Source organism: Pseudonaja textilis, chromosome Z (genome assembly GCF_049901715.1).
Source record: "Pseudonaja textilis isolate UNSWEBS1 chromosome Z, rPseTex1.2, whole genome shotgun sequence".
NCBI classification, from domain to species: Eukaryota; Metazoa; Chordata; class Lepidosauria; order Squamata; family Elapidae; genus Pseudonaja; species Pseudonaja textilis.
Genome location: NC_142008.1, coordinates 127,044,559 through 127,146,794, shown reverse-complemented (window position 1 = coordinate 127,146,794; position 102,236 = coordinate 127,044,559). Strand labels below are relative to the sequence as shown.

Sequence of the window (102,236 nt, the reverse complement as noted above, 5' to 3'; positions counted from 1 at the left end):
CCCTGTCCCAGTCTCTTCGTCTGTTCCTTCCTTTCCTCCTTCCCTCCCTATGTCCCTCCCACCTTGTTTCCTTCTTCCATCCCTGTTTCTTTCCTTCCTTCCCTATCTCTCTACTTTCATCTTCCTTTCTTCCCTCATTTTCTCCCTCCTTCTGCCCCCTTTCCTTCTTTCTTCCCTCTGTTTCCTTCCCTTCTTCTTTACCTCCTACCCCTCTTTCCATCCCTCCATATTTTTCCTTCCTTTTCACCTTCGCTACTTCCCTCTCTCCCTTTCCTTCCTTCCTTTTGTTTCTTTCCTTCCCTCATTCCCTGTTACCTTCCTTCCCTCCCTCAGTTACCTTTCTTCCTTCTGTCCATCCTTCTCTCCCTCTTCCTTCACCCCTTCCTCTGTTTCCTTATTTCCTCCCTGTTTCTTTCTTTCTTTCTTCCTCTTTCCCTGTTTCCTTCTCTCCCTCCTCCCTGTTTCCTCCTTTCCTTACTGTCTTTTATTCCTTCATCTCCCCGTTTCTTACCTTTTTTTCCTCCATCACCCCCTCTACCCGCTTTCCTTCCTTCTCCTTTTTTCTTATAATTTTGTACAGAAGATGCAAAATCGTGAAAACATACAGTAAAAGAACAAATTAGCAAGGGATTTAAAATGTCATGTAAATTACGTTTTCCCAGAGTATCATTAGTCAACGATGAATAGTTGGACATACTATTTTAGAGCTTGGAAATTGCTTATTAAGCTCTTAAGCATGAATACCCAGATCTTGATCAGCCCAGAATAAATCACTTAAATGAGATTTATCAACAGAGAAAAATTAATCTTTATTACTGAGACTATTCTGGCTTAAACAACCTGTGAAATTAAAAAAAAAAAAACAGACTCTGTTCATAGAGCAAACCATTCATTGCTGTTCTACAACCCACTTCTTAGTTTGGTTAATTCAGATCGTCCTCCACTTACGACCACAATTGAGCCCGAAAGTTACGGTCCTTAAGTGAGACAGTTAAGGGAACTTTGCCTCATTTTACGACCTTGCCACAGTTATTTAGTGGATCGCCGCAGATGCTAAGTCAGTCACACAGCCGTTGAGCAAATCTGGCTTACCTCTTTGACTTTGCTCCTCAGAAGGTCACAAAAGAGGAATCACGTGACACTGCGACCATCATAAATACAAATCGGTTGCCAAGTGTCTGAATTTCAATCACGTGACTGACGGGGAGACTGCGGCAGTTGTAAGTGTGAAAAAAAATAAGTGGAGGATAGCCTGTAATGCATTTTTAGATTCGACCGGGATTTCCTTGGCCCACCCAATCTGCTAAATCAAAATTTAAAAATCACAGTAGCGGAGGAGTTGGATAATCTTTATTAGCCCCTTTTCGTGGGCAAAGCTATAAAGATACACCATGTTTTAAAACAGCCTGGAAAAGTCAACTTTGCAAGAGAGCCAACAAATTTTAGGGTTTAGCTACGTGAACCGACCGACGTAAAGGCCCAAGGTATCCTGGAGAAGGCCTCTATCCATCATTTTGCCATTTGCAAAACGTCCCTAAGAAACCAGATGCTAAAAAGCAAGGGTCTTCGAAATTGGCAAGTTTAAGATTTGTGGACTTCAATTCCCAGAATTCCAGAACTCACTTGACTGGAGGAGGAATTCTGGGAATTGAAGTCCACAAGTCCTAAAGCTGTCAAGTTTGAAGACCCCAGCTAAAAAGTTTAGTTTTAACTCTCTCTTTATCTTCCTGGCCTTGGATCTTTGGACAGTGGTGGAAATCCATAAAACTGATTGGCAAATAGAAATGTAAATTTTTTCTTTTTTTTTTTTTTTTTAGAAAAAGATTTCAGCTTCGCGTTGCGTTTTCCTGGTCCTGGGTTGTAAGTTGGCCAGTGTGTTTCAAACTTGAAAACTTTAAAAGCAGGCAGGCTGGGGACTTCATCCAATCAGAATAGCGCTGGAAGGGACCTCGGTGGTCTTCTAGTCCACCCCCCTGCTCAAGCAGGGGAACCCCACGCCAAGAAGCAACGGATGGAAACTAATCAAGGAGAGAAGCAACCTAGAACTCCATCATTGGAGGTTTTTAAGAAGAGATTGGATGACCATTTGTCTGAAATGGTATGGGTTTTCCTGTCTGAACGGGGTCAGGCTAGATGACCTCTAAAGTCCCTTCCAATTCTGTTATTCAAAGATTCAACAGGTAAGTGTTAAATATGGGTTAAATTCAGCTCTCTTAGGTAATTCCACTCCTGACCACTAGAAGCCCTACTGAGTCTTCAGCCCAGTGTTTTTCAAGCTTCGCAGCTGTAACAGGCATAGACTTCAACTCATAATTCTTCAGCAACTATGCTGGCTGGGGAATTCTGGGAACTGAAGTCTACACATCTTAAAGTAGCCATGTTTGTAAAACACTGCTTTAGTGGATAACTTCACCAGCCAATATGGAGTACAGTTCTATAGACCAGCCATTCCAGACTTTATCTCTTGGACTACAGCTCCCTTGGCTGTGGATTATGGGAATTTTAGCCCAAGGATAAACATCTGGAGTGTCTTTCTCACTCAGCTGAGTGAGGCTTTCTTAGTAACTGGCTTTCTTTGAAAGAGGATCTGATTAATGAGATGCATCAAGCCAACACAGGATTTATTAGCATTTGGCCTATGTTGGGTGAATCATGGTTTAATGCAAATCCAACCAATTGTGGTTTATTTGATACAGAATGGTTAAAAAAAACACAACTGCTGACTCAAGTTATTATCTAGTTCTGTAGTTGTTTGATGAACAGGATCCTTTGATTAACAGGGCTGGGTTTGTGAAATATTGGACTGCTTTCCTATGGGCCTGGAGGTCAGAAAAGTCAAGATGGCCACCACAAATGAAATCCAAGCCTGGTCCTTTTTTGACATCCTCTGTGCAAACTCTACTTCGGCAGGGAAAGTCTTAAATCAGGGGTTTCCCAACATGGCAATTTTAAGACTTGTGGACTTCAATTCCCAGAATTCCTCGCTGGCTAGGGAATTCTGGGAGTTGAAGTCTACAAGTCTTAAAATTGCCAAGTTGGGAGAATTCTGTCTTAAAGACATAAGGGAAATAGATGTCTGCAATGAAACAAAATATTGTCTGCATGTATTTGTATTTTTTCACACACCAATACCCATCTTGCTGTTTCCTTCAGAATAAGCCTCTATATCCAGAGTCCGGATAGAGGCCTGTGCCCAGCTGCTATTACATCACCTGAGTCATAAGATAATCATTTATGTAGTAGATTGTGTAATTCCTACCATTAAGAGTCATCTGCCTGGTAGCATCACGAGTTACCCGATGCTGCTTCTCCCTATAAACACAGGAAAGAAGTAAGAAATATTAACCTGAAGAAATTAAAGGCGTGAAGAATTAAAGGCGTAAAGAAAAGGAACGGAGCAAAACCATATTTATGTCAACACCTTTCCTTAAACCTGTCCCACGTTTTTTTTTTTCCCTGCCCCTTGGAAGTGATCTTCTCTTCCTTCCCTTCCAAACACCATTTCAAATATTACCTTCATTTGTTTGCAAGTAACCTGGTCAGTTTTAACCCTGGTTTGTTTTTCCAGAGGCACTTAACACGTTGCACAAATTTGAAAACGGGTTCGGTTAATCAAGAGTTGTGCATACAGATACAGATTATACAGTTGGAAAGGGACCTTGAAGGTTATCTAGTCCAACCCCTCACCCACCCAAGCAGGAGACCCTACCTAACTACACCATTTCTGACAGATGGCAGTCCAGTCTCTTGAAAATTTCCGGTTATGAAGCTCCCATAACTTCTGAAGAAAACCTATGCTCCATCAGTTGATTGTTCTCGCTGTCAGAAAATGTTTCCTTATTTCCAGGCTGAATCTCTCCTTGTTCAGTTTCCATCCATTATTCCTTGTCTGGCCTTTGGGTGCTCTGGAAAATAGCTTGACCCCTTCCTCTCTGTGACAGCCCTCAAAGATTAGAAGACTGCTATCATGTATCCCCTGGTCCTTCTCTTTACTAGACTAGCCAAGCCCAGTTCCTGCAACCGTTCATCATATGTTTTAGCCTCCAATCCCCTAATCACCCTGGTTGCTTGTCTCTGTACTTTTTCTAGAGCCTCAACATCTCTTTATAAGTGTGGTGACCAAAACTGGATGCAGTACTCTTAGTATGGCCTTACTAAGGCTTTATAGAGTGGTATTAGAACCTCCTTGGATCTTGACTCTATTTCCCTGTTTCTGGATAGCCATGCAGTTTATCCAGAAACAGATTAATTCCATAAGCAAATTTTATACAGCTACGATACAACCATTTCCTTAATGAATGCTACAACGGCCCTGAAAAAAGGGACGGACAATTTTTCACACATACGGCCATGGCAGTGTCCCCGTGGTCACGTGATCAAAATTCAGACACATGGCAACTGATCTGCATTTGTGACGGTTGCAACGCCCCGGGGGGAATCACACTATCCCTTTTTACGACCTTCTGAGCCACAAAATTGGATGGGGGGGAGCCCGATTCATTTAACAACAGTGTTCCTAACTTAACGGCTACAGTAATTTGCTCAACAGCCGTGGCAAGCAAGGTCGTAAAATGGGGCAAAACTGACTACGCCAGGGAAATTTGGGGCTCAGTTTGTGGTCGTAAGTCGGGGACTATCTGCATTGAGTGAATTTGTCCAGTGTGTATTTTCTAATTCTTGGTTCTGTCTGGGCTTGTTTGTTTCTTTGCAGACGTTTCATTAACCTACCTAGATAGCATCATCAGTGCTAGTAAGGAGTGAGCCCCTCATTTCAACCCTGAGCTATAAATATTATCCTTTATGTTTTAATTCAGAATTACTGTTATTTGGGCAGCACAGCAGTGGTTGAATGAGTGTTAAAATTGCTGTAAATGTTTGCTTTACCTTAAGTAAAACAAGTAGAACTTTACTTTTAGAATAATAGAGTTGGAAGGGACCTTGGAGGTCTTCTAGTCCAACCCCCTGCTTCAGCAGAAAACTACCATTTTAGACAAATGGTTGTTCAATCTCTTCTTAAAAATCTCCAGTGTTGGAGCACCCACAACTTCTGGAGGCAAGGAGTTCCATGGGTTAATTGCTCTAACAGTCAGGAAATTCCCTCTTATTTCTAGGTTGCTTCTCTCCTTGACTAGTTTCCACCCATTGCTTCTTGTCCTTCCTTCAGGTTCTTTGGAGAATAGCTTGACTCCCTCTTCTTTGTGGCAGCCCCTCAGATACTGGGACACTGCTATCATGTCACCCCTAGTCCTTCTTTTCATTAAACTAGACATTCCCAGTTCCATCAAATGTTGTTTATATGTTTTAACCTCCAGTCTCCTAATCATCTTTGTTGCTCTTCTCTGCACTCTTTCCAGAGTCTCTTAACCTAAGCCTCTAATTCTCATAAACCTTCTAAGTTTGTTTGTTTTTTCCCCTCAACCCTGTTTGAAAAAAAGCATCCACGTTTTCTCCTCAGCTTAATGCTGCCTTCCACGGAACATCTTTGAAAACCTTGTGACGGGAGAGAGAAATTTAACAGTTTTGCTTCCAGTAATGGAGAATATTTTTTAGCTCAGCATTGAAAGGAAGGTTCCTCAGTGCTCTCTGAATTTGGTCTTTTTTTTTTTTCAGACATTTCATTACCCAAACTAGATAACATCCTTAGGGCTGCCAATAATGGCTAGTACTGAACATTTCCTCTTCTAAAAACTGTGTATATTGAAACAGTGCATTCAGTTTTGGTTACCACACTTATAAAAAAGACATTGAGACTCTAGAAAAAGTGCACAGAAGAGCAACCAGGATGATGAGGGGACTGGAGACTAAAACATATGAAAAATGGTTGCAGGAACTGGGCCTGGCTGGTCTAGTGAAGAGAAGGATCTGGTGAGACTGGATAGCAGTCTTCCAATATTTGAGGGGCTGCCACAGAGAGAAGGAAGGGGTCAAGCTATTTTCCAAGGCACCTGAAGGGCAGATAAGGAATAATGGATGGAAACTGAACAAGGAGAGATTCAACCTGGAAATAAGGAGACATTTTCTGACAGTGAGAACAATTAGAAGTTGCCTTTGAAGTTGTGGGAGCTTCATCCCTGGAGGCTTTCAAGAAGATACTGGACTGCCATCTGTTCATAACAGTGTTGGGTCTCCTTCTTGGTTGGGGCGGTTGGACTAGATGTCCTACAGGGTCCCTTCCAACTCTGTTAATCTGTTAAGCAGCTACTGCAGGAGTTCTCATGCTTTGTACTACTGATGTCCCCTAAAATGAGAAATGAATTTGAGCAAACATTTCACAGGATCACTTTAACGATCTCTTTAGATTAGGGTTGGGCCAGAAATCAATCGCCTACTTTTCATGTTTACAGTTTAACCCATGTATTTGCAGAGGCCCTCAAACTTTGCATGCTTGTACAGGTAAAACTCGGAATGAACGTTAATGGTGCCCAGGCTTTCCCTGATCAGATTTCAAACATTTTAGCATTTCTCCCTCTTAATTTTTTCACCAAAATTAAAAATTATCACTATGTCTTGGGAACATGAAGATTTATCAATATGTCCCAGGCATAGCCCAAGGAATATATTTTCAAGCCACACCTGTCCTTCTGGAAAAAAAAACAAAACCAAAACTGTCCTCATGACTGGAGGAGGAATTCTGGGAGTTAAAAGTCCACAAGTCTTAAAGCTGTCAAGTTTGAAGACCCCTGCCCTAAGGGATGTCCACCCAACCATCAAAGAGAAGGTCAAGTAGCAGAAGTCCTAACTTGAAAGTTTGTTAGTCACTTTCTCCATGACCCTCCACCACACACACGAGTTGTGCAAGGCAGCGGTTGATGTGACAACCTCTGGAGAACTACTTAGGGATGGAGGTGTTGTGGTGAAGCGAGAAGAAGGCCAACCTTTCCCGTGCTCCCAAGATCTTGTGACCACATCAGACACAACCAAGAGGCCTCGAAGAGAATATTCCACTCCAAACCAGAGTCCTCAGCTTTGGGTCTCGGCCTTCCCTGGACAATCAAGGCCCAGTTGTCTGGAAGTTCTCCCTTCTTCTTCAAAACAGAGGTAGAAACCAACTAACTTCAAGGTAAGCCACTACCCCCTATTGCATCATCTTGTGAAACTGACTGTTACACCATCAGGAAGGAGAAAGAAGTGTACCACAAACCACAAGCGCTCTTCTCTTCTCTCCTTGCCCTCTGCAAACTCTTCCGACCCGTCCCGGAACCCACCTTTGAAACCAGGCGTCCCAATAGAAGGACAGACAAAAAGCCCAGCCCAGACCCTGAAAAAAGGATTGGCCGGTCCTTCTTCAGCTCTCTGGCTGGATGCTGGAGCAGAGGGCCCCATCAGCGGTCCAAATTCATTCACCACACCACTTTTTTCTTTTTCTTTTCATCATCGTTGCGGTACTTCTCTGTTTCTCGACCGCGAAGGTACACCTTTTCCCGTTCCTCACACAACCTTCTCAGGCGTCCTGCAACAGGCGCCTTTGCGCAACCTTTCTGCTGATCTGGAAAGCTTCCAGGAGCTAACATCACCAACGCCAGAAGAAGACCCAACAGAGATAAGAGGAGGCCTCTTGGCGATCAAGGTCAGGTCCCAGGGGCTCTTGGAGAGCAGCATCCCGTAAGGAACTAAAAACATATATATCTTCCAACCTTCCCAGCATGCTCGGAGGAGAAGCAATGTTTCCTCAGAAGAGAACTCAAAGACTCGGAAGTCTCTTGACCAAAATTCTCTCTCGGAGCAATTTTGCAGAAGCCAACGGACTCACCCCAAAAGACAGGCAAAATGACACCATTGGTGTAAAGTAGAGGTGGTTTTCAGCAGGTTATGACCAGTTCTGGAGAACCGGTACCGGAAATTTGTAGTAGTTTGGAGAACCGGCAAATACCGCCTCTGGCTGGAGATTTTACAGGATCCTTCCCCTGCCGCGCCCATCAAGCCACGCTCACAGAACCGGTAGTAAAAAATATTTGAATCCCACCACTGGTGTAAAGGGCTTTCCCAGTTATGGCTGTGGAAGTTGGACTGTAAAGAAAGCTGAGCGCCAAAGAATGGAGGCCTTTGGACCATGGTGCTGGAGAAGACTCCAGTGAGCCCCTTGGGCTGCAAGGCAATCCAAACTCGTCAGCCCAGGGGTGGGATTCAAAGATCCCAGCAACCGGTTTGCTGCCCAGTTGCTCAGTGGATGTGGCCATGGTGCGTGTGGCCTACCAGAACTTCCGGGAGGGCTGTTTCTTGCCTTCCCCACAATCTGGAGGCTTCCCTTGGACCACTGGGAGGGCGAAAATAGCCTCTCCCAGGCTCCCGAGGCCCTCTGGAAGCCAGAAACAGGCCCGTTTCCGGACTTCCAGAAGGCCTGTTTTCCCCCCTCCCAGAGCCTCCATGCAGACCCTGCACTTACCTCCACTGAAAGTGACTAAGAATCTTTCAAGTTAGGACTTCTGCTTCTTGACCTTCTCTTTGATGGTTGGGTGGACATCCCTTAGGGCAGGGGTCTTCAAACTTGACAGCTTTAAGACTTGTGGACTTTTAACTCCCAGAATTCCTCCTCCAGTCATGTTAGTTCAGGAATTCTGGGAGTTGAAGTCCACAAGTCTTAAACTTGCCAAGTTTGAAGACCCTTAGCTTATGGATTGCCTACCCAAACGTCTTTTGAATGATGAACCAGTCAACACAGACCCAAAAGATTGAGCTGGATCTTGGTGGAGGAACATCTGGAAGAACCCCATCCTGACGTCGGATGGCACCTATTCTATGCACAGTTACAGAATAGGTGGCACCTGGCTCAACAGCAGGAACTGAGTGAGGGATCTTGGAGTCCTGGTGGACAATCGCTTAAATATGAGCCAGCTGTGTGCAGTAGCAGCCAAAAAAGCCAATGCAATCCTAGACTGCATTAACAGGGACAGTTTCAAGATCACGTGAGGTGTTAAGGCCATTTTATAAGGCCTTGGTAAGGCCACATGTGGAATATTGCATGCAGTTTTGGTCACCACGATATAAAAATGATGTTGAGAAAGAATGCAGAGAAGAGCCACGAAGATGGTTAAGGGACTGGAGGCTATGGGAAACAGGTATATCTAGTTTAACAAAAAGAAGGACTAGGGGTGACATGGGAGCAGTTTTTTTAATATCTTAAGGGTTGCCCCAAAGAAGGAGGCAGGTCAAACTATTCTCCAAAGTACCTGAAGGCAGGACAAGAAACAATGGTTTGGAAACCAACCAAAGAGAGAAGCAACCTAGAACTAAGAAATTTTTTGTCTGTGAGGGCAATTAACTAGTGGAATGCCTTTCCTTCAGAAGTTGTACGTGTTCCATCACTGGAGTTTTTTAAGAAGGGCAGAGGTTAGACTAGAAAAAAACCTTCCTACTTTTCTGTTATTCTAAGACCTATGCAGATCGGGACATTTGGGAAACAAAACAGCCACTTCACAACCACATGGCACAACATAGGAGAACAAACCCTACAGGACAAGATTCGGTGGTCCATCTGCGTTGGAAAGACGAAGGTCATATTCTGGAGAGAGAAGATGTCCGGTTTGAAAGAGAGGTCAAAGAGGCCATCTATCTGAGCATTCAACAGCCCTCCCTCAACGGGGGTGTAAGACGCCACGTTTATCTCCAGTTTACAAGGCAACCCTTTCAGCAGTTCCAAGAAAGTTTCACACCCATTTGCACAATTCATCTGACCCTGAGGGCACAGATTAAACCCGCAAGTGGCCTCAACAGGCTCAAAGAGAGAATGCTAACAACCAGGCGGAACATAGAACAATAGAGTGGGAAGGGACCTCGGAGGTCTTCTAGTCCAACCCCCTGCTCACGCAGGAGACCCTATACCATTTTGAACAAATGATTGGTCAGTCTCTTTTTTGGAAGCCTTTAGTGGAGGAACACCCACAGCTTCTGAAGGCAAGCTATTCCATGGGTTGATTGCTCTCACGGTTAGGAAATTTCTCCTTAGTTCTACATTGCTTCTCTCCTTAGTTAGTTTCCATCCATTGCTTCTTGTCCTTCCTTCAGATGCTTTGGAAAATTGGTGGACCCTCTCTTCTTTGTGGCAGCCCCTCAAATATTGGAAAATAGTTATTATGTCACCCCTATTCCGTCTCTTCATTAGATTAAAGATACCTACTTCTTGCAACCTTTCTTCATATGTTTTAGCCTCCAGTCCCCTAATCATCTTTGTTGCTCTTCTCTGCACTCTTTCTAGAGTCTCAGCATTATTTTTATATTGTAGTGACTAAAACTGGATGTGATATATGTGTAAAAAAAGGCTTAGAGGTGAATAAAGATAAAAGAATAACAGAATAGGAATGAATAAAAGTAATGGAATAACAGAATTGGAAGGGACCTTGGAGGTCATTTAGTCCAACCCCCTATTCAAACTGAACACCTTATCCTTATACCATTTCAGACTAATGGTTCTCCAATCTCTTCTTAAAAACCTCCAGTGATGGAGCACCCATAACTTCCGAATTAAACACGGATTAATTGTTCTTTCATGAAATTTCTCCTTAGTTCTAGACTGAATCTCTCCTTGATCAGTTTCCAGCCATTGTTCCTTGTCTTGTTTTCTGGTGCTTTGGAAAATAGCTCGACCCCCCCGCTTCCTCTCTGGGGCAGCCCCTCACATATTGAAAGGCTGCTATCCTGTCTCCCCTGGTCCTTCTCTTCACTAGACTATCCAGGCCCAGTTCCTGCAACTGTTCATCGTATGTTTTAGCTTCCAGTCTCCTCATCATCCTGGTTGCTCTTCTCTGCACTTTTTCTAGAGTCTCAACATCTCTTTTTATAAGTGTGGTGACCAAAACTGGATGTAATATTCTAGGTGGGTCTTACTAAGGCTTTATAGAGTGGTATTAGTACCTCCCTTGATCTGGATTGTATCCCTCTGTTAATGCAATTTAGGATTGCGTTGGCTTTTTTTGACTGCAAGGAATATAAATCCTTCCATCCATTTCTCCCACCCTGCAGCTAGAACTGATGAAGCTTCTTGAGTGAGAAATGAAACATCTTCAAGGAAAAACAAAGAAAGTCCAGTTGTGTTTTGGGGACGGGGGAAAAAAGTACTTTGGAGATCTGTTATGTGAAGCTGTTTTCTGCTCCTGAATTGGACGCTGGCCATTTGTTTTGGATCAACCCGTGTTTTGGTTCTCCAAGGACAGTAAAAATACTTTTCCCCTGCTTATCTTTCTTTTTTTCTTTCTCTTTATTTTGATAAACAAGAGTAACTCGAAAAGCTTCAACTTGCTTTCAAGACTGCAGCCCAACCACTGACTCAATTTTCTTAGAATATAGGTAGTGTATAACTCAGCCCCACATCTTTGTCGCTGAGCGAGACATTTGTTCAGGTGGATTTTGCCCCATTTTACGACCTCCATGGCTTCCGTTGTTAAGGGAATCACTGCAGTCGATAAGTTAGGGACACAGTCGCTAAGTGAATCTGGCTTTCCCCGTTGACTTTGCTTGCCGGAAGGTCGCAAAAGGGGATCACGTGACCTTGGGGACGCTGCCACCGTCATAAATATGAGTCCGTTGCCAACCATCTGAATTTTGACCACGGGGATGCCGCAACGGTCATTAAGTGTGAAAAACGGCCATAAGATGCTTTTCTCGGTGCCGTTGCAGCTTCAAATGGAATGGTTGTAAGTTGAGGACTGCCTGCACTTAAAATCCATTATTCAACAGATTCCCTCGAGAGGAGATTGATTGACAAGTAGGTGATCTCAGTTCAAGCAGCTTTTAATGAATGAAAAGGATGGGACCATGTTCCACTAGACGCCACCAGTAGGGACACGTGGATGAGATGAAAAAAAATATATATTTATATTTGGCTTTCAGAAGTTAGATCCCGTTCCCTCATGAGCAGAGGTGGTATTCAGCCGGTTCAGACCGGTTCTGGCATACCGGTAGCTGAGATTTTGGCCAGTTTGGAGAACTGGAAAATACAACCTCGGGCTGACTCCGCCCCCCCCCTTCTCTCCCACCATTTCCTGTCTCATAGTCCCTTCTTTTTTACCTCAGCTGATTTGCGCAGCAGAGCAGATCGCCGCACCTCAGCTGAGCTAAAAAAAAAAAGCTCAGCTGTTTTTTACAGCTCAACAGGGCGGTTTTTTATTGTTGCGCGAGTGTGCGATGCGCTCTCTCATGATAGAACCGGTAGGACAAAATGTGGAATCCCAACACTGCTCATGAGAGTTGGGCTCACTGAAAATGGATTTTTTTTACCTCCGCCAAATTGGCTTCAGATGTGGGAAGATGTGTCAGGAGAGTCATGTCTTGTCCTGGGAAGATCTAAACCAGAATTTTTCAATTTGGAAGTGTGAAGAATTATGGACTTCAACTCCCAGAATTCCCCAGTTGGCCATGGTGGCTGGGGAATTCTGGGAGTTGAAGTCCACAATTCTTCAAGCTACCAAGATTGAGAAACGCAGACCTAAACCATCATTAGCTTGTTACAGCAATACCGTTTCCAGATCTGGTGATCAACTGAGTCGAAAACCTTTAGGCTTTGTCTTGGAAAATGGGGAACATTCCCACCTTCTGGAAGTGTTTTTGTGTGTCTGTTTTCTGTCTACTTGGTCCCTCGCAGATAGAAATCTACAGTGGAAACAAGAAAAGTTTGAATCTCTTTGGGATGGTGTTTCGCCAACTCAGTGACATTCAGATGTCTGGACTTCAACTCCCAGAATTCCCCAGTCTGTCCAGACATCTGAACATAGCCAAAGTTGAGAAACGTAGAATCTGGAAATCAGGAGGAACTTCCTAAGGGTGTGAGTCATTAGCTAAGGCAGGGGACTCCAACCTTGGCAACTTTAAGACTTGTGGACTTCAATTCCCAGAATTCCCCAGCCAGTCATGCTGGCTGTGGAATTCTTGGAGTCCACAAGTTGTCAACTTTGGAGATCTCTGGTTAGGAACAAGAGAGAAAAACGGCGCCCACCAAGGTAGGTCTGGGCCACAGACCTCACCAGAGCACTGTTGCCTCCTGCCCACACTCACACGCTCACAAACACACTTGCACACAATTTCCACACGGCCCCTGTTAGCTTCCACATCCTTTGCAACTTTCCACCTTACACCAATCCAGAGTGGAGCAAGGTGACCAAGGCTTAAAAAGAGGTCAGAGTTTGCCACCCAACTCACCCACAAGGGGACCCCCACATCCACCCAGATTTCAAATCCTTGCTTGCAAAATTCTGCAACTTGGCTTGCAAGATCTTCCTGGGCGCATTAAAATTCACTGCCATAAAATGTTTTACAGGTGGCACTTACCCCCGGCAAGATTAGCAAAGATGTTTAAAAATTTGTCTGCCAAATACTGGAAATGTAATCAGACACCAAGTGCGTAGTGTCATATGTAATGGACTTGTGTGAAAGCAAAGAATTACTGGATAAAAATGCATATATGGTTAGAAAAAAATGGTAAAGCTACATATAGATTATAAGCCAGAAATATTCCTGTTAGAGATAGTACCAGAAAAATACAGTATAATAAAGGGAATTTGTATTTAATATGGCATGTCTTGACAGCAGCAAGAATTGTATTTGCACAATATCGGAAAAATGAGGAAACTCAGAGAGAAGAAGATGTAATTAAAAAAATATTAGATTGCACAGAAATAAATAGACTGACATTAAAGATAAAAGAAAAGGAAGATATGGAATATTTTCAAATATGGGATTTGTTTTATGACTGGTTGGATAATAGAAGTAGAAATTCGGAGCTGGGAAAATATTATTATGTTTTTATTATTATTTACTTTATTCATTAAACAGCGCCTGTAGGCCAGACAAGGAATAATGGATGGAAACTGAACCAGGAGAGATTCAACCTGGAAATAAAGAGAAATTTTCTGACAGTGAGAACAATCAACCAATGGAACAGAAGTTGCCCTCGGAAATCGTGGGAGCGCCATCACTTGAGACTTTCAAGAAGAGATTGGACTGCCATTTGTCAGAAATGATGTAGGGTCTCCCGCTTGGATGGAGGGTTGGACTAGATGACCTATAAGGTCCCTTCCAACTCTGATTATCTATTAACTGTTACATGAAACTCAGTCAACTGAGCATTTAAAATGTATCACAAATATTATTAACAGGCACTGATGGTTGATATGGGTTGCTGCCAACATCCTAGGTGCTGACCAGTGGTGGGATTCAAATTTTTTTACTACCGATTCTGTGGGTGTGGCTTAGTGGGCGTGACCTGGTGTGCGTGGCAGGGGAAGGATACTGCAAAATCTCTATTCCTTCCTCCACCCCACTAACCTGCTTTCCAGCTCCATTCTCCTGTGTAGGGCAACAAAAGAAGATCCAGCTGGTACTCAGGAGGCGGGGAATAGATGGGGGCAGGGCTAGTCAGAGATGGTATTTGCGAGTTCTCCAAACTACTCAGAATTTCTGCTACCGGTTCTCCAGGACTGGTCAGAACCTGCTGAATACCACCTCTGGTATCAAGCAAGTATTTTCTTAAAATATGCAATGTTCTGAGTAGCACAGGTTTTTTTGCAGTTCTGCTGATGGTATTGCAGGAAGCTGCAATTTCTTGATGTACTGTGTAAAATTCTTGGACATGGTGCCAAGTGTCCTGATGACAGTGGGTATCACTGTCACATGTTTCCTCCATAATCGGGTAGTTTCAATGGCCAGGTTGCATTCTTTCATTATATTTTTCCCTAGTTCTTTTTCTTCAACTCTGGCGTTACCTGGTACAGCGATATCAATAAATTGTACGCTTTGGTTCTTAGTGACTGTGATATATGGTGTGTTGTGTTTTAAATGATGATCCGTCTGTATTCTATTATTATTATTATTATTATTATTATTATTATTATTATTATTATTATTATTTGCACATTATTTGTTCAGACTAGGTTTGGCATTTTTGTTCTCCCTATCAAATCCTTACCAAGGACCTGGGATAGGCAAATCTGGATGTTTGATGGTGTTACAGATATTGCTGCAGGATGGAAGCTTTTCCAAGCTAAGCTCCCTTCTGCAATTGACTGATGGCAAATTTGTCAATGCCTATTGTGTCCAAATGGTGTTCCACTTGTTTTGCGACTGCACCCAAGGTGCCTATTACTATTGGTACCACCCTTGCTTGCCTTTGCCATCGTGGTTCTATTTTTATTTGTAGGTCTTCGCATTTTGTTATCTTCTCCAGTTCTTTCTCTTCTGTTCTGCTGCCTCCAGGCACATCCACATCCACTATCCAGACTTTTTTTTGGTCTTTCTTATCAACAACCGATAAGTTCGGGATGTTATGTGGCGGGTGCCTGTCTGGCTGGATTCTGAAGTCCCAGAGCAATTTAACTTTTTCATTTTCTGTGACTTTTTCTATTTTATGGTCCCACCAGTTCTTGCTTACAGGCAAATGATATTTCTTGCAGATCTTCCGATGCACCATTGTTGCTACTTTGTCATGCCGCTGCTTGTAGTCAGCTTGTGCAATCCTCTTGCAGCAGCTTACCAGGTGGTCCACTGTTTCGTCAGATTATTATTATTATTATTGTCATTGTTGTCATCATTGTTATTATATGTTATATTATTATGTAAGGACACTACACTGTTCGCAAAGCACATATGTGCGTTCATTGAAAATGTATAAATAACCTAGTTTTAAAAAAAATTCACCACCAGAGATGGTTAAAGCCAAGCCAAAAAAAAATCTTTTATTTACAAATTGCAAAAGCTTTGTTCTTCTAGATTTCAGTCACCCCACCCCTCCTTGGCACCTTGGATGCCAACTCCAGCCAGCTTCAGCTGCACCCCCCAAGGCCCTTGATCAAGCCAGCAGCTTCGGGCACCTGGCGGAAAATATCTCGAAGCGTCTCGGTTTCCTGCATCAGTTGTTCCACCCGGGTGCGCAGCCGCTCATTCTCCCCCAGCAGTTCCACCATGCGCTGCTGCGTCTCCATCACTCTGCGCTTGGCCTTGTCGCGGCTCTTGCGCACCGCGATGTTGTTGCGTTCACGGCGCAGGCGGTACTCCAGGCTGTCCTTGTTCACCGATTTCTTTCCCTTGGGGTTGCCGCAAGTAGGGGACAGGCTGCAGGCTGGGCCCTGCGGGTGGGGAGAATAAGAGATTAGAGAAGTGTGGGTTGGACCCCACTTGAAGGCAGGGAGGACAAGAAGCAAGGGATGGAAACTCATCAAGGAGAGGAACAACCAGAAATGAATAGATCAACCCTCACAATTAAAGAGAAGGAGCAAACTGAATGTTATAAGACATGGGAACTATTTTATCAATGGCTAGAGAAGAAATATGAAAGTTAGAAATAGCTAATGGGTTAGTGAAATTTAGAAAATATGTTAATATATTTAAACAAGCCAAGAAGAGGAGTTTTGTAGTAATAGATATATTATATACATATCAATAAGATAAGAATAGAGAATTAATACTAAATGAACATGGATGTAAACTTTAGCAGTTATTGCACAAGATATTTGTACCGAGATGACACGCCGTTAAATGGAAGATGAATTGTATGTACATTAAATAAAATAAATAAATAAATATATATATATTTGAAAAAAAGGAGATGAGCAACCGAGAATGAATTTCCCAAGAGTTTGAACAATTAATTAACAGCTCGCCACCAGCAATAAGTGGGTGCTCCATCCCTGGAGATTTTTAAGATTTTTAAGAAGAGATTGGACAACCGTTGGTCTGGAATGGTACAGGGGTTCCTGCCTGACCAGGGGGTTGGACTAGAAGACCTCCAAGGTCCCTTCCAACTTCGTTACTCAGGGAGGGGAAGTGAGGCTCGCTGTGAAGGAATGTACAGTTGATCCAACCACAAAAGATAGGAAAGGGACAAGAAAGCTGTTAAGGAGAGACGTGCAGAAAAGATTCCTTGTCCCGGGGAAGAAGAAGAGGTGAGAAGGAAACTCAAGAAAACCCTACCTTGATTTTATTTAGCATACAAAAATTGGAGAGGCTTTCAGATTCTTGCTTCTCTGCCTTCTTAGACTAAAATCTTCCTGTAATCCTCCCCATGCCTGTTGTTGAGTTAGTTTAACTCAAAGGGCAGTTAGTTTAACTCAAATACAGCTGAAGAGAAAAAAAAAACCGCAGCTGTCCAAGTTCCTGACCTGGCCTTTGCATTAAACATTAATTAATTAATTAAAAGTAAAATAAAAAAGTAAAAAAAAAGGATGAAAGAAAAAAAAACCCTAATAATTTAAATAAATAGATTAATTAATAAATAACAAAAACGAGCAATAACTTAAAGGACAGACTCAAAGGACCACTGGGGTTTTTTTTCTTTCTGCTATCAGGTTTCTATTTTTTCTTGTTTCACCTACCTGTTACAGCCCCCGTTCCCCATCCCATTTAATTGTGGTTCCCAGCCCCCCCCAGCAGATTTTCTCCCCATCCTCCTGGGTGGGGGGTTTAAATTAAAGAAAACAAAGCGTATGATAAGGAAACCTTCGCTTCTTCCAGAAATTTAGAGAGGAGAATTTGGCACTCCACCAAATAGTTTTTGTTCGAACAAACGTTTCAGGAATACAAAACCATTTCTTTTTTCTTTTTAAAAAAAAACTCAGTTGGAAAAAGTTAAAGTTTTTTTTTTTTTTAAAGGGTGGATTTCAGATTTGATCCAGGGCCCAAAGCTGACCGACGTGTTCTGTGTGAAAGATGTTTGAATGGTTTGATTTCAAACAATGGTTATGTAGTCAGTAAAACCATGAGGAAATTAATTGCAGTATTAACCCTCCCCTCTCCAAAATAAATAAACAAACAAATTAAAAAAAAACCCAGATTTCTCCAAATTTAGGAGAAGAGCTCAAAGAGTGGAAAGGATGAGAACACAGAACCAAGAATTCTAAGGACCACAGAGGTGGTCTAGTCCACCCCGCTGCTCAAGGCAGGAGATCTTATGCCAACCTGCTCAAATGGTTGTTTGGTCCATTTCTCAAAACTTCCAGAGTTGAAATGAGAAAGAGTACAGATGTAAAAAAAAAAATTAAGAATCTGTTGAAAGTACATCTCCTAAATGGCAACTCAACCTAAATGGGAAAAAATATCTTGGTTTCAGGACTTAGGGATGCCTAGTTTAAGGAAAAGGAAGACCAGGGGTGACCTGATAGCAGTCTTCATATATTTGAGGGGCTGCCCCAAAGAAGAGGGAGTCAAGCTATTCTCCAAAGCACCTGAAGGCAGGACAAGAAGCAACGGATGGAAACTAACCAAGGAGAGAAGCAACGTGGAATTAAGGAGGAATTTCTTTAACAGCAAGAACAATTCATCAGGGGAACTGCTTGCCACCAGAAGTTGTGGGCGCCCCAACACTGAGGTTTTGAAGAAGAGATTGGACTACCATTTGCTGCGCCTATCATCCCTGTCATTGTATTTTTATTCTTTTATTCTTGTTCTCATTTTTTGTTTGATAAATTCTAATAAATAAATATTCGTTATATATTATTATCAATCTGAGGGGCATTTTCTTCCTCTGACAGTTGCTGAAATTATATTTATCTCAGGCCAGCATAAAAGTCCCCCTGGTCCGAAGGCCACAATTTCACGTATGTGGGACTGAACTTCTTCATTCCTATGAGAATGGTCGCGTTTCCTTCTATTGTCCTGGATTTTAGCGAGGGCCAATCGCTCTGCTCAGCCTTTTGGCTGAGAAGCAGCCCTGCAAAACTTCCTATAAATATTTTCATAAGGTCTTTAGATCTTCTGCAAAAGGGTTTTGAATATTTTTCCTGAACGCGAGCTCTCTCTCTCGCCTTGAAGCTTCACCGAGTTTGCAGCCCACCGTTTCCCCACTTCCATCTGTATAAAATCACATCCGAAACTGCATCCTTCTGTGTGTTTGATCTACACAATCATTGCCTTTAGACTACGGCACAACATATTTGACGGGTTTATTTATCTTCCGTCCTTGTGAGCGCCTCCCGTCGCTCATTCCCAGGTTCCCAAAATGGAAAATCGTAACCACGGCTGAAGTAATAATTAATCCAGAAAAAAAGGGGGGAGGAATTGTGTTAGAAAATCCCATAATTGACCAACTTTTCCCTGCTGAAGGACCGATTCCGCCTTTACAAACTTCAAAGCGCTTGCAGAAACAGCTCAGTTTGGGGACTATACAAGAAGGGTTCTTCAAATTGGTGTGCACTAGGGACCCTAACTCTAATTCCCCTTGGTCCCCCTATTTCCACAATTATATATACCCCATGTCTCATCTCATCTATAAGGTGGCCCTCAAAATAAATGAGAGAATCCCTCTTTTCATGGTTTTATCATATGAGATTGGGTAAAGCTGCGTTCTTGAAGTTCTTGAGAAATTATAGAGAAGTTCCTGAGAATTTCATCTGAGACCTGAAGTTGGAGATATCCTTTTGATATCAGCCATCCTGGGTCTCTTCACCTGCCACGATGAGCCTTGATTGAGGTAATTATGGGTTGTTAGACGCCACTGTCATGTCAAGCTTTGATCTACGGTGATCAAGGCAAACTGTTGAGGTTCCACCATGATGTCAAAGTCCACCATCACGCCAAGCCACAAACAAGCCATCTTTGTGTGAGTGTTGTCAAGGTTTGTTTCTAGGAGTAGAAGCTTATTGTAAACTTAATGACTTGCACACACCACACCTCCAGTTTTCTTAATAGGTCTTCGGGTTACGTTTTTCTGCTTAATTTTGGCGTGGCTGACCTATCTTTAGAAACCATAAGAGAGCCGTGACGGTTTTATCTCAGTCATGGTTTCTGGGGCTCCTTTGATGAAGGGGAGAAAAACTGGGGAGAGAGAGAGTGGGCAAATATTACAAATAAGAATTTTGCAGGATTGGAAGTCAAAGCCCAGGTTAAATGAGACTGGATTTCTAAAATGGGGACATTACAAAATCTGGATTGTTAGGGAAAGAAATTAAAAGCAGGGATTCTGAAAAAATAACCCAGACAGGTCAGGGTCTCCTCGAAATGCCCTTTTTCTGTTAAATATTTGCTTTTGCTACCCATTCTAGAAAAAGCTATCTCCTCTAAATTAACTCTTTGATCCGGTGTTTCTCAACCTTGAAAACTTTAAGACGGGTGGACTTCAATTCCCAGAATTCTGGGCGTTGAATTCCACCTGTCTTAAAGTTTCCAGCATTGGTAAACACGAGTTTAATCTTTCTTGCCTCCATTCTTCCTTCTTCTCATGTCCGGTTATGGATCGTCAACAGCTTAGGATGTAAGGTCTTCTTTCAGTCCTTCTCCGTGAAACCAGTGGTGTTGGGATATCAGTGGGTCAAACGAGAAGGTCAACAGATCTCTTATCAAGTACTTTGCAAGTACAGAGAAGAACAACCAAGATGATTAGGAGGCCGGAGGCTGAAGCACATGACGAACGGTTGTTGGAATTGGGAATGTCTAGTTTAATGAAAATCAAAGACTAGAGGTGACACCATAGCAGTCTCCCCATATTTGAGGGGCTGCCACAAAGAAGAGGGAATCAAACTATTCTCCAAAGCTCCTGAAGACAGGACAAAAAGCAACGGGTAGAAACTCATCAAGGAGGAAAGCAGCTTAGAACTAAGAAGAAATTTCCTAACAGAGAGAGCAATTAACCAGTGGAATGGCTTGTCTTCAGAAATTATGGGTGCTCCAACCCTGGAGGTTTTGAAGAAGAGACTGGACAAAAGATTAGGGTCTCCTGCTTGAGTAAGGGGTTGGACTAGAAGACCTCCCCTTCCAAATCTGTGTTTCTGTTCTGTTCTCCAGGGTGAAGAGGACCATGGCTGTATAACTGAGCTTTAAAGACACTTTCTACTTGCAGTGATAATATTCTAGGTAGGAGGTCAACAGTAGGAACAAACATCAATCAGGATAGAGCTGGAAGGGACCTTGGAGGTCTTCTAGTCCAACCCCCTGCTCAAGCAGGAGACCCTATCCCGTTTTGGACAAGTGACTGTCCAGTCTCTCTTTAAAAACCTCCAGTGATGAAGGGCCCACGACTTCTGGTGACAAGCTGTTCCACAGGTTAATTGTCCTCCCTGTTAGGGAGTTTCTCCTTAGTTCTAGGTTGCTTCTCTCCTTGATGAGCTTCCATCCGTTGCTTCTCGTCCTCCTTTCAGGTGCTTTGGAGAATAGCTTGACTGCCTCTTCTTTGGGGGCAGCGCCTCAAATATTGGGACACTGGCAATCATGTCTCCCCTGCTCCATCTGCTGTTTCTTGTCGGTGGGTAGAATTCGGAGGTTTCCAGGCTAGAGGAGGGTAACAGGAAGGGTCTTCTTCATCCTTACCTTGAGCACTCTCAGAGCTTGTCCGGTCCGTGGTCCCGGTTGGGTGAGGGTCACCTGAGCACAGTGGGCAGCTGGCAAGTGCACTGCGCCGTAGGGGTGACGTGCGGCCCCTCGCCCAGCCTCTCCACCTCGTGGTTCTTCCTTGACAGCCACCGATCGTGGGTCAAAGGGGGGCAGGCCCTTGCGCTCCCCTCCGAAAGAGAGGAAGGGGTACGGGTCGGTGGGGAAGTAGCTTGGGAAGGAGGTCCCCTTGGCCAGCCTCTGCTGGTTGCCTTGAAGCAACTCCGTGAGCAGCTGCTCGTCCCCGATGTAGGAGGCCAACTCCGCTTCGCACAAAGGGGCCAAGTCACTGCCGGTGGGCCTGGCGGGAGCCATCTCTAGAGCTTGGTAGTGCCTCTCGCCCTCGAAGTATCCTCCTTGGGACATCGTGGAATACCTAACACCAGTTCCTCTTTCTCCCCGACCTTATGAAGGCTGCAACCCACGTCTTTACGGGCGCCTTATCTCGAATGGCCTTCTCCTCTTTCGAAGTCTCCTTGATTATCTGCCTCCTTCGTGGAGGTCGTTATTTCTCTCTCTTCCTCCCGGATGAGTCTTCTTCTGGACCACGGAGGGCGGGATTCTCTCGTCTTAGTTCTCGTCTCAGTGGTCGCCAAGTCTCCAGGTGTCCAAGTGGGTGTTTTGGGGGATCTTCTTCTCCCAGTCTCTGCTGAATTCCTCTCTTCCTTTGCTTTTTACCTATCTCGCCTTGGTTCCCTCTTTTTTTTCTCTCTCTCTCTCTACCCTGTTCCTCTCCTTGCCTGCCCCTTCCTTCCTCTTTCTACGTTGCTCGTAAAAAATAAAAAAAATAAAAAGACCAATTCACCCAACAATGTCTCCTTTCTCAACCTGGCCCATTGGAGGTTCTTCTCTTCCCAACCCGTCACACAGAGAACGTCCTGAGACCTACCTTCGCCATCACTGCTGCTCTTCCAGGACGAGGAGGCCTGTCCGGCTTCTTTCACCCACCCACCGACCCATTTCAGAACCGGCAGGTTCCCGTTTGTGAGGAGACCTCCAGATATTTCTCAACCTCCTTTCCCCCACCCCCCAATCCTACCTCGGTTGAGTTGTGATCTCCGCAGCCGGCCCCAAAGGCACAATTTGCAAGACGTAAAGAAGGATTTCTTGAAGAAGCGGCCTACCCCAAAATAATGGCCTCTTTTTTTGCTTTCATCCCAATGGCTGACAAATTCTCATTTTTGTCACGGAAAAGAGAGAGGTCCTTATTATTATTTTTTAAAGGCCTGCTTGTGGTTATCTTGGTTTTCTCTTAAATTAGGAGCCCCGCAAAAGTTGCCTAGAGGTGGAGGTCTCGCCTCACAATCAGGAGGCTGTGAGTTTGATCCTAGGTAGAGGCTCCTGCTCGAGCAAGGGGGTTGGACTAGATGTTCTCCAGGGGTCCCCTCCAACTCTGTTATTCTATGATTCTATGTTGAGACTCTAGAAAGAGTGCAGAGAAGAGCAACAAAGATGATTAGGGAACTGGAGGCTAAAACATATGAAGAACGGTTGCAGGAACTGGGCCTGGCTAGTCTAGGGAAGAGAAGGACCAGGGGAGACAGGATAGCCGTCTTCCAATATTTGAGGGGCTGCCACAAAGAAGAGGGAGTCAAGCTATTCTCCGAAGCACCTGAGGGCAGGACAAGAAGCAACGGGTGGAAACTAATCAAAGAGAGAAGCAACTTAGAACTAAGGCGAAATTTCCTGATAGTTAGAACAATTAATCTGTGGAACAACTTGCCTCCAGAAGTTGTGAATGCTCCAACACTGGAAGTTTTAAAGAAGAGATTGGATAACCCACCATCTGAAGTGGTGTAGTTTCCTGTCTAAGCAGCGGGTTGGACTAGAAGACCTCCAAGGTCCCTTCCAACTCCACTATTGTATTTCTATTTCTAAATGATAATTAACCTTTTTCCTGGAAAAGGTGGATATTTAGACCCCCAAAGTCAGTAAGAAACAAGCTAAAAAGACCAGAAAATGTGCAGAATTAGAATATACTAATGTTTTTCAACTTGGCAAAGTTAAAATGGGTGGACTTCAACTCCCAGGATTCCCCAGCCTGCATAGGGAATTCTGGGAGTTGAAGTCCACCCATCTTAAAGTTGTTGATAAATGCTGTCATATGCATTTGCAGAATGCAAAATTGGGAAAGGCACCCAAGTGTACACTTAGAAGAAAAGGAACAATGTAACAGTTTTTGTTTTATTGATTGATTATATTTTTATTTTTTTAACCATTTAATAATTCTAGGTTATTGTTGCACAGAAGTATAACGCAGTTTCGTTTTGACAACACCTATTGTGGCTGGTAAATGATGACTAGTGTGGTCTGGCTTATTCAAGAGATCCTGATTAAATGGTGGTTTAAGAGGGGAATGCAGTACCTTCGAGTCCCTGCAGAGGGCGCCACTAAGCCAAAAATACAGCTGTACGGAATCTTTTCCTGCCCCATAATAAAAAAAAAAGGAACATACCAGTATTGGAGAAGTGAGTCCTCAGCTTATGAACCACAACTGAGTCCCAATTGCTGAGACCGTTGTTAAGTGAGTTTTGCCCCATTTTACAGCCTTTCTTGCCACAGTTTCTAGTTGAATCACTTCAGTCATTAAATTAGTCAAGTGGTCGTGTGAAAACTATTTTGAGTTATTTTTTTCTGTGCCATTGTAACTCTGATCAGTCACTAAACAAATGGTTATAATTCAAGGGCTGCCTGTATTTCAGACAAAGGCAAGCTCAGACTTTTTTTAAGTTCTCAACAGGGAGTTGGAGGTCTTGTTTGGTCCTTTAAGAGCTGGCAACAACCTCTATACAAAAGTACACTGGGTTGTGTGAAGAAGATAAGTAGGTAGTATCTTAGCACTGGGTCTTATGGGGACGAGGGAGTCTGAAGGAAGTGGAACTGATTAGAACCAAGTGACTTTAAAATGGAATGAGATGGGACGGGACGGGACGGGACGGGACGGGACGGGACGGAACAGAACAGAACAGAACAGAACAGAACAGAACAGAACAGAATATAGAGTGGAGTAGAATAAAGAATAGACTAGAATAAAGAATAGAATAGAATAGAAAATAGAGTAAAGTAGAATAGAATAAACTAAAAAATAGAATAGACTAAAGAATAGAATAGAATAGGAGAATAGAATAGACAATTGAATAAAATAAAATAGAATAGAATAGACAATAGAGAACAGAATAGAATGGAATAGAATAGACAATAGACCAGACTAGAGAGTAGAGTTGAAAATAGAAAATAGAATAGAAAAATAGACAGCAGTAAATAGAATAGAATAGAGAATGGAATAGAATAGAAAGAATAGAATAGAATAGAATAGAATAGAATAGAATAGAATAGAATAGAATAGAATAGAATAGAATAGAATAGAATAGAATCTTTACTGTCACTTTAAATGCACACTAATCACATACATTAAAATGAAATTTTGCTGCATTGAGCTCTTAAAGATAGCTATTATGCATATTATACCCACATACACATACATGTATGACACAGAGAAACATCACAGTCTAGCTCGAATGTATACACATACATGTTGTGGGGGGGTAGGGGAGGGAATCCTGTGAATTTAGAAGATGGATGGGCTAAGGAACGAAGCTGCTAAAAAGTCTGGTAATCCTGCTATAGATACTTCGAAACCCCCTCCCAGAGTGGAGCTACAGAAACAGACCCTGAAGTGGGTGTCTGGGGTCTCTAACAAGGCTTTGAGCTCTAAGCAGATAAGCAGCGTCATGAGTAATGGGAAGCCACCTTCCTATAATCTTTTCAGCTGTCACATTCAGACTTACAAACATCTGTAAGCCGTTTTCTGAGTAAAGTTTGACATTCTTTAAAATTAAAAATTTCCCAGTCACTCCAAGTGGTCCGTGACATACGACTACCACCGAGCCCCCAAAATTCTGTTGAGACATCCGATAAGTGCGTTTTGCCAAGTTTTACGACCTTTTTCACCACAGTTGTTCAGCAGAGCCCTGCCGTTGTGAAGTGAGTCACACGGTTGTTCGGTGAATCTGGCTCTCTCCCCACCCACCCACCCCCAGACGTCAGAAGGTTGCAAAAGAGGATCGCGTGACCCCAGGGACCCTGTGATCGTCATAAATGCGAGTCAGCTGCCGGGCATCCAAATTTTGATTGTGTGGCCGTTTGGACATAAATGTGGAAAAAAAAGTGGTTATAAGCCCCTTTTTTCAGTGCCATTGTAACTTTGGTCACTAAACAAATGGTTGTAAGTCAGGGATGTTTCCCACCCACCCAGCCTGCAATTCTGGGTTTGTTTTTTTTAAAGGTCTCCCATCCAGGTGTCAGCCAGGCCTAACCCTGCTTAGCTGTCCTCAGGGCCAGTTCAGTGCTGCCCCCTGCTGTCGAGAAAGACAGGGCTTAATTCATGATATATCCAGGCTGGAGGTGAAAATAGTTTGCCCACACCTGAAATGTAACCCTGCACAGAAGCTGCCCTTTCCCAAAAACCTCCCCCAAAAGCCCCTTTGATGCTCACCCCCAGTGTGCTGAACCAGAGTGCCCTGTTCCATCCTACAAAATTGGTGATCTCTTGGTGATCTCCTTTTCAAATTCCAGCCAGGTTCCATTTGGCTTCCAATTCAGCCAGTTGAACGAACCTGAATCGAACTTGATGTCTGAGGTGTTCCAGAGAGGGAGCCCAATCACTCAAAGATGGTCAATTGCTTGAGAACTGAAGGATTTAATTAATCCTTTCTGGCTACCAGCTGGGGAACTAACCCATTCGATTTACCATTCTCTGTGTCTCAGTCTCTGTGTGTCTCTGTGTCTGTCTCTTTCTGTCTCTCTGTCTGTCTCTTTGTGTGTGTGTGTGTGTATCTGTCTTTCTCTCTGTGTTTTTCTCTCTCTGTGTTTCTCACTTTGTTTCTCTATGTCTGTTTCTCACTGTTTCTCTCTCCCTCTCTGTATCTCTCTCTCACTGTCTCGATCTCTCCGTCTGTCTGTGTCTCTGTGTGTCTCTCCATCTCTCTCTCTCTCTCTGTCTTTGTTTCTTCTCTCTCTTTCTCTCTCTTTCTGATATTCTAACTCAAGGTTTCTCAACCATGACAACTTTTGAGATGGGTGGACTTCAACTCTCAGAATTAAACTTCAATTAACTTACGTTTCCTTCCGCGTGCCATCACCTGCTTAACATATAATTCTCACAACTGACAAAATACAATAACTATATAATAAGTTATTGTTGACTAATGAGGATTCATATTAACCACCAAGGTGTGGCTGCAGTATTATTATTTATCCCTTTTATTACTTGATAGTTCCCCATTCTATTAGCTGAACACTTTAGTATTATTATTATATTATGTTGTTTTACCGGAGATCAGTTCCTTGGGTGTCTAACCACACTGGCCAAATAAATAAAATGTAATTCCTCAGCCAGCCTTGCGTTTCTCCACAATGATAGCTTTCTGATAGGCAGACTTCAATCCCCAGAATTTTTCATCTAGCCTCGTGTTTCTCAAATATGACAGCTTTCTTGATAGGGGGACTTCGACTCCCAGAATTCCCCAGCCGGGCCTTGTGTTTCTCAAATATGACAGCTTTCTGATAGGGGGACTTCGACTCCCAGAATTCCCAAGCCAGCATAGCATGTCTCAATTACAGCAGCTTTTTGATACAATTCTCCATCCAGCCTCGTATTTCTCAACCATGGCTGTTTTCTGATAGGTGGACTTCAACTCCCAGAAATTCCCCAGCCGGGCCTTGTGTTTCTCAATTCTGGGAATTGAAGTCCACCCATTTTTAAAGCCGCTAACGTTGGGAAAAACACTGTTCTAACCTAACCCCAGTCCCGTCTCAACGCAACACAAGATCCTGTTATTTTCATCTCCGCTTCCAGGGCACCCTGAGAGCTTGCGCGTTGCATCGTTGCCAAGGTGGCACGGAGCCCAAACTAAACTGCAGTTTCTCAACCCTGGCTGACTCATCCCGGAGGGAACTTGGGCTACCCCCAGGGGCAGGCGCTTAGCTAGATGAGATGATGTTTCATCACCATAATAATAATAATAACTTAAAAAAAAAAAACACACAGCCAGGAAACCATCCGGATGGCGAGTGGCGTTCGATTTATTACATCAAAAAAAAGAAACAACACCCCGGGGGTGGGACGCTCCCCCCAAAAAAACATAGGAGAGAAAAATGAAGAAAATACGAGGGCACCGACGGCACGAGAGAATTCTCCCAGGATAGCTGAGGTTCCACCACCACCACTTAAAATATTTTCCCCCCTCCAAAAAAATACTAATATATATATAAGGCAGCAACGAAGGATACTTTCCCAAAGTGTGGGACGAGAGGCAGGAATGGGGGCTCCCCCTCTTAAGGGTTGCCCCATCCTCCTCCACCCTACCAGGAGGCACTGCAGGCAGGGATTGGAGGGGGGTATGTGTGTGGACCCCAGACCCTGCAAGAAGCTGAGGAAAGGAGTGTGTATATTGAGGGGGGTTGACCCCCAATGGGTCCAGCTCCGTCCAACAGGAGCAGGCGATCCATTTCTAGTGGCTAAAACCCAAAGGAGTCAATGTTTTGGCTATATATTCCTTCTGTTTGCTCAATTCTGGGACGTGGCGAGCTTCTCTGTACCACACATGGGCTCCAGCTGTTCTTTGGTCTCTTTGCTGAGGTCGTTCTCTGCTTCCCCGGCGTCCATCTTGGGGTACACGACCACGCAGAGCTTCTGCCCCACCCGAGTGATCCCATCTGGAAGGGAGAAGAAAAACACGCGACGGGTAAAGAAAACAGCAGGAGTGCTTGGGGGGGGTGGGGTCTCTGAGCTGGGTAGTTTTTCTGGCAGACGTTTCATGACCCAACTAGGGAACATCATCAGCGCTAGAAGGGAGGGAGGTTTGTGGAGTGAAAGGGAGGGAGGGAGGAGGATGGGGTCCTGGGAGCTCTCTGAACTTGGTAGTTTTTCTGGCAGACGTTTCATGACCCAGCTAGGGAACTTCATCAGTGCTAGAAAGAGAGGTTGTGGAGAGGAGGAGGAGGAGGAGGAGGAGGAGGAGGAGGACGACTGTGGGTTGTTTGGTGCTCTCTTGAGCTTGGTTGTTTTCCTTGCAGACGTCTCATGACCCAGCTAGGGAACTTCATCAGTGCTAGAAAGAGAGGTTGTGGAGGAGAGGAGGAGGAGGAGGAGGAGGAGGAGGAGGAGGAGGAGGAGGAGGAGGAGGAGGAGGAGGAGGAGGAGGAGGAGGACGACTGTGGGTTCTTTGGTGCTCTCTTGAGCTTGGTTGTTTTCCTTGCAGACGCCCTCATGACCCAACTATCTAATGTCATCAGTGCTAGAAGGAAGTGAGGTTTGGGGAGAGGAGGAAAAGGAGGAGGGGAACTACGGGGTCCTTGGTGCTCTCTGAGCCTTGGTGGTTTTTCTTGCAGACGTTTCATGACCCAACTATCTAACAACATCAGTGCTAAAAGGAAGTGAGGTTTGGGGAGAGGAGGAAAAGGAGGAGGGGAACTACAGGGTCCTTGGTGCTCTCTGAGCCTTGGTGGTTTTTCTTGCAGACGTTTCATGACCCAATTAGAGAACATCATCAGTCTAGAAGGGAGGAAATTTTGAGGAGTGGAGGGAGAAGGAGGAAGACTGTAAGGTCTTTGGTGCTATTTCTGAACTTGGTTAATTTCTTACAGACGTCTCATGACCCAACTAGGTAACCTCATCAGTGCTAGAAAGGAACGGGACTTGCTTTTTGTTTATATACTAGTCCCTTGCGTCCTGTCAATGTTGGTGGTCAAGCCACTAGAATAAACTGTTACCTAGTTGGGTCATGAGACATCTGCAAGAAAGCTAGCAAGCTCAGAGGGCACCCAGGACCCCCCGCCCCAACCCGCTCCCCCCATTCAACCCCGAGCAACAAATATTCTCGGCTAAAGGGAAAAACCCCGTCTTTGGCCTATCCCAGCCCCCCAAGACTCACCGACCAGGGTATTGAAGGACGGGGGCTTGTTCTCCCAATGGACACCCAGGAAGTAGACGGGTACCCCTGTCAACATGATGGCCAGGCCAATGCCGCAAACCAGTGGTTCCGACCACAAGCTAAAGACCAACAGGAAGGCCCAGAAGAGCAGGTAGACGATAGGGAAGAACAGGCTCACCTGTGGAGGAAGAGAAATGGGCTGAACCTAGACCGTAACATCATCATCATCATCTTCCTTTTTAAAAAACCCCATAATCCCTTGCGGGATAGAATCTGGGCAACTGAATGGAGCTAGCGGAGTGTTTTACTGGCCGGATGCCCTTCCTGTCGCCAATGCGGAGTTTTTTTGTGTGTTCAGCGGATATATTCTCATTATGCCCAGGCAGAGAAACATCTGCCTCTACCTGGAATCGACCGCAGCCTCCTGAACCTCCTAGACCGTAACGCTAGAGGGGGAATAAAATACCTACTTCCTTAGCAAGGAGAGCCCGAGCTCTCGACTAGCACTGCTGAAAGGAACAGATGCCCTATCCCAAATCTCACTTTCTCTGTACAGGTAGTCCTCGACTTATGACCACAACAGAGCCCAAAACTTCTGTGGCTAAGCGAGGCAGGGGTTAGAGTGACCTTCCTTGCTCCCGTTCTGAAGTGATTCCGCTGCCATTGTTAAGCTAGTCGCACGGTTGGGTGTGTGTGTGGTGGGGGGGGTGAGTCTTGGCTTCCCCTTTGATTTGCCTTGTCAGAAAAAGGCGATCAGGGACACTGCAACCGTCCTGAGTACATGCCAGTTTCCAAGCATCTGAATTTGGATCACGCGACCATGTGAAAAATGGTCATAAGTCATTTTTTTTTTTTGTTGCCGTGATAACTTCAATCAGTCACTAAATTAAAGATTGTAAATTGAGGACTGTATTCCACGGGTTTCCGGCATGCTCACCAGTATTCTGTGCAAGCCAAGACTTCTAATCTAGAGATGACCTTGAAAGCTCATGTAGCAGGAGTGAGAAACTGTCACCCTTCAAGATTTTCTCCCTTTGTTTTGCATCTTTCGGCTGTCACAAGTAACGGGGGGAGGAGGGGGAAAGTTATGGGAAGTGAGCTGGAGGTGTTACAAACCAGAACTGTATAAACTGGGGGCGGGTGGGGGGGATACATTCTTGCTTAGGTTTCTATTGCTTGCTTTCTCTTCTATGCTAGGCACAGATGCAAACCTTTATCAAAGTATGCCAAGGTCAATGGACAGAAGCCTCAACACCACCTGGAGACGTCCACATGATGATATTCACAACTTTTACTTGGAAGAACCCTTTGAACTATTGGGGGTGGGAACGTTGCCATCACTTTGTAGATGTGATTTATGCGCCCATTTTCTCAGATTCAGAATTCTTTTGTTGCTACCGTGTGACTTCCAGTAAAAAGATATCTTTTCTCTGATTAAAAGAGTCTAAGTATTTCTTTCTTGGATTTTGAATGGAACACCAACTGACAGAAACTTGGATAGGTAACAATCAGTGTGTTAAAATTAAAAATCCGACGTTTAAATTCTTTTACAATGCCGCTGTGTGTCTATTTAGAAATATATTTCACGGCCTGCAATAAACCTTGTTTCACGGTTACTGTTCTGGAGAGCTAAATCCTTTTTTAGTCCTTAGGCTTCAAAGGTTTTCTGAATTACAAAAATAATAATAAATTAAATTTTAAACCCCACCCTCCAAGATAAACCTCACAAGTTTGGTCTGAAGTCCACTTTTTTATACAAAACAAAAAGCTGTCAAAACAAATTGGGAACATTTGAGGTCAACCCTTATCAATATAGCTCTGAAAAATCCTAAAATGTTTTCTGTTGCAGGGTATAAATGATTAATTTTTAGGTTTCCGCCTGACACTATAATAAGCAGGAGTTTTGGTTTCCATGTTTTGAGGAAATACAGCTTGATCTTACTGGCTTCCTTGTTTCTTAGGAATTATGGGTGGGGATTGTTTGTGGTTGTGATCTGGTTTAACATTTTTTGCATGCGAATTAAAGGAAAAATCCAAATTTAGTTTTATAATTTCGAGTGGAAGCAGATAGAAATTCTCTCAGGTGGTAGGAAGGGCGGTTGGTAGTGGTGGTGGAAATGAAGGAGTGGGATGTCTCAAAGGTTTTGTTGAGCTGGAAACAGTTAAGTTTCATTTCCCATCAACAATTCTTGGTCTGCATGTGGATTCAGGCAATAAGGTGGGGAAACTGATCACACACATAAAGCAGTGAAACTGACCGGATTCGACACGGTGAAATTGACGGCATTGCAAGCAGAGAAATTGACTGCACTTAAGACAGAGGAATTGACAGCACCCAAAGCGGAGAAAATAGCCACACAAATGAAGGCAAATGCACCTTTTAAGTTTCTGGGTGTTATCCTAAAAGAGGACCTGACCTGGGGTGCTCACACTGAAGCACTGGTCAAAAGGGCCCAGCAAAGATTTTATTTATATTTATATTTATATTATTTATATTTATTATTTTGTCAAGCATACATTTGATAATATATATAATTATTATATATTATTAATACATGAAATAGATACGAATAAAAGGGAACATTGAGACAGGGATGGTAGGCACGCCAGTGCGCTTATGCATGCCCCTTACAGACCTCTTAGGAATGGGGTGAGGTCAACAGTAGACAGTCTGAGGTTAAAGTGTTTGGGGTTAGTGGAAGAAACCACAGAGGCAGGTAGAGTATTCCAAACATTGGCCATTCTGTTGCTGAAGTCGTATTTCCTGGAAATGGGTTTTGTGCAGTTTATCCTGAGTTTGTATCTATTGTAGGCCCATGTATTGTTGGGGTTGAAGCTGAAGTAGGACATTGTACCTATCTGAAACTTCTTAGGAAACCACAACTGAACGAAAAACTGCTGGTGACCTTCTACCACTGCACCATAGAGAGCATTTTAACATACCGCACCTCTGTATGGTTTGCCAATTGCACAGGGGCAGATAGGAAAGCACTCCAGAGGGTTAAGGTCATTGCCTAGAAGATCATGGGTTGCCCTCTCCCCTCTTTGGAAGAGCTTTACATAAGTGCCTTTCTAATGATTGATTGGTGCATTGATGGCCAGCGATTGGCTGTTGTTTCCTTGTGCTGCCGGACTCCTCAGCTCCTAAGGACTTGATAAATGGCAGGGGATTGCCCCTGTGACTATGTAGGATGGGCGGGGAAGCCAACTAGATTGTAAGAACACAAAACTCATTGGCAGCCTCACATTGCAGGAAACAAGGACGTACATTCAATTTCATAGCTACTCAGATTGTTGGCTGAGTAGGTCCAAAAACAGCCAGGGAAATAATTGAAGCCTGGGAAACAGTCAACAGGAGGGCTGATTTGCTACCAGTTTATCAAGTACTTAGGAGTTGACAACACAAGGAAAACAACAGCCAATCGCCGGCCATCCACACACCAATCAACCAATAGGAAGGCACTACCTAAATACGAAGCATAGAGTAGCTCAAAGCACATATTCCAGTAGAGATGGGCTTCATCATGAGTCCGAAAGCTAAAGACTAAAGGAAGACTAAATCTCCGATTCTGGTGACTGACCCAGATCTTGCAACATAGCCAGACGTGAAATGGAGAAATTGACTGCACTTAAAGTGGAGAAGTTGACTCTGCTCAAAGTGGAGAAGTTGATCATGCTCATAGTGAAGAAATTGACCGTGCTCATAGTGGAGAAATGACCACTTTCGAAGCAAAGAACTTGACTGCGTTGGAAGCAGAGAAACTGACGGTGCTCAAAGCGGAGAAACTGACTACACTAGAAGCACTGAAGCATGCTAGAAAGCACCATACTCAGCCTGCGTGGCAGGTGCCCATGCCAAAGAAATTAAGTGCAAAAATGATGACTGATCGAGAGATCAAAAACAGAGTCACGTCTCGGCTGGGTTCTTACCTTGATCGGATATGAGCGATGGGGTTCGCGCCAGCGGAGCACGATCTGTCCGGCCACTGTCACTCCATAGAAGAGGTAGTTGATGAAACCAACATAATTGATCAGTGTATATATGTCACTTGTGACCAGCATAAGCAAGGTGGACAGGCACTGCCAGAGACAGCATAAAAGAAAATGAGCCGACGGGTTTAAACTATTGACAACGTTGGACAATTCTCCCACAACAGTCAACCACATCTGTGTGTTTGTCAACCTCGGCAGCTTGAAGAGAGATGGGCTTCAACGCCCAGAATCTCCCAGGCAGCTTGATAAGAGGCAGGGGGTTGCCCCTGTGACTATGTAGGACGGGTGGGGAGGAAGCCGCCCGCCAGATTGCAAGAACACAAGTTGTGTGATCAGGTGAAGAGACCCAAAATTCATTGGTAGCTTCACATTGCAATGAACAAAGGACATACATTCAATTTCGCAGCTATTCAGATTGTTGGCTGAGCAGGTACAAAAACAGTGTGGGAAATTATTGAAACCTGGGAAACAGAATCTTTGTCAGTCAACGGCAGTGCTGATTTACCACCAGCTTAGCAAGTACTTCGGAACTTTATCAGGGGTGGGATTCAAAAATCCCAGCAACTGGTTCGCTGCCCGGTTGCTAGTTGGGCATGGCCATGGTGGGTGTGGCCTACCAGAACTTCCAGTTCAGCCATTTTTCACTTTCCCCAGGGTCTGGAGGCTTCCCTCGGGCCTCTGGGAGGATGAAAACGGCCTTCCCCAGGCTCTGGAGGCCCTCCGGAAGCCAGAAACGGGTCTGTTTCCTGACTTCCGGAACTTCCGGTTTGGCCGTTTTCCCCCCTCCCAGAGCCTCTGCGTGGATCCTGCACTTACCTGCATTCAAAATGGGTTGCGTGGGGAATCCTGGGAGGGGCGGGGCGGGGCGGGCAGGGCCAGATGTAAATTTAACATCCAGTTCTCCCAAACCGGTCCGAGCCGGTAGAATCCCACCCCTGAATTTTACTGTCTGATGAGTTCTGGGAGTTGAAGTCCACTCATCTTCAAGCCATCGAGGTAGACAAACATGGCCTGTTCTCCTTGGATCCTACCCGCGCGGGATTTCCCCAGATCTCCCTGCCTTTATTTCTCCCCCGGTGACTCACAGTGAAAAGTAGAGCAGGTATCGGAGTGCACCTTCGGACGTGAATCATGGCCAAGACGCTGGGAAGATGCCCTTCGCGGGCGCCAGCGAAAAACAGCCTAGGGGAAGAAGGGAAAATAATATTGCAAAAGAAAACAATAGCAAGTGGAGACAGATATTATTGGTGTGTTCTATAATCTGCACCGGAGATGCTCTGTTTTGAACACAGCTTACTGTCTTCCCTAGGCAGATTGAGGAGATAAAAATTACCCGAACAGCCAGCATCAACAATTAAAGCATCGCCTCGGGGTGCTAAAATCAGAGATCCGATTCTCTTTCGTAACGCTGCTCTGAGCAATAAATCTCATTAGGGGGAAAAAGAATGAATACAGATAGTCCTTGACTTATGACCACAAGAGGAAAATTTGGTCGAAAAGCAGTGCAGTCATTAAGCAGATCAGCAGGGGACCAGATCTAATTTTACAATCATTTTTTTTTATTGTGGTTAATAAGCGAATGGTTATATGAGTGACACTCGGGCTGGTTTTTAGGGAGTATCCTTGGATCCCAGGGCATCTCCAAAGGTTGTTCTAGATTAGTTTAACAGAGTTGGAAGGGACCTTGTAGGTCATCTAGTCCAACCACCACCACCCCAAGCAGAGACCCTACACCATTTATGGCAAATGGCAGTCCAATCTCTTCTTGAAAGCCTCCAGGGATGAAGCTCCCACAACTTCTGAAGGTAACTTCTGTTCCATGCGTTGATTGTTCTCACTGTCAGAAAATTTCTCCTGATTTCCAGGTTGAATCAGTTTCCATCCATTATTCCTTGTCTGGCATTCAGGTGCCTTGGAAAACAGCTTGACCCCTTCCTCCTCTCTGGGGCAGCCCCTCAAATATTGGAAGACGGCTATCCTGTCTCCCCTGGTCCTTCTTTTCCCTAGATTAGCCAGGCCCAGCTCCTGTAGCTGTTCATTGTATGTTTTAGCCTCCAGTCCCCTCATCATCCTGGTTGCTCTTCTCTGCACTTTTTCTAGAGTCTCAACATCTTTTTATAGTGTGGTGACGAAAACTGGATGCAGTATTCTAGGTGTGGCCTTACTAAGGCTTTATAGAGTAGTATTAGTACCTCCCTTGATCTGGATTGTATCCCTCTGTTAATGCAATTTAGGATTGCACTTTTTTGGCTGCCGCCACAGCCTGCTAGCTCCTATTTAGCTGGTTGTCCACTAAGACTCCGAGATTCTTCTCCTGGCTAATGCTATTAAGTCTGGTTTCACCCAGTCTATATGTGTCCTTTGAGTTTTTCTTGCCTAAGTGTATACTTGACTTTTCCCTATGTTGAATTTCAATTTGTTAGAGAGGGCCCAGGGTTCAAGTCTGTGAGCCTATCTTCTAGGGCAGAGGTCTCCAAATTTGGCTGGTGGGAGAATTCTGGGAATTGAAGTCCATAAGTCCTAAAATTGCCCAGCTTGGGGACCCCTGTTCTAGGTGTTAGTTATTCCTGCCAGCATAGCATCGCCTGCAAATTGAACTGTGATCAAGGTTGGGAAATCCACCCTGTTGGTTGGGAGGCTAGGTCTACTCACCTGGAGGAAGTAAAGAGGGAGCCATTGACGCCTCCAAAGGTAGAGAGGGCAACAGAAATGGGCATGATCCAAGCCATCACTCCTAAGAGTTTCTCTCCAAACGTCTGTGGAGACAAAAATAACAAGGAGGCGTTGGGGGATCAATTCACCAGGAACCAAAGAGGGATTTGAACGTTGTTTATGGAGACTCACCACCGCAACAGCGTTGGAGGCCAGAAGCTCCTGGGGAGACATGGCGGTGATGTAAGCCACGTTGGCGAAGACATAGACAAAGGTGACCAGCGGAATGGAGATAAAAATGGCTCGAGGCAGGTTCCTGTGGAGGACAGAAAAAGTTGAGGTGGCGGAAGGTGGAACGAAGACCGAGGTGGGCCTTCTCCATCTCTCACACCACCAGGAGAGGCTCTCACTCACTTGTAAGGGTCCACCAATTCTTCGGTGACGTAGTTGAGGAAGTTCCAGCCCCCGTAAGCGAATGACCCTTGTAAGAAGGCCAGAGCGATCCGCCCCACTTCTGGAGCTTGAAAGAACTCGAAGGCATTTTTGGGTTCCAGCCAAAAGTACTCTCCTACATCAAAGGACAAAAAACATCCTCAGCCATTATTGGGGTCTCTTCTATTTAATCTCCCTTCCCAAACCAGCTATATCTCCCACTCTCCTTCTTCCCTGTGGGCAGGAAATCAGCCCACCTTATAAATCAAGCCACCCCAAAATGGCGTCCATGTTCCCCCGTTTACACCTTTGCGACCTCTTCACCCCAAATATGGCAGGAGAAATGCAGAATACAAGAGCTGGAAGGGACCTCGGAGGTCTTCTAGTCCAGCCCGCTGCTCAAGGAAGAGACTATACCAGAGGTCTCCAACCTTGGCCCCTTTATGACTTGTGGACTTCAATTCCCAGGATTCCTCAGCCAGTATTCTGGGAGTTGAAGTCCACAAGTCATAAAATGGCCAAGTTTGGAAACCGCCATTTTATAACCTGTGGACTTCAATGCCCAGGATTCCTCAGCCAGTATTCTGGGAGTTGAAGTCTACAAGTTATAAAATGGCCAAATTTGGAAACCGCCATTTTATAACCTGTGGACTTCAACACCCAGGATTTCTCAGCCAGTATTCTGGGAGTTGGAGTCCACAAGTTGTAAAGGGGTCAAGGTTGGGGACCCCTGCCCTGTACCATTCCAGATCAACTTCTGTTCAATCTCTTTAAAAAACCTCCACAAAAGCACGCACAAACTTTGGAAATAATACGCCCAGTTGGATCCGACTCGCCTCACCTTTGCAAATTTGCACAATTCCCATGATAATGATCAAGGCCAGAGCCAGCAGCTTCCCAGCGGTGAAGATATCCTGGACACGGGTTGCCCAGCGCACGCTGGCACAATTCACCCAGGTCAGCAGCACTGTGGAAAAGCAAGGAAGACCATGAAGAAGGAACCATCACTGACCTTATCTTCTCCCAACCCAACCTTTTTCAACCCAAACTATTTCCTACCCGTGAGTAAAACCAGGTCAGGAACAATGGGGAAATGTTCCTGATAATACTCTATTGAGATAAGATGCTGGCCTCTCTTGTAGACATTACAGATTAACAGAGTCGGAAGGGACCTTGCAGGTCATCTAGCCCAACCCCCGCCCAAGCAGGGGACCCTACGCCATTTCTGACAGATGGCCGTCCTGTCTCTTCTTGAAAGCATCCAGGGATGAAGCTCCCACAACTTCCAAAGGCAACGTCTGTTCCTATTTACTTTTGCTCTATTGACTTTTGTCCTATTGACTTTTGTATTTAATTTTGTTCTATTTCCTTTTGTACTTTGTCTGGAACTTCTGTTTCATGGGTTGATCGTTCTCACTGTCGGAAAATTTCTCCTTATTTCCAGGTTAAATCTCTCCTTGTTCAGTTTCCATCCATTATTCCTTGTCCGGCCTTTGGGTGTTTTAGAAAAACAGCTTGATCCCTTCCTCTCTGTGGCAGCCCCTCAAATATTGGAAGACTGCTATCCTGTCTCCCCTGGTCCTTCCCGTCACTTGGCTAGCCAGGCCCAGTTCCTGCAACCGACCGTTCATTGACCGTGGCAGCCTCATGATTGACATTTGGATGCTTGACAACTGACTCGCATTTATGATGCTTTGCAGTGTCCCGGGGTCCCCTTTTGCGACTTTCCCATAAACAAACCATGTTGTTAATTTAACCACTGTAATGATTCACTTCACAAATTGTGGCAAGAAAGGCCTGAGGCTCATGGCTGAATTAGGCAATCGTTGGAAGCCTGCCACGAGTTTTGTTCCATTTTACGATCTTTCTTTGCCGCTGTTGGTTAAGCGAATTGCCATGGTCGGTAAGTTAGTCACACGGTTGTTAAGTGAATCTGTCTCTCTCATGGACATCGCTCGTTAGAAGGTCGCAAAAGGGGATGACGTGACCCCGGGACACTGCAGCCGTCATAAATAGGAACCAGCGGCCAAACATCTGAATTTTGATCCTGTGATCATCAGGAAAGGTCGTAACTGTGAAAAATGGCCCTATGTTTAACTTTGAACGCACACTAAACCAACTATCGTAAGTCAAGGACTACCTGTATAGTATACCATCCTGGCCAAATAGCTGTCCAATTGTCTTCTTAAAACCCCACAACTTCTTTTTATCTATTTATCTATTTATCTATCTATTTATCTATCTATTTATCTATCTATCTATCTATCTATCTATCTATCTATCTATCTATCTATCTATCTATCTATTTATTTTTAATTATTTTCATCAACATAGGTGCTTAATGAACATTGTGTCATCTGAGTCATTTTACTTATATAGTCTAATATTAATCATAATAACGCTAATGCTAATAATTGTAATGATACTATATTGTTTGCTTATATAATAATAATAATCTTTCATTATTTCCTTATACATAATAATAATATTTTGCCTTCTAATTTCTACTTGTTATCTAACCGCTGGTAAAACACAACCCATGTTAAAAAGTATTCTGTTCCTTCCTTGCCATTTATTAGTGTCAATCTATCCATCTTTGCCCAGTCTAATACCTTTTGGATTATCTTCTTGTCTGTAGGAGTATCCTCATTCTTCCAACGTTGTGCAAATATAATTCGTGCCACTGTATTTTCCCGCCAAATAAAACCTACCCTGAAAGTCAGTCCTAGCTTGATTTTTACACCTGTGCTCGATATAAGCCCTACCTCCCAAAATAAGCCCTAATTAAGACTCCACCCACTCCAGAGTGGACAGGTAAAAATTAAGCTAGGTTGGGGATGGGGGTGGTGGAATTGCCCTACTACTTACCTTTGGGCAGTTGTAGCCAGGCCTCGCACACCCCAACACCTGCCTTGCCGGCCCATTTCTTCTGCAGTCGGCAAGGCTTTCCTGAAGGCTTCTGGATCGATCCGGAGTTATCGGCTGTTACCGGCTGCGAGGCCTTCAGTCAAGCCTTGCTGGCCACAGAAGAAGCTCCTGAAGGCCTCTGACAGCGAAAAGGAGGCCAGGAGCGACGCATGCAAGTGAGGTTAGTCAGTGGATGACATCCCCTGAAAATAAGACCGCGTGCCTTTTTGGGTGCCAAAAAATATACATAAGACAGGGTCTTATTTTCGGGAAAACATGGGTAATATGAAATATGTATTCCCTTTGTTATAGTTTTCTGGTATTATACCTAACCCACAACTTCTGGTAGCAGCCAGTTCCACGGGCCAATTTCGGGGAACAATTTCCCCTGAGGTCTAGCCGGCTTCACTCCTTGATGAGTTTCCACGTGTTTGCTTGGAGTTTAGTGACCCCGCCATTAAGGCTGTAACCTGAGATTAAATCTCACTGTCAGCGGGACAAGGGAAGGAAAAATACAAGGCCCTTCAAAGGTGGCTGGATGTCCCCGTCTTCTTCTGAGGGAACGAAAACTGAGAAAGCAGTGACCTATTTGGCCCAAGGCCACCAGCATGGAAAACACCCCGTCCGTAGACAGGCTGACCTCTGGGTCCTGTTGTGCGTAAACAGGGACAGATCAACAGAAACTCAAACCTCTTGCGCCACCCCAGGGAACAAGGAAGACCAAGCAACAAACCACAGCTTGTTCTTTCTTGTCGCCTACCGACTACGCACAGAAGGGAGAGATTAGCCAGAGGTGGAGTGCAGCAGGAGTTTCCCCATCTTTGGCAACCGTCGTTTTGGGGGTGTGAAGCTCAGCGTATAATTTTGGGGCTCCCAAACTGCCTCATGGGAATCTGACGTTCAGCCTGTCCTCAACTTAAAGAGATTTGTTTAGTGACCGTCAGCACGGGACAGTGGCACTGGGAAGAAGGGACCGATGCCCGTTTTTCACACGGATCCCCATGGTCACATGATCAAAATTTGGAGGACGCTTGGGAGCTAACTCATATTTATGATGGGTGGTCATGGGATTGCCCCTTTTGCGACCTTCTGACAAGCACAGTCCATAGGGAAGCCAGATTCACTGAACAATTAGTTGTTACTGCAGAGATTCACTTAACAACTGTGGGAAGAAAGGTGGTAAAACTCGCTTAACGACTGTCTCACTTAGCAACATAAATTTGGGGCTCACTTGGGGTTGGAAGTCGAGAATTACTTGTATGCTCCCATATTTGGAAAACTATCTTCCTGATGCAGCAGTATTGTTCACATTTAGATACCTGAAGAGGGTATCAACTCCCAGAATCCCCCAACCAACCAGGCTGGCTGAAGGATTCTGGGACTTGAAGTCCACTCCTCTTCAAGGGCTAAGATTGAGAAACAATGAGAGATTTTGGACTTCCTCCAAGCACTGGGATAGGACAAAGGTGGACTTCAACTTCCAGAATCCCCTAGCCAACAAGTTTGGCTGAAGGATTCTGGGAGTTGAAGTCCACCCCTCTTCTGCCTTCATCCTATCCCAGCAATTAGAGGAAGTCCAAAATCTCTCATTGTTTTTCAATCAAGTGGAGTGGACTTCAAGTCCCAGAATCCTTCAGCCAGCCTGGTTGGTTGGGGGATTCTGGGAGTTGAAGTCCATCCCTCTTCAAGGGTTAAGATTGAGAAACACTGAGGGATAGGACGAAGGCAGAAGAGGTGTGGACTTCAACTCCCAGAATCCTCAGCAAGCCTGGCTTGCTGGGGATTCTGGGAGTTGAAGTCCACCCTTCCTCAAGGGCTAAGAGATTGAAAAACACTGAGATATTCTGGATTTACTCTAATCGCTGGGATTGGATGAAGACGGAAGAGGGATGGACTTCAACTCCCAGAATCCTTCAGCCAGCCTGGTTGGTTAGGGGATTCTGGGAGTTGAAGTCCACCCCTCCTCAAGGGCTAAGATTGATAAACACTGAGGTATTCTGGACTTTCTCCTAGCGCTGGGTCAGGATGAAGACGAAGCTCAATCGGTTGCATTGCCAAGTTTTTGTTTCTGCTTCTCTCGTTTTGCGACGTTGGGCTTTATAAAACTTATGATGAGCTGCCCAGAATTGTGTTTATAAGAAGGGCAGTTACCCGAGTCTCATAAATCAATCAACTTCTCCCTTCCTTGATTTTGTAACCGCCCCAGTTCACGACGGGCAAAGGAAAATGGGGGTTGAAATCCACACATTCGAACCCCTTCTGCGAAGAGAGAAGCTATGATGTCATTGAGCAAATGATATCATTGGACTTGGTGACATCACTTCCTCTCCCTTTCTAAGCGGTAGAACTATAGCAATTTTAATAGTGGTGATTTTTCAGGCTTTTAAATCAATATAATCATAATCAATTATAGGAATGGAACAGCTTGCCTTCATCCTCTTTCAAGAAGAGACTGGACTGAAATGGTGTAGGGTCTCCTGCTTGGGTGGGGGTGGGGTTGGACTAGATGACCTACAAGACCCCTTCCATCTCTGTTACTCTAAATGAATATTCTAATATACCAAAATACTCGGAAACTAGCCTCTAAGACCCCTCGTTGATGCACGAGTATAAGTAATCCTCAACTTAGGGCTACAATTTCCACTGCGAAGCAAGAGAGTTGCTAATTGAGCTTTGTCCTGTTTTACGACCTCCCTTGCTGACGTTGTTAAGTAAATCCCTGAGTTGTTCAGCCGGTAACAAGGCTGTTAAGTAAATCTGTCTCTCCCATGGACTTCGCTGGTCAGAAGGGCGCAAAAGGGGATCCCAGCTCTCTGGGATGCTGAAACCGTCGTAAGTCCAAGTCAGTTGCTAAGCATCCAAACTCTGATGACGTGACCATGGGGAGGCAACAACGGTCCTAAGTATGAAAAATGATCTGTTTTTTTTTTTAAAGGCCATTATAACTGTATCCTTTTTTTAATCCCCTTCTTTTGTGCCTTTTTGCTTTTTGTGTTTATTTATTTTCTCTGAAGGCCCTAATAAAAAAAATAATATTTACTTTTAAAGCAGGAGCTCATAAATACGGTATCCTCTGAGCACAATATTGCAAAATGAAACAATTGCCAGAGGAGGAAACAAAACTACGTCTGAGCCAGCAGCCTTGGATCATATTGTTTCGCCAGAAAAAAAATGTTATTTTTTTTCTGGCTTCTAAGACCAAACAATTAATTCCTGCCACAAGCTGATGTCCGTATTAAAACAGGAAGCTTTGCTAAAGGGATAGAAGCAATCCTCGGCTTACAACCACAATGGAGCCCCAACGTTTCCGTTGTTAGGGGAGACCGTTATTAAGTGAGGTTTGTCCCAGGTTAAGACCTTTCTCGCCATGATTGTTAAGTGAATCTGTGCAGCTGTGAAGTTATTGACACACTTGTGAAGTGAATTTCGCCATAAATTTTATCTGGTCAGAGAAGGTCGCAAAAGGCGAACACACAATCCTGGGATGCTGCAACCGTCGTGCATATAAGTCAGTTGCCAAGCATCTGAATTTTGATCCCGTGACCAGGTAAATAAATCACTTTTTTTTCAATGGTTGTTGCAACTTCAAACCGTCACTAAATGAATGGTTGTAAGTCGAGGATGGCCTGCTTCTCTCTTCAGAGCTAAGCTGTGGACAGAATGTGTCACACAACTGTTAAGCCGGGTTTGCTTAGTTTTCATTCAAGGTCTCAGGGGAAATCCTGGCGGCTGACAAACCACCATTTATGGTTGGTGTGTTGACAAGCCTAACACAGCAGCACACCCCGCAGAAAGTGGCACCAGAAGCACCAGAAAACGGCCATAAAATCAGCCAAAAAACATGCTGTTTTCAGGCTTTTTTCAGGCCATTTTTGCGCCGTTTTCAAGGCCATTTGGGGCCATTTTTCAGGCTGATTTTTGGGTGTTTTCAAGCCATCTTTAAAATAGGCCATTTTTCGGGTGTTTTCAGGCCATTTTCCAGGTTGTTTTTGGCCAAAAATAGCCTGAAAAGCAGATTGAAAATGGCCCAAAACACCCTCCCAACGGCCAAAAAACAGGCCGTGTTTGGGCCTTTTTCAGACCATTTTTGCACCATTTCAGGCTGTTTTTCCGGGCCATTTGGGGGCATTTTGGGGATGTTTTCAGGCCATTTTTGCACCATTTCAGGCTGTTTTCCAGGCCCTTTTGGGGGCATTTTTTGGGCCATTTTTGGGGTGTTTTCAGACCATTTTTCCGACCGTTTTTGGCTTGAAAAATGGCCTGAAAGCGGACCACAACAGAACAAAACAGTCTGTTTTGGGGGCCATTTTCAGGCCATTTTCAAGCCAAAAACGGCCTGAAAAATGGTCTGAAAACAGCCCCCAAACCGGCCAAAAAACAGGCTTGCATGCACCGGCCAGTTGGTCTTTGGTTTTCCAGTGCTCCAGCACATACACATGGACACACATGCTTGCGCATTCCAGTTTGAGCAGTCGGTTGCTAGAAAGGTTCACCATCACTGCTCTAAGGGGACCAATCTGCAAGTAAATCTTTACAGATTTACAGATAATCTGAGTTGGAAGGGACCTTGTAGGTCATCTAGTCCAACCCATTTCCTAAGCAGGAGACCCTACACCATTTCTGACAAATGGCAGTCCAGCCTCTTCTTGAAAGTCTCAAGTGAATGCGCTCAAGTGAATCTTTGTAAGATTCATTAGTCTGTGAGAAATGTACCCGCTGGAGACTCTTTAAAGGCTTCCCAGCTTTGCATTTCAAGTTTAATTTTAATTTTAAATTTAATCTCTCCCTCTTGCATTTTCCTCCTTGCATGGGGGGATGGAAGGGCTGGAAGGGGTGAACCAACACCAAGCTTTGCAGATAGAGGAAATGGGAACTCTCCCTGCTGAGTTGGCGTCCCGTTTCTGGCATTATCTGGCCCAAATCAGTGAGGTTCAAAACAGGAAACGCAGAGCTTAACAGAAAAGCTGTGGGGAGAGGCAGATTGGGAAGTGAAAAAGCACCAGAGCAAAATCCTTCTGATTACAACATAGAATAATAGAGTTGGAAGGGACCATCTCCATCTTGGCAACTTTTAAGATGGGTGGACTTCAACTCCCAGAATTCCCCTTGAGAAACGCAAGGCTGACTAGGCAGAGAATTCTGGGAGTTGAAGTCCACCCGTTGGAAAGTCATCATGATAGAGCTATGCAAGGTTGACCGGGGAATTCTGGGAGTTGAAGTCCACCCATCTTAAAGTTGGCAAGGTTAAGAAACGCAAGGCTTGTTGGGGAATTCTGGGAGTTGGAGTCCATACATCTTAAAGTTGCCAAAATGGAGAAACTCTTGCTATAGGCCAGTGGTGGCTAACCTTTTCGGTACCGAGTGCCCAAAGCGTGCGTGTGCGCAAAACCCCAAAATGTAATGTGCGTGCATCCCCCACATGCGCCCCACCCCCCACGCATGCACAGCAGAGGCCCGAAGAGCAGCTGCCTGGTGGGAGGCACACACGCATGTGCAACAATCCTGAGCTGGAGCGATGGCTCGCATGCACCTCTGGCACAAGCGCCATAGGTTCACCATCACGGCTATCGGGTTTCATTGATCTCCTTTTCCAGGGGCAAAACCACAGGGTGGGGAAGAGAACAGTGGAAGTTCAAGCAGGATTTGCGTTAAGCCACCTCTGGCACAGGTGGAGACCTGGGTGATAGATTAAAATCTCCTTTCGGAGATCAGAAAAACCAGAAGGGGAGAATGTTGACTTGAATAGATCCTGCCGGTGGGTTTAAGCACCTCTAGGATCAAGGCTGATCTGGGAAATCCAAAAATAGATGGGCAAAACGAAACCCTAGGAAGATCTGGAAATAGTTTTCCAGAAATCAGCCAGAAAGCTTCTCCAGATCCCAGCAAGAGCCCAGTGGATTAGTTCTCCCCCCCACCCCCAAAACAAAACAAAACAAAACAAAAAACCCAGGCTGATCTCCTAGAAGGAGATTGTCTTTCTCAGTATCCTTGGCAGTCATAAGGTTGGAGCCAGGCCCGGCCAGTCTCTGAATTTTGGATCTGACCCTGGAAGAGAAGGTAGGGTTGCAAAAAAAATCTTGCAAAATTTTCTAGCACAGCCTGTCCCGGAGAGAGATCCAGGCTGGGCGTCCCCTCCCAACCTCAAAATAGACCCGGCCTTCGGTTCAGCGCGGTCACCGCCCCAAATGCCAACCTTGCTTGGGCACGCCTCGTTTGAGGTGCCCACACCGTTTGTCCAGGCCAGCTTTGTGGTGGCTACCAAGCAAGGGTTGGTACCGGAAAAAAACAACCTTGGAAGTGACCCGGGGTAGAGATACGGAGCAGAAACTGACCAGGAGGCAGGCCAGATAAAGAAAGATTTAAAAAACCACCTTCAGAAAATTTCCAGGAACACCGACCTGTTTCGGCCTGCTGGGCTGGAATCACCCAATCTGGTCAACGTGTCCTACTTGCCTCCTGCTCTGCTTCCATCCTCCCCAGCAGTCAAGGATTATGGGCCTTGAAGCCCATCAGACCCAGAAAGACACCAAGCTGAGAAAAGCAGCCCCACCACATGGTATATAATGCTGTTGGAAAGGACCTCGGAGATCCAACACCTTCCTCAGGCAGGAAACCCTAGGCCCGTGATGGTGAACTGTGGCAGAGCCCTCTCTGGAGGCACACACACCGTCGCCAGCTGATCTTCTGGTTTCTGGCACACCAGCCAGCTGATCTTCGCGGGGACCAGGGCGCTGAAAACAGGCCCAAAAACCAGGGTGTTTGCAGGGCCGTTTTCAGACTGTTTGGGCCCCAAAATGGCCTGGAAATAGCCCCCAAAACAGCCTGGAATGATCCAAAAAACAGCCTGAAACACACCCAAACCAGCCTGAAAACAGCCCAAATGGCCTGGAATAGCCCCAAAACAGCCTGAGACGGTCCAGAAAACAGCCTGAAACACCCCCAAAACAGCCTGAAAACAGCCCCAAAACAACCTGAGATGGTCCAAAAAACAGCCTGAAACACCCCCAAAACAGCCTGAAAACAGCCCCAAAACAACCTGAGATGGTCCAAAAAACAGCCTGAAATACCCGCAAAACAGCCTAAAAACAGCTGCAAAATGGCCTGAAAATAGCCCCCAAAACAGCCTGAAACACCCCCCCAAAAAACAGCCTGAAAATGGCCCGAAAAAAGGCCTGAAATGGCCCAAAAATCAGCCTGAAAACGCTCCCCAAAATAGCCTGAAAACAGTCCGGAAACAGCCCCCCAAGTGCCCCCAAAACAGACATGCGTGCACTGGCCAGCTTGGTCTTCGGGTTTTCAGTGCTCTGGCACACGTACATGCCTGCACATATAGCTCGCGCGTTCTGGTTTGGGCACTTGGTGCCAAAACGGTTCGCCATCATTGCCCGAGACCATTCCGGACAAATGTCGTCTTGAAAACTTCCAGTATTGGATCATTCACAATTTCTAGCCTGGTGATTCTCACCCTGGATGAGTTCAAAAATGGGTGGACCTCAAATACCCAGAATTCCCCAGGCTGGGGGAATTCTGGGAGTTGAAGTCCACCACCCATCTTAAACTTGCCCCAGGCTGAGAATGACTTGCATCTTATCTTTTTTTTCCCCTCAAACTCTGCCCGCCTGTCCTAAATTCCTGCTCCCGTTGATATTTTTCTTCCCCCTGTTTCATCTCTCTTCCTAATCTCCCCTTCTGGGTCACCTCGGATCTGTCCTATTTAAGCTGCTTATTGTGGTTTATTTTATTATTATTCTTTTTCTCATTCCAACTCTGCAATCGGAGGGTTTGGGCACCGAGCCCAGCCCGTTGGTAGGTTGTGAGAGGTTCCTTCTTGCGGTGAGATTTGAGGGGTGGGGGGTATATAGATTTCTGCCCTCCCCTCCTCTTCCTCCTCCTCCTTTTGTTTTCCTAAGCTCGTCTCTTGTCTCTGTCGTTCCCCCCCGCCCCGCTCCGCTGACTCAGCATGGAGTAACTGGCTTTGACCTGATTAATAAAGTTTCGCTGATTTGCAGCGGAGGCCTTGCCCAAGCATCCCCAGCCCAATCCAATCTCAGCCTCCCTTTCTTATCCGGCCTCCCCGCCTCTCCTGCCCTGCTGGGAAGCTGGATATTGGAGGAAGAAAAGAAAAAAGGAGCAAAACCAGTTTGTGCCTGATCTTCCCAGCCTTACAATGTCCTAAAGTGGCCTCAGGCAGGATATTTTATCCAACTCCCCTTGGAAATACTTTTTCGGTTCAGGGCCTGAGAAGGGATCCCCTCGCCACGAGCTCACCCACCGCAAAAGAAGGGTTTTGTAGGATAGGATGGGATAATAAAGCGTAGAGCAGAATCGGAATAGAATAGAATAAAAAATGTGCGATGGGATGGGATAGAGTAGAGTAGAGTAGAGTAGAGTAGAGTAGAGTAGAGTATATAGAAAGAGAATAAAAATAGCATAGAATAGAAAATAGAATAGAATAAGGAAAGAATAGAATAGAGAACAGAATAGAATTGAATAGAATAGAGAATAGAATAGAACAGAATAGAATAAAATAGAATGAGGAAAGAATAGAATAGAACAGAACAGAATAAAATAGAATGAGGAAAGAATAGAATAGAACAGAACAGAAAAAAAAAGAAAAGAAAATATGGAATGGAATGCAATAGAATTGAATTGAAAATATGGAATGGACTACACTAGACTATGGAACAGAAGGGAACAGAACAGAATAGAAAATATGGAGTGGAATAGAATGGAATGGAATGGCACGTGCTTATGACGGTTACGATGTCCTGAGATCACGTGATCCCCTTTTGCGTCCTTCCCAACTGGCTTCTGACCAACAAAGTCAATAGAGAAAGATGGATTTACTTAATGACCACATGATTCATTTAAAAATTGAAGGGAATCACTTAAGGATGGAAATTCCGGTCTCAATTGTGGTCATAAGTCGAGAACTAGTCGTGTGGGGTTAACTTCAAATGCCAGAGATCTCCAGTATCAAATTGCAAAATAGGGTATTGCGGGTATTTATTTGGCCTTATGGGTAGTCCTCGACTTTTGACAACCATTGGGAAGGGAACTTCAATTGCTAAGCAATACTAAGTGATTTTGCAACCTTCCAGATGAAGTCATGGAATGAACTAAGGGAGTCATTAAGTGAACCATATGGTTGTTAAGTGAATTGGGCTTCCCATATTGATTTTGCTTGCTGGAAGCCAGCTGGGACGGTCGCAAAGGGCGGTCACATGACACCCCCTCCACAACACTGCGACAGTCATATAAACACAGATAGTCCTCGACTTACAACAACGGTTCATTTAGTGACCATTTGAAGCTAGTAAAAAAAGTGAACGTTTTTCACACTTACGACCGCTGCAGCATCCCGTGATCAAAACTGAGACACCTGGCCACTGACTCTTATTTATGACGGTTGCGGCATCTCCTGGGGTCACGGTGATTCCCCTTTTGTGACCTTCTGACGAGCAAAGTCAACAGAGAAGTCTGACTTGCTGAGCAACCGTGTGTCTCACTTAACGACTGCAACAATGGACTTGATCGCTATGGCAAGAAAGGTTGTTAAGGCCGGGCAAAACTCAAATTAACCATGGTCTCGCTTAGCAACAGGAATGTTGGGCTCAGTTCTGATCGTAACTCGAGGAATACGTGTAATTTGCAGATAGCTAAGCATCTAACTCTTGATCGGAGGACCCTTTAAGGACACTGGAATGATTATTATTGCGACAATCGGTCATAAATGCAAGAATTGGTCATAAGTCTTTTTTTTTCAGTGCCGTCGTAACTTGAAACAAGTGGTCATATGTCGAGGATTACCTGTTTATCCTCTTGGCATTAGCGACCAGCACAGCTAAAAACCATCCATATATCTTTTTTCTCTCTTTCAAACGAAATTATTCCATTTTCCATCTCTTTTTTGGGTTGGATGTCGGTTAGCCCTTTAAATCGCACAACACCCCTGCGAGGTAGACCGGAGGGTAAGAAAAAGGAGCTGAACTTAAAGTCACTCAGCAGCTTGGAAAAGCCAAAAAAAAAAAAAAAAAGGCAAATCAGCAATTTGGACAAAGCCTCTGTATGGAGATAAAGCGACTTTCCCACAAGGTTTTTATAAGCAAATTCCCTCTAAAAGACAAAATAGCTGAGCAATGTTGTGATAAGAATTAATTGTGCTGGTGAATTAACCCTGTTTGAAATGCCCTGTTTTGATGGGAGTTTGTTAGAACTGAATTATTTTAAAGGTACAGAGGAGCTTAATTCAAATGCAAAACTTTGGTTTTATTTTTGGGGAAAGACAAAAAGGAAAATCAATCAATCTGTCTGTCTCTTGGTCTGTCTCTCTATCTCTGTCTGTCTGTCTATCTACCTCCCTCCCTATCTATCTACTTACCTACCTACATATCTAATCTATTTATCTATCATCTACCTACCTACCTACTTATCTACTTACCTTCCTACCTAATCTATCACGTATCTACTTACCTACCTACTTACCTATCTACTTACCTACCTACCTAATCTATCTTCTACCTATCTACTTATCTATTTATCTGCCTACCTACCTACCTACCTACCTACCTACTTATCTATCTTACCTACCTAATCTATCTTCTACCTACTTATCTAGTTACCTACTTTTCTATCTACCTACCTAATCTACCTACCACTTATCTGCCTAGTACCTACCTACCTACCTACCTACCTATCTACTTACCTACCTACCTAATCTATCTTCTACCTACCTATCTATTTACCTACCTACCTACTTATATATCTATCTACTTACCTATCTACCTACCTACCTACCACTTATCTGCCTAGTACCTACCTACCTACTTATCTATCTACTTGCCTACCTACCTAATCTATCTTCTACCTACCTACTTATCTATTTACCTACGTACCTATCTGCTTACCTACCTACTTACCTATCTACTTACCTACCTAATCTGTCTATCTTCTACCTGCTTATCTGGTTACCTACTTATCTACCTACCTACCTACCTATCTATCACTTATCTGCCTAGTACCTACTACCTACCTACCTACTTACCTACCTACCCAATCTATCCATCTTCTACCTACCTACTTATCTGTTTACCTACCTACCAACCTACCCACCTACCTACCAATATAGATCTATCTATCTATTTATCTATCTATCTATCTATCTATCTATCTATCTATCTATCTATCTATCTACCTACCTAATCTATCTATCACTTATCTGCCTAGTACCTACCTACCTACCTACTTACCTACCTACCCAATCTATCCATCTTCTACCTACCTACTTATCAATTTACCTACCTACCTACCAGCCTACCCACCTACCTACCTACCTACCAATATAGATCTATCTATCTATCTACCTACCTACCTACCTATCTGTGGTACATGTAGTCCACAACATATGACTACAATGGAGTCCAACATTTCCGCCACTAAGCAAGACTTTTGTTAAGTGAATTTGCCTCATTTTACAGCCTTTCTTGCCACAGTTCTTAAGTGAACCAGAGGGCAGGACAAAAAAAAAACATGAATGGAAACTCACCAAAGAGAGAAGCAACCTGGAATTGTGGAAAAACTTTCTAACAGTGAGAACTATTAACCAGTGGAACAGCTTGTCGTCAGAGACTGGACAGTCACTTGTCTAAAACGGTATGGGATCCCCGGGGGGTTGGACTAGAAGACCTCCTAGGTCCCTTCCAGCTCTATACTAATGATGAATCATGGCAGTTAAACTAGGAGCAGGGTTATGAAGTGAATCTGGTTTGCCCCCCTTGAGATGGCTTGTCACAAAAGGGGATCATGTGACTCCAGGACACTGCGACCATCGTAAATATGAATCCGTTGCCAAGCGCCCGAATTTTACTCATGCGGCCACGGGGATGCTGCAATGGTGGTAAGTGTGAAAACGGTCATAAGTCACATTTTTCAGTGCCTTTGTAACTTTGGTTGCTAAAAGAACTTGTTGTAAGTCGAGGACTAACTGTATTCATAAGCAATTCCTTTAAGTGTCTAAAAGGGTATTGACGCTTCTGACAATATCAGCTTTATAGCACTCTTTAAACTACGGTTCTAATAATCTTAATTAGAATTCTTGATGCATATGGCAAATTAACTAGTATAGGTTTATGCACCCTAGAGCTAAATTCACTGCCTCTGATCCAGCCAAACCCTGGAGGAGGAAGGGAGAGTGATTATTCACCAGACTGAGTGTGAGATGAGGGGATTAAATCCTCTTTACAGTTCGTTTCCCATGGAATTTTAAGACAGGGAATTAAAAAGAAAAAAGTCCAATTAGCTGTAAATGGCATCGCAATCGCAATGGTGACTGAATCGCCCTAGGAAGAATCACACAATACATTAACTTAAGAATATAGAGGCTGCAAAACTCCTGACAGCCAGTAGGGGCCAATAGAAAATCCTAACTCTTGGCTGCCACCTGGTAGTCATTCAAAGTTTTGCAACCCAGATCTGGTTGGTGGTTCACCCCTTTAGCCTGACCCACGTGGATTTGGTTAGGTTAGAATAACCAGATCTGGCCCACAAAGTTTCAACTGGTTCATATTTGTGCCTTGTGGAACCCAGGTTTGTTCAACGAATTAACCTCGGCTGGGCAAATCACCCAACATATAAATAAAGAAGCATCCTTCATGAACGTTGCTTTTTGCTTTGTTCCAAGGCGTGGTTGTCTGTTTTTCAAAACACATGCATCTCTTGAAGCATCCTTACCACATTTAAAAGACACACAACTTGGGGTAACACTATCGCCGTCAGGTTCACTCGCCTACTTACAAAGACAGACCCCTGCGAGGAGACGCAACCCGATTTCTGGAGGCAGGCAGGTGGGGAAGATGGGTTGGAGGACGTAGTTGGCAAAAGTCAGCGCGATCACTGCCTGATTCGTGGGGTAGATCACCAGCACCGCAATCCACAGTCTGAGAAACCTGGAGAGAAACAGACGGGTTAGGAGGCACAAGGTTTCTTGGTCCTTACTCGCTTTTCATTACGAAGACCTATAGAGAAGAACAGCAAGAATTCTGACCACTGAATGAGATCCTTTCCAAACCAATATATCCCCCAGTATATTGAAGTGGCTGTTTCTTGGTCTTCTTTCTAACTGTCACCTGGTAAATGGGGAAATAACAGAAGAGAACCACAGAATTGCAAAGGACCTTAGAGGTCCTCTAGTCCATCAAGTGGTTGTCCAATCTTTTCTTAAAAACCTCCACTGTTGGAGCAACCACAACTTCTTGAGGCAAGTTGTTTCACTGTTATTTGTTCTCACTGTCACAAATTATTTCCTTGGTGCTAGGTTGCTTCTTTCCTTAATTAGTTTTCTTCATCCGTTGCGTCTTGTCCTGCTTTCGGGAGCTTTGGAGAATAGCTTGACTCCCTCTTCTTTGTGGCCGCCCCTTAAATATGGGAAGACTGCTGTCATATCACCCTGAGTCCTTTCCCCCCTTAAACTAGACTTATCCAATTCCCGCAACCATTATTGTCCTTGTTTGTTATTTAATGACCCCTTGCGTGGTGGAGTCAGAGCAACTGAATGGAGCGGAGTGTTTACTGCCCGAATGCCTTTCCTATCGCCAATGCCGTTTTGTTCAGCAGATATATTCCAATTGCTTCCAGAGAGAGAAATATTGGAAGGCTGCTATCATGTCACCCTGAGTCCTTTTTTTCCTTAAACTGGATACATCTGCAACCGCTCTTCGTATCTTTTATCCTCCGGTTGTCCCCTAGTTATCTTTGTTGTTCTTCTCTGCATTCTTTCCAGAGTTTCAACAACTGTTTTATATTGTGGCGACCAAAACTGGAAGATACAGTCCAAGGGCGGCTTTACCAAGGCCTTATAAAGCAGTATTAACACTTCACGTTATCTTAAATCCCTTGGTTAATGCTGCCTAGGATTGGGTGGGCTCTTTCGCTTCAGCTGCTACTTACACAATGAACTCCTGAAACCTTAAATCAGGGGTGGGATTCTACCGGTTCGGATTGGTTTGAGCGAACCAGATGTTAAATTTGCACCTAGTTCACCGAACTGGTATTGGAGCCTACTGGCTGACCCCACCCACCCCTCCCAGGAGTCCTAGCAGGCTCTGCTAAGTCTATCCGTTTCTTCTCTTCACCCAACCCAGTTCTGTAACCCTCAAGCTCTGGCGGACAAACCAAATTCTTTATTCCCTTCCAGAACTTTCCCTCTTACCCAGCCAGTCCTCCGAAGATGTCCTTGACGTAGGAGTAGTCTCCTCCAGATTTGGGGATGGTGACCCCCAGTTCTGCATAGCACAAGGCACCCACGGCGGTGATGAGGCCTGTGACGATCCACACGATTAAGGCCAGCCCCACGGAGCCCGCATTTTCCAACACACCCTTTGGCGATACAAAAATTCCAGATCCAATGATGTTACCTAGAGAGGGACAAGAGGAGATCACAATGGAAGGCGACAACAACAAGCAACAAACTTTGGTGTAGCTCAAAGGTGGTATTCCCCGGGTTCTGACCAGTTCTGGAGAACCGGTAGCAGAAATTATGAGTAGTTCGGAGAACCGGCAAATCCCACCTCTGAGTAGAGATTTTACAGGATCCTTCCCCTGGCACAACCACCAAGCCACGCCCACAAGAACCGGTAGTAATAAAATTTGAATTCCACCACTGGTGTAGCTCCTCCAAATTTGCAAAGATTTGTTGCTTCGTGTGCCTTGCCTCCTGAAGTTCTGGGTGCTCCAACAACTGGAGGTTTTTAGGAGGAGATTAGACGACTATTTGTCTGAAATGGAAGACAGTTTCCTGCCTGAGCAGAGGGTTGGACTAGCAGACCTCCACGGTCTCTTCCAACTCTATTATTCTGTTATTTCTGCTCTGGAGCGGGTTTGGTCTCGATTACGTTTCTCAGGCTGTTACTTTAAGATATTTGGACTTCGACTCCCAGAATTCCTCAGCCAGAAAGTCACCAAGATTGAGATATGCAAGGCTGACTGGGGAATTCTGGGAGTCGAAGTCCACACAACTTGAAGTGGCCAAGTTTAAGGAATAGTGCTTTAGATTATCTATATGGGATACCTTCAATCCTTTTGTTCTGAAGTCAGTGACCTCCAAAGAGAGTTACTAGTTCCTGTTAGTACAGAAAAACTTCCTCAGAGACGACATTTAAGGTCATATAAGCTTTTATCCCGGTCAAATTGTGGGCCTGCCTTCTGTTAAAATCCAAAAATATTCATGCTTGCATTACGACACTTCTTAAAAAGATACTGCCAACTTGGTTATGTAATCTTAAAACACACTAGGTAAATTATTTATGCCTTGCCTGAATGTGTCCCAAGTATGTCCACAAACCTACGCACAATTATACAGATGATAGGTTATATACTGTAAAGAGTAGAAATAAGATGTTCCTTCCAGAACAATTTTGCATGGATATGTTGATGTAAAGATACTGTTTAACCTTCGCAATGCTTATTAAAAAGTTTACTAAGGAATCACCTTGAAAACAACAGGATTTACTGGCTAAGTAAACTTGCTGAAGTTTTTCTCACGTGTAAAAAATAATAAAGCTTTTTTCTATCAGCTGGGGGATTATTATTTTTTTAAAAACAGGCTCACCAAAGTGACCGACTTAAAATCCTACTCTCTTCTTCTTAAGCAAAGCAGATTTTTTTTTCCCCGAGGCTGTTCCAAGATCTCAGTCTGAAATCTGGTGAGTGCCAGACTTCCCACTTGGTTGGAAATTGAACCAGGTCAATTTTAACCCCAAAGAAGGAAGAACTCAGCAAACAAGAATAGGGAAATCATCGCCGGTTTTCCCAACGCAATTCCCAATGCAAATATGTGCCAAGCCTTTGGCATCTTATCAATCCTTGCATCTCGAAAGATTAAGGCTGCAAGTTCAGCAAAGGGTGTGATTTGGTTTTCAAGTGAGGTACACTTGCTTTGATATACAGAAACAGCCCTACATTTTATATTTATATTTATATATATAAATGTGAAGGAAAAGAATATTTTAAAGCCAAGGTTTTCTGCAAAACTCTAGGGTTCCAGGAGATTTGAAGACTAAGCAAAAAGTGTTTACAGAAAGCCGCCAGTTATCTGTCACTGTGTTCCTTGATCAAGGGCTTCTGGGAAAAATTAAAATGCTCTTGACACATGCCACACTTTAAGCAGTAAAACATTTTCACTGGCAAAAGGGCGGTTTTGAGCCGTTTCCCCCTCCTCCCCCTCCTTCCATCTTCTGAACTTTTTTCTGCTGGCTTGTCATCCAAGAATAGAAACATAGAATGATGGGGTTGGAAGGGACCTTGGAGGTCATCTAGGCCAACCCCTTCCTTGTCCGGGGCAGGAGATCCTCACCCATTCCAATATGGGTGACGTGATAGCAGCGTTCCAATATCTGAGGGGCTGCCATAAAGAAGATGGGGCCCACCTATTTTCCAAAGCACCAGAAGGCAGGACAAGAAGGAAAGGATGAAAAGGAATCCTTTCACAGTAGAACCAAGGAGAAATTTCCTAACAGTGGGAACAATCAACTATTTAGAGTTTCCTGCTCGAGCAGGGGGCTGGACTAGAAGACCTCCAAGATCCCTTCCAACTCTGTCATTCTGTCACTGTTATTAATCAGTGGAATAACTTTTCTCCAAAAGTCGTGGGTGCTCCAACAACCGGAGTCTTTTAAGAAGAGATCAGAGAGCCATTGATCTGAAATGGTATATGGCAGAGGTCTCCAAACCTGGCAACTTTTAAGATTTGTGAGAGTTGAAGTCCACAAGTCTTAAAGTTTCCAAGTTTGGGGACCCCTGGATATAGAGAGTTTCCTGCCTGAGCAGGGGTTGGACTAGAAGGCCTCCAGGGTTCCTTCCAACTCTCTGATTCTGTTCAATGGCCGTCCCGTCAAGGAGGAGATTTAGAACAAGGGAACCCGAGGTCCTACTTTTGAGAAGCAAGAAAGGACCTCCGGCTCCTATCAGCCAGGAGGACACCTGGGCGGGAGCCATCGATATCTTTGGGACACTGGCAGAAATCCGGGGGAGGGGGAGGGCAGGCGAAGGGTTGGCGAAACTGGAGTGGCTGTGGGGAGGGGGGAACAAGGGTGCTTCAGTGATCACTCCCCGTACTTCCGAACGCCACTTCTGCCTCTGTCTGTGGTGTTTGTTTAGTGGTCTCCTGGCACCTGCTGAAACGAAGCCATGTGGAAAGAGACGGAGCTGGAACAAACACGCTTGAACAGCTGGCTTCACCGTGGCGGAAAGCAAACTCCCGGACGGACGGGTGGGCGGGCGGGCAGGGGAATCTGTTCCTCAAGGCCTCGGCTGGCCAGAGCTTCCCCCTTTCAGGTCCCTGAGCTTTGCAGGATAATTTTTTCCTTCCCCCGCCCCCACCCCCAGTTGTGCTAAATTTGCACCTCCTCTCTGGGAGGCCAGAGGAGAGGAATTGCACCATGTTGTGGTCTGTTTTCCAGCAGGGAAAGGGAGCTAGCCAAGTTTGGCAACGGAGCAGCAGCGTTTTTCGGAGAAATTTCGTCAAGCTGGGATATGCGATCTCCTCCTACGGCTGGCCTGGCTCGGCTCGCAGCTGTTTGGCTTGTTTGTTGCTTGAGGGGGATCTTTCCCAGGGGTTGGGGCTGTGGTCCTGGCCAAGCAGCCCTCGGGGCCCACGATAAACACCGATCCCGTCTAGGGAAAGTCTCCTGCTAAGCCCCAGTTCGGTGGATCTCAAACTAAGGTGCCTGGGGAATGATGGTTAAGCACTAGGGCAGAATCCAGGTCTCTCTCTCCCGCACTCCCTGTCCCCCTCTCTCTCTTTCTCTCTCCCTCCTTCCCCCTCTCTCTCCCTCTTTCTCTATCTCCCTTCCTCCTCTCTTTCCCTCCCTCTATCATTCTCTCATCCCTCTCTCTTTCCCTCCCTCTCCCTCTTTCTCCCCCTCTCTCTCCCCCTCCCTTCCTCTTTCCTCCTCTCCTTCCCTCTCCCTCCACCTTCCTCCCCTCTCTCCCTTCCCCTCCCTCCTCTCTCCCCCTCTCCTTCCCTCTCTCCCCTTCCTCTCCCTCTCCCTCCCTCTCCCTCTCCTTCTCTCTCCCTCCCCTCCCTTCCTCTCCCCCCTCTCCTTCCCCTCTCCCCCTCTCCTTCCCTATTCTTCCTCTCCCCCTCCTCCTCCCTCCCCTCTCCCTTCCTCCCCCTCCCCTCCCCTATTCTTCCTCTCCCTCCTCCTCTCTCCCTCCCCCTCCTCCTCTCTCCCTCCCTCCTCCCTTCCTCCCCTCCCCTCCCTCTTCCTCCCTCTCCCTCCTCCTCTCTTCCTCTCTCCCCCTCCCTCTCTCCTTTCCTCTTCCTCCCTCTCCCTCCCTCTCTCTCTTCCTCTCCCTCTCCAAAGCAGAAGAAAGCCAGTAGATTGCCAGGCAAGGGGAGGTGAGTTTGGAAGGAAAAAGCTGGCTTTGGATGGATCAATGCTGGAAATGAGAAGATATTAATAAAAGGAAGAGGGAGAGAATCGCAGAGGCCAAAACTGAGAAGAAAGCCAAAAAAAATTACAAAAAAAATAAATAAAGCAGAATTGGAGATTTCACCCAAATCAAAAAAAAACTAAGAACATAAGGAAGAAAAATTGGTGTTTGATCCTAGATTATCCCCTCGACACCCTGCAAGGGCTAAGATCAGGAAATAAAGCAGTCCAATTCAGAGCCAGCAATCGGGGGGGCTGGGCAGAAGACCCCCCCTTCCTCCCAAGACACCCCCTCCGCACTCACCCACAATAATGCCACAGGCGCTCAGCAAGCCAATTTCCTTCTTGAGCGCCACTCCGCTGCCTCCTTCCGTTTTTTCGGGCGCCTTCTCAGGGCCACCTCGGCGACGGGCACCATCCTCCATCCTGCCTTGAGCCAGGTGACCTAGTTGGAGATCTGCAAGAATTCTTGGATTCCACAGGAGGGCTTTCCTAGGATCGGGGCGGGAGCGATAATCGCGGATAGATCCCGAGTTCAAAGCTCAGAGGTCAGTCTAGGCAAGCTCTGAGGGGCTCAAACCCAGACAATTCCTCCTTTACTCCAGTTGGAACGCCTTGTCTAAAAGAGGGGTTGTTGTTTTTTGTGGGGCAGGCTGCTATCAATTTCAGCATCCAAAACTTGGTTAGTGGCTTTTTGTTATTTCTTCCAGAATCCAGCCAAGGGTCTCGGCCGGCCGGGCTCAGGTCAATTCCCAAGCCAAAGTTACTTTAAAATATTAATAATAATAATTCTCTGTTCCGGGACTGTCCGGAGAGCCCGTTTGCTTCGATAGCAAGCTAGCAGCCCAAGCTTCTCCGACTCCCAGCAGTTCCCACCTGCGAGACGCCCCAGGCGCACCCCTTTAATTGGCTCAAGTTTTCCCGCGGATCCTCCCAGTTTATTCCGCGATCTCCGGAGCTGGTTTTTTTTTTTTTTTTTGCAAGTAAGAGCTCCGCCGAGGCTGGCCCTGGGTGCAAATCCAGATAGGGCTCGGTTAAGGGGCTGCGAGGCTTCTGGCAAGGATTTTGGGGGCGGTGGTGGTGGGGTCTCTCCTGCTGAGGCGGCCCGGCTAAGCTCGGGCTCCCTCCTGGCTCGGCGGCGCCGGACTCACTCTGCCCTTCGCGCCTGGTTGCGATGTTTTTCCTCCCGGGCGGCGCTCCGCTGCCAGAACCGGCTGCCGCCGGCCAGGGCGGTGGCCAAGCCTCGCTCCTCCCTCTCGCCTTACCTCCGGCACCGGCTTTCAGTTCGGATTAGCCTCCCTTCGCCCTCCCCCCAACGCGGGAGGGCTGGCAGGAGGGGACCCGGGTGGGGGATAGGGGGTGGGGATGAAAACACGCGTGAGTGGGGGCGGGTCCCCTGAAAACACGCGGGGCGGGAGGGTCCGCCTCCTACCACGATCCGCATCGCTGCATTGGGCTAATCGGAGTCAAATGCAACCCTCTCTGCTGCAAATCGCGCACGCGCTGACTCTCGTGGCGGGCAGTTCCTCGGGTTAACCTTCTAACCGGGATTAGAATCCGTCGTGTTCTCGCGTGGGTTGGTCCCAGCATAACACACACACACACACACACACACACACACACACACACACACACACACACACACCAGTCACCCCCACTCTCCACAATTCTGTGCCACGATCCGAATCGCGGCATAGGGCTGATGGAGCCAAAGGCTCTCTGCTCCGATCCTGCCGCGATGGTTCTTGTGGCGGGGAGTTCCTCGAGTTAACCTCGAGTCTTTGTTTTTTTGTTTCCTTTGCCCAGGACAAAAACAGAGACTATGCTCCCTGTTCGCATCCTGATGGTAGTAAGAGAATGGAATAACCTTATGATCGTGTATAATAATCCACACTTTGTGTTAGAGGAAAGGAGCAAAACAAAAAGGGATTTTTTTTGAAATTTTCCCTCTTAGGACGAGTCCAACCTTCGTTTCACCCACCCCCGCCGTGCCCCAGTTTTTCTCTCTCTCTCTCCTCCCGCGAGAACCCAAAAATAGCCCGAGAGATATTGTTGACATTTTGCACGGCTCGCGTCCAAACCAGATTTCTTTACTTCCTTCTCTCTCTCCCTTCCTTCTTTTTCCTTCCTTCTTTCTTCCTCTTTTCCTTCAAAACCTCTCCTCTGAACGGCTGGGTTGTTCCTCCAGAGATCGGGGAGTGTTCCCCCACTTTCCCGACCCCTTCCCAGCTCCTTCCTCCCAATCCTCTCACCCATCCACCCCCAATTCTGTCCTGCGGGTCTCTGGCACAAGTAGGATGGGAGGACCCTGAAAACACGCGTGGGTGGACCCACAGAAAGCACGCGTGTGGGGGACAACCCCTGACAACACGCGTGTAGATAGGGGTCCGCCTCCTGCCATGATCCGCATCTCTGCATTGGGCTGATCAGAGCCAAAATCGCGCTCCTCTCTGCTCCGATCCTGACGCGCTGGCTCTCGTGGCTGGGAGTTCCTTGGGTTAACCTGCCCGGGATAAGAATCCGGCGTATTCTCGCCCGGTTTGGTCCCAGCATAAGACCACCCCCACCAGTCACCCCCACTCCCCATAATTCTGTCCCGCGGGTCTCTGGCAAACCGGGGGGCGGGTATGGGCGGGTTGGGGGGCATGAACCCAGCCTCCAGCTGCTGATTTGATTTGATTATGTTAACGTTTTCAGCCCTGGCTTAGGGCAGGGATCCTTTCTTTCTTTCTTTCTTTCTTTCTTTCTTTCTTTCTTTCTTTCTTTCTTTCTTTCTTTCTTTCTTTCTTTCTTTCTTTCTTTCTTTCTTTTCCCTTCTCTCTCTCTCTCCCCTCCCTCCCCTCTCTCTTCCTTCCTTCTTTCTTTCCTTCCTTTCTTTCTCTATCTCTCTCCTCTCCCTCTCTTCCTTCCTTCTTTCTTTTTCTTTCTTCCCTCTTTCTTTCTCTCTCTCCCCCTCTCTCCCACTCCCTCCCCTCCCTCTTCCTTCCTTCCTTCTTCCTTCCTTCCGTTCTTCCTCTATCTCTCTCTCCCCTCCCTCTCTCTTCCTTCCTTCTTTCTCTCTTTTCCTTCCTTCCTTCTTTCCTTCCTTCCCCGCACCCGATTGCATCCCCTTCTCCCTCCCTCTCCACCTTGTCCCCAGATCGCCTGGTTTGGCACGTCCCCTTTGCTGATCTGCTGGGGGTGAAGTCCAGGGCTCTCCCCTTATCTTCCGATCAGCCGAAGTAGGCAGGAACAAAGGTCAGGGGTGTGTGCCTCGGGGTTTAAGAGATAAAGCTGTCGCGAACCAGACCCTAGAAGGAGCCGGCGCTTGCTCCTGCAGCGGGAGGCTCTATCTTTTAAGGAACAGGGGGAAGGGGAGGGCTGGGGAAGGGCCCCAAGGAGAACTGGGGAGAAAAAAAAAACAAACAAACCAGGATTAACAGGGATACCGCTTTCTTCTCCCGCCCGTAAAATTTTGCACTCCCCCCCTGCAAAAATTATAAATCATAATTTCGTCTCTTCCCCTGCAAACATTTTAAATAATCATTTTTGTCCCTTGGAGACCAATCCTGCTTTAGCCCGGGATGAGGCTTGCCCTGCCCCCTGCTGGTAGTAAGGTAAAATTGTCAGCTGGACCTATATACAGGTAGCCCTCGATTTATGACCACAGCTGAAACCAAAAGCTATGTCCATAAAGTGAAACATTTGTTAATGGAACTTTGCCTGGTTTTTTACCACCTTTCTTGCCACAGTCGTTAAGTGAATCACTGCTGATGTTAAGTCGGAAATCCTTAGTGAAGCATGCAAAGTAGGGTCTACATTTCCTGCGTCGGATGCGGAGAGCACATCTTTCTCCTTCTCTCCTGGCCGCTTTTTACAGAGGCCACGATTGATTGTTTGGTTTGGTGGCCACGGGGCCTCAGATAGAAAGCCCCTACAGTGAGTGGTGTGGACAGTGGAGATTATAAGAAGCTCACTTCTCATTATTCAGAATGCTCTTATACATGCTATGTGCTTAGAGCTCAAAGTATCGTTAGAAACCCCGCACACCCACTTCATGGTCTGTTTCTGTAGCTCCACTCTGGGACGGGATTTCAAAGTATCTATAGCGGGATTACCAGACTTTTTAGCAGCTTTGTTCCTTAGCCCATCCATCTTCTAAATTCACAGGATTCTCTCCCCTACTCCCCACACCCCACATGTATGTGTATATATTCGAGCTAGACTGTGATGTTTCTCTGCATCATATAGAATAGAATAGAATAGAATTCTTTATTGGCCAACTGTGATTGGACAAACAAGGAATTTGTCTTGATGCAAATGCTCTCAGTGCACATAAAAGAAAAGATACATTCATTAAGACTCAAGAATCATAAGGTACAACACTTAATGATAGTCACAGGCTACAATAAGCAATGAAATCATACTAGGAAACAGTCAATATAAATCTTAAGGATACAAGAAACAAAGTTACAGCCAGAAGTGGGAGGGGACGGGTGATAAGGAGTGATGAGAAGATTAACTTAATAGTAGTGCAGACTTTGTAAATAGTTGGACAGCGTTGAGGGAATTATTTGTTTAGCAGAGTGATGGCTTTCAGGAAAAAACTGTCCTTATGTCTAGTTGTTCTGGTGTGCAGTGCTCTATAGTGTTGTTTTGAGGGAAGGAGTTGAAACAGTTTATGTCTGGAATGTGAGGGTTCTGTAAATATTTTCACAGCCTCTTTTTGACTCGTGCGGTATACATGTCCTTGATTGAAGGCAGGTGGGTAGTAATTGTTTTTTCTGCAGTCCTAATTACTCTCTGAAGTCTGTGTCTGTCCTGTTGGGTTGCAGAACCAAACCAGACAGTTACAAAGGTGCAAGAAACAGACTCAATAATTCCTCTGTTGAGTTGTATCAGCAGCTGCTCGGGCAGTTTGAGCTTTCCGAGTTGGCGCAGAAGGAACATTCTTTGTTGTGCTTTTTTGATGACATTTTGGATATGAGGTGTCCATTTTAGGTCATGTGATATAGTAGAACCTAGAAATTTGAAGGTCTCTACTGTTGATACTGTGTTGTCTGGTATTGTAAGAGGTAGTAGTATAGGAGGGTTTCTTTAAAGTCTACCACCATATATGTGCGTGTGTATATGTGGGTATATACATAATGGTTATCTTTTGAGAGCTCAATGCAACAAAATTTCATTTTAATGTGTGCTGATTAGTCTACTTTTAAAGTGGCAATAATGTTTTTATTCTATTGTTCTGCTCTGTTCAATTCCAATCTATTCCATTCTATTCTTTCCTGATTTTCTTCTCTTCTCTTCCCTACCCAACCCTATTATTCTACTCTTATTCTATTCTATTCCATTCCATTCCATATTTTCTATTCTATTCTATTCTATTCTATTCTATTCTATTCTATTCTATTCTATTCCATTCCATTCCATTCCATTCCATTTTTATTCAATTCTTATTTTAGCCTATTCTTATTCTAATCTACTCTTATTCTATTCTCATTCTATTCTATTATTTTATTCTATTATTCTATTCTATTATTCTATCCTATCCTATCCTATCCTATATCCAACAGCTAAATTGGTTTTACGTTCTGTAAGATGTCTTGAGTCACCAATGGCGAATAGCTGGCAATATAAATTCAATAAATAAAAAAATGGCCATCTGTAAGTTAAGCAAACTTGGTGTATGAAGTGACAGTGGGACACGTTTTCTATTTAGGTAGACTTTGACTTACAACTATTCATTTAGTAACCGTTCGAAGTAACAATTGCAGAGAAAAAGTGGCTTATGACAGATTTTCACACTTATAACCATGGCAACATCCCTACAGTCACATGATCAAAATTCAGACGCTTGGCAACTGGCCTGTATTTATGACAGTTGCAATCCCCTTTTGTAACCTGCCCAGACAGCTTCTGACAAACAAAGTCAATGTGGGAAGCCAGATTCACTTAAGGACCCCCTGATTCACTTAAGAACAGCCATGATTTGCTTAACCAAGCAAGTGGCAACCAAGGTTGTAAAATGGGGCAAAACTCACTTAACAATTGCCTTGCATAGCAATAGAAATTTTCAGGCTCCATTGTGGTCGTAAGTCGAGGACTAACTACAGAAAAAGTGCAACCTCTAGATTCAGGTCTGGTGCTCAAGGCAATGCTTGGTTTTGAAGCTCTGGCTGGCTGGGGCCAATGGGCATCGGAATACAACATGTCTGGAGAATCCAAATGAGTGGCAGTTGCCCAGAGGCAAATTTTTCTTGCGCCAGGCTGCAGTAGGCAGGTTTAGATAGATAGGTAGATTTTTTTTTTCATGGAAATCTGTAAATCTTTGCAAGCTTAAATTCTGCCCATCCGGTTTTCATCTTTGCCGGTTGTCATGTGAATTCCTATGCTCCATCCAAGATTCCCACGCATGTACTTTACTGTCTTTAAGCCATCTTCAGTGCTTTTCCACCCACGCACCCATCATAATAATTCCCTTGCCATCTTAACACACACACACACACACACACACACACACACACACACCCCTTATATCAGGTCTGAACTGCAAAATGTCCAGGATCCCCCAGATGGCAGCAAAGGGCCATGGTTTTCTGTATCTCTACGCTGCCATCTAGTGGCAATCTGGATTTCTGCACCCTGGATTGGATCGTACTGCAATTTGCTTCCACCCAAATCGCTCCTCCGTTCGATTGCCAACCAGTGAATCTGGTAGGATCACAGTTCCCAGCCATCTCCTTAGGATTTTTTTTTTCTTGGAATTCTGGGAGTTTTTGCTCTAACATTGTGGAAGGCGCCCAGTTGGAGATGGAGCAACATGGGCTTTCAAAGGAAAGCCGTTGGAAGCCTTGGAGATCTGGATACAACAATCTGGCATCCCGCAGACCTGTGAGACTACAATTTCCAGCACCCTTTTGGGAATTCTGGGAATTGTGGCTCCAATGTCTGGAGGGCACCTAGTTGGAGATGGAGTCGAACAGGAATTCAGGGGAAGCCTAGATCCATGCTACAACAACCTGGCTCCCTCTATATGTACAAGACTATAACTCCCAGCACCCCCTTAGCATTCTTCTCAGAACTGCAGGAGTTTGTTGCTTCCCAGTCAGGAGGGTGCCCAGTTGAAGATGGACTGGGGCAGGAATTGTGAGAAAACTTTTGGAAGCCTTGCAAAAACCTGTCATCACACAAAACTACAACTCCCAGACCCCCTTGGGATTCCCTTGGAATTCTGGGAGCTGCCGCTCTACACTTTCGGAAGACGCCCAAGGGTAGCCTTTGCTTACTCCCGCCCAGTTTTCTAAGCCCCGCCCCCCACGCTCTCGCGACCAATCCTTTAATTTCCCGCCACTTTCTCAAGCGGGGGGGGGAGGGGAGGTTGGAAAGTGTCGCGCATGCGCGCTCCGGCCAGTCCTCTGAGGGTGGTGTTTCTCCGCAGTTCAGTTATGTTACAAACCCGCACTATAAACGCACACGGACACAAAAATACGGATCGATGCGGCGTTGTAGCAACGCAAAGTGGCGGCCTGCTTGGTCTCTCACCCTTGTGTTCCCAGCCCCACACCTCAGAATGAGTTGGAGTTAATTCCCATCATCCTGAGGGCCACACTGAGGAGGAAGATGTCTGTAGTCCAGCAATGAACGGAAAAAAAGGGTTTATTGATTTGGGAGGGGGAGGTTTCCCCTCAAAATTAACCGCCCGCCTTCCCTGTCACTTGACTTCGATGGCGGCTGAGGTGAACGAGCCTCATTTATAGGCTGGCCTAGGCAGGGAATTCTCAAAGGGGTTAAAAAAAAGCCATTAAACTGGGTTATATAACCTTGTTAGAATCATGGTTTCCATCTGGGTGGAGTGACTCACTGAACTGAGGGGGATTTGAGGCTGAATAACTAGGAGCCTTTTTATTTTCTAAGACTTCCCCAGTGTTTCATTAATTCCCTTTCCCTTTTTCCCTCTTTTTTTCTCTAATCTTTTCCCTTCCTCTCTTCTATTTTCCTTTCCTTTTATGCCCATTTTCCTTCCTTTTTTCTCTTCCCTCCCTCCCTCTTATTTATATAGTATGTAAATATATACTGTCAAATCAATACAGATACATCAAATAAGCAATTAAATATCCATAACGGTTAAGCCATCCCTTAAAAAATGTAAATAATTCTAAAGCAATGCAGCTGCTTTTCAAGGGACAGCCATGGAAGGAGAAGTTATGAAAGTGAATTTAAAAAAAGAATCGCACCAAAACCAAACAATATAATAATTAAATTGACATTGTTCAAAGAAAAATAATTTAAAGATGGTAGTAATTATTCAGAAACTTGTTTGGACAAGTTTCATCTTCATTAGTGCTTTGGATCTATAAGAAATTCTTTCCATGTCCAACGTGATCTTAAATAGATGTTCATCCTCTTGTTCAGAGATTCCCCCCATTCAAAGCACAAATCCAGTGTAGTCTTAAGAGAAACCCCTATAAATCCTCATTTTCATGCTGCTTCTGCCCTCAAATCAGATTTGAAATGTGAAAGTCATCCTGGAGTCACAAGATGTTAAAAAAACCCACATAAATCCTTGACCTACTGCTTGAATCCATGATTAAATCACATATAAATTGATTAGATTATAATTTATCATACTTTTAACAATAGTGGGAATGTCATGATAATGAAGAAAGATTTGAGCTGCAGTTTTCATGATTTTTACGTTAAAGTACCGCCTGTCTTAATCTTGCATTAGTGTCTTTATATCGAGCAGCCCAAACTCCGATTCACCATGCCCTGGGTGAAAATACCTGGCTCTCCAGTTGAGGCCCCATAAACCCCCTAATTAATTCCTAAAAGTCTTTAAAAGTATTGCTTCACTACAGTTGGCAACCAAATTTAAAGACTACAGTTTTCTTTCTCAGCCTGATTTCCAGATAAACTGGATTTCAGTTTTCCTAATCCCTAACCACCATAGCCAAAGGATTAGATTCAGAGATTATATACTACCAAGCCACCACCCCCGCCAAAAAAAAGTATCTGGTTTGGCAAAAAATAGAATATCTTTGTTTTATACAGTAATGTCAAAAGAGTGAAGATCACTGATGGTCATCAATCTCTAGTCAGACCTGGCAGTAAAAGGAAGACAATAAATTAAAATGGGAGAAAACCCAGAGTGACTAGAAGAAGCAGGGTTGGGGCATAAAACAGGATTTCATGATAAAAGTGATGCATTCTGCTGCCTGGGACATGTTGGTGTTATGAAACCATTATTATGCCATAGCTTTGATATATGGCAATTCCTCTTAATATCTATACCTCTATTCTTTTCCTTCCCTGCTATAGGTCCAAGCCAAGAAATGGAGCAAGACCCACCTCCCTTCATACTTAATTTTTTTTTTCTCATTTTCTTTCTCCTTTTCACGTTTCTGAAGTCCACAATATTTTGATGGAATAATATTTTATTTGTTATTTGTTGAACTCAGTGAATATTCATTAATAGTGAGTATGCAGTGGGAAAGTATCAGTCAATCAGAATAGAGCTGGAAGGCACCTTTGAGGTCATTTAGTCCAAGCAGGAGAACCTGTTCTATACCATTTCAGACGTGACTGTCCAATCTCTTCTTTAAAACCTCCAGTGATGAAGCACCCACACCTTCTGACAACAAACTGTTCTACTCGTTAATTGTTCTCACTGTTAGGAAATTTATCCTTAATTCCAGGTGGCTTCTCTCCTTGATTAGTTTCCATCCATCCACTGCATCTATTGGCCTAATATAGTTGCAATCATCCTTCTTCAGTCCATATAAGACCAGTCCGTACAGTAATACTCAGATAAAGATGGTGATGATATGTTACTTTCTGCCTCCCTTAAAGAAAGGATTATTTTTTAAAGAAAGGGTTATGTGGGTAAAGAAAGGGTAAAGAAACTAACATAGTCAACATTTAACCAATTTAGTAACACTAACACAATCTTTGATATAAACGTATCATTCAGTTGCTTATATTTTCTCTGCCAGTCCCTTGGTATTACACCTTTGTTTCCAATCCAATATATCCATCCAACCTTGTCTAAATGCCTGGTTCCCACCACCCCTTTCTCTTCCTCTCTATTTTTATAATTCATTTGCTTATTTTAATTTAACTTTCTACTTTTCCATCAATCCAATTCTTTTTATAACATCTTTTAAAATTTTTAAATACAGAATATAAACTGACAACCAATATTTAGAAGAAGAAAAAGAAGAGCAAAGACCAAAAGGCAGAAATAAAAAAGTCAGTTTCAATTTTCTTTTACTGCAGTTAAAAGTATAAAATAACCTCTTATTCTGTTACAGCGTTATTGATATTTTTAATAATATTGTATTTTTATTCTAATCCTCAAAAACATATATTTTTCTGTTTCCTGCAAAAATTCAAATTCAATTACAATTCTTTCTAGAAAACCATCTGACACATCCTTATTCACAATAAAAGCTGAGAAAAATCTACCTTACCTTTCTGCCTTGCAGCATGGATTGGTTTCATTGCAATCAGTGCTTCAGCCAAGAGAAATCTGACTTTTTGGTTACTAGTTGTAGACACATATTTTGCAAAGAATGTGCTGGTACAGGTAAGTATGAAGTGGATTTTTCTACTTTACAGGCTTTTTTGTGTGTGTGCCACACAGCACAAAAGGGGAGTAAAAATCAAAGAAATAAAAATGACGTCTCCTTCAAATGTGCCTGACTTCTGATGACCTATTGGACACTTGTGTGTCATTTCCTTGATATCAGTACAGATGTTTTTGCCACATTCTAGATTGATCTACAATTCTGAGATTTCTGATGGCTTCCTATCAAAGTGCCATCCAGCCCCAAACCTCCTTCACATCTAGAGATCAGCCAAAATCTTTTTACAGAGAATATAAACAAAAATTGGCTTGCTAATTTTAGAAAAATCATTCATTTTGCTATTTCAGACATTATTATATATGAAACGTTTCAATGTTATATTAACATTTTATGTTTTAATCTTGTTAGATAAATGCCCTTCTTGTGGAACAAGCTGCAAATATTTGTCTCTTAAGGATAATGTAAGTTCTGGTTTCTGTAAGAAATATTATTTCTTTTCGGTGTCTCTGAACTCAGACTTTGTATTCCAACTTATTGGATGAATGTGTCAAATATTTAATTTTAACCAAATACCAGTAGTGAGCAGGATTTCTTTAAAAAAATGAGTGTTAAACAATGAGTTTAATAGAGCTCTGACATTAGTAGAAAGTGGATAAATATTAATTTATAAGAAGCCAAACAAAAGATATTTCCTGAAAACTTGAGAATGATTTATTATGTACTTTTAATTTGTAAAAATAATTTCAGCTACCTGGCAATCGGGATCTCATTATGTATCCCAATTATGGAGAAAAGTACAGTATTCAAATACTGCCCATCAATGCTGTGTACTGAATGACATGGAATCAGTCACTATAATGTATTTTAGAAGGCTTCTATAAAGTTAGGTGAGAGAAGAAAAATGTTTTTTTTAAATTACTTATTTCAGAATATTTTTCCTGCTGTTTTTCAATACTCCAAAAGTGGTATTCTTCATACTACATTACTTTCAGTTCCTTAGAACAGTTTTTATATACATTTTTATTTTTATATAAATAAAAAATGAAAAAAATAATCAAAATCATATGCACAAGAATTCAGAATGACCGAGTATCAACTAGACATATTTCAATTGGTGAAATGATATTGGAAAGGTAACTCTGAAAAATTCAACATGTTTCTCCTTTTAGATTATAAACGATTTAACTCTTATCTACCCTTTGTTTGCTTTTCTGTCTTCAGATGAAACAAGAAGAAAAGAAGTTTGTCAAAAACCCTGTTGAAACAGCACTCAACTATATTGCTCATATCTCTCAGGTAAGAAACCATTTGGGGTTATATTCCCATAAATTTTAGTTGTGAAAAAGGGGAACAGTGATTGAAACAGGTATGTAATACTTAAGTTATTCTGACCCACTTAAAGTGTTTGGAGGCACGCCCACCCTGTAGAAAACATGAATGAACCACTTCCCTAGTCAAACATGTTCCCCAAAATTAAGGTACATTTTATTCCATTTTTAATAGCTGTTACATGATAGATGAATGATCCAAGGTCCGCTAGGATTGGTTAATAACCAATCTGGGGAAAGGTTAATTCTGTAGTAATGGTGATCCCAAGTTTGCCAAGTAAGCTAATTAATTTCAACAATAAATCTAGATAAAGGAGCCAGATAAATATTGTGACGAGCTAGTTAATCAGCAGAAGAAATTTCAGCAGAATCAGCGATACCTGAGCATTAAAATCCACCATGATAATCCTCATCCTAATCCCATCTCTTAAACTAGATAGCCTAGCGCTCAGATGAAGAGGGGAGGAACCTTTAAAGATGAAATGGATCTGTATTTTATTCTACCTCCATTAAAAATGTTTTTATTTATTTTCTTACAATTATATCACTTAATTGAACTTAACAAAGTTTGCAGCTATTCTTCATTAGATCCAGAAAATGGGCAAAACTGTTACCTTGTATTCAATATTCTGCATAGGAGCCTCTGGCAGAAGTATCCTGCAGTTCTAAAATCCTTGGATAACAGACAGATCATCCTTACTCAGCCAGTGACAAAAGGCTTTCTTTTCTATGTTTGTTTGTGCTAGACTGAGAAATACTATATAATCTTGATTTTCATAACGAAAGTTTGGCCTCCTGGGGGTTAAAAAGAAAGGATGATTGAGAACAGCAATCCATGTAATTTCCATATAATCATATAAGTCTCCTTGTCATCTCAATAACTTGATCTGCGAGAAGAGAAACAAACTTGAAAAAAACATCAGAAGTTCAGTCCTGAGAATGATGCAAACACACATATGTGCAGATACTAGTTTAGATAACATTGCCTTATTTTCATTCATTCATATGAATGCTTATACATCACATTTTAAAATAGAAATGTCCTAGTACAGTTTACAAAAGAAGTAAGTATTATATATAATTAATTACAATAGTGATAAAACATCCTCTGCATCCCTTATGTTTTAAACTAGTGGTTCCCAAACTTTTTCAGTCCACCGCCCCCTTGGTGCTAGAAACTCATCCTTGGTGCCTCCCACCCAGGGGTGAGATTCAAATTTATGTGGGCGTGGCCTAATTTGTGGGTGTGGTTTACTGGTCACGTGACTGGCTGGGCGTGGCTTGGTGGTCACATGACTGGCTGGCATGGCTTGCTGGCTGGGCGTGGCTTGGTCACATGATTGGGTAGGTGTGGTTTAGCGGTCATGTGACTGGGTGGGCATGACCAGGTGACTGGCAAACCAAATACAAACAGTCCTCACTTAATGGCCAGTTCCTTAGCAAGTGTTCTAATTTATGACTGGCCTCCCCACAGCTACTTGACCTATTTTTGGAGGGTTTTTTTTAAAAAAGTTTTATTTGGGTTTTCACACACAAAATACAAGTAAATCATCTTTTTTGAAAATAGCATGGTCCCGGGTTGAACTTCTTTATACAGACACAAAACTCAATTTCATGCTCCTTTTTGTATTCTATTCTATATCTTATACTGTTTTATATTTCCTATATAGTTTTTCCCCTCATTTAATTTTCTCAATTTTATTTTGATTATCTCATCTCAATTCAAATCATTATATTTATACTTTTGTCTGTTCTATAAATTTCATATTATCTTTTCTCATTAAACAAATTTTCTCCTGTAGTTACTATTTGGAGTATGACACCTTTATATCTTTTAATTACATCCATTCAACTCTTATTTAAACTTCAACATATATCTTAAGTTTATGACCTTCAATATAATACATAATACATAACTTCCAATCGAATTCTGCTTGGCACATTCTTATAATACACACTATATTCTTTAAAAAAAAGAAAGATTGTAAATATATGTAATTATAGACCCTCATTCCATTCCAGTTCAGTTCTATCATTAATAATCATTAAAATCTTAACATCTTTAACACTTCTTTTCGATTAAATATCATACTTCCCTAAAAACACATATAATCTCCATAATTAATTTTTCCCTTATTTCTCTTTACATATGTTTTATAAATCATTAAATATACCTTTTGTTACATTTATTTATTGACAAGCATTCCACTGAATTACGATAGCTGTTTTATCAGACATTTTAAACATACATTGTTTCATATTTTAAATAGTTTTAAACAACCACCCAATTGATTTTAGTCATTCAACTACAATAACCAAGAATCCAGAAATCATCAAGTAATCCAGATAGTCCTGAGTTATATCTTCTTATTTCTTTTTCGACTTTCTCTTCCTGGGGTTTTGGTTGCAATATTTCAGTTAGAATGTATCTTTTGGAAGTCTTATTGAGATTTTGCTGTAAGTTCTTTTTTAATGCCAGGCAGTCTCCTCCCTTCCAGATCCTACCCTTTTATTCTTTTTCTCTCCTTTCCTGTTTCCAAAAGCTTTTAATGATCCAGAAATCTTTATTATCCCTTTGACTTTTTATTTTCAGCATTAAATGCCTATTGATGTCAAAGTGGATTTTTTTCCAATTTCTTGCTTAAGTCTCTTAGCTGTCAGTATAGGAAAAGGAGAAAACCAAATCTTTTCCTTTTTCTCTCTCCTTCGCAGCTTAAAAATCTTCATAGGGAACAATGTTATTGTTTTTTAACACTTTCAATTCCAGGGTACCTTATCTGTTGCTTTTGCTGTTTGACCCAGTAAACCAAAACTTTCTCTTCTTATCTTCCTCCTGCACATTCTTTTCCAGTCGAGTTCTTCTTTGTGGTGGCCATTTCTGACCACCGCTGCAACTGCCTTTCGGGAAAGGGAGTAATGGCCAGCTGGGGAGGAGAGATACGTCTCTCCTCAACCCTGCTGGCAGTCTCCCCCCTCTTTACCACATCTACGGGGGTGTCTTAGCCCCGAAACCAGCCAGCTCGGGGCGCTCCAGTGGCGAGCATGGATCGAAGCCTCGCAGATACGAGGTTTCGGTCTGTCGCTGAAGCAGCTCAAACCGGAAGTCCAACCTTTTTTTGGAGTTTTGACAGCCATGCATGCACTCACACACACACACACACACACACACACACACACACACACTCCCTTCTAACCCTGCTGGAGCAGGTCATTAGACTAGAATTGGCAAAACATCTATGATTCGATTCTAGAAGTGAATAGAATCTAATCAGAGATGCTTTGCAGATTCTTGTTGATTTGTTTTATTTGTATTTATTTATTTTATGTTGCTGAATTGCATTGACATGTGTGTCCCTTCTTGTGCACAGCCCAGAGGCTTTTGTGATTCTTTGCAGCAAAAATTACCAACCTCTGGCTTTGCTCTACTTTTCAAATATGCTGCCACTGCTGCGTTCTAGGTGCCGCCCCCACAGGTGCACCCCATTGAGCCTGCTGCACTGGAGGGACCTGCCCAAGCAAGTACGAGTGGAACGGTGTACCAAGTCAATTGGGTGAGCCTGAGAATAGGAAAGAGAGAGAAAGAAAGAGAAGGAAAAGGAAAAGGGAAAGAAAGAAAAAGGGACAAAGAAAGAGGAGGGATGGAAGGAAGGGACAGGAAGAAAAAGGAATAAAGAAGGGAGGGAGGAGAAAGATGATATCTATTCTAGTCCAATCACCTGCTCCAGCAGGGTTAGAAGGGAGTGTGCATGCATGTGTTCTCCTTGTAATTTATCAGTACATTTTGGTTTTGCCTTCTTCAAAATTGGCACTGTTATACATTGGGGAAAAGTAATTTTTAGGGTGGAGGTCTGGTCAAATGGATCCTGTTTAAAGCCTCAACAAAATGTGAGAGCTTCCTGATAGTCTTGACCATGTTTCATCCACAAAACCTTTAACAGAAGCCAAAGATGTTTCAATGTGTTGGCAAAGATGTTTCAATGTGGAAAAGAGCCTCAGTCTAAATTAGGCCTCATTTCAATCTGAGGCATCAGGTCTCTCTCTCTCTCTCCCCCTCCCTCCCTCCCAGACAGGCTTTGCTCTACTTTCCCAATGTGCCTACCCTTTTGGATGGGTGTATGGATGGATAGATAGATAGAGAAACGGACAGACAGACAGACGGGCAGACAATATGACAGCGGCGGCACAGTAAAGCAAAGCCGCTGGCCACTGCATTCAAGGTGCTGGCTTCGGAGCGGTGCAACAGTCAATGGGGTGAGCCTGCAGTGCCAGTGCCTCAAATGCCCCCCTACTGCCTTTTAGCGCCCCTCTGCTGGTCCCCTTGGGGGAGCTATGAAGCGGCAGGGGGTGTTCGAGGTGCTGGCATCGCAGGCTCACCCCATTGATTGTTGCACCAGAGCAGTGCAAGGGCTCAATGGGGTAAGCCTGCGGAGCTGGTGCGTTGAACTCAGCAGGGGCACATTGTGAAAGTAGAGCCCTAGGCTTCCTCAACCCTGCCCTGCTCCAGGAAGGAGGGAACAGCACTGGCCTCTACGATGTGAGTGCCCCAGGAGGGGGAGCAGCTTAGGAGGCTGATCCCTGGCAGCCTGTGAACTTGCTGTCAGGCATGGCAACTACAAAAAGGGGCGGGCTTGGCTAAGCGGGATACTGGATATTGGGCATGGGGTCAAAGCCCCCCTTCCTCTGTCTCCCCTTAGGTGATCCATGGATGCCATTGACTGTTGCACCGGAGTGGTCCATCAGAGCTGCCGCATTCGAGGCGCCAGCTCCAGAGTGGTGAAATAGTCAATGGGGTGACCCTGTGAGGCCAGCGCCTCGAACGCTCCCCTGCCAACTCTTAGCACCCCTCTGCCGGCCCCTTTGCCTCTTAGTGCCCCCCAAGGCATCCCACCGCCCCCCAGGGGGTGGTACCACCCACTTTGGGAAGCACTATTTCAAACTATTAAAGGCCTGGGGAAAAGAAAGGGCTCCCCCTGCTGTTAAAAATACCCTTGCAATGTAACACACAAGTGAGCGCCAACCCTGTGGAAGGAGATTCCAAAAGTTGGGGGAAAAGTGAGAGAAAGTTGTTATATTTGTATCACAGACACCCATGTTTAAGGGGTTTGAGGGTTATGACACATTTACCTAATGCACTAACTAGGCTGTAACCAGTTTTACAGTATTTCTGATAAGATACTTTTTTCTGTTAAAAAAAGTATGCAGTTGCCTAACATAAACTATCAGACAAAAACGGCGCACATGCCAGATATTCAAATAGAAAGTTCTGTACAATATTGATTTTTTTCCTTGATGTCCTCTTTAATTTTAAAAATTAATTATTAAATACTCATGGTTTAGAAACAGTTTTGGGGGTAACTAAGAAGGAAAGCCGATAAATGTAATCTGAGACAATTTATACTATAATAAATTAGTTAGACTTTAAGCTATCGTAAGATTCCTTGCTATCATTCAACTCACCTTGTGGATAATATTCATATCACCTTGTTCATTTACAGCTTTAGGTACACAAAGTCTGAACTGTTTGCTCTATATAATATATGCCTTGCAAACAAAAACCACAGATCACGCCCCTGACTGGATGGAATATTAAAGTAAATATATAAAGTACTATTAGACCATTAGATTCAGCTACTAACTAGATGGTTCCAGGGCTGGAGAATCTTGATCATTATTTAATTTAAAATATTTATACAGCCACCCAAATTACATCAAACTCTGGGCATCTCCCAACTAGCAATTAAAATAATATCCATAATACTTTATACATATACTTTATGCATATAAACAATGAACATTAAAAAATCTGGCACCAAAATTAAGGTTCCACATGCAAGCCATTGTTAAATCCTCTTGCCCACCTCAATTTCTCCCAGTGCTTTTGGGAAAAGCCAGGTCTGTGATTTTTGGAGAATAACCTCCCTCTCCACTGGAAACAAATTCCTTGTGTGTCTAATCACACTTGGCCAAATAAAGTCAAAACTTTGGACTTTGCCCCTTATCCTTTGCCTTCCCCTTCTCCATTTCTTTCTATTAAGGCCCATATAGGTCTTCTATGTAAGCACAGTGCCATTACTGCCAGTCCTATGCCAGTTCTAATTCAAACAAGGCACTCAGCATCTTATAAAATAATGCAAATATAATAAAAATGGTAATAAAAATAAATAGCAAAACAAATCATCGTACTCTAATGAGCAAAATTAATAACATCCAATCCATATCAGGACTGTGACTCTCATTACAAATTTACTCCAAGGTTTCCCCCAGCAAAAGGGTGGGAAACAATCTGATCTCAGCAATGGTGCTCCAGAGAAGGAAGTCAGCTGGATCTCTGAAAATGATGTGTCTTAAGAAACGGGATCCAGAAAGAGTCTATAATCTTATTGAGTAGGCATTTGGAGAAGGTAATCCCATAGATTACCAGACCTCAAGCCCTATAGGGCTGTAAACCAGAAAACTGAGTTGTAATCATAATGAAGAGTAGATATAGATACAGCAAAATGATTGTGTGTCATCAAATGATTGTCAACTCTTGGCAACATATTGGCAATCTAAAAAAAAGGTGATCAGGCATGAGTGACTGTGATCAGAGACTTCCAATCTAGGAAAGATGTCACTGTACAAATCTTCCCATCAGCTGTTACTGCTGACCATCCTAGTTGAAATGTGTGGGAGTTTGATTTGAATGATATTAATAATCTTAATGCCTTATTTTATTGCACCAAAGGAATCGGAAGTCAATGCCTTTTTTCCCTTTTCCCTTGCTTTCCATTATCCACTTCCCTTTTTTCCTTTTCTAATTTACCTAATATTTGCTTTTGTATTCTTTTTGTATGTCATAAATTAATAAAACCATGAAAAAAAAAGATTTGAATAATATTCAGAATCCAAAGGTTTCCTATCACAAGCCTACTGTGATTTGTAGGGATTGGTCGTGTACGATCCATATACAGGAGATGTCTTCTGCTCTGAGTGATGTACTTGGACTTGAAAGGTTCCACACATGCTGTTTCTTATATCTCTAAATGAGTTACAGTCATGAGACCAAATGCTGAATTTCCTTGAAATCCATTTCTCTCGTGCCTTCTGGTCTTCTTTCTAGGTATGGACATTCCAGAAGAGCCAGATGGACCTGCTGGTCTCTTTCTACAAAAATAATGCTTCAAAAGCTGAAGGAGCACTCCAGCAAGCTCTCCACAAACTAACTATCCAGGAAAAGTGAGATATGCAGGTTGTGTTCATTTAAGAAAGGAAAACAGTATAAATGTGTCTGCACAACACAGTATGAATATTAAAATATCCTATTCTCTAGGAGGACATATAATATACAGAATACACTGAAGTACCAAATAAGCTGCTTCATATAGCACTCCAAGCCATAAGTGAAGCTAAATAGATTCAAACTAAGGTTAACAGGTTGTGCAAATACAGTGTCTAGGTCTTTCATTTACCTCTTGGCCTACTCTGTGAATACAGCCTGTTAGTTTTATTTGTAGGGATTAGTGAAGTTAATATGATTAATTTTACAAGATCTAGTTTCATATTGTCACTCAATTAAGAACATTACTGGTTGATCAAAGGTCCATTGTACCTTCTTAAGTCAACCCCCCCACTCTGGGCTGTTTAATTAAAATACCCAAAACAATTTTTTCCGTTCATATATCCAGAAAGCCATTCTTTCCTGTCCCTTCTTCCCCAAAAGAAAGTTATTGAATGAGCTGGAAATATCCTTCAGTTGTCCTAATTGGAAGGGAAAAAAGAAATACTTGTTTTATTTTTGATGGAGATAAAAACTGTGGCAAGCAAATAGGATTATATACTTTTCTAAAGAAGACTCCAGGCTACTGCTCCCTCCTGATATCAGCCATTAAAACATGTTGATAATTTGTGAAGTGAAACTAATAGCTTGCATAGCCCCAAAGGCAGCCCTCCTCCTTTATTCTCATCAGTGCTGAAGTGTTCTCTAGTGGGCTTTAAAGCATCACGGCATATTATTATTATTACCTGCTTTCTGTTTCTCCTGCCTGCCACTTCTATATGTAGAGAACTAGAGGCTGTACAGAAGGAAAATAGGGAACTGAAGAAGAAGTACTTCAACCTGAAGGTAAGATGCTTGGTGGAAATAATTATATATTTCCTTTATTTGGTTTCTTGTCACCCTCTGCTGGCAGCAATGCCTATTGCTCTTCTGCAGAAGAGAATAAATCGAGGAGAGAGTAAATCAAAGTCCTTTGCATGTTAGGAGCCCGGCTATTGACTCCCAAATCTTCCCTCTTCTCTCAACAGGCTTTTCCCAGAGAACACCAGGATAGCAGGTCAGTATGTCTGTTCTGTCCTTTGGAAACATTAATCAGGACCGGCAGCCCATGAAATAGAGGCAGTACTATAGGAGATCTCTCTGGCAAAATGAAGGAGCTTGAGCCATCATTGGCCAGCACTGAAAACACAGGACAGAGAAAAACCCTAATATTTAGGGGTGAGTGGGGAGGAGTAGTTATCCTAACCAATCAAACTCATTTCAATTTGATGCAGAAACAACACCCCAAAGCCGGTTGCCATCACTCCTCCCTCACAGACAGGTAAGAGATAAGGATCCTGAATCACTTCACTCGTTTCAGGGTAATATTTTGTGTATGCTTACTTAGCTATAGGGATATTTGCCTGGATCAATGTAGGATATGGACAGATATATCCAAGTATAAGATTTATTATCTCAGGCCAACATGTATTACTAGCAGAGTTAACCATGACTACATAGTAACTATCTCATACTTTGCAGTTACACCACAACCAATTTTCCAGCGCTCCAGTGAGGTGGTCAGGTAATTATTATATTTTTTAGTTAGGGGTGATTCATACTGTTAATAGTTTCTATAAAAAAACTCTCCTTTGACAGCAGTTTTTGGTAAAAACTGTCAAATGTGGAAATAAACAAGCCAGCAAAAATGCTTCATTCTAGTTAGTATACCTTTTGAGTCCACACAAAAATCCCAGTTGGATGGTGAAAATATCCCGAAGAGCTAGTTGGTTTTCTGGCAAAGGATATTTTGAACTAAGTTTTCCATGGCAGCCACTATTCTAAATGTGCTCCAGATTGCATAAAGTTTAGAAACTTGCTCAGAATTAAAGAGAATGAACAATGTTTTCTTCAAGAAATCAGAATTCAGAATTGAGATGGAAGGGATCCTCTATTCAGACAAGTGGCTTCTATTCTAAGGTGTGGATATTCTAAGTGGAGTAAGTGTCTTTCCATATCTTAGAATCTCCTTGCTGCGACTATGGTCCTTTCAGTCTAGCTCCCTTACAGCAAAATATGATTGTTATACTTAAAAAACCATAAGGGTACAATGCATTTGATTGCAGATTTAGCTTTCAGTTGTACTAGTGACAGCTTCTTGACCTATTGTGCCTCTTTTCTCAGCCGCTCATCTTCTATGGATTCCATTTCTTCCAGAGTCAGCCATCCCCTCAGCTGGCAGGTTAGTTTCTGCCACTGCTTTTCTTTTACCAGGAAATGACTGCTTTGTTTCGTGCAGTTATTTGAAGTAGTTTTGAGAATAAAATTCCACTGATACCATCTGCCCAAATGAAAAACTGTTTTGGGACATAAAACATTCTGGGCTCTTCCTTCTCTTTAGCTGCACATGGCTTGGGCAGAACCACCGTTTCCTTAGCTGTAATGTGGTTTAAAAGGAGGTTTCACCGGGAGATCCTGAAAGCCCCAAAGCCCCAAACTGGTTTATCTGCAATAAAAAACAATAATGTTAGCTGTAAGGTGTTTCTGAATATTTTAATAGTTGCCCTTTTAGTACTTTTGTTCCATTAAACATTTCTTCATATCTCACTGTATTTCTACGTGGGCTTTGCTTTTTATAGTTCTTAATATTTTTGCAATGATTTTACATATCTAATCACTATTCTTAGCTTTGTGGTATGCTGCTCTGATACAAATGAGATAAATAAATGAAAATTCCTTTAAACTTTTCTCCCCCTTTATTCAGCATAGGAGAGCCATCAGAACAACCCCGTCAGTCTTTGCGAATGGTAAGAACTGTCAACAAACAATAAATTTCTGCCGTATTGAGATTCCAGGCAATACAGGAGCCCAAAGGAAAAAAAAAATCAAGAATCTTCCAGGGTATTATTTCTACAGACAAGCATCCTTTCACAGCTTTTTATTTAGGACAGAATTTATTGTGAAGAGAAGCCACATTCCCTCTCTGTAACGAATAAAAGGATTTCTGTTTGATCTACTCCTCACACCACCTTTTCCCCACATACCTATCCTTAAACTTCCCATCACCTTTCCATTTGATCTCCACTATTCATTCCAGATGTAACACCTTTACATTCTATTTGACAGCTACTCCATCTTCAGACTCCATGCAGAGCTTATTCTACAGGTGAGTCGGAGAAGGCCTAGATGGTGCTGCTGCTTACATATAGTTACACAGTGTAAGTTAAAAATATTTAGTATTGTCTTCCACAATGATCAGGATTTCTGTCACTTTCCCCTCCTTCCTCCTTTTAGGTCCTCTCCTTTCATTTCCCACACCCCCAGTTTCAATGTCTTCAATCTTCAAACCCCAATGGCGAGTCAGAGTGCTAGTAACCCTGGGGAGCCACAAGAAACTCCATACTTCAACCTCGGCATCTTTCCAGGTGAGGAAAGTGTTCCTCTTTGGCAAATATATGTTTATTCCTCAATGTTTTTGTGCAGAAACACGCTACTTTTGGTTGTGATCTAGCTCCTTATGTAAATTTGGCTTATAATGACTTGTAAATACTCATAACATCTAAGACTCACTAGCTACAGGTGAGTCCCAAAGCACTGGATTTAGCTTGAGTGACTCTCATTGACCAGTACTGTTTAAAGTTAACAGAAAGAGAACCATACACAAGGAATAATCACATCAACTATACTGTTATTTTCTTTTAAGTAAAATTAAACCTTTGTCCTAATCTCCCTCGGTTTTGCCTACAAAAGTCCTCTTTTCTTTTGATGCATGCCTGACATTACCAGTCTGCCCAAAGCATATTGAAGTCTGGCATTATGTATTCCAGAATGGTTAGGCAAGCTGACACATGAAATATGCAAATGCCAAAAGCGACTAAGGTGTGAAGATAGCCCTTCAACTCCCACAGAACTTGCCCTCCTGTTGCTTTTGTTTTATAGATCCAGCAGGTGCTTCTGTTCCTGACCACAATGCTGAAAGACTGCGCTCCCTACAGGTAAAAATTAAGATTGTAGATAGGTAGTCCCAAAGGTTCTTTTTCAGGAGGCAACTAGGCTTTCTTGTTCTTTCTTTTGAATATATTTCGCTTCTCATCCAAGAAGCTTCTTCGAGTCTGACAGGATAGTGGGGAATGGAAGGATTTATATTCCTTGCGGACAGCTGGCAATTGCGTCCTTTTAGGGAGTTGTTGAAGCACTTGGAGGTTTATCTGTGTCCTCAGGGTCACCTGGGTGGTGCTCCTGGTTCCTGTAGTCTGCAATTTTTTCCTTTGAAAATCCATTCCTACTCCCACACAATTCCAAAAGTGTTCATCCCAAATTGTATAGCTAAATGTCTGTAGAGATTCTCAGTTATCTAGGTCATGGTTCCATTCCCCATCATCCTGTCAGAGCTGAAGAAGCTTCTTGGATGAGAAGCAAAATGTCTTCAAGAGAAAAAGCAAAAAAAGTCCAGTTGCCTCTTGAAAAAGCACCTTTGGGACAACCATGACCTGGATGACTGAGATTCTCTACAGACTTTAGACATGCTAGGAAAAGGTTCACCCATTTCAGCTGCTTTTCTTTTTCTGTCATTCTCAGCTGAGATTCACACCTCACTCAACACCATCCTTTCCCCACAGGTAAGTGAGACCCACATGGATTCTTCATTCTCACCCTTTCATGTTACATGACACAGCTTTGTGAAAGACGATGAATGTAATCCATATCCAAGTGAAATTATGGCTCCCCTCTACTCCCCGCCCCCACCCTGGTTCTAGTTTTCATCACCCTTGCCAGTAAGATGAATTTTTTTTTGCTGTTAAATGTTAAATTTGTTTAAGTCCCAGCTTTACAATTTAGAAATCTTAATGGCAGCATCCAAAGGGACAAAGTCCCTATTTTCTCCTCATTCCCCATGTCTTCTGTTAAACTAAAATTGTAGTACATTAGAAATACATTATCAAAAATCAGAATACAATTTTGCTAAGCAAGCTGAACAATTAATCCAGTCCTAAACTGGGAAGACTGGCTCCACGCAACTAGTTAATTGTACTTTTCCCCAGGTATTCATCCATCAGCCAAATCCACCAGCAATAATGGGGGTGGCCAAAGCAGCTGTTCTCTTAAACATCATCCTAATGTAAGATGCAAGATAGACTCTTCTGTGCAGATTTCCTGCAGTATTTGAATATTTGAGCCTTATTAAAAAGCAATCAATTAGTAATTGAGTGATGCCATTAGGAGACTTGTTTTGATTAAAATTATATTTAAATATTTTTTGTGACTTGTAATAAGCCGTTCACAGTTGCCTGAAACCAACTGGTGTATGAATCGTAGTAAATAAATATAAATTATTATACAAGGCAAAGTGTATAATGCACTTAGCATATGTGACATAATTTTAAAATAAAACCCTATAAAGTCTTTTGAGGAAAATGGCTAAAACTAGCTAGTGAACTCTGCAGTAGCAGAGTTGTTACTGTTTTAACTATCAATTATAGCCCATTAACTGACCTGTGGATCCTAGCTCCAATCTTACTTTGTGACTAGATTTGCTAAGAAGGAAATGTATTACGTTGTATGTTCTCTGAGCTAAAATCCTTTGTCTAAGATGAAATATGCAAACAATTTGACCCAGGTTGCACATAATGTAGGGTTACTGTATTTGCAATCAACGTTGCTTCCCGGACTAAAATAAAAAAGATAAGCCTTCAAAAAGACTATACTTAGAAAGAGGAAAAAGACAGATATAATTTACTGAACGTAATTATCTATTAACTCATTCAATTTATTAAGTAACCAGTCAACAAATCAAATTATTCTGCTTAGTTCTATCTTGGACAAGTTACAGCCTTTGAACATTTCACTAAGTATGGCATAATCCATGTACCATTTTCTCTTTACCTAAGGTTGATTAGCTTATTTCAGTACTTTAAAATTCTCTTGCCTGGAGAGGCAGAGGCTATTTCTGTAAAGATCCTACTTTAAAAAAATTGAAATAGAATTTTTAAAATACAGATGATTAATCTCTGTCTACCTCTTCATACTTTCACAAATTTGCAAATTCCTCCAAATTAATCTCTAAAGCTATTCTCAGAATGTATGAGTTTTATTTTCCCCATCAATCTGAGGGCAATGACAGTTTGACAAAAGAAGATACCAAGCTTTTAGGACTGTTTGCAATTCTTTTGCAAGAGGCCACTCTTGTTATCTTACAATATCTCTAACTGGCATTGAATTCACTATATCAACCAACTACAGACCAGATATATGACATGAATGGAAAAACTGATGATAGGGAAAGCTGGTGAATCAAGGCACTAACAGAACAAGGAAAAGAAAACAGAGCAACTAAAAGAAAGTCACATGATAAAGAAGACTATTAAAAGCAGATATTAGAAGTCATTCCAAAAATGATATTTTTAAATAAAGGAGAGAATGAAAATGGAGGATTAATGATAAAATATCAATTTGAATATAACAGCTACAGTCACCATATTAAGTACCAGTCTGGAAACTAACATTTTTTTAGTGTATCTTGAAGGCATGAAAACAGGAAAGATAGCCTTAGTCTGTTTTCTACAGATGAAACTCGAAAAATTAGAATATTGTGCAAAAGTTCATTTATTTCAGTAATGCAACTTAAAAGGTGAACCTAATATACGAGATAGATCCATTCCATGCAAAGCAAGATAATTCAAGCTGTGATGTGTCATAATTGAGATGATTATGGCTTACAGCTCATGAAAACCCCAAATCCACAATCTCAGAAAATTAGAATATGAAAGGTTCAATATTCTAGGCTCAAAGTGTCTCACTCTAATCAGCTAATTAAGCCATAACACCTGCAAAGGGTTCCTGAGCCTTTAAATGGTCTCAGTCTGGTTCAGTAGGAATCACAACCATGGGAAAGACTGCTGACCTGACAGTTGTGCAGAAAACCATCATTGACACCCTCCATAAGGAGGGAAAGCCTCAAAAGGTAATTGCAAAAGAAGTTGGATGTTCCCAAAGTGCTGTATCAAAGCACATTAATAGAAAGTTATGTGGAAGGGAAAAGTGTGGAAGAAAAAGATGCACAAGTAGCAGGGATGACCGCAGCCTGGAGAGGATTGTCAGGAAAAGGCCATTCAAAAGTGTTAGGACTTTCACAAGGAGTGGACACCACACACAGACGGATCCTGGACATGGGCTTCAAATGTCATATTCCTCTTGTCAAGCCGCTCCTGAACAACAAACAACATCAGAAGCGTCTTACCTGGGCTAAAGAAAAACAGAACTGGTCTGTTGCTCAGTGGTCCAAAGTCCTCTTTTCTGATGAAAGCAACTTTTGCATCTCATTTGGAAACCAAGGACCCAGAGGGAAGAATGGAGAGGCACACACTGCAAGATGCTTGAAGTTCAGTGTGAAGTTTCCAGTCTGTGTTGATTAGGGGAGCCGTGTCATCTGCTGGTGTTGGTCCACTGTGCTTCATTAAGTCCAGGGTCAACGCAGCCATCTACCAGGAGATTTTGGAGCACTTCATCCTTCCTTCGGCAGATGAGCTTTATGGGGATGCTGACTTCATTTTCCTTGATTGGCCAGCAAACTCACCTGACCTGAACCCCATAAAGAATCTATGGGGGATTGCCAAGAGAAAGATGAGAGACATGAGACCGAACAATGCAGAAGAGCTGAAGGCCGCTATTGAAGCATCCTGGTCGTCCATAACACCTCAGCAGCGCCACAGGCTGATCGCTTCTATGCCATGCCACATTGAGGCAGTAATTGCTGCAAAAGAGGCCCAAACCAAGTACTGAGAACATATGCATGCTTATACTTTTCAGGTCTGATATTGTTCTATGTACCAATCCTTGTTTTATTGATTGCATATAATATTCTAATTTTCTGAGATTGTGGGTTTGGGGTTTTCATGAGCTGTAAGCCATAATCATCTCAATTATGACACATCACGGCTTGAACTATCTTGCTTTGCACGTAATGAGTCTATCTCATATATTAGGTTCACCTTTTAAGTTGCATTGCCGAAGTAAATGAACTTTTGCATGATATTCTAATTTTTTGAGTTTCACCTGTACATTTCTTTGATTTCAAAGAACTGGCATATAAAACAAAACATAAGCACCGACAACAAATAATTACTTTAACCGTTCATTTACTCAAAAAAAATAAAACATAGTTGGTATGTGAGCTTAGACCAATTAAATCTTATATGTATGGCTTTCATGGAATTTGAAAGAGTGGGGTTGCCAAATCTCTGTAACTCTGGTAAAGAACGATCCAATTTCTAAATTTGAATAAAAAAATAAATAAATTGGAACAAACAGAATCAAGACAGATACATCCAAGCGTAAATGAAAAATATCTGTATTCCAAGCCTTAGAAAAGGTAACAAAATTAGGCAATTGTTGGGTTTCATAGTTTAATGACCTAGGGAAGAAATGTATAATTATTAAGGAAAACTTCTAGAAGAAACAATATGAAACCAAAGCAAGGCAATTAACCAACTGAAGTTTTTCCAAATAAATCATTTGAGACCAGCGATTGCTGAAGGGATTCATATATTATGGCCACTTGCATTTAAAGGGTTGGAAACCCCATCTTTAGACTGTTGTGATTCTGCCTTGATAAACACTGAATGGAAAAAAGACTGTTTTTGTTTTTAAAGGCTCAAAGGAGAAAAAATACATTCTAGTATGTAAGTGATGTGGGTCACTGCTACCAGCAGGAAAGTGCTAGGGACAGAAACCTCACTCTCAGGACTGACTAATCTGCCTGACTGATCCTTCCACCTGCTCCTCTGAGAAGTACAAACCCTCCAGCATCCACACAAAAGTCCTTCAGTCTTCATCCTCCTCCTCTTCCACATCCTCGTCTTCGTCGTAGTCTTCATCTTCAGCCTTTATCATCGCAGCTGCCATGTCTTCATCTACCTCATCGTCGTCTCCCAGACACACCTCCACCTCGCATGGGGCCGGCAAGTGTGAGTGAAACCACTTCAACACTTGCTCTATGCTCATTCCCGATTTGCGACAGAGCATTGGCAAGTCATTCTCCTGCAGCTGCGTGTGGGTGGCCCAATACTGTTCCAGGGGGCTTGTGTCTGGAGAATTTGTGCATGGCTCGGGAGGAGGAGGTCCTCCTAAGGAAGCAGGCTCAGGACTCTGCCCTGCATTGTCCCGGAACCATTTCAGCTGACCGTGCTTCAGGGCGTAACGCGTGTCTCCAAACCACTGGATGATCTCTGCCCGGGGTAACCCAGTTACTTTCTCCAATTGGTGGTAATCCTCTCTCCTGGCCCATTGCCGGTGAAGGAAGAAGGCCTTTAACAAATCCAGTTGCTCCTTTGTCTTCCGCCTAGGCTTCCGTAAAACCTCTGGCAAAGAAGCCTGCTGGTCGCTGAAAGAGTGCTGATGGTTTTGCCAGTCTGCGACGCTGGTTGTCACTTTCGAGGAGGACGGGCTGACTTTCACCGAAGAACCCAGTGGAAGAACCACCGGGTGGTGCCCACCATTAACGGCAGGCGCAGGGAAGCTCCAGGCCATCGTGGGAGAATCTGGGACATTATAATCCAGGCCGAGGGTTGTGATGGGTGGATAAGCACCGGAAACAGTCTCTTTGGTATTCTGAAAATTCACCATGATCCCTGAAGGTTCAAAATGTTCCTGAGCTTTCCTATAGTGGGATGGGGTGTTTTCCTGCAGTTTCCAAATGTCCTGAGCGATCGTCCCGAGTTCTTTTGTCCCTGGAGCTGTACTACAATGATTTAAGGAGGTTACAAGAGGTTGCTGGTTCTCTGGATATTTACCGGAGTAGTGCAGGGAGTGGGGAGCCAGCTGGTGGTAGTACGAAGGGCTTTTGCAAGTCTGGTGGTGCCAGGAGTTGCCCTGGTTGCCAGCCAGCAGGCAACTAAAGTGAAGCTGGTCCTGGTGGTAGATGAGGCGAGCCCGAGTCTCTTCGATTTCCTCGGCACTCCAGCTGATGCCGCAGCGCAGCCGCTGCGCCATGAACCAAGCCTTCACCTTCTCCATGTGCAGGCCGTGACGCAGGCAGAGCAAAGCCAGGTCAGAAAGGCTGGGATATGGGAAATAGCTGAAAGTCTGCAGCAGGTGCTGGTTACTGTCCAGGTCACTCGTCTGGGCCGCCTGGGTCCACACCAGCTGGAGGTCCTCAGAGATGGGCGGCAAGCAGATCAAACCTGGCGGTGAGCCGAGGCAGCCAGAGGCGTCCTTATTGGAGGGCATGGCTGCAGCGGTCGAGAAGTTTTCTCTCTTTGGGACTCAGTTGCGGGCTTTTCAGAAGAGCTGGAGCAGAAGGGGAAAAGAGAAAGAGCCAAAAATATATAAATTGTAGGAGAAGACGTAAAAAGAGACAACGTGCAAGTAACAAATAAATGAGGCAAGGATAAACCAGAGAATTCAGAGAAAAGGCGAACACCTTTTAATTTAATACCTCAAATCTGTTTTTCTTTCTGGTCACCACTCAGCACTACAAATTCAATCTACAAGTTACGGCTCCCATAATTGAGTGCTGTTCTTTAAAAAAATAGACTTTGCACATTGAAAACTATCGCTGGTCAGAAAGAGGACATCGCACCGAGGCCCAGATATCTATGGGTTGGATAATGAGGGTTGTGTCATAGTTCCAAGTAATGCTCCCAATCCATTCAAAAGACTCTAAGGCTTTTCTCAAAGATCCTGTTTATTGGACACATCATATTGGAACATTCAAACATGAAACCAACTCTGAATAATTCCCGCACTTTGGTATAATGAAAGAATAGATATTGCCCACACCCCGTCTTGTGTCATAGGTCATGTTAATCAACCAAGCAGGCGATGAACTTCTCAACACTCCCTCCTGCCATTGCTAGGGCACTTTGAGCTGACCTTGGTTCTCAAGACCTTATTGCTGATATGCCTGGCACTGTAGAGAAAAACATTCTACATTCTTCAAATCGTCAGTCCCCACCACCACCCCCGCCCCAATATAGAATAGAATTCTTTATTGGCCAAGTGTGATTGGACACACAAGAAATTTGTCTTGGTGCAGAGGCTTTCAGTGTACTTAAAGAAAAGATACATTCATCAGGAGTCAAGAATCACAAGGTACAACACTTAATAGTCATAGGGTACAATAGAGTACAATAGACATGGCAACTTAGAAATGAAGTCAAGTCAAGAGTTTTTGCTTCAGCTTCAGCTAGAGCCATTTCTAGAGTTGACAGAGGGGAGGAGATCCAGAGAAGCACCATCTCAAACGAAGCTTTTATTATCCAAAGTGGCCCCATCCAAACCCTGATTCAGCACCTTAACATCATAAACTGCTTACTTCTCTGCATTAATAGAGCCTCCTCCTAGAAGTTTTAAAGAAGAGATTGGATAACCATTTGTCTGAAGTGGTGTAGGGTTTCCTACCTAAGCAAGGGGTTGGACTAGAAGACCTCCATGGTCCCTTCCAACTGTTATTCTATTCCATTCCATTCCAACCCATTCCATATTTTGTTCTGTTCTGTTCTATCTATCCTACTCTAGAGGGTGCAATTCCTAGTTATTTTGGTTTCTATGCCAAACAGAAAAGACATTTGCAATTGCTCTTCCTTGTCTTTGTCTTCCCTCGTATGGATTTGCAATTAATATATTTTACTTGGCCAAGAATTTCCCAGTTCACACGAATTGGGAAACTGGTTTAAGTCCCGCCTATTAATATTATATAGAGAATATATAGATTATCTAGAGAATATATAATCATAATCCTAACAGGTTTCTGGACCAAAAAGTATTTTTGTGCACTATCGATGTTAACACAGTGCCAGAGATTTCGCATCACCCCCAAGCTAAAATGTGAGTGGTTTTGGCTTGACATGAAGTATGAAACATTCAATGTATACTACTAATTTATAAACTACATCTTCTAATTTGGCTTATTGAACTTTGATTAATCGAACTATGGCAGGTGAATTATTTGAAATAACGGCAGGCCTGTTATTTCAATTGCGCATAGAAAAGAATGCAAAAGTGTTTTCACAAACACTAATTCCTTTTGCTAATTCCTTCCACTCTACCTATTGGTATTCTTTGTGCATCCCCCGAAATTTGTTGGAAGCTTTTTAATCTGGAAAGTCTATTTGGAGGAACTGATGGTGTTTCAAAAGTGCAATAATTTATATAACCCAGGAACTTAAACCTGGAGAGGTAATAAATCGAACCGAAATGCAATGCCAGGCCCATCGTGCTAATCCATCTGAAGAGCCAATTTCACTTTAATAGCCCTGGAAAAAACAGATGGCTTCAACTTAGCAAACAGATAATATGGAAATAATGGGGCAATTAATGCCAGTTTAAATGACAGGAGGAAATGAGGTGCCTGAAGTCAAAATTCATGGGAAGTGGCTCCATTGCAGCTTCTTCCAAAGCCACAGCCTCTTAGTCAATCCTGCCACTAATAGAATAATGAGTCTTGCTCCATAAATGCACCTCAGGAGGAGTGAGCTTTTTTTTTTTTTTAAAGTTTGTGCTTGTGTGTATGGGATGATAACAACCACCACCAAAATCTTTCCTTTTCCAGCCTCGTGTCCCCAAACGTCCTCAGTAACCTTTCCTTTGTGGTTCCCCCGCTCCAACACTTCTTCGGCGGCCTTCCCTTCCAGCCTTGCCTCTCACCCCACCCGTCTTAAAATCCCTTCACTGAATTCTGGATCCTTGTACTGTACTTACTTTTTTTCCTCCCTCCCACTTCAGGAGTTTCCTTCCTTCCTTCTCTTTCCTATTCCCTGCAAGGCACGCCGGGAAACAGGAGGCGGAGTTTCTCCAGCCAAGGGACACTGGCTCTTTAAAATGCCAGGGCTGGGGTGGAATATAGGGTTAAACGTCCTAATGTTTTCTTTTTCACCAGGGTTTTTCTAAGTTGCCTCTCGCCTTTTTCCCCCTCCTCTCTTTTTGCTTCCTCTGTTCACCTCTCTTAAAATCTCCCCCGCACGTCTTTTTTTTTTTTTAACAAAAGGCCTCCTTAAAAATGAAATGCCTCCCAAAGATGCCTTCTGCATCATCCCCCCGGAAAAGTTTAGAAAAAGTGGAGTCAAATAAACGGAGATATTTTCTGCCACAATGTTTGATGGACATGCCAAGGTTAATCAGCAGACAGTTGTTTGCCTCTGGATGCAAAACAAATCTCACACTTCTGCCCTCTCCACTCCCAATCCCCACTGCAATACAGGTAGTCCTTGACTTACAACAGTTCACTTAAGTGACCATCCAAAGTTACAACGGCACTGAAAAAAAGCGACATGTTTTTTTCCCGACACTTTTGACCGTTGCACCATCCTCTCAGTCACAGGATTTACTTTGGCACCCGATTCACGTTTGCTTTGGCACCTGATTCACGTTTATGATGGTTGCCTCACATTTACAGCCATTGTAGCATCCCCATGGTCAGATGATCAAAATACAAATAGTTGGCCATTGACTCATATTTTTGATGGTTGCAGTGTCCCGGAGACACGCGATCCCCTTTTGCGTCCTTCTGACAAAGCAAAAGCCCACGGGGAAAACCAGAGTCACTTCACAACCGGGTTAGTAATTTGACGATGGCCGTGATTCACTTAACAAGCAGGAAGAGTTGTAAAATGGGGGCAAACCTCAGCCAACAAGTGTTTCACTTATGTTGAGGTAATTCCCCGTTAGGAGAATGAGCGGATACAGGGAGACGTATTTGAGAGTAGTGTTTGACTAATACACACACAGTACACAGATACACTGTACAGTAAACGTAGGTTTTTACTTCCAGAAACTTTAAGCAAAGTTCAAAAACAAGCAGTCCAAAAGTCATTCACAGGTAAATCAGTCAGTTTTCAATCCAGGGATAATCCAATAACAAAGTCCAGTGTCAAAAACAGTTCAGTATCAGACTTACATCAAATCCAGGAATATCAGTCAATTAGGAAAAATGGAGGAAGGGCAATACTTTCCAACAGAAGGAAACAGAGATTGACTCACACTCTCTTCTGAGACTCAGACTAAAACAAAGCAGGTTTCTGTCTCCATCTTATGGCCATTTGAGTAATCACACCTAATTACAGTTTTTGCATTTTCTTAAAGATAGCAGTTTTAAAATGTTTATCCTGGTTTATATATTTCTAACCCAAATACCTGTTAGGTGACTTATATTCCTAACAACTTAGCAACATAAATTTTGGGCTCCATTGCAATCGTACCTTGAGGAATCTCCGCAAAGGCTTTCTGTAAAATGGAGTTAATTGTGCAGCAGCCTTACACTAACACAACACAGGCTGGACAATACTTGCTGTGTAAAACTGGCCTTTGTTGCCTAACGGGTTAGCCTCCATCCAGACTCCTTCCATGGGCTTCTTAATCCCAGATCAGCAGCGGGAGGTAGTAGTTACTCACATGGCGAGAGAAAGATGCTACTACCTATTGCAAAGTGCCGCACAGGACTCCTTGAGAAGCAGGTGTCAGGATAGGGCACCACAATCTACTTTTTGCCAGGTTCTTTCAAACAAGAAGGAAAGCCAACGTTGAGAAAAGCAGCACGGCCAGAGAGTGGCTGTGCATGCTGGGCTGTGGTGTCCCAAGATTGCTTGTCAACAGCTCCCCCTCCCCTTTTAAGGGCTCCCCTAAACAGCTACACGTCCACCCATCTCATTCGCTCACCATCTCTGGGCTCTGCACCCCAGCCTCTACGCCAACCCTACCCCGGGACCCTCCCTGTTGTGGGACACAGCCTGCCCTTTGGCTTATGTTCCCCCCGCCCCCAAATCCAAAGGTGGCTTCCACCCACCCACCCACCCATCCCTTGGAATGGCCTCTTCCTCCTCCTTCCTGCACAACAAGCCTGTAGGGTTGAAAGAAACCAGCCTTGGGCTTTGCGGAGGACCTGGCGCTTGCTTAAGGAGCCAGTCCTCAATGAGGAATGCCACTCTCAGTGTTGTAATCCCAAAACATTCGCGTTCCAGCCAGGGACAGAGAACCTGTTGTCGCAAACCAGGCGCGCCTGCGAAAGCAGCTTTTGCGGGACCAGCGCTTCTCTGCCCCTGCCCCCACAGCTGCCTTACCTGGGACCCCGGCAGCCCCCACCCCTACACGGCTTCCTGCCCATCGCCACCGCCCCCCCACTTTCCCACCACCCCTTCTTCAAAGAGAGGAGGCGAAGCGGAGACGCTCCCGGCCGAGGGGAACCTCCTCCACTCCCCCGCCCGCCCGCCCCCGCGGCCTTGCCCTTCCTTTTCCTTCCCCTCCGCCTCTTTGTCCACACACATATATCCTCCCCCCATACTCTTAGCAACAGGACCCATGTTGCACGGCCTCTGGGCTCCTTCTCCAAGCTTCTCTTTGGAGTCTTCTCCCTGCCGGGGGCCGAACCCCTAGCGCCGATCGCCTTTCTCTTCCCCTTCTTTACCAGCATTGGGAGACTCGTTTGGGGCCCAGGGAACAAAGACCGCGGAGGAAGCGGGGCAGGCAGGCAGGCTGGCCTTTGTTCCCCGGGCCCCAAACGAGTCTCCCAATGCTGGGAAGAAGCGGAAGAGAAAGGCATTGTTAGGTTAAAGGGGAAAGAAGGAAGCCGCGGCTGCGAAGGCGGAAGGGAGAAGAGAGGGTCGGAGCCGCGCAAAGGCGCGCTGGACGGGGGAGAAGCTGGGCTGCCCGGCTCGGTCCCCGGCCACTCACCCGCTCGGCCGCGCTCCAACTCTCCGCTTAGCGAGGGGGCGCTGGCTTACCTAGGCGCGGGAGAGGCTGGGCTGGCTGCCATTGGCTGGAGGAGCCCCGAGCGCCGGGCAGGGGAGGCTCCAGACTGTTCGGCACTCTGCACGTGCTCTGAGGGCTCCCTCCGCTCATTGTGGCTTCACGCGTTCCGGAACGTTCAGGGCGAGCGGAGCAGGGCAGGATGGTGGAGGAAGAAGCGGGCCGAGGCCGCCTTCCTTCCCCAATCCCTTCTCGACAGCCATGGCTTCCCTAGAACGCGGGCCAAGCTTAAAGCGAGGTCGGGAAACTCGGGGTTTCGCCGACCTTCGGAACGCGGACATTCTCTCCGCTTCGGGCGTACAACGGGTCCTTGCGTCTAGAGACGCGAACCCGAGGCTGCGATCGTTCACTCGGGTGTTGCTATATTCCCTTGCTTCCTCGAGGCAGCTTCAGCAACTGATTTAACAGATACTCAGAGTTGGAAGGGACCTAATAGGTCATCTAGTCCAACCCTCCCAAGCGGGAGACCCTACACCATTTCTGACAAATGGCAGTCCAATCTCTTGGAAGTTTCAAGTGATGACGCAGAAGCCCGAGTTCTCCTTGGTCTAAATTCTTCTAAGTCTAAGCCATAATTTACAGTTTCATGCATAGTTTATGTAAACCCCGATTGATGGTGTCAGACACACTCGGCCAGTGAAAGTAGTAAATTATCAAGCTAGAAACAGGGAGACCAGAGTTTGGGTCTCATATTAGGCACAAAGCTAACCAGGTGACCTTGGGCCAGTCAATCACTCTCAGCCCTGGGAAGGAAGTAACAGCAGACCCCCTCAGGAAAAAATCTGGCCAAGAAATCTCACCTGTCTAAAACAGGAAGGGGGTGGCATAAACCATGGTTTGACCAAGTTCAATAGCAGATAGACTGGTATATTGTCATTTAACAATGGTTGATTTGCGCCTTTTTCCTAATTTGGTTTATGAAGAAGAAAAGGTATGTTATACTCATTCAGAAGACTCATTTTAAAAAAGTAGTTCTCGATTTACGACCTGTCGCTTAGCGATGGTTCGAACTTAAGACGGACCTGTCTCAGGATATTTAGGACTCAGTTCCAGTGGCTGCCCCTCTTGTCATCTGAGCGCACATTGGACGTTTAGTAACCATCCTGCATTCACATCTGTTTGTGATGTCCTGTGATCATTTCACTGTGTCTTACAATATTTTTATAAAAATTGGTATTTCTGGTTTGGGACACAATGCCCCATAGTGAACAATAAGATTAATTAACGATTGTGGCACTTGCTTAATGACCACCACATAAAGGAAATATGATTGGGTCACATGAATGACTGCTTTGCGACTTTTATTTTGACTTAGGGCCATAATGGGCGGAATGGCTGGTGAATTCTGGGAGTTCAAGTCCGCATGAGAAATATTGATCTCTAGATCAGGGACTTGGCCACATTAAGACCGTTGGACTTCAACTCCCAGAATTCCCCAGCCACTGGCTGGGAATTCTGGGAATTGAAGTCCATCTGTCTTAAAGTCCCTCAGCATGACTGGCTGGGGAATTCTGGGAATTGAAGTCCACCTGTCTTAAAGTTGCCAAGTTTGAAGACTCTTGATCTAGAAGTCACTGTTTCTGCAGCCATTGTTAGAATAAATCCAAAGAAAATGATTTGTGGGCAAATACATCCATACAGCACATACACTTACTAGCTTTCACCCATTGTCTCCTGTTCTTCCAGTAGCAGCGAGTTCCATCTGAGAACGTCAAAAAAGTCAAGATGGCACCCTCCATCCCATCCCCCATCTCTGCTCAATAAGCTCCTTTTAACTATTTAATTATGATGTCAGCAAGTGGTTCAGGTTCGCACAACTTGCTAAGCCCAGAAACGCCATATGTAGTGTCCCAAACAACTCAGATTGACCTGTGGGATAGTCGGAACCACAAATTACTTACGAGTCTCGTTTGAACTTGAGTCTAGCAACGCAAAAACTTATCCACCTTCGACATATGACAGATCCTTAATGGACAGTGTGTAGCGCCTGCTTTCATGCCAACTTTGTGCCTCCGATATTTTCAGGCCAACCCCGTTTCCTCCATTTTTTTATTTCTACAGAATACTACAGAGATATTTTATCATTAAAAGGAAGGATTCACAGGGCTGTTGTCATCTAATTTCAGCAAAACAGGGGGCTTTGGGGAAGGAAGGAAAAGTGACCAAGGTGAGGTCCCAGGACAGATGGATCCCCAGCTGCAGAGGGAAAGTCTGGGCTGGGCAGGGTGTCAGGGTTTCAAGTAATTTACATCCCATTCAATAAGAACTCGGAGGCAGGCGATTTCCTCAAAGAACATTTTATTAGGACATATCAAATTGGCATATTCCTGGTGGAAAACCGGCTTTTAAGTTGCCGCCCTGTTTGACATCCACTTAAAAGTCAAACTTTGTCACCCCCCCGTCTCCAGTCACATGGTCCAACCATCAGTTGCTAGGCGACCTCAGTCTCCACCTTTCGGACGCCTGCACCAACCCACCTTGATTCCCAGGGGAAAGAATTTTATTTAGGCTACAACACCACAGCTATCTCTACACCCTGTTCCCTGGCCCCTTCGCTCCGGGCTGTATCAGCCCTGAAGCGGTGAGAAGAGAAACCACCCTAGAGAAAGGCTAGAAAAAGAAAATGGCCATTGTTCAGCCAACTTCAGGGTTGACACGGGGGGGTGATGGTCTTTGTGCCCCCCTAAATTTGTTCTCGGGTTTGGAAGTATCTGGGTTTGGAAAGCGGGCCGAAGCAGGAAGCACTACAGCTCAGTCCTCAACTTATTTTGTGACTCTTCTGACAGAATCAGCGGAGATGCAACTGTATTAAGCGATTGTGGCATTCGCTTAATGACCACCACATAAAGGACAGGATTGGGTCACATGAATGACTGTTTTGCAACTAATTCAACCTAGGACCATAATGGGCGGAAGGGCTGGTGAATTCTGGGAGTCGAAGTCCGCATATGAGAAATATTGATCTCCAGAGCAGGGACTTGGCCACATTAAGACAGTTGGACTTCAATTCCCAGAATTCCCCAGCCAGCATGACTGGACTGCAGGGAGTCACCTAATGGTGGCAAGAAAACGGAGCAAAACTCACTTAACAAAGGCCTCCCCTAAGAACAGAAACATTGGGCTCCCTTGTGGTCGTAAGTTGAGGACCACCTGTAATGGCTACTTGCGGTTTGCAGGGGAGGCTGTGTAGAAAAGTGCAGGCCATGCGACGCTCTACGAGTCAAGGAACAAAAAAAAGCAACACCACTCAGACCTGGCAGTTGGAGCAATTGGCATGGGCGCCTCCATAGCCCTGGCAGTCTGGGCCCAGGCACTGGCAACAGGCGCTGTGAAACCAGCGGTAACGCCAGGCGCCCACCGACTGGCAGGCTGCGCGGCAGCGGCTCATGGACAGGCAGTCGTTGAAGTAAATGGACTGGCAAGCTGGCGCCGTTGCATTCGGGCCCTTGGGGATGTTGGGGTCCGGGAGTGCCAGGTCTGCCAATGAGAAGGAGAAAAGTTGATAACAGAATAACAGAGCTGGAAGGGGCCTTGGAGGTCTTCTAGTCCAACCCCCTGCACCAGCAGGAGACCTTATCCCATTTCAAACAAATGGTTGTCCGATTTCTTCTTAAAAACCTCCAATGTTGAAGCACCCACAAGTTCTGCAGGCAAGCCATTCCACTGGTTAATTGTTCCATCAGGAAATTTCTCCTTGGTTTTGGTCACCACGGTATTAGAAAAAAGATGTTGAGACTCTAGAAAGAATGCAGAGAAGAGCAACAAAGATGATGAGGGGACTGGAGGCTAAAACATATGAAGCAGGAATTGGATAGGTCCAGTTTAAGGAAAAGAAGGACATCATGGCAGCTTTCCAATATTTGAGGGGCTGCCCCAGAGAGGAGGGGGTGAAGCTATTTTCGAAAGCACCCGAAGTCAGGACAAGAAAAAATGGATGAAGAAAACTAATCAAGGAGAGAAGCAATTTAGAGCTAAGGAGAAATTTCCTGACAGTGAGAACAATTTATCAGCGGAAAAGCTTGCCTCCAGAAATTGTGATTGCTCCAACACTGGAGATTTTTAACACCGGAGGTTGCAGGAACTGGGCCTGGCTAGTCTAGGGAAGAGAAGGACCAGGGGAGACAGGATAGCCGTCTTCCAATATTTGAGGGGCTGCCCCAGAGAGAAGGAAGGGGTCAAGCTATTTTCCAAAGCCCCCAAAAGCCAGACAAGGAATAATGGATGGAAACAGATCTACGAGAGATTCAACTTGGAAATAAGCAGGGATTTTCTGACAGTGCGAACCATCAACTGAAGGAACAGAAGTTGCCCTCAGAAGTTGTGAGAACTTCATCCCTGGAGGCTTTCAAGAAGAGATTGGATGGCCATTTGTCACAAATGGTGTAGGGTCTCCCGCTTGGGCGGAGGGTTGGACTAGATGACCTACAAGGTCCCTTCTAACTCTTGTTATTATTTTCTGTGCTGTTATTTCCCAATTTACCGGGTGACAATTAGAAAGATCAAGAAACAGCCACTTCAGTATACTGGGGGATACATTGGAAACTAATCAAGGAGAGGAGCCAGTTGGAATTAAGAAGAAAGTTCCTAACAGCGAGAACAATTAACCAGTGGAACTGCTTGCCACCAGAAATTGTGGGTGCTCCAACACTGGAGGCTTTTAAGAAGAGATCGGGCCGCCATTCGGCTGAAATGGTAGAGGGTCTCCTGCTTGAGCAAGGGGTTGGGCTAGAAGACCTCTTAGGTTCCTTCCCACTCCGGGCATACCTGTATGTGGTCCCAGCAGAAGGTGTCCGGTATCCACGTGGTTTTGCCGAAGTTCTTCTTCTAACGGCAGAGTCATGATGCTCCAGCCAAGAGCAGGGTGGCTGTTGGACAGAGCCAGGAGGGCCCGAAACAGGGACGGTACCGGAGACACCAAGTCATGCATGGAACTTCGTTGGGCAGGGTGGGGAGTGGAGGAGAAGCGTTCATCACACAGACCTGGAGATGAGGACAAGAAGAAGGAAAGAGCAAGGAACAAAGGACCTTTGAATTAGAGGTTGTCCTCAACATACCACCCACAGCTGAGCCTAAAATCTCCATTGCTAATCAAGACAGTTAAGTCAGTTTTTGCCCCATATGGTATAACCTTTCTTGCCATAAGTTTTTTTTAAGTGAATCTCTGCCGTTGTCAGAAGGTCAAAAATGGTAATAAGAGTCACAATCAACCAGTGGAACATCTTGCCACAGAAATTGTGGGTGCTTCATCACTGGAGGCTTTTAAGAAGATATTGGACAGCCACTTGTCTGAAATGGTATACGATCTCCTGCCTGAGTAGCGGGTTGGGTTAGAAGACCTCCAAAATCCCTTACTATTAAACTCCATTATTCTAGTCTATTCCATATTTTCTGTTCTATTCTATTCTATTCCTATTTCATTCCATTCCATATTTTCTATTCTATTCTTTCCTTATCCTATCCTATTCCATTCCATTCCATATTTTCTATTCTATTCTATTCTATTCTATTCTATTCTATTCTATTCTATTCTATTCTATTCTATTCTATTCTATCCTATCCTATCCTATCCTATCCTATCCCATCCCATCCTATCCCTATCCCTATCCCTATCATTATTCCTATTCTATTGATTGACTTAACAATAATTTACTTAGTGGCCATTTGAAGTTACAACAGGACTGAAAGAAAACGACTTATGATTGGACCTCCCAATGGCTGCAGCATCCCCACAGTCACGCAATCAAAATTCGGATGCATGGGAACCCACACGTAGTTATGACGGTCATAGCATCCCAGGGACACGTGATCCGCTTTTGCGACCTCCCGGCGATCAAAATCCACAGGGAATCCAGATTCGCTTCAAAACCCTGCGACTATCTTAACAGAACCGCAGTGCTTCGCTTAACCACGGTGGCAAGGAAGGTCGCACAACGGGGCAAACCCCACTGAACAAGTGTCTCACTTAGCAAAGGGCATTTCAAGCGTAATCGTGGTCATTAAAGCGAGGAGTCCCCGTAGATCTTCCGAACCTGAGGATCCTGGGAAATTGAAACCCATCAGAGAGAAGGCTGGAAGTTTGAGGAAACAGGGTAGGAGACCTCCCCCGGGTCTGGCATCCCACCCCTCGCCCCTCCCCATCCGGAGGGCAAGTCATCTCACCTACACAATCACAGCAAGGCTCCCAGAGTTTAGCCAGGCAGAACGCGCACTGCCGGCAGCAACGGGTACGGTTGGCTTTGCACTGGCACATTTCCTGTTGAGTGGAGCCACCAAAAATATTGGTTATGGCAAGGTCAACTCTCTTCCAAAAAGGGAACTCAGGCTTCTGTGCGCGCACACACAACGCTTGTGCCCAAAGAGGGGCGTCACAAACCCACAAAACTGAAATAACAGGTAGTCCTCGACATACGACCGTCTAGTGACTGACCGAAGTTACCATGGCACTGAAAAAAGCGACTTACGGCCGTTTTTCATACTTGTGACCTTTGCAGCATCCTTATTAGGCTTGGCAACTGCTTTATTCTTACGACCATTGTAGCATCCGTCATGTGATTTACATTCAGATGCTTGACAAGTGGGTGCACATTTATGAGGGTCACATTCCAGGGTCACATGATCCCCTTTTGCGACCTCCTGAGGAGCCAAGTCAATGAGGAAGCCAGATTCACTGAGCAGCCTTGTTACTATTTTAACAGCTGCAGGTATTCACTAAACAAACGTGGTAATAAAAGACACAAATTGGAGCAAAGCTCTCTTAACAACATAAATTTGGGGCTCAGTTGTGGTCGAAACTCAAGGACTACCTGACGAGTAATCCTCAACTTACAACCATTCGTTTGGTGACAATTTGAAGTTACAAAGTGACATTTTTTCACATGGACAACCATGGCAGTATCCCTAAAGTCACGGGATCAAAATTTAGATCCTTGGCAACTGACTCACATTTATGACGGTCGCAGTGTCCTGGGGTCACGTGATCCCCTTTTACAACCTGATGAGGAAAGTCAAGGGGGAAGCCGGATTCACTTAACAACCGCATTACTAACTTAACAACCGCAGGGATTGACTTAACAAACGTGGCAAGGAAAGTTGTAAAATGGGGCAAAACTCACTTAACCGACGTCTTCTATAGCGACAAATATTTTGGGCTCAATTGTGGTCGTAAGTCGAGGACTACCTTTAATTATTACTCATTTGTTTCTCAAACCTAAATCTTTGCACCCAGCTCACGGCCACAGCATGCTTGTCACGGCGCCTTACCTGCAGCAAACACTTGCTGACATCACTCGCACAGAGGGCTTTGTTGCACCCCTTGGCGTGGGCATCCATCGCCCATGCAGCCGCCACAAAGAGCAAAACTGCCCACCAGCGCATGGCTGCCAGCTGTACCTGGATGGGAATTAAAATAAGATTAGATGATAGATAGATAGATAGATAGATAGATAGATAGATAGAAAGATAGATGATAAAGAGACATAATGATACAGTAGATAGATGATAGATAGGTTGGTTGATTCCTCTCTATGGCAGGAATTCCCAACTTGGCCTGCTTTAAGACAGGTGGACTTCAACTCCCAGAATCCCTCAGCAAGCATGGGATGCCTGCTGCAGCGAAGCATACTGGCTGGGGAATTCTGGGAGTTGAAGTCTACACATCTTAAAGTGGGTAAAGTTGGAAAAGCATGTACGGTATGTAAAAAAAGGAGTTTTTAAAACTTCCTTCCTTCCTTCCACTCATTCATTTTACATTCCTTCCCCTCATTGCCTGCCTGCCTGCCTGCTTGGCTTCCTCCCCTTTCCTTCCCCTTTCTTTTCTTTCTACTTTATTCCCTTTTTCCTTCTTCCTTCCTCTTTTCTTTTTCCTTTCCTTTCTTCCCCTTATTGCCTTCCTTCTGATTCTGTCTCCCTCACTTTTTCTTTCTTTCTTTCTTTCTTTTTTTCTTTTCTTCCTTCCGTTTCATTCCTCCTTCCTTCCTTTGTTTCCTTCCTTCCTTCTGCCTGGGGAGGAAAGATTCACTGAGTGGGAGGCTAATCAGCCCCACACAACATCATCTTGCAAAAAGAAAGAGGAACACCATGTTATTCTGCCGTACCTTGCAGCAAAATGTGCATTTCTCTAATCCCTCCTGGATCCGTGTTTCCTAACCTTCTCTTTTTCTTGAAAAGTTTTCTTACTCTTTCTATCCCCCCCCCTTTTTTTTTTTTTACTATTCCCCCTTTTATAAATCCACATGTTTTTTGGGGTGGGATTATGCTCCACATTGTGCAAACCTAGCAGGGAAGGAGGGGAATCTGGATAAAGAGAGAGGGAGGGGGAGAGAAAAAGAGCCCCCTCCCTCTAAAGACCGGATTTGATCCGTGGGAAAAGACCCCCCCCCCCTTCTCCGAACCCCCCTTCAAACCTACGAACTGGACTCAGCTGCCTTAAATGGGGGGTGAGTTGGGGGTCTCAGTTGGAAAGAGCTGGGGAAAGTCGGAGCAGAGGAGATCCTAGACACCCCCGCCCCCAAAAATCTCCCCCACCTGTTGGTTCTCCCTTCGGGAAGGGAAGAAGAAGAAAAGAAGCAGCGGCCGGAGTTACCTGGGCAAGCGGAGACTCTGCGGCCGTCTTTTGGGGCGAGGGAAGGGCTTGAGATGGGTTCTCTCCCCCACCCCGTCTTTTTCTCCGGGGAGGAGGAGGAGGAGGAGGAGAGAAGGGAGGGGGCAGCGGGCGAGCCGGGCAGGCCGGGAGCGCGCGGGATGGGAAGGCGGTGGATGGTCGAGGGTGGGTGGGGGGAAGATCGGGCCTCCTTCCCCCGCCCCGAATGCGGACGGTCGCTTCGGGGCAGCCGAGAGGTCGGGCAGGTGGGGGCTCCTACGGGCTTCTCTTTATGCAAGCCGCGATTTGAGGGCCTCCCTTCCCTTCTTTCTCTCCATCCTTCTCTTCCTCCCTCCCTCCCTTCTCTTCTTTCTCTCCCTCCCTTTTTCTCTCCTCCCTCCCTCCCTTCCCTTCCTCTTCCACCCTCCCTCTTTCCTCCTTTCTATCTTCTCCTCCTTATTCCCCTCCCTCCCTCCCTTCTTTCCTTCTCTCCCTCCCTCACTTTCCCCCTCCTTCCTTCTTTCCCTCCCTTCGTTTTTCTCCCTCCCTCCTTTCTTCCCTCCCTCCCCTTTCCCTCCCTTTTTCTCCCCTCCCTCTCTCCTCCCTTCCCTTTCTCTTCCTCCCTTTTTTCCTTCTTTCCTTCTCCCTATTCCTCTCCTTCCTTTTTTCTCTCCCTCTCTCCCTCCCTCCCTCCCTTCTCTTCTTCCTTCCCTTCCTTCCTTCATCTTCCACTTCCCTCTCCTTCCTTCATACCTTCTGCTCCCCGTTCCCTCTCCCTACCTTTTCTTTCTCTCCCTCCCCTTTTTCTCTCCTTCCTTCCCTCCCTCCTTCCTTCTCTCCCACCCTTCCTCTCTTCCTTCTCCCAGCTACACGCTCCTTTGCTTCCTCCTTTCTGGTCTTCCCCTCCACTGTCACCCATCTCACTTTGCCCTTCCAGGAAGCCTCACTTTGGACAACAGCTTAATAACAACAACCCTGCTCTGTTGAACAAGCCAACGCCTCCCTTTGGGTGTCTGTCTTGAAAAATCCCAGTTTTCATCCAGCCTCCACTTCAGGATTCCCTGGATCCGAAGAACTGCAGATCTTTAGGCCAAAAAGTGTGTTTCCTGGCTATAAAATGTGAATTAGGAACCTCTGGGTTTTCCTTCCATGTTTATTGATTTAAGAGAAG

The 102,236-nt window shown here is 44.2% G+C and overlaps 5 protein-coding genes across 5 annotated transcripts; 1 reads left to right on the top strand and 4 right to left on the bottom strand.

Moving 5' to 3' along the window:
- Positions 1-15,709: 15,709 nt before the first annotated feature.
- Positions 15,710-21,938, bottom strand: CEBPE (CCAAT enhancer binding protein epsilon). Its single transcript, XM_026719512.2, has 2 exons — positions 21,220-21,938; positions 15,710-16,049 (listed from the first exon to the last, which is right to left on the bottom strand). The coding sequence occupies exons 1-2, from the start codon at positions 21,643-21,645 to the stop codon at positions 15,747-15,749; spliced, it is 729 nt and encodes a 242-aa protein (XP_026575297.1). The 5' UTR covers positions 21,646-21,938; the 3' UTR covers positions 15,710-15,746.
- A 5,405-nt stretch (positions 21,939-27,343) lies between these two features.
- SLC7A8 (solute carrier family 7 member 8) lies at positions 27,344-59,070 on the bottom strand. Its single transcript, XM_026719511.2, has 11 exons — positions 57,930-59,070; positions 53,404-53,608; positions 51,990-52,141; positions 37,132-37,257; positions 36,273-36,426; positions 36,051-36,174; positions 35,859-35,962; positions 34,292-34,388; positions 33,144-33,293; positions 29,214-29,391; positions 27,344-27,996 (listed from the first exon to the last, which is right to left on the bottom strand). Exons 1-11 carry the CDS (start codon positions 58,048-58,050, stop codon positions 27,848-27,850), a joined length of 1,560 nt encoding a protein of 519 aa, XP_026575296.1. The 5' UTR covers positions 58,051-59,070; the 3' UTR covers positions 27,344-27,847.
- Positions 59,071-67,859: 8,789 nt separating this feature from the next.
- Positions 67,860-82,093, top strand: RNF212B (ring finger protein 212B). Its single transcript, XM_087918194.1, has 15 exons — positions 67,860-68,189; positions 68,599-68,651; positions 69,412-69,486; positions 76,618-76,733; positions 77,559-77,619; positions 77,802-77,830; positions 78,048-78,094; positions 78,295-78,337; positions 78,937-78,994; positions 79,517-79,559; positions 79,879-79,918; positions 80,047-80,177; positions 80,692-80,747; positions 81,331-81,371; positions 81,795-82,093. Exons 1-15 carry the CDS (start codon positions 68,090-68,092, stop codon positions 81,826-81,828), a joined length of 927 nt encoding a protein of 308 aa, XP_087774320.1. The 5' UTR covers positions 67,860-68,089; the 3' UTR covers positions 81,829-82,093.
- A 2,990-nt stretch (positions 82,094-85,083) lies between these two features.
- Positions 85,084-86,976, bottom strand: HOMEZ (homeobox and leucine zipper encoding). Its single transcript, XM_026719544.2, has one exon. The coding sequence runs from the start codon at positions 86,974-86,976 to the stop codon at positions 85,573-85,575; it is 1,404 nt and encodes a 467-aa protein (XP_026575329.1). The 3' UTR covers positions 85,084-85,572.
- A 7,795-nt stretch (positions 86,977-94,771) lies between these two features.
- Positions 94,772-101,430, bottom strand: LOC113448738 (twisted gastrulation protein homolog 1-like). Its single transcript, XM_026719513.2, has 5 exons — positions 101,069-101,430; positions 99,748-99,876; positions 98,647-98,740; positions 97,252-97,467; positions 94,772-95,964 (listed from the first exon to the last, which is right to left on the bottom strand). The coding sequence occupies exons 2-5, from the start codon at positions 99,859-99,861 to the stop codon at positions 95,735-95,737; spliced, it is 654 nt and encodes a 217-aa protein (XP_026575298.1). The 5' UTR covers positions 99,862-99,876; positions 101,069-101,430; the 3' UTR covers positions 94,772-95,734.
- Between the last annotated feature and the right edge of the window lie 806 nt (positions 101,431-102,236).

Excerpts from the sequence above, each read along its gene's own strand:
- CEBPE (XM_026719512.2), bottom strand. The coding sequence starts at position 21,645 with ATGTCCCAAGGAGGATACTTCGAGGGCGAGAGGCACTACCAAGCTCTA. Across the intron at positions 16,050-21,219 it reads AAGCTCTGAGAGTGCTCAAG|GGCCCAGCCTGCAGCCTGTC; the intron begins GTAAGGATGAAG and ends CCCCACCCGCAG.
- SLC7A8 (XM_026719511.2), bottom strand. The coding sequence starts at position 58,050 with ATGGAGGATGGTGCCCGTCGCCGAGGTGGCCCTGAGAAGGCGCCCGAA. Across the intron at positions 53,609-57,929 it reads CGCCTGTGGCATTATTGTGG|GTAACATCATTGGATCTGGA; the intron begins GTGAGTGCGGAG and ends GTCCCTCTCTAG. Across the intron at positions 36,175-36,272 it reads GAATTGGTGGACCCTTACAA|GAACCTGCCTCGAGCCATTT; the intron begins GTGAGTGAGAGC and ends TGTCCTCCACAG.
- RNF212B (XM_087918194.1), top strand. The coding sequence starts at position 68,090 with ATGGATTGGTTTCATTGCAATCAGTGCTTCAGCCAAGAGAAATCTGAC. Across the intron at positions 78,995-79,516 it reads GCCATCCCCTCAGCTGGCAG|CATAGGAGAGCCATCAGAAC; the intron begins GTTAGTTTCTGC and ends CCCTTTATTCAG. Across the intron at positions 79,560-79,878 it reads CCCGTCAGTCTTTGCGAATG|CTACTCCATCTTCAGACTCC; the intron begins GTAAGAACTGTC and ends TCTATTTGACAG.
- HOMEZ (XM_026719544.2), bottom strand. The coding sequence starts at position 86,976 with ATGCCCTCCAATAAGGACGCCTCTGGCTGCCTCGGCTCACCGCCAGGT.
- LOC113448738 (XM_026719513.2), bottom strand. The coding sequence starts at position 99,861 with ATGCGCTGGTGGGCAGTTTTGCTCTTTGTGGCGGCTGCATGGGCGATG. Across the intron at positions 98,741-99,747 it reads TCAGCAAGTGTTTGCTGCAG|GAAATGTGCCAGTGCAAAGC; the intron begins GTAAGGCGCCGT and ends TCCACTCAACAG. Across the intron at positions 97,468-98,646 it reads GCCTTGCTGTGATTGTGTAG|GTCTGTGTGATGAACGCTTC; the intron begins GTGAGATGACTT and ends CCTCATCTCCAG.